Source organism: Ranitomeya variabilis, chromosome 2, assembly GCF_051348905.1.
Source record: "Ranitomeya variabilis isolate aRanVar5 chromosome 2, aRanVar5.hap1, whole genome shotgun sequence".
Taxonomy (NCBI): domain Eukaryota; kingdom Metazoa; phylum Chordata; class Amphibia; order Anura; family Dendrobatidae; genus Ranitomeya; species Ranitomeya variabilis.
In genome coordinates this window covers 117,988,942-118,110,837 of record NC_135233.1, presented here as the reverse complement: position 1 = coordinate 118,110,837, position 121,896 = coordinate 117,988,942, and the positions used below count along the sequence as shown (strand labels likewise).

General features: G+C 43.4%; 1 protein-coding gene across 1 annotated transcript; it reads right to left on the bottom strand.

The window, feature by feature from the left end:
- Window positions 1-862: 862 nt before the first annotated feature.
- Window positions 863-107,441, bottom strand: MAL (mal, T cell differentiation protein (MAL blood group)). Its single transcript, XM_077282891.1, has 4 exons — window positions 107,256-107,441; window positions 52,875-53,045; window positions 5,043-5,171; window positions 863-3,466 (listed from the first exon to the last, which is right to left on the bottom strand). Exons 1-4 carry the CDS (start codon window positions 107,361-107,363, stop codon window positions 3,389-3,391), a joined length of 486 nt encoding a protein of 161 aa, XP_077139006.1. The 5' UTR covers window positions 107,364-107,441; the 3' UTR covers window positions 863-3,388.
- Between the last annotated feature and the right edge of the window lie 14,455 nt (window positions 107,442-121,896).

Genomic DNA, 121,896 nt, shown 5'->3' with positions numbered 1-121,896 from the left:
TCAAACCAACACTATTATCTTCCAGATTAACCCTATATTTGCAAGTTAAGAGCGTTATTCAACGTATCAGGTTCCTTTTAAAGATAACTTGTCATTAGATTCCATCCACATAAACTCTTAAGCACCACTAAATAGGCCTTGGAGAAATGAGTTTAAAAGTCCCAATTATAATCCAAAAATATCTTAGAAAATGTTTTATTGAGTCATTCATCATATGCTAATGAATTGTTAGACAGTGTCCACTACTTTAACATTGATGAACTATCCTTAGAATAGGTCATCAATGTCTGATCATAGGGGGTGCGACAGCTGGCACCCCCACCGATCAGCTGTTCTTGGTGTCGATGGCAGCTAGAACTGCTCAGTTATAGAATTGCAAAGCGCAGCTCCGTCTACTGTATAGTGGCCTTGGCCAGGAAATGCACATCTGCTCCCTATTCAAATCAATAGGGGGCAGTTGTGCAGTACCCAGCCGGGCGACTATACAGTAGATGGAACTGCACTGTGCAACTCCATAACTGAGCAGTAATGGCTGCTGCCGACACCGAGAACAGCTGATCAGTGCGGGTGCTAGCTGTCGCAGCTGACTGGGCAATCAACAGAGGACCAATTAGAGGGTGCGTTCAGCAGCTGATGAATGCTCACAATGGCCTAATTATATCTCCTATAATTCTACTGATACTACCCTGATTTTTCTGGATTGATGCGCTATGCCCCGACTGTTCTGATTAACCCCATTGTGCATTGGCCACTTACTTCTGCTTGACTCCCACCATAAAACATTCCACAGCTTTAAAATGCCAATATGACCATGACAATGCCGGTTAGTCATCTACGATTATAAGATACACAAATGGAGCTGTTTAGTTAAAAAGCATTTATTGAAAATATGTTATAATAGAGAGAAACACATAGCAAGTTAATAAAACAAACGGAGATTGAAAAGACTACAAAGGTGAAACAAGTGCTATGCTGTACATCCAGGTTATCTAATGACCAACACTTGATGTATTTGCGTTGTTCACTTTATCTTTATTTTGACAAGTGTGTTGAGGATATGATTTTGGGCACTTATATTACATAGATATAACAGGTTTTCCTCCTGCACTTGTACAGCCTTCCTCACAAACTGCACAGCTCGTTGATTCAAAATGGCAGCTGATAGAGGATTATGTGACCGCCCTTTCCATTACTATCATCCAATTGAGGATAATATTGAAAACAGCTTTCCAATGTGCAGTCAATTTGTTAGTTTGAAGAAAAAGTGGCCAATCCCTTTAGTTTTGCTCAAGTTATGTTTGGTGGAATATCAAGTAAATACACCAAAGTACTGTGAATTGTGTGTTTGGTTACTAGAACACCTCTTCTGCTCCACAATAAGCCATGACATGAAATGATGACATTTCACTATTAAAAAAGTTGTCCTCTACAATAAATAATGCCTGGATCGATTTAAACAATGGAAAGAAGTATTTTTGTAAATACGTCTTTTTGCCATTCTTGCCTGTGAGCGGTGCTATCGCTGACCGCTTACTGGGCTCTGGATACTGGGCTGTGACGTGAGGTGAAACACCGAGGGGGGTGCGTGCCATTGGGTCAAGCCACTGGGTACCCAGAACTTGACGCGATATCATCGGAAGTCAGAGCAGGCTGCAGCCAGGGTCACGTGATGCCCAGTGAGCGGTCAGCGATAGTGCCGCTCACAGGCAAGAATGGCAACAAGAGATATTTACAAAAATACTTCTTTCCACTGTTTAAATGGATCAGGGAATTATTTATTGTAGTGGACAACCACTTTAAGGACAAATTACTTTAAAGCATCCATGGCCTACACCTTAGTAAGTTGCTCTTTTCTTTACACATCGTATTTATATCTGTTCATACACATTGCCAGGGCACAGTAAAGAATTTGCATTATGAAAATATCATACGTCACAACATACATATAAGTTGTTTTCAGATGATAATTGTGTCACTGCCATACAAAAATATTATAACAATGTTGGTGTTCAAATTAAATGCACTGCCCAAAGTCATGTATACAGTAGTAGTAGCAGTAATAGTATTAGTAACAGAAATAGCATTAGCGGTAATATTAAAGCCAAGCAACCATGAATGTCAGTGCAATGTTTAACTCCAGGCCCTTTATAGTGGTAGTTATAGGGGTGCAGAGGACCGTTTTAAGCGGAAGAGTACTATCTGTGGTTTTAATGGATAGCAGTCATACCCATGTTATTCTATGGGGCTGTGCACATGTCCAATTTTTCCTCAGACCAAGTGGTCAGAAGAAAAAAAATCACAGCATGCACAATTTGATTCTGAGAATCGGATGCCACTCGCCCATTCATGTATATGGTTCCGTAGAAAAAAAATCAGACTGCATTTGGATGACATCTGTGTGTGGTCTGATTTTCATGGACTGACATAATGGAGAAGGTGGAGAAACGTTTTTTCCTTTTTCACTCCACCTCCAAGAAAATTGGATTCCACTCTCATCAAATTCTGAACAGAGCCTGATTAGCATAATCGGACCATTTTTCTTGGTTGGAGAGAAAACAGTCCTGCGACCCTAACCTAAAAAAAAATTGCCAAATATAAAGAGTTATAAAACCTAAGCTTCAACAGATTATTAATATTTAACAAGTAATAAAATAATACAAAAGAGGATTCAAGTCCTGAGAGCTGAGAAAAATGCATTAATGTGGTTCTCAAGCAGATGAAAATTATTTTTAAAAGACCAGAAGGAGCAAAACTGGACACCTGTAGCTCCTGTTCGGATGCTTACACAGTCTCCTCTGACTACTTATTCTTTGTTCCACCTTGACACAATAAAAATGGCTATAAATGCCCATTCACATAATCACTAGCCACATCAGCAACCTGCCTCATCTAGTAATTGTCTGGGGAAACATTAGTGGCCCTTTCTGATGAGTCCACGAAGAAATGACCATTGGCGACTAGGTAACAGATGAAATATGAGCTGCAGGGATCAGTGGGGGTGATTATTTGAAAAATAACTTTTTATCCACCATAGAACCCATTTACTTTGGAAAACTTTACCTTTCCTTGAAATTTGACTTAGGAGGAAAGTTACAGTATGCAAATATACATGTACAATATAATGCATCCCACTAAAAGTATTGGATAAACTTAACATATATTTTTTTTTACTTATCTGTTTTATGACATCAATTTGTGATATGACACAGTAGTTTTTGGGAGAGAAGCCCAACATAATCTTGTTTATGGTACATATATACATTGTACATGCTATCAGCAATTGTCAGAAACTGTTCATCTATAGTTTACAAATAACATAAACGTACAAACATTGCATACACTGTAGTTATTTCTTAGCACTTTTGGTCTTTAAAAATCAGTTTTTGATTTAAGGCGATCTCTTCCATCTTATTAGTGAGGCCACCGCATGGATCACATAAATCAAAGTGACAAGAAAGGAAAACACCTGCAAAATAGATGAAAATGCAATTTGAGAAGACAATAAATGACAGATATGTTATGCAATGCGTAGAATTTATAGGGGAGGTGAAGGGAAACATTCCATCCAGCACCAATGGCTTTCATGTCCTTATTGGCCCAAATGCTAAATTCTTCATCTCCAAAAGTGCAATAATTTTAACGAGTGTCAAAAGCGGGAAACTGTACAGTTATTACTAATATATTACTAGAGTTTTGCAATCTGTTTTAATTGTTTTACGCTTTGATGCCCCTTTTGCTTGCATTTTTGACTAGAAGAAACCCAATGCTTGTTATTCAGTAATAGGTTCAGGGTCGACCAGCTTATTTTACAATGTAGTCATAGATTGTGCCACATAGCTAAGTGTGAATATGTGTTTTAATTGAGAAAACAAACATTATATAAGAAAACTAATGCCAAATTAAGTTAGACGTTATGATAAAATAATACAGTAGTGCAATGCATATTAAATCCCTAAAAAAATAAGGAAATCACTTGGCTTTGAAGATCCCAAAGCTTCAGGAATCCTTCATTGTATGCACCAATTAAGTTCAAGACAGTATCACGAGCTGCCAACTTTACACCTAATCCTCAATATACCCTGATTATTTCTAGTTCCACTATGAGTCAATTCATTAATGAAAACTCTTTAAAGGGAACTTGATATGGTGATCCAATGGGGTTGCCTAGACCATCCTCCTGTGAACCTGATAATTTGCCACTGGTTGAAGTAAATGACATACTCTACAATGTCTACAGAAAGCTGCCTCACATTATCACTGTTGAGCTAAAGTATTTTCCATTCACTTTGTGGTGCCCTGCCCAGCTCATGCTCCTGGAGACACACACTCGTAAATTAGGGGGGCTCTCATCACTACAGAAATGCCAAACTTGTGGGCGCTAAATGTTATTTAGGCACACTGAGGTTCAGAAGGGAGGGGGCATTTAGATTCAGGAGTGCAGAATTCTCTGGATTTGCCATAGCACTTTTCCAGAGCCTTTGTACTATTAGTAACGTGGAAGCCAACTATATTTCCGTTAATAGATGATGGACCTGAGTGAAGGCTTGCGTTTTTTGTGGCTTGATTTGAAGCTTTTGTTTGGAACATTTTCCTTAACGTTTGGGATCATATTTATTCTGTGCTCTACGCTGAACAGTTATACTGAGGTTTCCTTCTAAATCTCTGAGTGACGTGACTCATATGAAACCCCCGATGAATCCATTCACTATAATGAGGCAGCAGAGTTACTCTCGACTCCGTCTGACCTCTGTTCAGCGGCGTACTTTTTTGAGGTGCACAAAACTGTGTTTGACAACACATTTATGTTTGCTTAAAAAGACGGACACCGCCGGATCACAGACCAGACGGCGTCTACAGTGCCTCCATGTGCCTCATTATAGGGAGTCTTCCGCCAGGCGTTCTGTCTGAATAACATATTTCAGGGATTTACATGGAAACTCTGGTATAAGCCAATTTTTGTCAAGGCTGTGATGGTTCCAAAAGTGCCCACAGTCTAAAAGCATGTTAGAAAAATAAAACAACAGAAAAAAAGGCATAATTACCACAGCAGCAATGTTCTCTTGATACTGCTTTAAGGGGAAACCAGAAGTTGATGATGAAATTGTTGCAACAGCCTGGAGCACCGATGCACTGAGGTAGAAGAGAGATGCAACGTAGTGATAAAAGGCATCCTGTAAGAAAAAAAATCATACTGAAAATTATTACTTAACTTTACATCTTGTGAGGCTGTGGCCTCTGATACAGCTAGGTGGCGCTGTTTGTTCTCCCCAGAATGTGCATACAGACGGATGAAGTCCATAGGTGTGCATGAGAGTCACGGATTTCCGTTCCGGGTTTTCCATGTGGCTGAAGGCGTTTGTGTGTGTGCGTTTAAAAACCCTGCAGTAAGGGGTATGGGTGTGTCAGGTGTGCAAGGTGCATGTCAGTGTCAGTCTGGTGTGTGCCAGCACCCAGGGCAGCTGAATAGCCTGGCACCCGCAGCGTACACAGAGATGCAAGTCGTCCATGGTACTGGTCTCGGATGTGGACAGTCCTGTGCCCGGAGGTGGATGTCCTGTGCCCGAAGGAGTCGGATGTGGACAGTCCTGTGCCCGGAGGTGGATGTCCTGTGCCCGAAATAGGACAAGCATGTGCAATGATTGCAAACAGGTGGATATGGTGCCTGACTGCTATCCGGAGGATATCCTGAACTGTGTACGTCTGTGTGAGTAAAGAGTCTGTAAAGAGACTGTGATACAGCGATGCAGGACACCCACGAGAACTAGTCAGAGGGGGCTGGCGTGTGTAGTGTCTGCAACATATGAGGCTGTGTGTATGGAGACGTATAGAGACTGTGAGATGGCGTGCGGTCACCCAGGGAAACTGGACAAGGGAAGTCTGGCCTGTTTAGGGACCGCAAATCTAAAGCCATGTGATATGTATTGTTTTGAACTGGTGTAAACTGGTCACTGATAATATCCACTGAAGTTATATGCATTTATGTGAATTGGACTTTAATGCTGTGAAGAAACACATTAAAAGAGACTTTTGTGTTTGAATTTGTGGGTCACTGCTTCTTCACTGCGTACGATGCTACTGCAGCTTTACAATCTATTCCACAGAAAGTGTCACATAGCTTTGGTTTACAAGGGGAGATGCAATGAGAAATAGTCATGAACAACTTTTTTTTACTTCAAAAATAAATGCTAATTTGGTTTAGGGGTTTGCGTTACAACAGGCAGTGGATTATGCAGTATCTTAACCCTCATGTGTATGTAACAAGGTTGTCCGAGGTGATAGTCCCAGCCGAGTCAACTAAGCCACAGTCAGTAGACACCCCGGCACCTTGTACAGAAATAGGCAGGACAAACGTAGTCCAGACACAGCTGCAGTCCAACAGGGAATGAAATTAAATAACAGAGATGAAGTGAAGTACAACAATGGCTTCCTGCCTTTCCCTAGCAATGTACGTGGCCATTCCTACAACAGCCATGGTGGCCGGTAGAAGTAGTCCATATGCCGTGATCTGGACTCTTAAAGTCCCTTCGGCGGGGCCCTCACCAAGTCCTGGGGCACATGTTGCGGTCCTTAAGTCATGGGCAACAGACTCTATCCTCTCCGGGGGTCTGGCAATGCCCGTGTCACTGTCCTTTAGTCTGTGGCAACAGATTCTTCCCCTCCTGGGGTTTGGCAATGCTCCGGCTGCTGCACATCTGCTCAGGGTAAACGTGCCGGAGCTACTGACTGGAAGCAGGAGCTTCCTGCTCCTTAGAGGCTGCTGGCTCAGCCCACAAAGTAACCCTTTGCTATCCCTGCCTCTAAAATGTACAGGGTAACACAATACAGTTCAACAGCAATTAAAAGGGAACTCCCCACAACACCTAAATACACACATAATGCAGTATACTACATAGTAGGATAACATATTGACATATGACAGCACATAGTTAACATATGAAACATAACATCTTCTCATGGGAACGAGAGAGGGAGCATAGAGGTCTTCCACCGCCTCCTTACATGTACATCCAGAGTAGTTACCTCTGCATACATCCTAAACATTTTCTTTAAGATATTGATGCATTTTACCCTTTATGGATCAAATACTTTCAGATTAAATGATCAAAAACAAAAATTTACCTTTTGAAATTTCTTATTCTAAAGGTGGATATTTTTTGCTTTGTACTTCAGCTAAATATTGTTTTTTTTCTAATTGTACTACAATTGGGGATTTAATATGGAATATTAAAATGGCAAAAAAGGTTTTTAAAATAAAAATTTATCTTTTTCCTTTTATAATGTAATATAATTGCTTTAACCAAAAAATCTTCTCATTGAAAAATGTAATGATACTAAATTATTAGGTGTCGAGTTCCCGCCTCTGCACAGGGGGAATCTCGAGCCATCTCCGCTGCAGGCTCCCATCCTTCTCCAGTCGCAGTGGAGCCTGCTCAGCGGAGACGTTGGTCCCAGCGTCTGGCTCAGGCAGATACTCTGTGCCTGGTTACTGCTGTTCTTCCAGGTTCTGCCATTATAGCCAATACTGGTCAGCGGCGAAGAGTCTCTTCTGGGACCAAGTCCTGCTGTCCTTCTACTGAGCATGCCCAAGGGAGGACCTTCCATTGGAGGTCTGGGGTCACATGCTCAGGTCCTGTAGCAGCTCCCATTGGACCACTTGGAAGGTCCTTGTCTGCTGCAGCTATATAAGGTTCGCATGGCCGCACGGCCATGCGCTAGGATCAGCCTATGTTATGAGCTTTAGCTATTCAGTGGTCTTGTCTGCTTGTGGTCAGGGTCTGGCTGAAATAAGCCACTAGAATACCGGCACCTCTGGTGAGGAGTTTGTATGGTGAATTCAGGGCTGGCGTAAAGCCATTAGAATTCCAGCTCCACCGGAGAGGACGTGTTTGTGTGCTTGCTACTCCCTGACCACTGATTGCTTTTGCTCTGTTAGGCAGCTGTGTTCTGCTGTGACACTAACAGGGCACAGCATTTTCCCTTCTGTGCCACTCTGTGAAGTAACAGAGTGCGCTCATACCGCCATATTGTGCCGCCATTTGCTAGCAGCAGGTTTGACTCCTGCACGGTGGACCCCGGGCTGCAAACGCACCAATAATAATATCTAAATACACTCGGTGCATTCCGCCAGCCCTAACATAATCCTAGCGCCAGGGTCTGGCTAGCAATGGGGGACAAACAGCAATCGTTGTGGTACATCCAGCAGCTGGAGGGCAGGTTGGCGGCTCTCGAGCGCACAATCTGAGCTGTGGATGTTACCGCAGTAGCTGTTCAGGCTGCTAGCATGGCTGCAGCAACTTTGTCCACTTTCACCCTTGCTCCGACCCTATCTCACCTCCTGCTGCCAAAAATTTTTCTGGTGATGGCAAATCTTGTAGGGGTTTCATGAGCCAGTGCTCTATACACCTCGATCTCCTGGCTGCACGCTTCCCTACAGAGCGGGCAAAGGTGGGATTCATTATGTCGAGTCAGGTTTCGCGAAATCCGACTTTCTCAAAAGTCAGGTCGGGCGAAATCGGCCGATTATTGCAAAAAGTCGGGGGCCGACCGAAACACGAAACCCAATGCAAGTCAATAGGGAATCAAAGTCGGCAGTGAGTGGAGGACAGGAAAACACCTAAAGTGCCCATTTTAATGCCAAAAACATCAATTCTTATTACTTAAGCTTGTCAATCTTAATTTACCTTATAATAATAGTTAGTCATTGAAAATTGGGGGTCATTTGACTAAAGTTGTGGGGGGTAGGGCTGGTTCGTTTTTCGTGGGCCCAGGAAACGTGGACTATGTCATGGTGGTGGAGCAGGGAGAGGTAAGTATTTCAACTTTGCAAGTGCTGTGATCCTGAGCAAGCAGGGGAGTCCACTCGTTCGCATTGGCACTGTGCCAGTGACGTCGCCAACGAGTATACCCCCACCTGATGAAGGAACCTGCACTTTCATCTGCACCTTCCTCTTTGTCCCCATGTAAGGTGGTATAGTATGCGGGAAGGGGAACCTGACATTCAGCAGGGTCAGATTCTGGCTGTGTAGAGTGCAAGGGGAATGTAGTGGTCTGGGTCAAAGCACCAGCAGACTCATCTAGCAGTGGCTGGGCAATAGGCAGGATGAGGAGGAAACACAGATATAGGCCCAAATAATAAGGTAGGCTAAATGCAGTTCAAATGTGGTAACAGGACTAAACAGGTGGCATTGCTTTGTTCAGTGGAGGACAACTGTAATGAGTGGCAGACACAGTTAGTAGGCCCAAGTAATAAAGTGGGCCAAATGCAGTTCGAAATTGGTAACAAGAGTAAACAGGCGGCACTGCTTTGTTCAGTGGAGGAGAAAAGCAAGGAGCGGCAGACACCATTAGTAGGCCCAACCAAACAAGTAGGCCAAATGCAGTTTAATATCCGAAACAGGATGAAAATTGAGGCTCAGCTTTGTTCAGTGGAGCAGAAAAGCAAGGAGCGGCAGACACCGTTAGTAGGCCCAACCAAACAAGTAGGCCAAATGCAGTGTAATATCCGAAACAGGATGAAAATTGAGGCTCAGCTTTGTTCAGTGAAAGAGAAAAGCAAGGAGCAGCAGACACCGTTAGTAGGCCCAACCAAACAAGTAGGCCAAATGCAGTTTAATATCCGAAACAGGATGAAAATTGAGGCTCAGCTTTGTTCAGTGGAGGAGAAAAGCAAGGAGCGGCAGACACCGTTCATAGGCCCAACCAAACCAGTAGGCCAAATGCAGTTTAATATCCGAAACAGGATGAAAATTGAGGCTCAGCTTTGTTCAGTGGAGGAGAAAAGCAAGGAGCGGCAGACACCGTTAGTAAGCCCAACCAAACAAGTAGGCCAAATGCAGTGTAATATCCAAAACAGGATGAAAATTGAGGCTCAGCTTTGTTCAGTGGAGGAGAAAAGCAAGGAGCGGCAGACACTTTGTAGGCCCAACCAAACAAGTGGGCCAAATGCAGTTTAATATCCGAAACAGGAAGAAAATTGAGGCTCAGCTTTGTTCAGTGGAGGAGAAAAGAAAGGAGCCGCAGACACCGTTAGTAGGCCCAACCAAACAAGTAGGCCAAATGCAGTTTAATATCCGAAACAGGATGAAAATTGAGGCTCAGCTTTGTTCAGTGGAGGAGAAAAGCAAGGAGCGGCAGACACCGTTAGTAGGCCCAACCAAACAAGTAGGCCAAATGCAGTTTAATATCTGAAACAGGATGAAAATTGAGGCTCAGCTTTGTTCAGTGGAGGAGAAAAGCAAGGAGCGGCAGACACCATTAGTAGGCCCAACCAAACAAGTAGGCCAAATGCAGTGGAATATCCGAAACAGGATGAAAATTGAGGCTCAGCTTTGTTCAGTGGAGGAGAACAACAAGCAGTGGCAGACACCGTTAGTAGGCCCAACCAAACAAGTGGGCCAAATGCAGTTTTAATATTCGAAACAGGAGTAATCAGGTGGCACTGCTTTGTTCAGTGGAGGAGAACAACAAGCAGCGGCAGACACCGTTAGTAGGCCGAACCAAACAAGTAGGCCAAATGCAGTTTAATATTCGAAACAGGAGTAAACAGGCGGCATAGCTTTGTGCAGTGGAGGACAGCTGTAATGAGTGGTGCAGATACAGTTTGTAGGCCCACATTAAAAAAGTAGGCTCCAAGCAGTTAAAAAGTGGTAACAGGAGTAAACTGGCGGCATTGGTTTGTTCAGTGGAGGTCAACTGTAAAGAGTGGCGCAGACAGACTTAGTAGGCCTAAAATAAAAAAGAAGGTTCAATGCAGTTCAAAATCGGTTACAGGAGTACGCAGGCGGCATAGCGTTGTTCAGCAGAGGATGATTGTAAGGAGTGGCGCAGACAGACACAGATAGTAGGCCTAAAATAAAAAAGTAGGCTTAATGCAGTTCAAAACTGGTAACAGGAGTAAACTGGCGGCATAGGTTTGTTCAGCGGAGGACGATTGTAAGGAGTGGCGCAGACAGACACAGGTAGCAGGCCTAAAATAAAAAAGTTGGCTCAATGCAGTTGTAAACTGGTAACAGAAGTAAACTGACGGCATAGGTTTGTTCAGCGGAGGATGATTGTAAGGAGTGGCGTAGACAGACACAGGTAGTACGCTTAAAATAAAATTGTAGGCTCAATGCAGTTCTAAACTGGTAACAGGAGTAAACTGGCGGCATAGGTTTGTTCAGAGGAGGATGATTGTAAGGAGTGGCGCAGACAGACACAGGTAGTAGGCCTAAAATAAAAAAGTAGGCTCAATGCAGTTCAAAATAGGTTACAGGAGTAAACTGGCGGCATAGGTTTGTTCAGCGGAGGACGATTGTAAGGAGTGGTGCAGACAGACACAGGTAGTAGGCCTAAAATAAAAAAAATTGGCTCAATGCAGTTCAAAATTGGTTACAGGAGTACGCAGGCGGCATAGCTTTGTTCAGCGGAGGACAAGTGTAAGGAGTGGCTGACACACTTAGTAGGCCAAAATAATAAAGTGAGGTAAATGTCTGCCAAAAAAAATGTTCATAAATAAACAGGTGGCATAGCTAGGTACAGGGGTGGGTGTTATGATCCTCAGTGGCTTAGGATCACAAATCTAACCAGCTAAGTAGAAGATAATAGGACGAGCTCTGGGGATGTGGTAACTGGACTGACCGCAAACCTGATCCTAACCGCACACACTATAGGTAGCCGTGGAACGTTTCCTGAAATCCTAGACGTCTCTTCACGGCCTGAGAAACTGACTACCCCTAAAGAGAAAGTAAAGACCTCACTTGCCTCAGAGAAATAACCCCAAAGATATAGAAGCCCCCCACAAATAATAACGGTGAGTTAAGAGGAAAAGACAAACGCAGAGATGAAACAGGTTAAGCAAATGAGGCCCGCTAACGTTAGATAGCAGAAAATAGCAAGGGATCTGTGCGGTCAGTAAAAAACCCTATGCAAAAATATCCACGCAGAGAATGCGAGAACCCCCACACCAACTAACGATGTGGGGGGAGCAACTCAGCACCCCAGAGCACCAGCAAGCAGGGAAATCACATATTAGCAAGCTGGACCAAACACATCATATACTAGGAAACATCTTGAACACAGATGAGCAAAAATAAGCAAACAAAACTTAGCTTCTCTTGGAGAGACTGATAACGGATGTAGACAGGAGCAATCAGAATAGCACTGAATACAACGACAACAGGCAAGGAATGAAGGACCAGGTGGATTAAATAGGAAACCTGACTAGCAGATGACGAGACAGCTGATCCCAGCCAGAAACCTGCAGAATAACAAAAAGAGCCACCAGGGGGAGCCCAAAGAGAGAACTCACACAGTACCACTCACGACCACCGGAGGGAGCCCGGAAACAGAGTTCACAACAGTACCCCCACCCCTTGAGGAGGGGTCCCCGAACCCTCACCAGAACCCCCAGGGCGATCAGGGTGAGCCACATGGAAGACACGAACCAAATCGGCCGCATGAACTTCAGAGGCAACAACCAAGGAATTTTCCTCCTGACCATAGCCCTTCCACTTAACCAAATACTGAAGCCTCCGTCTTGAAATACGAGAATCCAAGATCTTCTCCACCACGTATTCCAATTCTCCCTCAACCAGCACCGGAGCAGGAGGCTCAACAAAAGGAACCACAGGCACCACATACCTCCGCAACAAAGACCTATGGAACACATTATGGATGGTAAACGATGCTGGGAGGTCCAAACGAAATGACACAGGGTTGAATATTTCCAAAATTTTATAAGGACCGATAAAACGAGGTTTAAACTTAGGAGAAGAAACCTTCATAGGAACATAACGAAAAGACAACCACACCAATTCCCCCACACGAAGTCGGGGACCCACACAGCGACAACGGTTAGCAAAGCGCTGAGCCTTCTCTTGTGACAACGTCAAATTGTCCACCACATGGTTCCAAATCTGCTGCAACCTATCCACCACAGAATCCACCCCAGGACAGTCAGAAGACTCAACCTGACCCGAGGAAAAACGAGGATGAAAACCAGAATTACAAAAAAAAGGCGAAACCAAAGTAGCTGAACTAGCCCGATTATTAAGGGCAAACTCGGCCAATGGCAAAAAAGTCACCCAATCATCCTGGTCAGCAGAAACAAAACATCTTAAATACGTTTCTAAGGTCTGGTTAGTTCGCTCGGTTTGGCCATTCGTCTGAGGATGGAAGGCCGACGAAAAAGATAAATCAATGCCCATCTTAGCACAAAAGGACCGCCAAAATCTGGACACAAACTGGGATCCTCTGTCAGACACAATGTTTTCAGGGATGCCGTGCAGACGAACCACATTCTGAAAGAATAGCGGAACCAAATCGGAGGAAGAAGGCAACTTAGGCAAGGGCACCAAATGGACCATTTTAGAAAAACAATCACAAACCACCCAGATGACAGACATTCTCTGAGAGACCGGAAGATCCGAAATAAAATCCATGGAAATATGCGTCCAAGGCCTCTAAGGAACCGGCAAAGGCAAAAGCAAACCACTGGCACGAGAACAGCAAGGCTTAGCCCGAGCACAAATCCCACAGGACTGCACAAAGGAACGCACATCCCGCGACAAGGAAGGCCACCAGAAGGATCTAGCCACCAAATCTCTGGTACCAAAAATCCCAGGATGACCCGCCAACACCGAAGAATGGACCTCGGAAATAACTCTGCTGGTCCATCTATCTGGGACAAACAGTCTCACTGATGGACAACGGTCAGGTCTATCCGCCTGAAATTCCTGTGACACTCGTCGCAAATCTGGGGAAATGGCAGACAAAATTACCCCCTCTTTGAGGATACCAGCCAGCTCAGAAACTCCAGGGGAGTCAGGCACAAAACTCCTAGAAAGAGCATCAGCCTTCACGTTCTTCGAACCAGGAAGGTACGAGACCACGAAATCGAAACGTGAGAAAAACAACAACCAACGAGCCTGTCTAGGATTCAACTGCTTGGCGGACTCAAGATAAATCAAATTTTTATGATCAGTCAAGACCACCACTCGATGCTTAGATCCCTCTAGCCAGCGTCGCCACTCCTCAAATGCCCACTTCATTGCCAACAACTCCCGATTACCAACATCATAATTTCGCTCAGCCGGCGAAAATTTTCTTGAAAAGAAGGCACATGGCTTCATCACAGAGCAATCAGAGCTTCTCTGTGACAAAACAGCCCCTACTCCAATTTCAGAAGCATCAACCTCGACCTGGAAGGGAAGAGAGACATCTGGCTGACATAAAACTGGAGCCGAAGAAAACCGGCGCTTCAGCTCCTGAAAGGCCTCAACGGCCGCAGGAGACCAGTTAGTCACATCAGAACCCTTCTTGGTCAAATCCGTCAAAGGTTTAACCACACCAGAAAAATTAGCAATGAAGCGACGGTAAAAATTAGCAAAACCCAAGAACTTCTGAAGACTCTTAACCGATGTAGGTTGAGTTCAATCATGAATAGCCTGGACCTTGACTGGGTCTATCTCAATAGAAGAAGGAGAAAAAATAAAGCCCAAAAAGGAAACTTTCTGGACTCCGAAGAGACATTTGGAACCCTTCACAAATAAGGCATTGGCACGCAGGACCTGAAATACCATCCTGACCTGCTTCACATGGGATTCCCAATCATCTGAAAAGACCAAAATATCATCCAGATACACAATCATAAATTTATCCAGATATTCTCGGAAGATATCGTGCATGAAGGACTGAAACACAGAAGGGGCATTAGAAAGTCCAAATGGCATCACCAAGGACTCAAAATGGCCTTCGGGCGTATTAAATGCTGTTTTCCATTCATCGCCCTGCTTTATACGCACAAGATTATACGCACCGCGAAGATCTATCTTGGTGAACCAACTAGACCCCCTAATCCGAGCAAACAGATCAGACAACAATGGTAAGGGATACTGGAATTTGACCGTGATTTTATTTAGAAGGTTATAATCTATACAGGGTCTCAACGAACCATCCTTCTTGGCCACAAAAAAGAATCCCGCACCAAGAGGGGATGAGGAGGGGCGAATATGTCCCTTCTCCAAAGACTCTTTTACATAGCTCCGCATAGCGGCATGCTCTGGTACAGACAAATTAAACAGTCGTCCCTTAGGGAACTTACTACCAGGAATCAAATTTATAGCACAATCACAATCCCTATGAGGAGGTAGGGCACTGGATTTGGGCTCATCAAATACATCCTGGTAGTCCGACAAAAACTCAGGGACTTCAGAAGGAGTAGAGGAAGCAATTGATACCAAGGGAGCATCGCCATGAATTCCCTGGCAACCCCAACTCAACACAGACATTGCTTTCCAATCCAGGACTGGATTATGAGCCTGCAACCATGGCAGACCCAACACGACAACGTCATGCAAATTATATAACACAAGAAAACGAATCACCTCCTGATGTGCAGGAGTCATACACATGGTCACTTGAGTCCAGTATTGAGGTTTATTCTTGGCCAATGGTGTAGCATCAATTCCCTTCAATGGAATAGGGAACTGTAATGGCTCAAGGATAAAACCACAGCGCTTGGCAAATGACAAATCCATCAGATTCAGGGCAGTGTTATGACCCCAATGGCAGAGGGTCTCAGAAATAATTACTAAGTCTGCAAACACAAAAAAACAGCTCATAGGGCAGTGGTAACTGAGCTGACCATATATCTAATCCTAGCACCACAAATAGCAGCAGCCGGGGAACGTGCCTACGTTGGTTCTAGACGTCTCGCGCCAGCCGGAGAACTAACTAACCCTAGAAGGGAAAAGAAAGACCTTTCTTGCCTCCAGAGAAAAGACCCAAAAAGTTGGATACAAGCCCCCAACAAATAATAACGGTGAGGTAAGAGGAAAAGACAAACGTAAGAATGAGCTAGGTATTTAGCAAAGAGAGGCCCACTAGCTAATAGCAGAATATAGTAAGATGACTTATATGGTCAGCAAAAACCCTATCAAAATATCCACGCTGGATATTCAAGAACCCCCGAACCGTCTAACGGCCCGGGGGGAGAACACCAGCCCCCTAGAGCTTCCAGCAAGGTCAGGAATCACATTTAGTACAAGCTGAACAGAAATGAGAGCAAGCAAATAACCAAAAAACAAAGAAGCAAGACTTAGCTTAATTTTGCATGAACCAGGACCAGCAGACAGGAGCAAACAGAAAGGATCTGATTACAACGATGCCAGGCACTGGACTAAGGATCCAGGAAGTTTATATAGCAACACCCCTGGACTAACGACCCAGGTGGGTGCCAAACTGAGGAAAGACAATCCCAGAGTCATATCACTAGTAACCACAAAAGGGAGCCAAAAAGTCTAATTCACAACAGTACCCCCCCTTAAGGAGGGGTCAACGAACCCTCACCAAGACCACCAGGGCGATCAGGATGAGCAGCGTGAAAGGCACGAACTAAATCGGCCGCATGCACATCAGAGGCAACCACCCAGGAATTATCCTCCTGACCATAGCCCTTCCACTTGACCAGATACTGAAGCCTCCGTCTGGAGAGACGAGAATCCAAGATCTTCTCCACCACGTACTCCAACTCGCCCTCAACCAACACCGGAGCAGGAGGCTCAACAGAAGGAACCACAGGTACAACGTACCGCCGCAACAAAGACCTATGGAACACGTTGTGAATGGCAAATGACACCGGAAGATCCAAGCGAAAGGACACAGGATTAAGGATTTCCAATATCTTGTAAGGACCGATGAAGCGAGGCTTAAATTTAGGAGAGGAGACCTTCATAGGAACAAATCGAGAAGACAGCCATACCAAATCCCCAACACGAAGTCGGGGACCCACACCGCGGCGGCGGTTGGCAAAACGCTGAGCCTTCTCCCGTGACAACTTTAAGTTGTCCACCACATGATTCCAGATCTGCTGCAACCTATCCACCACAGAATCTACCCCAGGACAGTCAGAAGGCTCCACATGTCCCGAGGAAAAACGAGGGTGGAAACCAGAGTTGCAGAAAAATGGCGAAACCAAAGTAGCGGAACTAGCCCGATTATTAGGCCGGAGACACACTGGTGCGAGATACGGCCGAGTCTCGGTGGTTAAAAGCAAGCTGTGGCACCGGCACTCCGGAGTGGAGTGTGCAGCTGCATAGCAATACATGGAGCCGCACGCTCCGCTCCGGAGTGCCGGTGCCACAGCTTGCTTTTAACCAGCGAGACTCGGCCGTATCTCGCACCAGTGTGTCTCCGGCCTAAAGGGCAAACTCAGCCAACGGCAAGAAGGTCACCCAATCATCCTGATCTGCCGAAACAAAACACCTCAAATAAGCCTCCAGAGTCTGATTAGTTTGCTCCGTTTGTCCATTAGTCTGAGGATGAAAGGCAGACGAAAACGACAAATCAATGCCCATCCTAGCACAAAAGGATCGCCAGAACCTGGAAACAAACTGGGATCCTCTGTCAGACACAATATTCTCAGGAATGCCGTGTAAACGAACCACATTCTGAAAGAACACAGGAACCAGATCGGAAGAGGAAGGCAGCTTAGGCAAAGGCACCAAATGGACCATTTTAGAAAAGCGATCACATACCACCCAGATGACAGACATGCCCTGAGACACCGGGAGATCTGAAATGAAATCCATGGAAATGTGTGTCCAAGGCCTCTTCGGGACAGGCAAGGGCAAGAGCAACCCGCTGGCATGAGAACAGCAAGGCTTAGCTCGAGCACAAGTCCCACAGGACTGCACAAATGACCGCACATCCCGTGACAAGGAAGGCCACCAAAAGGACCTAGCCACCAGATCTCTGGTGCCAAAAATTCCCGGATGCCCTGCCAACACCGAGGAATGAACCTCGGAAATGACTCTGCTGGTCCACTTATCAGGAACAAACAGTCTGTCAGGTGGACAAGAGTCAGGTCTACCAGCCTGAAATCTCTGCAACACACGTCGCAAATCAGGAGAAATGGCTGACAAGATAACTCCCTCTTTAAGAATACCAACTGGTTCTGCGACTCCAGGAGAGTCAGGCACAAAGCTCCTTGAAAGAGCATCAGCCTTCACATTCTTTGAACCTGGTAAATACGAGACCACAAAGTCAAAACGGGAGAAAAACAATGACCAGCGGGCCTGTCTAGGATCCAGGCGTTTAGCAGACTCGAGATACATCAAATTTTTGTGATCAGTCAAGACCACCACACGATGCTTAGCACCCTCGAGCCAATGACGCCACTCCTCAAATGCCCACTTCATGGCCAGCAACTCCCGATTGCCAACATCATAATTCCGCTCAGCAGGCGAAAACTTCCTAGAGAAGAAAGCACATGGTCTCATTACCGAGCAACCAGGGCCTCTCTGCGACAAAACGGCCCCTGCCCCAATCTCAGAAGCATCCACTTCGACCTGAAAGGGAAGTGAGACATCAGGCTGGCACAAAACAGGCGCCGAAGTAAACCGGCGCTTCAAATCTTGGAACGCCTCCACGGCTGCAGGAGCCCAGTTAGCAACATCAGAACCTTTCTTGGTCATATCCGTCAAAGGTTTAACAACGCTAGAAAAATTAGCGATAAAACGACGGTAGAAGTTAGCAAAACCCAAGAACTTCTGAAGACTCTTAACTGACGAGGGTTGAGTCCAATCATGAATAGCTCGGACCTTGACTGGGTCCATCTCCACAGCAGAAGGGGAAAAAATAAACCCCAAAAAGAGAACCTTCTGTACTCCAAAGAGACACTTTGAGCCCTTAACAAACAAAGCATTCTCACGCAAAACCTGAAACACCATCCTGACCTGCTCTACATGTGAGTCCCAATCTTCAGAGAAAACCAGAATATCATCCAGATAAACAATCATAAATTTATCCAGATACTTCCGGAAAATATCATGCATAAAGGACTGAAACACTGAGGGAGCATTAGAGAGCCCAAAAGGCATCACCAAGTACTCAAAATGACCTTCGGGCGTATTAAATGCAGTCTTCCATTCATCTCCTTGCTTAATGCGCACAAGGTTGTACGCACCACGAAGATCTATCTTGGTGAACCACTTGGCACCTTTAATCCGGGCAAACAAGTCCGACAACAGAGGCAAAGGATACTGAAATTTAACAGTGATTTTATTCAGAAGCCGATAGTCAATACAAGGTCTCAAAGATCCGTCCTTCTTGGCCACAAAAAAGAATCCCGCACCAAGAGGGGAAGAGGATGGACTGATATGCCCCTTCTCCAGAGACTCCTTGATATACGAACGCATTGCGGCATGCTCAGGTACAGACAGATTAAATAGTCTTCCCTTAGGAAATTTACTACCTGGAATCAAATCTATGGCGCAGTCACAGTCCCTATGAGGAGGCAGAGCACTGGACCTGGACTCGCTGAATACATCCTGATAATCAGACAAATACTCAGGAACTTCCGAAGGAGTAGAGGAAGCAATAGACACCGGCGGAGAATCAGCATGAATTCCCTGACAGCCCCAACTTGACACAGACATTGCCATCCAATCCAAGACTGGATTGTGGGTCTGTAACCATGGCAGACCCAAAACGACCAAATCATGCATTTTATGCAGAACAAGAAAACGAATCACCTCCCGATGTTCAGGAGTCATGTACATGGTTACCTGCGTCCAAAACTGCGGTTTATTTTCCGCCAATGGCGTAGCATCAATACCTCTAAGAGGAATAGGATTTACCAACGGTTCAAGAACAAAACCACAGCGCTTGGCAAATGACAGATCCATAAGACTCAGGGCAGCGCCTGAATCCACAAACGCCATAACAGGGTAAGAAGACAATGAGCAAATTAAAGTCACAGACAAAATAAATTTAGGTTGCAAATTACCAATGGCGACAGGACTAACAACCCTTGTTAGGCGTTTAGAGCATGCTGATATAACATGTGTAGAATCACCACAGTAAAAACACAACCCATTCTGACGTCTATGATTTTTCTGCTCATTTCTAGTCTGAATTCTATCACATTGCATTAAATCAGGTGTTTGTTCAGACAACACCACCAGAGGATTAGCGGTTTTGCGCTCCCGCACACGCCGGTCAATTTGAATAGCCAACGCCATGGAATCGTTCAGACTTGTAGGAATGGGGAAACCCACCATCACATTTTTAATGGCTTCAGAAAGGCCATTTCTGAAATTTGCGGCCAGAGCACACTCATTCCACTGAGTAAGCACGGACCATTTCCGAAATTTTTGGCAATACACTTCAGCTTCATCCTGGCCCTGAGAAATAGCCAGCAAGGCTTTTTCTGCCTGAACTTCAAGATTGGGTTCCTCGTAAAGCAATCCGAGCGCCAGAAAAAACGCATCAATATTTGCCAATGCCGGATCTCCTGGCGCTAGCGAGAAAGCCCAATCCTGAGGGTCGCCCCGTAAAAAAGAGATAACAATTTTAACTTGCTGAGCTGAATCTCCAGATGAACGGGGTCTCAGAGATAGAAACAATTTACAATTATTCCTGAAATTCCTAAACTTAAATCGGTCTCCAGAAAACAGTTCAGGAATAGGTATTTTAGGTTCAGACATTGGACTACTGGTAACAAAATCTTGTATGCCCTGCACACGAGCAGCAAGCTGGTCTACACTTGTAAATAAGGTCTGGACATTCATGTCTGCAGCAAGCACAAGCCACTCAGAGGTAAAGGGGAGGAAGAGAGGAAAGAAAAAAAAAAAAAAACAAACTCAGAATTTCCTTTCTTATTATCCCACTTCTGCAATGCATTAAACATTCAATGTTGGCCTGGCATACTGTTATGACCCCAATGGCAGAGGGTCTCAGAAATAATTACTAAGTCTGCAAACACAAAAAAACAGCTCATAGGGCAGTGGTAACTGAGCTGACCATATATCTAATCCTAGCACCACAAATAGCAGCAGCCGGGGAACGTGCCTACGTTGGTTCTAGACGTCTCGCGCCAGCCGGAGAACTAACTAACCCTAGAAGGGAAAAGAAAGACCTTTCTTGCCTCCAGAGAAAAGACCCAAAAAGTTGGATACAAGCCCCCAACAAATAATAACGGTGAGGTAAGAGGAAAAGACAAACGTAAGAATGAGCTAGGTATTTAGCAAAGAGAGGCCCACTAGCTAATAGCAGAATATAGTAAGATGACTTATATGGTCAGCAAAAACCCTATCAAAATATCCACGCTGGATATTCAAGAACCCCCGAACCGTCTAACGGCCCGGGGGGAGAACACCAGCCCCCTAGAGCTTCCAGCAAGGTCAGGAATCACATTTAGTACAAGCTGAACAGAAATGAGAGCAAGCAAATAACCAAAAAACAAAGAAGCAAGACTTAGCTTAATTTTGCATGAACCAGGACCAGCAGACAGGAGCAAACAGAAAGGATCTGATTACAACGATGCCAGGCACTGGACTAAGGATCCAGGAAGTTTATATAGCAACACCCCTGGACTAACGACCCAGGTGGGTGCCAAACTGAGGAAAGACAATCCCAGAGTCATATCACTAGTAACCACAAGAGGGAGCCAAAAAGTCTAATTCACAACAGGGCAGCACCTGAATCTACAAACGCCATAAAAGAGTAAGATGACAGAGAGCAAATCAAAGTAACAGACAAAATGAATTTAGGCTGTACAGTACCAATGGTGACAGATTTAGCAAAGTTTTTTGTGCGCTTAGAGCATGCTGAGATAACATGAGCTGAATCACCACAGTAAAAGCACAACCCATTCTGACGTCTATGATTTTGCCGTTCAATTCTGGTCAGAATCCTATCACATTGCATAGACTCAGGTTTCTGTTCAGAAAACACCGCCAGATGGTGCGCAGGTTTGCGCTCCCGCAAACGCCGATCAATCTGAATGGCCAAAGCCATTGACTCATTCAGACTCGCAGGCGTGGGGAACCCCACCATAATATTTTTAAGGGCTTCGGAAAGACCTTTTCTGAAAATTGCCGCCAGGGCACACTCATTCCATTGAGTAAGCACTGACCATTTCCTAAATTTCTGATAATAGACCTCTGCTTCATCCTGACCCTGAGAGAGGGCCAGCAAAGCTTTTTCTGCCTGGTCCTTAAGATTAGGTTCCTCATAAAGCAATCCAAGCGCCAGAAAAAATGCATCCACATTAAGCAATGCAGGATCTCCTGGCGCCAGTGAGAAAGCCCAATCCTGTGGGTCGCCACGTAACAAGGAAATAATAATTTTAACTTGCTGAGCAGGATCACCCGAGGAACGAGGTCTCAAAGAAAGGAATAACTTGCAATTATACTTAAAATTCAAAAACCTAGATCTATCACCAGAAAACAGCTCAGGAATAGGTATTTTAGGCTCTAACATAGGACTATGAACAACATAATCCTGAATGCTTTGTACTCTTGCAGTAAGATGATCCACACTAGAAGTCAAACTCTGAATATCCATGTCTAAAGCTAAATTCAGAGCCACCCAGAGATTAAGGGGAGGAGAGAAGCAGGACACACTGCAGAGCAGAAAAAAAAATTGAACTCAGGATTTCTCTTATCCCACCTTTGCGATGCATTTAACACTTTTGGGCCTGTTGTACTGTTATGATCCTCAGTGGCTTAGGATCACAAATCTAACCAGCTAAGTAGAAGATAATAGGACGAGCTCTGGGGATGTGGTAACTGGACTGACTGCAAACCTGATCCTAACCGCACACACTATAGGTAGCCGTGGAACGTTTCCTGAAATCCTAGACGTCTCTTCACGGCCTGAGAAACTGACTACCCCTAAAGAGAAAGTAAAGACCTCACTTGCCTCAGAGAAATAACCCCAAAGATATAGAAGCCCCCCACAAATAATAACGGTGAGTTAAGAGGAAAAGACAAACGCAGAGATGAAACAGGTTAAGCAAATGAGGCCCGCTAACGCTAGATAGCAGAAAATAGCAAGGGATCTGTGCGGTCAGTAAAAAACCCTATGCAAAAATATCCACGCAGAGAATGCGAGAACCCCCACACCAACTAACGATGTGGGGGGAGCAACTCAGCACCCCAAAGCACCAGCAAGCAGGGAAATCACATATTAGCAAGCTGGACCAAACACATCATATACTAGGAAACATCTTGAACACAGATGAGCAAAAATAAGCAAACAAAACTTAGCTTCTCTTGGAGAGACTGATAACGGATGTAGACAGGAGCAATCAGAATAGCACTGAATACAACGACAACAGGCAAGGAATGAAGGACCAGGTGGATTAAATAGGAAACCTGACTAGCAGATGACGAGACAGCTGATCCCAACCAGAAACCTGCAGAATAACAAAAAGAGCCACCAGGGGGAGCCCAAAGAGAGAACTCACACAGTACCACTCACGACCACAGGAGGGAGCCCGGAAACAGAGTTCACAACAGGTGGGCTCCTCTGCTGAGTAGCAGACAGTGGTAGTTGGCGCAAAGTATTAACTGGTCTAAATGGAGGCCAGGGCCCCTGTATATTTTTACTATCATCTATCATTTCAACAAATTTGTATTGGCAGTGCCATTGAAGGATTTAACAGCACAGACTACACAGTGGTGGAGCAGGGAGAGGTAAGTTTTGCAAGTGGTAGAGCACTGTTCGACCTGGGGGGAACACTCTCTCATGGGCGGCGGTACTGGCACAGGGCCCCTCATATTACGACGGTGTGTCTGACGTTGGTTGTGCACCACCACCGTCAGAGACACTTCATTGTACTATGAGGGACCCTGTGCCAGTGCCGTCGCCCAAGAGTGGGCACACCCACCTGTCCAGGCAAACGGCACTCGCACGGGTGCTTGGGCTAGGTGGTGACCACGGCCCTGTGGGGGGAGTCAGGCCATTTAGGGAGGAAAGAAAATGGCCTTTGGTGGACATTCAGCAGCTGCAAATGGAGGAATTGGAGCAGTCAGTAAGAGGAGGCCAAAAGCAAGACATTTTTCAGGAAAGCTACGTGTCAGCAGGGGAAGGTGGGGCAAAATAATTTGAAATCCATGATTGGTTCATTTTAATGAAGGTTAGATCATCAACATTTCGGGTAGCCAGACGAGTCCTTCTTCGGTCAGTATTGAACCAGCAGCACTGAAGACTCTTCCTGATAGCACACTAGCAGCAGGGCAAGTGAGCTCCTGTAATGCATATTCTGCCAATTCAGGCCAGGTGTCTATTTTAGATGCCCAGTAATCAAAGGGGAATGACCTGTGAGGGAGAACATCGAGAAGGGAGGAAAAATAGTTTGTAACCATACTGGACAAATGCAGTCTCCTGTCGCTTTGAATTGATGCAGCAGTACCTGTCGTGTCTGCGGTCATAGCGAAATCACTCCACAACCTGGTCTTAAAACCCCTCTGTCCAACGCCACTTCTGATTTGTGCACCTCTAACACCTCTGCCATGTTGCCCCCTACAGCTCGTGTGAGAACCATCACCGCCGCTGTGTGCTGGGAATGCCTGAACCAAATGGTCTACAAGAGTTGCTTGTTTGGTAGCCAATATTTGCTCAAGGTTCTCATGTGGCATGATATTTTGTAATTTTCCTTTATATCGTGGATCCAGGAGGCAGGCCAACCAGTAATCGTCATTGGTCATCATTTTGATAACGCGGGGGTCCCTTTTTAGGATACACAAGGCATACTCAGCCATGTGGGCCAATGTTCCAGGTGTCAATTCACTGCTTGTGCTGGGTTGAGGAGCACTGTCTTGCAAATCAACATCACTTGTCTCCCGCAAAAACCCTGTACCTGACCTTGCAACGCCACCAGTTTCTATTGCCCCCTGAGAAGCATCCTCCTCCCATAAATATTCATCCCCATCATCCTCCAACTCCTCCTCTTCGTTCACCACCTCGTCCAGGAGAGTTCCCTGAGCAGACAATGGCTGACTGTCATCAAGGCTTCCCTCCTCCTCGGCTGCAGACGCCTGCTCCTTAATGTGCGTCAAACTTTGCATCAGCAGACGCATTAGTGGGATGCTCATGCTTATGATGGCGTCGTCTGCACTTACCAGCCGTGTGCATTCCTCTAAACACTGATGGACTTGACAGGGGTCTTGTAGCTTCGACCACTGCACACCAGACAACTCTATGTCTGCCATCCAACTGCCTGCCCATTTATGTGTATCCTCCAACAAATACATTACAGCACGCCTCTGTTCGCAAAGCCTCTGAAGCATGTGCAGTGTGGAGTTCCACCTTGTTGCAACGTCGATTATTAGGCGGTGCTGGGGAAGATTCAGCGATCGCTGATGGTTCAGCATACGGCTGGAGTGTACGGGCGAACGGCGGATGTGCAAGCAAAGTCTTCGCACCTTCAGGAGCAGGGCTGGTAACCCCGGATAATTTTTCAGGAAGCACTGCACCACCAGGTTCAAGGTGTGAGCCAGGCAAGGTATGTGTTTCAGTTCTGAAAGGGCTATGGCGGCCATAAAATTCCTTCCGTTATCACTGACTACCTTACCTGCCTCAAGATTTACACTGCACAGCCATGACTGAGTTTCTTGCTGCAAGAACTCGGCCAGAACTTCCGCGGTGTGTCTGTTGTCACCCAAACACTTCATTTCCAACACAGCCTGCTGACGCTTACCACTAGCAGTTCCATAATGGGACACCTCATGTGCAACACTGGCAGCTGCGGATGGAGTGGTTGTGTGACTCTGTGGACGAGCTTTCGCTTCTGCTGGAGGAGGAGGAGGAGGAGGAGGGGTGGCGAACGCCTACAGCCAACTGTTTCCTAGACAGTGGGCTAGGCAGAACTGTCCCACTATGGCTGTCCCCTGTGGACCCTGAATCCACCACATTAACCCAGTGTGCCACAATGGACACGTAACATCCCTGACCATGCCTACTAGTCCATGCATCTGTTGTGAGGTGCACCTTTCTACTGACTGATTGCCTCAGTGCATGGACAATGCGGTCTTTGACATGCTGGTGGAGGGCTGGGATGGCTTTTCTCACAAAGAAGTGTCGACTGGGTAGGTCATAGCGTGGTACTGCGTAGGCCATCAGGGCTTTGAAAGCTTCGCTTTCAACCAACTGGTAGGGCATCATCTCTAACGAGATTAGTCTAGCAATGTGGGCATTCAAACCCTGTGTACGCGGATGAGAGGGTGAGTACTTTCTTTTCCTAACGAGAGTCTATTGTAGGGTGAGATGGACTGGAGAGGTGCATATGGTGGAACTAACGGTGGTGGTGGTGGTGAACATGGCGGATTGAGAGAGGGTTGGTGATGGTATTCTCGATGTTGACCTACATAGAGTGTTTCCTACCAAAAACCTTGTGATTCCCTGACTGCTTTGGCCTTGCGACGATACCTCCACATTTGCTGCTGGTGGTGTCCTAACTGGTGGGCTTACAGTGAGGGAAGCAATGCAGCGTTGCTGACTACCTTCATTCTGAGCAGGTGCACCAACGGTACGGGACGTTTGGTAGTTAGTCCAGGCTTGCAAGTGCATGCTGGTTAAATGTCTACGCATGCACATTGTATTTAAATTTTGGGGGTTCTTCCCTCTGCTAAAGGTCTTTGAGCATTTGTTACAGATAACTTTGCACTGATCATTCGGATCTTGGTTAAAAAATTGCCACACTCCACTATTCCTACTATGGAATACCTTTTCAGGCATTGCACGCTGTTCTACTTTCACCGGATGGCCACTCTGTCCTAAAACTGTTTTTTTTGTTGACAAACGTTTTTGGCCTGAGACGGGCCTGCCAGATGAAAGCTGTTGCGATGTAGATGGCTGCTGCGGATCATCCTCCTCCGCTTCTGAGCTACTGTCAGCGGCACCCTCTTCCCCCAATGGCTGCCAATCTGTGTCAACAACTGGGTCATCTAACACCTCCTCTTCAATGTCATGTGCACCTTTCTCTGTGTCACCGTGTAAGGTGCTATAGCGTTCGGGACGGGGCACCATAGTCAGGACTGACGTAGATCCACTTAGTGGCAATTTAAATCTCCCTTTTTTGGGGGGGGAGACTGCAGCAAAAAACAGGCCCTGTGTATTACACTACACAATGTAAGTGGCAGAACGTGGCTGGCAGATAAACGACAAACAGAACTGACATAGATCCACTTAGTGGCAATTTAAATCTCCCTTTTTGGGGGGGGGGGGGGAACTGCAGCAAAAAACAGGCCCTGGGTATTACACTATACAATGTAAGTGGCAGAACGTGGCTGGCAGATATACGACAAACAGAACTGACGTATATAAACTTGTTGGCAATTTAAATCTCCCTTTTTTGGGGGGGAGACTGGAGCAAAAAACAGGCCCTGTGTATTACACTACACAATGTAAGTGGCAGAACGTGGCTGGCAGATATATAAAAAAATTACAAGGAATGTACTACAATTTCAATCTCCCTACAATGATCTCAGGACAAGTATGGCAGCCAGCAACAAAAAGGACTGCTGCACACAAAAGTGTGGACAAATAAACAAGATAACTGTGCAGAAAGGAGCAACAGGATTTTTGCTTTTAAAAAAGCAGTTGGTTTGCACAGCGGCGTACAAACAGCAATGCAGCTATCAGGGAGCCTTATAAGACAGCCTAATAAGCTACAGAGCTGATGCACAAAAATCTAGCCTCCACTGTCCCTGCAAAAAAAGCTGGTGTTAAACAGTGGAAATCGCTGCAGCACAAGCGGTTTGGGGGTTAATCTTCCCTCCCTAACGATATCCCTGCTTCTGATGAAGCTGCAGGAACCTATCCCTATGAGATCGGCAGAAGTAAGATTGCGGTCGGCGTGCACGCCCCTTTATAGCCCCTGTGACGCCACAGAAAGCAAGCCAATCACTGTCATGCCCTTCTCTAAGATGGTGGGGACCGAGACCTATGTCATCACGCTGCCCACACTCTGCGTCCTCCTTCATTGGCTGAAAAATGGCGCTGAAAGCGTCATACGAAACGCGACTTTGGCGCGAAGACCGACGACCTCATGGCCGATCCCACACTGGGATCGGGTCGGGTTTCATGAAACCCGACTTTGCCGAAATTCGGCAATTTTTGAATTTGTCCGATCCGTTTCGCTCAACCCTAGTGCAGAGTGCTCTGCTGTTTCTGAGCACTCTGAAACAGGTCTTATTAGGACCTCGAGTCACCCATGATATGGCGCTTCAACTGTTGGCATTGACTCAGGGCTCGTCCTTGGTCAGCCATTTTGCCGTCCACTTCTGCACCTTAGCATCTGAGCTGGAGTGGTCGGATAAAGCCCTCATCCCTATATTTTGGAGAGGGCTAGCTGACCATGCTAGGGATGCTCGGGCCACTAGGGAGATTCCTGCCTCACCGGAGGAGCTAATAGCTGTGTCTACTCATATTAACCTTCGTTTTAACGAGCGGAGGTTAGAGCGAGCCCAGTGTAGGCAGAGGTTTCGGCTGGCTCCCACCTTCGCCAAACCTTTGGAATCTCCAGTCCAGGTGCCCAAGTCACATGAGGCCATGGAGGTGTCACGAGTGGGATCTAAGTCCCGGACCGCTCATGCACTTAGGGTCTGTCTTGTTTGCCGGCAGACAGGACATCTTGCCACCAGATGTCCACAGCGGTCGGGGAAAAGTCAGCGTCTAGTGGCAGTAGGTGGAGTTACACTAGAAACGGCGACGTTTGCCTCCAAATTGTCCTTTAAGGGGACAATTACCATTGGCCCATCCGCTCATTCGGTAGAGCTTTGCGTGGATTCCGGGGTGGAGGGCAATTTTATGTCTTCTGCCTTTGCCCAACAACTCGCAATACCTCTGGTGATGCTTGCCCAACCAGTGACCGTACGAGTGGTGAATGGGTCGACACTGCCCTCTCGGATTACACACCAGACCATTCCCTTTACTCTATCCATGTCGCCATCTCATCAGGAGATAATCTCTGCTCGTCATTCCTGAGGGAATTGATGAGGTCCTGTTAGGGATACCTTGGCTACTGTACCACTCTCCTCATATTGAGTGGTCCACAGGCAGGATTTTGGGATGGAGTGAATCTTGTGGGGGTAGACATCAGAGGGAATGCATTCAGGTTGCTACTACTGAGGTACCCGCATATCTCTCCTCTCTCCCCAAGCAATATTGGCCCTATGTGGACGGGTTCTCCAAAAGGGATGCGGAGACTCTTCCGCCTCACCGCCCCTATGACTGTCCTATTGACTTCTTGCCTGGTGCTGAGCCTCCCCGGGGTAGAGTCTACCCATTGTCTCTCCCAGAGATGGAGGCAATGTCTCAGTACATCCAGGAGAATCTGGCAAGGGGATTCATTAGGAAGTCTGTGTGACCTGCAGGGGCTGGGTTCTTCTTCGTGCAGAAGAAGAACAGAGAATTATGTCCATGCATAGATTACAGGGGTCTTAGCGCCATCACCGTTAAGAACCAGTACCCATTGCCCCTGATATCTGAGCTATTTGACAGACTTCGGGGAGCAAGAGTGTTTACTAAACTAGATCTGCGGTGTGCTTACAACCTGATTCGCATCCGTGAGGGGGACGAATGGAAGACGGCTTTTAACACCAGGGATGGGCACTATGAATATCTGGTGATGCCCTTTGGGCTCTGTAATGCCCCAGCCGTTTTCCAAGACTTTGTAAACGACATCTTCCGGGATATGCTCTCCACCTCGGTTGTAGTCTACCTGGATGATATTCTCATCTACTCTCTAGATATAGACTCCCACCGGAGAGATGTTTGCAAAGTCTTCGACCTCCTAAGGGCAAATTCCCTCTATGCCAAGTTGGAGAAGTGTGTGTTTGAGCAGGAGTCTTTGCCTTTCTTGGGCTATATCATCTCGGCCCAAGGATTGGCTATGGATCCTGCCAAGCTACAGGTTGTGATGGACTGGCAGGAACCCCATTCTTTCAAAGCGGTGCAGTGATTTATGGGGTTCATTAATTAGTATCGCCAGTTCATTCCCCACTTCTCAACTTTGGTAGCTCCTTTGGTTGCCCTCACCAAAAAGGGAGCAAATCCCAAATTGTGGTCGGAGTAGGTCTCCAAGGCCTTCCTCTCTATTAAGTCCCACTTTGCTAGCGCTCCCATTCTACATCGCCCTGATGTAGATAAATCTTTCATAATGGATGTGCATGCCTTATCTGTCGGTGCTGGAGCAGTCCTATTCCAAAAGGATGCTCAAGGTCGGAAGCATCCCTGCATCTTTTTCTCTAAGACCTTCACACCGGCGGAGAGGAATTATTACATCGGGGGCAGGGAGTTGCTAGCTATGAAGCTGGCCTTCTCGGAGTGGAGACACCTCTTGGAGGGGGCTTGTTTTCCCTTCCAAGTTTTCACCAACCACAAGAATTTGGTCTATATTCAGACTGCCCAGCAGCTAAATTCTCACCAGGCCAGATGGTCCCTGTTCTTCTCCCGGTTCCATTTCACCCTTCATTTTCTCTCCGGGGAGAAGAACATTCGTGCCGATGCTCTCTCCCGCTCCGTAATGTCATCAGCGGAGGAGGAGGAACCTCAGCTTATTGTCCCTTTTGAGAGCCTGAGGACCATGGCTCCGGTTTCGCTAGAGTCCGTGCCCCCGGGCAAGACTTTTGTGCCAGCAAATTTGTGACCAGAGGTTCTCTCTTGGGCTCACTCGTCCAGGGTGGTTGGACACTTTGGGACTAAAAGGACATCTGAGCTTCTGGTAAGGACATACTGGTGGCCACATATGGCCCGTGACGTTGGAGGCTATATTCAGGTGTGTGTCTCCTGCGCCAAAAATAAGTCTCCTCGACAACGGCCAGCTGGGTTACTTTATCCCCTGCCGGTGGCAGACAGGCCCTGGGAGATGGTTGGGATGGACTTTGTGGTGGGCTTACCCAAGTCCTGTGGCTGCACCATTATTTGGGTGATCAGCGACCATTTTTCCAAAATGGTGTATTTGGTGCCTCTTCCACGGTTACCTTCTGCACGGGCTCTGGCAGCGTTGTTTATCAAACATATCTTTCGCCTACACAGTATACCAGACAAAATTGTCAGTGACCGGGTCCCCAATTTGCGTCTCGGTTCTGGAGAGAGCTTTGTCATCTACTCAGCATTGAGTTGCATCTCTCTTCAGCATATCATCCCGAGACGAATGGGTTGGTAGAGAGGGCCAACCAGACCTTGGTCACATATCTGCGACATTTTGTTTCGACCAGGCAGGATGACTGGGCATCCTTGCTACCGTGGGCAGAGTTTGCGCTTAACAACACCGTAGCCGACTCCACTGGTCAGACTCCATTCCTCCTTAATTACGGTCAGCATCCACAAGTTCCTGTGCCTATGCCCGTGTCTTCCGCCGACTCCAGGGTGGCAGACTGGGCTGTGGAGGCACGGGACATTTGGGACCGCACTCAGGATGCCATCCGGGTCTCCAAGGAGAGAATGAGGTCCTCCACCGATACACATCGGCGCCACACGCCGACCTTTGCTCCTGGTGACTAAGTGTGGCTCTCCGCCCGTAAAATCAGGCTGCGGGTTGAGTCCACTAAGTTTGCACTTCGCTACTTGGGTCCCTTCAAGGTCCTCGAACAGGTTAACACTGTGGTCTACCGTCTGGCCCTTCCTCCACGCCTAGGTATCACCGACACCTTTCATGTGTCCCTCCTAAAGCCGGTACACATGTCCCAGTTTTCTGTAGGCTTGTCGGAAGAGGTAGGTCTTCAGGTTCTTTTTGAAGGTTTTGATGGTAGGTGAAAGTCTGATATGTTGTGGTAGAGAGTTCCAGAGTAGGGGTGATGCACGAGAGAAATCTTGTATGCGATTGTGGGAAGAGGAGATAAGAGGGGAGTAGAGATGATCTTGTGAGGATCGGCGGTTGCGTGCAGGAAAGTACCGGGAGACGAGGTCATAGATGTATGGAGGAGACAGGTTGTGGATGGCCTTGTATGTCATGGTTAGTCTTTTGTACTGAAGTCTCTGGGTAATGGGGAGCCAGTGAAGGAATTGACAGAGGGGAGAGGCTGCGGAATAGAGGGGGGACAGGTGGATTAGTCGGACAGCTGAGTTTAGAATAGATTGGAGGGGTGCGAGAGTGTTAGAGGGGAGGCCACAGAGCAGGAGGTTACAGTAGTCGAGGCGGGAGATGATGAGGGCATGGACTAGGGTTTTTGCAGATTCTTGGTTTAGGAATGTACGGATCCATGAAATATTTTTGAGTTGAAGGTGGCAGAAATGGAAAGGGTTTGGATATGCCGTTTGAAGGAGAGATCAGTGTTAAGAATTACCCCGAGGCAGCGAGCCTGTGGGACTGGGGAGAGTGGGCAGCCGTTTACTGTAATGGATAGGTTCGTTGGGGGGTGTCGCGTGAGATGGGGGAAAGACAATGAATTCTGTTTTGTCCATGTTAAGTTTTAGAAATCTAGCGGAGCAGAAGGATGAAATAGCAGATAGACATTGAGGGATTCTGGTTAGTAGGGTGGTGATATCTGGTCCAGAGATGTAGATCTGTGTGTCATCAGTATAGAGATGATACTGAAAACCGTGTGATTCTATGAGCTGTCCCAGGCCAAAAGTGTAAATGGAGAAGAGCAGGGGTCCTAGAACTGAACTTTGCGGGACTCCGACAGATAGGGGGCGAGGTGAGGAGGTGGTGTGTGAATGGGAGATGCTGAATGTTCGGTCAGTTAGGTATGACGAGATCCAGGATAGGGCCAAGTCTGTGATGCCAAGGGATGAGAGGGTCTGTAGTAATAGGGAATGGTCCACTGTGTCAAAGGCAGAGGACAGGTCCAGGAGGAGGAGGATAGAGTAGTGTTGCTTGCTCTTGGCGGTTAATTGGTCATTGGTGACCTTAGTTAGGGCAGTTTCAGTGGAGTGGTGTGACCGGAAGCCTGATTGTAAGCGGTCGAAGAGGGAGCAGGAAGAAAGATGGGAGGACAGTTCAAGATGGACGTGTTGTTCCAGTAGTTTTGAGGCATAGGGGAGAAGTGATATAGGGTGATAGCTAGATACAGAGGATGGGTCAAGAGAAGGCTTTTTGAGGATAGGTGTGATTGAGGCATGTTTAAAGCTTGAGGGGAAAACACCAGTTGTTAGTGATAGGTTGAAGAGATGTGTTAGAGTTGGGATGAAGACTGTGGCGAGGTTTGGGATGAAGTGGGAAGGGATCGGGTCAAGTGCACAGCTGGTGAGATGCGATCTTGAGAGTAGAGTGGAGAGTCGATCTTCTGTAATGGTGGAGAAGTTGGTTTTGGAGGTGGAGGGCTGGGTAGTTGGGAGGAAGGGCTCTGGGGGTTGTCGACTAAAACTGTCTCTGATGTTCTCAATCTTCTGCTTGAAAAGGAGGCAAAGTCTTCAGCTGAGATGAGTGGGGAGGGAGGAGGTGCTGGGGGACAGAGGAGAGAGTTGAAGGTGTTGAATAACCGTTTAGGTTGTGAGACAGGGAGGACATGAGAGATGAGAAGTAGGTTTGTTTTGCTGTGGCGAGTGTGAGTGTAGTCTTGAAAGTAGTGAGGGACTGTTTGAATGCGATGAAGTGGGATCTTTTCCATCTCCTCTCAGCAGCCCTGAAACCTCGCCTCAGTTCTTTGGTCAGTCTGGTGTGCCAGGGCTGTCTGTTGATTTTGTGAATTTTGGTATGTGTGAGAGGGGCAAGAGATTCCAAAGCTGCAGCTATTGTGGTGTTATATAGAGAGGCAGCATCATCCGCATTGTGTAGGGAACTTATGTCTGTGAGAGGGAGGAGGGATTCAGAGAGTGAGTGTAGATCAAGGTGTTTAAGATTTCTGCGAGGGTGTGCAAGTTTGTGGGGTGGGGACTGTAGACAAGGAGTGGAGAGGGAAGAGAATGTGAGTAGATTGTGGTCAGAAAGAGGAAGAGGTGAGTTAGAGAGGTTAGATAGGGAGCAGAGGCGGGTGAAGATGAGGTCTAGTGTGTGACCATCTTTGTGAGTGGCTGCAGAAGACCATTGAGTGAGGCCGGAGGAGGAAGTGAGAGATAGAAGTTTAGTGGCAGCTGAGAGGGAAGTGTCAATGGGGATGTTGAAGTCGCCCATGATGATAGTGGAGATGTCCGCAGAAAGGAAATGAAGTAGCCAGGTGGTGAAGTGGTCAAAGAAGGTGGTGGCTGGCCCTGGGTGATGGTAAATGACAGCCAGTTGGAGGTTGGAGGGGGAGTAGATGCGCACAGAGTGCACCTCAAAGGAAGGGAGGGTAACAGAGGGTGGCAGTGGGATTGGGGTGAAGGAGCAGTTATCTGACAGGAGAAAACCATCTCCTCCGCCATGCTTGCTGCTGGGGCGGGGTGTGTGAGAAAGGTGGAAGCCACCATACGAGAGTGCAGCAGGAGAGGCTGTGTCAGAAGGGGTGAGCCAGGTTTCGATGATGGTGAGGAAGGAAAGTTTGTGAGTAATAAAAAGTTAATGGATGTAAGAAAGCTTGTTGCAGACAGAGCGAGCATTCCACAGAGCTCCTGTTAGTGGGACTGGGGAAGTGAGGGCTGGGCGAATGAGTATAAGGTTAGAGAGGTTAAGGAAATTTGTGATGGCGCGTGGATGGGAGGTAGAACTGACTGTGGGGATGTGGTGAGGAGGACCAGGATTTGGAGAGATATCACCAGCAGTGAGAAGGAGCAGAGAAAGTGTAAGGGTATGTGTCCACAGGCCGTATTACATCCGGAATAGCTGCGGATTGAACGCTGCGTGGAGCCGCAGCGTTCAATCCGCAGCGTCCAGATGTTACAGCACAGTGGAGGGGATTTTATGTAATCCCGTCTCCACTATGCGTGGTAACACGCATCCGGCGGCCCTGCAATTCTGGACATGCAGCGCATCTTTTTAGAACGCAGCATGTCTGTTTACCTTGCGGCGACGCTGCGCCGCCGCAAGGTAAAACACAGAGCCCTATGTGTGGGGTGCGATGATTCCGGATGTGTGCAATGAACACATCCGGCATTATCGCGTCTACAGAAGGGGGCGGAGCGAGTTTTCCGCTCCGTCCAAAGCGCCGGCCATCCTGAACATGGACACGTACCCTTAGAAGGTGGGAGCTGGAGAGGGCATGAGGTGGCTGTCTGTGCTTGGAGATAGAGGATTGTATGTTGAGGAACAGTTCTGAGGAGGAGGTGAGATGGATGGGGAGGATTGAAGAAGAGATGAACAGTTCCTTACTAGGTGCAGGGATTAGGGGAGTTAGCAGAAAGTGAAGGATTATAGGGGAGAAAGTAAAAAACAAACAGAAACATTGTTTACAGTGACTTGCCAGTTACCTTCAGTTCCCTTCTGGTTCAATTCAGGTTTTAATTCTAAATTAATCTTCACACTTCTAGGACACACTTATAGGAATCACACTTCAGACTGAAGTCATTGCAGACTTGTGCTATGCAATATATGAACAACTAAGTGCATTCAGGTGTGAAACAGAGAGGAGTGGTCTCTGCTCATCTTGGTCAAAGAATTAAGGGTGGACTAGATGCATACAATCAAGCCAGACTAAACAAGGTCATAAATAACACTGGGGTAAGCTGGGGTTAGCTGAAAGGCATACCATGTGAATGCTAGGAGCAGAGGAAAGTTTGTGTGGAAAGTTGGGTGATGTACTATGTGCACTTCATAGACAGACAAGGCAGGAGAGCAGGCTGGAGAGCTAGGTGCATGAACATACCATGTGAATGCTAGGAGCAGAGGAAAGTCTGTATGGAAAGTTGGGTGATGTACTATGTGCACTTCATAGACAGACAAGGCAGGAGAGCAGGCTGGAGAGCTGGGTGTATGATATCTAAATATACTCGGTGCGTTCCGCCAGCCCTAACACTAAATATGTTAACTTTGCCCAACATACAGTTGTGCTCAAAAGTTTACATACCCTGGCAGAATTTTTGCTTTTTTTGGCTTTTTTTCAGAGAACATGAATGATTACACCAAAACTTTTTCTACACTCGTGGTTAGTGGTTGGGTGAAGCCATTTATTGTCAAACTACTGTGTTTTCACTTTTTAAATCATAATGACAACCCAAAACATCCAATTGACCCTGATCAAAAGTTTATGTATCCTGGTGATTTTGGCCTGATAACATGCTCAGAAGTTGACACAAATGGGTTTGAATTGCTACTTAAGGTAACATCCTCACCTGTGACCTGTTTGCTTCCAATCTGTTTGTGCATAAAAGCTGAGTGAGTTTCTGGGATCCAGACAGACTCTTGCATCTTTCATCCAGCCACTGACATTTCTGGACTGTGAGTCATGGGGAAAGCAAAAGAATTGTCAACGGATGTACGGGAAAAAGGTAGTTGAACTCTATAAAACAGGAAAGGGATACAAAAAGATATCCAAGGAATTGATAATGCCAGTCAGCAGTGCTCAAACTGTGATTAGCAACAAAAAATTTTGTCCAGGAAAATTCTTCGGGATGCAAAGAAAAACCCACAAATAACATCAGCTGAAATACTGGACTCTCTGAAAACTAGCGGTGTAGCTGTTTCAAGATGTTGGGCATCACGGTGGCTTAGTGGTTAGCCTTGCAGCGCTGGAGTCCTGGGTTCAAATCCCACCAAGGACAATATCTGCAAAGAGTTTGTATGTTCTCTCCATGTTTGCGTGGGTTTCCTCTGGGCACTCCGGTTTCTTCCCACATTCCAAAGACATACTGATAGGGAATATAGATTGTGAGCCCCATTGGGGACAGTGACAACATCTGCAAAGAGTTTGTATGTTCTCTCCATGTTTGCGTGGGTTTCCTCTGGGAACTCCGGTTTCCTCCCACATTCCAAAGACATACTGATAGGGTATTTAGATTGTGAGCCCCATTGGGGACAGTGATGATAATGTCTTTAAAGCGCTGCGTAATATAATATAAGCGCTATATAAAGATTATTATTATTATGCACAATAAGGAGGCACTTGAAGAAAAATGAACCTCATTCACAACTTCCACAAACGACTTCAAGCTGTCATTGATGTATTAAGAAATGGGGTATGTAAACTTTTGATCAGGGTCATTTGGATGTTTTGGGTTGTCATTATGATTTAAAAAGAGAAAACACAGTAGTTTGACAATAAATGGCTTCACCCAACCACTAACCATAAGTGGAGAAAAAGTGTTGGTGTAATCATTCATATTCTCTCAAAAAGGGCCAATAAAGCAAAAATTCTGCTCTGGTATGTAAACTTTTGAGCACTACTGTATATGTAAAGTGGCGCATGGTGGTAGCCATGGGTGAGTTATTTGTTTCCTGCGTCCTGGCAGTGGGGTTGATCAGGCCCAGAGCAGAGGGGCATATGCCCCCTGGACCAGTCACTAAGCCACTGATTAAGGCCACCGGGGGGCTCTGTTGTATATGTGCAGGCCAGCCGTATTGCAGTGGTGAAGATACTGCCACTCTGCACCTTGTGTGCAGCGATCTGCTGTAGTGTAGGTAGCTCCTGGCTGCAACTTCTTCCTGCCATAGAGGAGCTTGTGGGAGGGACAGACAGGAGGCATCAGTAAGGGTATGTGCACACGTTGCGGATTTCTTGCAGAAAATTCCTGAAGAAAACCGGAAATTTTCTGCAAGAAATCCGCATTTTTTTTTTGCGTTTTTTTTCCGTTTTTTTCGCGTTTTTTTAGCATTCTGCAAGCGTAATTAGCTTGCAGAATGCTAAAGTTTTCCCTGCGATCTGTAGCATCGCTTGGAAAACTGACTGACAGGTTGGTCACACTTGTCAAACATAGCGTTTGACAAGTGTGACCAACTTTTTACTATAGATGCTGCCTATGCAGCATCTATAGTAAAAGATAGAATGTTTAAAAATAATAAAAAAAATAAAAAAATGCTTATACTCACCCAGACATCTCACCGGCGTCCGTTCCGTATAGCTGGTCTGTGCGCACAGGACCTCCCGTGACGTCACGGTCACGTGAGCGGTCACATGACCGCTCACGACCAATCACAGGACAGTGACGTCATTCGGCGAGGTCCTTCAGCGCACACCAGGTACAGAAACCGAACGGCAGCGTGCGAGGAGGCGGCAAGACATCGAGGGTGAGTATAGGACTGTTTATTATTTTATTTCTTATTTTTTGACCACTTATATGGTGCCCAGTGCGTGGAGGAGAGTCTCCTCTCCTCCACCCTGGGTACCAACCGCATATAATCTGCTTACTTCCCGCATGGTGTGCACAGCCCCGTGCGGGAAGTAAGCAGATCAATGGACCCCTAGGTGTGCGGAATCCCCTGCAATTCCGCATTTTTAATGAACATGTTGCTTTTTTTTCCGCTATGCGATTTTTTCGCGGAAAAAATCGCAACATTTGCACCAAAAATGCGGAATACCCTGTAAATAATAGGAGGCTTATGTAAGCGTTTTTTTTCGCGTTTTTATCACGTTTTTATAGCGAAAAAACGCGAAAAAAACGCTAACAATCCTGAACGTGTGCACATGGCCTAAGTGTGAGCTTCTGCTCTCTGTGCAGTGAGGAGGTACCAGGAAGCTGCTCACCTCCCAATGAATCCATGGCCAGGTCCCGTATATTGTCAACAGTTGCACTGTGGATGCTCACTGAGATTTTTTGCCGAAATCTGAAATTTCAGAGTCGCTCTGTCAGTGCTAGATCATTGGCTCCAGCATCACCAGATCTGTAGGAAAGTTCAGTCTACTGCAATAAATCTCTCTATACCTCAGAGGGACCACAGACAATACAAAATCCTGCAATTGACTGATCAGCACTGAGCCTGTATATGTTATATATATGGTCCCAGAGATGTATGTAGGTTTTCCGGCACCTAGGGCAAGAATTTAGCTTGGCGCCTCTCCCTATTGCCAAACACATATACGATTTGCACAATTAGTCACTTGTCGATGTGCTGCAATCCCTAATTCTCTCAATGTTCAGTGAAAAACTGAGAAAAGCAAGAAGAAAAGCTAGTTATCATGTTAATGTAAGTATGAAAATCGCATATGAGTGAAGTTGCCAGATGATCCCGGCACCCAATCAGCGCTGGCATAACTGTCCCCACTTTCTGTCTAATTGATTAGCCGCAACCCTGATTTCCTCTTCATGTTCAATTTGTACAAAGGCGGCGACAGTGACGCCAGCACTGAATGGGCGTGAAGATCACTTATCACAGAAACTGGACAAAAGCCCAGGGAAGAGCGAGTGTCAACACAGCGGGAACAGCGCCAGCATGGGAGGTGAGTATAGGCTCTTTTATTTTATGAGGGTCAAGTTTGGAGTATGAGAAGTGGTTTTCCTAGTAGTGGACAACCCTTTTAATCCTGACAGTGAGTATATTACTCTCTGTTAGGATTGGTATGCTCAAGTGCTTCATTTTATAATTAAAGGGCTTGTCCAGGTTTGACATAAAAATCTGCAGTCACTATAGGTGACTGCAGACTTCTGAATTCTCACAGCGCATGCACTGGACATTTTTAAGATTCTCCCTTGCCAGTGGCAAGAGTGAATGGTCTTGTCAGCACAATTATGTGATTTGTATACTTCTGGCCACATTCTGACTAGATACGGCCAGCCTCGCTCAATTCATTTTCATTGAGTGAGGCCATGCATGTCTAGTTGGTACGTGACCACATGTATGCAATACACATACTTGTGGTTTCGTGACTTCCTACTCTCACTGTCGGCACCAGAGAATCCTGACAGCGTGCAGTGCATGCTGTGAGAATTCAGAAGTCTGCAGTAACAATGAATGACTGCAGACTTATCACCAATACTCTCCCTACACATTGCCACATCCCTCCTTATACTATCTCCTTTCACATCCCCCTGCTAATCATGCTGCTGTCTCCTCATACAGCCATGGCCAAAAGTATTGGCACCCTTGAAATTGTTACTAAAAAGTATTTCTCACTGAAAATTACTGCAATTATACAAGTTTTGTTATACATATGTTTATTTCCTTTCTGTGTATTGGAATAACAGGAAAAATGAGAAAAAAATGCAAATTGGACATCATTTCATTTCACTCAAAACATCAAAAATGGGCAGAACAAAATTGTTGGCACCGTTCCAAAATAGTAGGTAAACAACTTTGTTTAAACATATGATGCTCGTTCAAACTCATCTGTGGCAAGTAACAGATGTGAGCAATATGAAAATCACAACTGAAAAACAAATAAAAAGGTGAGAAATTGACTTCTCTGCATTGTGTGTCTGTGTGTGCCATGCTAACCATAGAGAACAGGAAAAGGAGAACAGAACTGGTTGAGAACTTGAGAACCCAAATTGTTGAAAAATATTAACAATGGCACTGTAGCTAATCTCCCAGGACGTGGACGGCAGAGAAAAATTGATGAAAGCTTGCTAAGCAGGATACTTCAGATGGTGACTAAGCATCCCCAATAAAGTTCCAAAAGAAATTCAAGTTGTCCTGTAGGCTCAGGGTGCATCAGTGTCAGTGCAAACAATCTGCCAACATTTTAATTAAATGGAACTTTATGGCAGGAGACTCCAGAGGACCCCACTGCTGAGATAGAGACATAAAAAGCTAGACTGCAGTTTGCCAAAATGTACGTAAGGCAAAATCCTTCTGGGAAAGTGTCTTTTGGACAGATCAGACCAAGATAGAACTTTATGATAAAGCACATCAGTCTACTGTTTACTGAAAACATAATGAGGCCTACAAAGAAAAGAGCACAGTGCCTACAGTCAAATGTGGTGGAGGTTCAAAGATGTTTTGAGGTTGAATTACTGCCTCTGGCACTGGATGCCTTGAATATATGCCAGACATCATGAAATCTGGAGATTACCAACAGATTTTGGGTCGCAATGTAGAGTCCAGTGTTATGAAGCTGTGCTTGCGTCCTTGATCATGGGTCTTCCATCAGATCAATGACTCAAAACATACTTCAAGAAGCACCAAGAAATGGATGGAAAAAAAGCACTGGAGAGGTCTGAAGAGGCTAGCAGTGATCTAAATTTCATTGAAAACCTATGGAGAGATCTTAATATTGCTGTTGGGAGAAGGCACTAGTGTTGAGCGATACCTTCCGATACTTGAAAGTATCGGTATCGGATAGTATCGGCCGATATCCGAAAAATATCGGATATTGCCGATACCGATACCCGATACCAATACAAGTCAATAGGACACAAGTATCGGAAGCTATCCTGGACGGTTCCCAGGGTCTGAAGGAGAGGAAACTCTCCTTCAGGCCCTGGGATCCATATTCATGTAAAAAATAAAGAATTAAAATAAAAAATATGGATATACTCACCCCTCCGGCGGCCCCTGGACCTAGCGGTGTTAACCGGCAGCCTCCGTTCCTAAGAATGAGGAGTTTAGGACCTTCGATGAGTCTCCTCTCCTCCAGACCCTGGGAACCATACACTAGGAACTTCCGATTCCGATTTCCGATATCACAAAAATATCGGAACTCGGTATCGGAATTCCGATACAGCAAATATCGGCCGATACCCGATACTTGCGCTATCGGAATGCTCAACACTAGAAGGCACCCTTCAAATACGAGAGACTTGGAGCAGTTTCCAAAAGAAGAGTGCTCCAAAATTCCAATTGAGAGGTGTAAGAAGCTTGTTGATGGTTATAGGAAGCAATTGATTGCACTTATTTATTCGAACAGGTGTGCACCCAAATATTAAGCTGAGATTGACAACAATTTTGTCTGACCCATTTTTGGGGTTTTGTGTGAAATGAGGTCCAATTCAACGTTTTTTTTTGCATTGTTCCAATACACAAAAAATAAATAAACAAAATATGTGTAATGGCATAATTTTCTGAGAGAAATACTTAATTTCCTGGAACAATTTCAAAGGTATGAACACTTTAGGCCATAACTGTATGTTTACCTCCTTGCTCTCCATTCTGCCTTTTCACACATCCCCCCACTCTCCATACTATGTTTGCACCCATCACCCCCGCTGCCCATACATTCTTCCCCTCATTCCTCATACTGTATCCACTCACTTGCGGAGCTGTCGGTCTTCTGATAGTAGCCGCAGCTGTGTACTATACATCCACTTCCTATTTAAATCAATCAATGGCAGGCGGATGTATGATGCATATGTATGATGTTTTTATCTATCTATCTATCTATCTATCTATCTATCTATCTATCTATCTATCTATCTATCTCATATCTAGCTGTATCTCTACCTAATCTCTCCCTATACATATGTATACAGTTCTGGCAAAATTTAAGAGACCACTGCAAAATGTTCAGTTTGTCTGATTTTTCTCTTTATAGGTATATTTTTAAGTAAAATGTAAATTGTTCTTTTAGTCTATAAACTTCTGACATGTCTACGAATTTCCAAGCAATAAATTTTGTATTTTTTTCTGACAAAGAAAAATAGTCAAAATAAAAAAAAACAACAGTGCTTTCAGACCTCAAATATTGCAAAGAAAGCAAGTTCATAATCATTTAGAAACAACAATATTAATGTTTTAACTCAGGAAGAGTTCAGAAATCAATATTTTGTGGAATAACCATGATTTTTAATCACAGCCTTCATGCGTCTTGGCATGCTTTCCACCAGTCTTTCGCACTGCTTCTGGCACAAAATTTCTGCAGTTTTTCTTTGTTTGATGGCTTGTGACTATCAATCATCCTCTTGTTTAGGCCTGGAGAATGGGCTGGCCATGACGGGGTTTTGATGTGGTGGTCTCTTAATTTTTGCCAGAACTATATACTGTATATATATATATATATATATATATATGTATGTATATATATATATATATATATATATATATATATATACACACTAGCTGAAGTGCCCGGCGTTGCCTGGGCATAGTAAATATCTGTGGTTAGTTATAGCACCTCACTTCTCTTATTTTCCCATCACGCCTCTCATTTTCCCCATCACATCTTTCATTTTCCCCCGCACATCTCTCATTTTCTCCCTCACACCTCTCATTTTCCCCCTTACTCCTCTTATTTTCCCCCTCACTCCTCTCATTCCCCCCTAACACTTGTCATTTCGACCTCACATCTGTCATTTTCCGATCACTCCACTATTTTTCCTAACTCCTCTCACTTTGCACACACACCTTTTCATTTTCACCTCACACCTCTCATTTTCACCTCAGTATATACATGTTTGTCATCTCCCTTATATATAGTATACACCTGTATGTCATCTCCTGTATATAGTATACACCTGTATGTCATCTCCTGTATATAGTATATACCTGTATGTCATCTCTCCTGTATATAGTATATACCTGCTGTGTGTCATCTCCCCTGTATATAGTATATACCTGTATGTCATCTCCTCCTATATATAGTATATACCTGTATGTCATCTCCTCCTGTATGTAGTATGTACCTGTATGTCATCTCCTCCTCTATATAGTATATACCTGTGTGTCATCTCTCCTGTATATAGTATATATCTGTGTGTCATCTCCTCCTGTATATAGTATATACCTGTGTGTCATCTCCCCTGTAAATAGTATATACCTGTGTGTCATCTCCTCCTGTATATAGTATATATCTGTATGTCATCTCCTTCTGTATTAGACCTCGTTCACACGTTATTTGGTCAGTATTTTTACCTCAGTATTTGTAAGCTAAATTGGCAGCCTGATAAATCCCCAGCCAACAGTAAGCCCACCCCCTGGCAGTATATATTAGCTCACACATACACATAATAGACTGGTCATGTGACTGACAGCTGCCGGATTCCTATATGGTACATTTGTTGCTCTTGTAGTTTGTCTGCTTATTAATCAGATTTTTATTTTTGAAGGATAATACCAGACTTGTGTGTGTTTTAGGGCGAGTTTCGTGTGTCAAGTTGTGTGTGTTGAGTTGCGTGTGGCGACATGCATGTAGCGACTTTTGTGAGATGAGTTTTGTGTGGCGACATGCGTGTAGCAACTTTTTGTGTGTCGAGTTGCATGTGACAGGTTAGTGTAGCAAGTTGTGTGCAGCAAGTTTTGCGCATGGTGAGTTTTGCGCGTGGCGAGTTTTATGTGTGGTGCCTTTTGAGTATGTGCAAGTTTTGTGTGAGGCAACTTTTGCATGTGTTGCAACTTTTGGGCATGTGGCAATTTTTCCGCGTGTGCAAGTTTTGCGTGTGGCGAGTTTTCCATGAGGTGAGTTTTGCACGTGTGGCGAGTTTTGCATGTGGAGAGTTTTGCACGTGGCGAGTTTTGAGCGGCGACTTTTGTGTTTCGACTTTTATGTGGCGAGGTTGGTGTATGTGTGGTGAAATGTGCGCTGAGGGTGGTATATGTGTTCGAGCACGTGGTAGTGTGTGGCGCATTTTGTGTGTGTGTTCATATCCCCGTGGTGGTGTGGTGATTATCCCATGTCGGGGCCCATCTTAACAACTGTACAGTATATACTCTTTGGCGCCATCGCTCTCATTCTCTAAGTCCCCCTTGTTCACATCTGGCAGCTGTCAATTTGCCTCCAACACTTTTCCTTTCACTTTTCCCCATTATGTAGATAGGGGCAAAATTGTTTGGTGAATTGGAAAGCGCGGGGTTAAAATTTCACCTCACAACATAGCCTATGACGCTCTCGGGGTCCAGACGTGTGACTGTGCAAAATTTTGTGGCTAACCAAACACATGACAGAAAAAAGAAGCATAGCAAAAGATGAAACAATCTATGCTAAAAGTATCCTGTAAATAATACGGACCAATAATCAAGGATAGTCGCTAAAATGAATATAGAAAGAACTGTGGGTCACAAGGACCCAAAAACGACCAAAAGATCCCAATATATATCCAAAAAATATCAACTTTATTAGTATATAATAATAACAAAGACATAACATATAAGGAACAGGTGAGGCATAATGCCGCAGGGTGTGCACAGACACCACCACAGAAGCATACTAAGGGGGCACGGAGCCGGGATAAAAGCATATACCCATCAATACACAAAAATAATTAATGGTAATGGACTGCATAGTATATTATTGAAAATGCCCTAGTAACATACTGCTGGAAACCCTGGATATACTCTGCCCATCTGCTCTTTGAGGTAATTTATCTATTATATTTTGGCACTTTGGCCTGCTGTCCATTCATATAGCTGTCTGGGTTTCCAGCAGTATGTTACTAGGGCATTTTCAATAATATACTATGCAGTCCATTACCATTAATTATTTTTGTGTATTGATGGGTATATGCTTTTATCCCGGCTCCGTGCCCCCTTAGTATGCTTCTGTGGTGGTGTCTGTGCACACCCTGCGGCATTATGCCTCACCTGTTCCTTATATGTTATGTCTTTGTTATTATTATATACTAATAAAGTTGATATTTTTTGGATATATATTGGGATCTTTTGGTCGTTTTTGGGTCCTTGTGACCCACAGTTCTTTCTATAAAATTTTGTGGCTGTAGCTGCGACGGTTCAGATGCCAATCCCGGACATACACACACACCATACACACATTCAGCTTTATATATTAGATATATATATATATATATATATATATATATATATATATATATATATATATATATATATATATATCTTGGAGAATATTTCCTTGGAAAACCGTATGTGTAAAAGGCTCATATTAAAATGCGGTTTAATTTGGATAGCAATCAGACTGCATTCGGATGTAAATCTGATGCTAGGTGTGAAACATCGGATTGCACTTGCATGAAAAACGCATGACACTCGTCTGACTTTGCAGGAACAAAGTCGGACCGATTTTAAAATTGCTAGCGTGTCTCCGTCCTTGGTTACAGTACATCATGCATTGCGCATGATATAAGTAACTTGCTAGTGCCTGGTGACCCAGATGTTGTCATGACGACATTGGGTCACCATGGCAACGATCAGGCCCCTGCTATGACGTTGCAGGGGCCCTGATCCAGGGTCAGAGGGGCTTTCTTCCCTATGCCTGCTTGCTAAATGCTGTGATTCCATCATTTAGGGGATTAAATTGCCGGGAACGATGGTCATCCTGCTCCTGGCACTGAGAGCTGGGTGTCAACTGTCAGAATCAGCTGACACCCTCCAGTGATTGCACGCGCACAGCCCCTGTGCACACAAAATCGCCATGATATAGCAATACGTCCAAAGTCAATAAGTACCAGGCGACCTAGATGTATGGATACGTCTAAGGTCATGAAGGGGTTAAACAAAATTTGCACCACATTTTTAAATGTATCAAAGTAGTCTACTGCATAAAAAGGATATAACTAGAGATGAGTGGATATGTGGGAATCCAGTCCAGTGTTCAGTTCAGTGGTGCCTGTGAATCTCTTATCCGATGTCACTTGTGGGGGCAGCACTGGTCTCTGCTCACTCATTCTTTACTTACAATGTGCAATCACAGTGCGCTGTGTTGACGGCTCATCACTTCTAATCAGTGCTGGTGAGAGAGAACATTGTCACTGTGCGCTAAGAAGAACAGTGCACAGTGACAGGAATCTACAGAGCATCCATCAGAATTGACAGACTACACATGCTCAGTAGAGCAGGGACTATCCCAGCCCCTGAAACAGTCACTGATGATGCTTCATTTCAGGGAGGGGGCAAAGACTGTGGCAGTGACTGCAGCCTCCGTCCCCTGATGATGAATCATTTGAGTATCCCAATATGCACTTGGATTCTCCAATTATGTGCCATCAAAGAGGAAGTAGTAGAAACTAAAAATAAAGTAGTTACAGTATCAAGCGAATTATAGGGTATTTTAAAGTACGGTATATTAGAAAAAAAGATCAGATTATGACTTTAAAGAGCTAGAGATTTAGGAGTAAAATAAAATTTCGCTTTGGACCACCCCTTTAATGAATCAGAGCCAAAAAGTATAGGCTGCTTATCATGAGACACTGTTTTGTTCTTGCCCCCAGGCCAAAATTTGCCAATAAGACCCTGTCCGGCACGTTACATGAAGGTGGGGGTCCTGGCTGGGTGTGTGGTCTTGTGCTATGGGTGTGCTATGCCCTTGCAGGCTGCATGATGCTGGCCAGGACCAGATGTTGGACAGTTAAATGAGGGACACCATCAGTCAAAAATAAACTTTTTGTTTACATAGCGGGTACACAACTTGATGAACCTTTATTTTGCAATGCGAAGCGTTTTTCACATACAGTCTCAATTCCTTTCTTGTTACCCGCTTGATCTCTGTCTTCATTAGTTCAGCCAACTCCCAAATCAGTACTACAGTTCAGCTAGTGAGAATTCTGTTTTCAACCCGCAGTCCTGCCTCCTCTTCCCCTTATGGGATAAGGTTGCCAGTATGGCCGGTACCTAACTTCTCTGCGCCTGACGCCTTGGAACCGCCACCTGGGGCACTCTCCTCGTCTTACATTTTATATTCTGTTTTTGTCCGTTACCTCTCTGAGTTATAAACTTGCTAGGCATCTTGTCCAAAAACCTGTCTCTGATCGATCACTCTGTGCTTCAGTCACCTCTCTTACTTTTTCTCTCCACAGGGATCTCGCTATCCTCTGTCCCGGTCTCCGCTCATGTTAGGGACTTAGGGACACCCATGTCACTTGGCTCTGTTGACTGACCAGACCTTAGGCCTGTTTCTGTGGAATGCTGGGCCCTATTTGACGTTCTAACAGGAAACGTACCATGTCCCTTCACCTTAGCCATTCCTACTCTGGGCTAGTCCCAAACATTAACTCTAACTCTCCTTACTGTTGGGCAAAACATAATATTATCACCAATAATGCATATCTTAGTTCACATTATACATCATAACAATACTGGTGTCTTCAAAGGCGAACGTGGACGATATGTTCATCTCCTTACATATACATTTGCTATAACGCTTTAGAACAAAGGATCACATCTTTATTTAATTTCTCTTCCACCATAAGTTGGGATGTAGGATCAAAAATAGGCATAAAGTCCCTTCATACAAAGTTATTAATTTTAGGTGGTAAGGGCAGATAGAGTGGGGCTGGTAATAATTTGTACCATATTTGTCATGATATTAACACTTTATTACAAAACTCTCATGTAACAAACATTCATATTATAGACTATGGAGAATGCGTCTCAACATGATCCAAAAACAAAAATTCTGTAGCAGGCTCCAATGGTTGCTGCTGCTCCATTTTTTTAACCTATGGTTTCAAAATTTCGCATTTTTTGGATGTATATATATTGTGTCCCAGGTAGTGATGAGCGAATATACTCGTTACTCGAGCATGCCACATGTACTTATGCTGGCTAACAGATGTAAATCATTCAGCTGCGGCAAGAAAAACTAAATCTCCGAGCACTAAAATGTACTCGGAGGACACCCGAGCATGCTCGAGAAATCTCAAGTAACGAGTTTATTCGCTCATCACTAGTCCCAGACTAATATATGGTCAGTGTGACTGCTGCTAGCAATTGCTAGTTATGCTACTGATGATATAGACAGGTTAGTAGGATTGACTTTAACTTTTTCTATTATACATACTGTATATTTTTTATGTTAGAGGTTTTTTTCATTGTTATTTAGTTTGTTAGAGTTCATTTTATATTTACATTTTTTCTCAATTTCATAAATATATATTTATTTTGTGATGATTTATTTATTTACTTAACTTTTTGCACAGTTAAAGAGTAAAAGTTGTTTGTAAGTTTTAATCCTTATTTTTAGCATTCTCCAGAACATATAATACAGGTCCTTCTCAAAAAATTAGCATATAGTGTTAAATTTCATTATTTACCATAATGTAATGATTACAATTAAACTTTCATATATTATAGATTCATTATCCACCAACTGAAATTTGTCAGGTCTTTTATTGTTTTAATACTGATGATTTTGGCATACAACTCCTGATAACCCAAAAAACCTGTCTCAATAAATTAGCATATCAAGAAAAGGTTCTCTAAACGACCTATTACCCTAATCTTCTGAATCAACTAATTAACTCTAAACACATGCAAAAGATACCTGAGGCTTTTAAAAACTCCCTGCCTGGTTCAATACTCAAAACCCCCATCATGGGTAAGACTAGCGACCTGACAGATGTCAAGAAGGCCATCATTGACACCCTCAAGCAAGAGGGTAAGACCCAGAAAGAAATTTCTCAACAAATAGGCTGTTCCCAGAGTGCTGTATCAAGGCACCTCAATGGTAAGTCTGTTGGAAGGAAACAATGTGGCAGAAAACGCTGTACAACGAGAAGAGGTGACCGGACCCTGAGGAAGATTGTGGAGAAGGACCGATTCCAGACCTTGGGGAACCTGAGGAAGCAGTGGACTGAGTCTGGTGTGGAAACATCCAGAGCCACCGTGCACAGGCGTGTGCAGGAAATGGGCTACAGGTGCCGCATTCCCCAGGTAAAGCCACTTTTGAACCATAAACAGCGGCAGAAGCGCCTGACCTGGGCTACAGAGAAGCAGCACTGGACTGTTGCTAAGTGGTCCCAAGTACTTTTTTCTGATGAAAGCAAATTTTGCATGTCATTCGGAAATCAAGGTGCCAGAGTCTGGAGGAAGACTGGGGAGAAGGAAATGCCAAAATGCCTGAAGTCCAGTGTCAAGTACCCACAGTCAGTGATGGTGTGGGGTGCCATGTCAGCTGCTGGTGTTGGTCCACTGTGTTTCATCAAGGGCAGGGTCAATGCAGCTAGCTATCAGGAGATTTTGGAGCACTTCATGCTTCCATCGGCTGAAATGCTTTATGGAGATGAAGATTTCATTTTTCAGCACGACCTGGCACCTGCTCACAGTGCCAAAACCACTGGTAAATGGTTTACTGACCATGGTATTACTGTGCTCAATTGGCCTGCCAACTCTCCTGACCTGAACCCCATAGAGAATCTGTGGGATATTGTGAAGAGAAAGTTGAGAGACGCAAGACCCAACACTCTGGATGAGCTTAAGGCCGCTATTGAAGCATCCTGGGCCTCCATAACATCTCAGCAGTGTCACAGGCTGATTGCCTCCATGCCACGCCGCATTGAAGCAGTCATTTCTGCCAAAGGATTCCCGACCAAGTATTGAGTGCATAACTGAAAATTATTATTTGATGTTTTTTTTGTTTGTTATTAAAAAACACTTTTATTTGATTGGACGGGTGAAATATGCTAATTTATTGAGACAGGTTTTTTGGGTTATCAGGAGTTGTAGGCCAAAATCATCAGTATTAAAACAATAAAAGACCTGACAAATTTCAGTTGGTGGATAATGAATCTATAATGAAAGTTTAATTGTAATCATTACATTATGGTAAATAATGAAATTTAACACTATATGCTAATTTTTTGAGAAGGACCTGTATGCGATAGGGGAGTTTGAGTGGGGTTAGGCTTTAACCGTTGTATGACACTTACTACTTATGTACACGCTGTGTAGTGCTGTCTTACAGAACTATTGCAGATACGGTCTATTGTGCACTGAAAGGAAGGGCTGAACAGACCTGTCAAGTGACATTTTTATTCCCTTATTCTGTGTCTTCTTTAATAAGATGCATATTGTTCAGAGCCAAAGTAATGAATCATTCAGTGCCATACCAACTTAATCAGCTTTTTCTTTAAGGTGTGTCTTACAATAGAACATTCTTTTGGTATGTTCCAGACATTTTATCCCTTTGCCTAACGAAAAAAGCCACACTCTTAGTCCTTTACTAGTGCTCTACAGTATAAATGTACAGTCAAAAACACACCTTGATTTGAGTCTTAGGTAGTGTCAGATGTAAAAAAAAAATAAAAAAGTGTAAAATAAGTATCAAACCTAAAACTGAAAGGTTTTTTAACTTCAACAAGTACTTATTCTTTGCTTATAATCTCAGCTGCTTGTACTCCAAACTCCTGTTTCCAGGTAACATAGCTACAGGAAGGGGCCAAGCTGAGGGCTATTATTACCGCAAGGGGCTATGATGGAGGACATCTTTACAAGGATGGGGCAAGGATGGATGACATTATTATAGGGCGGTAAAAATTAGTACAGGATAGGGTCCAGCATGGGGACATCATCATGGGGAACATTATTGCAGGACGGGGGAAAGTTAGCAGCCAGGACAGAGGACATTATTGTATTATGTGGTCAGAATGGGGGACATTGCTACAGGAAGGGGCCAGGATGGAGGACATGATTACGAGAAGGGACAAGGATGGAGGACATTATTACCGGATTGGGGAACATTTTTACAGGATGAGGCATATTATTACATGATGGGGCCCAGGACGGGAGACATTTTTACAGGAAGAGGCCAGGACAAGAGACATTATTACATGATGGGTTCCAGGAAGGGGGAAATATACCAGGATAGGATGCAGGACAGGCAACATTATTATAGAAAGATGACAGGATAGATGTCATTATTGCCAGATCATATCTGGGTGAAGTGTCACTGGATGAGCTGCTGATAATAGAATTCCACGGATATTTTCCTTAGACACTTTATTGTAACAGGTTTACAAAGTCAACACGTTTCGAGGTCAACGCAGGACCTCTTCATCGGGACAAAAACCTAGTGGATCCTTGTAGTAGATGAATTTATTTTATATGAATTATTATTTTTTTGTTGTTTCTCAGTAATTTCAGCTCAATGTTTTTATATCCTAATGCATTTACTTTTAAAATAAGTCAGATGATTTTGTTTTTCATTTTAATCTTTTTTTAATATGATGAACTCTAACATTATCATGTGCCTGTTTGGCGGGGTTTTTTTTCTTTCAAAAGAGCGACCACATATAAAATAAGTTCATCTACTACAAGGATCCACTAGGTTTTTGTCCTGATGAAGAGGTCCTGCGTTGTCCTCGAAATGTGTTGACTTTGTAAACCTGTTAAAATAAAGTGTCTAAGGAAAATATTATTATTATTATTATTATTATTATTATAATATCCGTAGAATTCTATTATCAGCAGCACATACAGTGCACTTCACCCGGATATTTTCTTTCTCGTCCTTTAGTCTCGTGCCTTGCAGCAGCTGATCTATGTGTTTGTTACATGTTACTTTGTTGCAACACCACCAGGTGAGCTGATCCATGTTGATTTATGTGTTGTTTTAGCATTTATATCCCTATCGTGCGCTCTTCCTTTTCCCAGTTTGCCTTACTATTATTACTAGATGGAGGACATTATGACAGATTAGGGGCCAGAATGGAGTTCATTATTATAGGGGCCTATACAACTGGCCTACATGCTGGTGTGATTGCCGGTCTAAATTTTGCATCAGGGCACATAGGAATCTAGGTACACCACTGCTTTTGAACAAAATATCTTGGTAAAGTCTGCATCTGTATGTAATGATTCTCCAAATACTCCCTCCCTTCTCAACTAACACAGTGATACAACCCCAACCCAGGATTTCCTGTAAAAATCCATGCATATTTGAAGACCGCCTGTCCGGCCAAATTGACATTATAAACTAATCACCTAGCGCTGTAGGGGATAGGGGATAAAGCTTGTGTAAAAATCGTATCTCTAATCGCTGCCTCTATTCTGCAGAAACTGAAGTTTAATCAAACTTGGTGTGAAACTGGCTTAGTGAACTGTTCTGCCCACTAGTTTTGCATGCATCTACCTCCCTCACTGGCGATTGACAGCTAGGTACAGCTGTTAATGACCATTGAGGAAGGCAGAGATGTGCAAAAAAAAGGGGTGTATGGTGAACAAAGTACCCTGTATGGAGAGAAAAATAGAAGGAAATCAGCTCACCACATTGTCAAGATGCAGGCAGGGAGTCTCGAATGGAAAGGCCTGGAAGAGGCAAAGATTCAAATGAAAGGAGGGGTGGTATTCTAGCGAGACAAACAGTCAAATTCAAGAAAAACTTTAATTGTCAAAAATTAAAAATGTTGTAATGGTAGAACCACCAGCTGCACACTAACTAACGTGTTTCAAATTAAGAAATCAACCACGATTAAGGTTTCTTAAGTCAAAATGCGTTGGTTAATGTACCGCTGGTGGTTCTACCATCACAATATATTTAATTTTTGACTAATAATGTTAACCTCAGATTTTATGATATTTGTCTCACTGGAATACCACTCCTCCTTTTATTTGAAGTACCCTATAGAATATTAGATTAAAAGTCAGTTTTTGCAGAATGGAGGCAGCGATTAGATGGCTAGCGGTGCAATTTTTATGTGGGCCTTGATGCCTACAAGGCTATGAAGCCGATTCATAAAAGCTGTTACACCAGAAACCGGTTGTAATTACAATTATATAAGAATAGGCTTCATCATTCATTCAGTAGTACATATCTTACCAGAGTTGTCCAAGTTGCTTTTCCTCCATGAGCTCCCACAATGTACATGAACAGAAGAATGGTTGTGCATACGAATAAAGTGACAGAAACAAACATGACCCATCCTTGAAGTATTGCAAGAGGATACACTCTAGTAGAAGCTACCAAAATCCATACCAGACCACCGAAAACCTGCAATGAAATAAAATGAAGATTTTATAGCCTCTAAATGTATAGTATAAATGTAAAGATATCATTGACATAAAAATGACGATGCTGTCAGTGATCCTAGCTGCATATGCTAATGCATATAGCAGAAACAGGATATGATATCTTGCTCTCATGTAATACATCGAATATTAAAGAGGTTGTCCACTATTTTAGCATTGATGACCTACCCTTAGTAGATAGGACATCAATGTCTGATCCGTTGGGGTCTGACACACAGCACCCTCACCAAACAGCTGGTCTCGGTGTCCACGATGGCACCTAGAACAGCTGATCAGCAGGGTGTTAGGTGTCAAACCCCTACCTGTCCAAAGCATGGGTCATCAATGTTACAGCAGTGGACAACCTTTTTAAGACATGCTAAATTAACAGTCATTGTAAACAGGGCCGTATTTGCCACTAGGCACTTGAGGGCATGTGCCAAGGGCACCAGGATGTGGGGGGCGGCACCTGCCCTACCACCCACCTCCCCACCTTTTTGAAGCCATCATACTCACCCTCCACCAGCAGTGCCTGTAACTCCGATGGTCTCAGCGCCAGCCGCTCTTCCTGTGCTCAGCGGTCACGTGGTACCACTCATTAAGATGATGAATATGGACGTGTCTCCACTCACAATGTCTTCCTAGGTGGCTGAATTCTGCCACCCCCCAGACTGAGAGTCGGCTGTTCTCTGTGCTGACTGTCAAGCAGACAGCTGGCACAGAGAAGCTATAGCGTGCCGGCTCTGTCCTGCTTCCTGCCCGTGCTTCCTCTCACACAGACATCAGTGCCGCTGGATGACAACATGTGTTGTGTGGGAGAGGGGTAGCATTGATGGTGACCACCCGGATAGGATGAGGCAATTTTTCGACCGTGAACCCGGCCGTGTGCGCAAACTCCTCATCAATGAGATTAGTGGCCGAACCACTATCCACAAAAACAGTGATTGCCAGCTCTCTGCCAGCGACCATAACTCTGGCAGGGAGCATACATTGAGAGAAAACCATGGAGGATATGCATAAGCTCAGATTGGCCTCCTCCACACCGTCTGAGCTTAGAAGTTTTCCGCCGTTGCGCTTTTCTTAGAAAACAGAGGACAAGCATTTACATAATGCCCCTTTTTACCACAGCAAAAACAGGCTCCCTGCTTCCTAAGCGAGGGGGCTTGCTGACGTGACACCCCTGCGATTTGCATAGGCTCCGTGGGCTCACCTGCAGCAACCTCAAGTGCACCTGTGACCTCCCCCATAGGCGGCGTCTCTAGCGCCCCCTGACGCAAACAGCGATCAATGCGGACAACAAGACTCCTGGTAGACTCTAGAGAAGCAGGAGTCTCATACATCAGGAGGGCTTGTTTAACCCTTCTCGAAACCCCATATACAAACTGACTCCACAGCGCCGGGTCATTCCATTGTGTGTCCACAGCCCAGCAGCAAAATTCAGAACATTAATCCTCCGCCATTCGCTCCCCCTGGCGGAGAGCGCGTATTTTAGATTCTGCTAGAGCCAATCTGTCAGGATCATCATATATGAGTCCAAGAGCAGAAAAAAAACTCTCCACTGAGTTAAATGCAGCTGAATCAGAAGGTAATGAAAATGCCCATGCTTGAGGATCTCCATTCAGTAATGACAAAACCAAGCCCACACGCTGAGCCTCATTACCTGAAGAAAGCGGGCGCATATGAAAATATAATTTGCAAGCTTCACGGAAAACAACAAATTTACTGCGTTCCCCAGCAAACCTCTCAGGTAAAGGGATTTTTGGCTTTGCAACTCTACCTGCAGTTTCCACTTGCACATTAGATACTACTAGACCCTGTTGCTGAACCGCCCCCTTCAATTCAGTGACCTGTAAGGACAGCGCCTCCAACTGGCGAGTTATGGAAGTCATGGGATCCATGACATAAAAAAACCTTTCCTTTTTTTTTTTTCTTTTTGGGCCGATTATAATGTCACGGGAGTACTGGGTAGACTTAGGCTGGTTACCCGGGCCCCTGCGATATCCCTCAGGCTAGGGAAACCCTGTCTGACCCTTTCCCAGAAGTTACACTAAAGGTGTGCATGTCTGGGTCGCCAGGCCTGACCCTGTCTCCAGTTTCAGCCCTAAGCTGAAACCACCACCCGCCACCCAGTGAAGAGACCACACACCAATCCCTACAGAAAGCACAGACAGGGAAAACTGAAAAACGCACCACGCCGCAGACACACAGGAATACACTATAATGTGCACAGGGCAAAACAAATACAAATATAGGAAGGAGGAATATGACAAAGGATAATACACCACCAGATACGATATTCCTACAACAAGACCACCACTCCAGACCGGAATCGCTAGGCACAAAGCACAAGCTATAATCGGTGACGCCCAAAGTCCAGCACGACTATTTAAAGGCCGTGGGCGTGACCCAGCCTCCAACCAAATTACCAGCTAGATTAACCCCGAGCAAGCTGGATAATGTCTAGCCGACGCCACTGAGCATGTAGTGGACGTATGTGGAATTACCGCTGTCTGTCGGACGCCCTAGTGTGAACAGCGTCCGACATGACAGGGGCGCTAAATGAATTCTTGCCCCGGGTGCCAGAAAACCTAGATACACCTCTGCCGGTATGCTACTGCGAGCGATGATTACCGGGTCCGGTGGAGAGAAGTCTGTGCACAGTGCAGCACAGACAGTGAGGCAGGGACTGAGGGTATGCAAAGAGAGAGAATGGAGACCCGGAGACTGCCTGTCCCAGTCTACGCCATAGCCTGGAGCCCTCATTATCATAGGAATATATCAGTTAATAAATTGTTTTTCTAAAGCTTTATACTGTAGTTTTAGGTCAAGGAGTGATGGTTAGGGATGAGCTAGCAAGGTGCAGGGACAGGTAGTGATGGCTACTTGCGGACATGTGCGGCACTTGCAGTTTTGCCCTTGTGGTGAGACAAAATAACACTGCTAGCAGCATTTTTTTCCATTGCTGCAAGTATCACATTTGCCGGATCGTTGCAAAACCGCAAGTGCTGCACATGTCCGCAAGTCCCATAAGGGAATCAATGAGGCCGAATGCAGTGTTGCCGTAAGTGATCCGTTACGCAGCAGATGCGGAAAAACTGTCGGATCCGCTGCAATATACTACTTTCACCTCAGCAATTTTTGTCAGTCACTGCCGATAGTGTCATACTCAACAATGGGGGAGGCAGCACTAAAGGTGCCTAGGGCAGCAGAAACTCTAAATATGGCCCTGATTGTAAATAACACAATGAAATATAATCCTAATGAAAGGGAATCTGTCAGTAGGGTCAACCCTTCTAATCCATCTATATGGGCATGTAGGTCATAGGAAGCTGAATAAAATGATAACTTGATATCTGTGATATAATGTTTATTCCCGAAAAATCCACATTTTTATTAAAATGTAAATGAGTTGTTAAGATGCATCTATCGATTGCTGAGAATTTGGAGTGCTTATTTTAAAATGAAAGGTGGCGTTACCAGTGTGAGACATATAGATCAGGAGAGCAGACTGTCAGTCGTTACATGTCACACTGGTAATGCCTCCTTTTATTTAAAATAAGCTCTGGAGGCAGAATTTCAGGGAGATCAGTGTCCGATCCAAAGATTTAGACAGCTTATTTACATATTAAGAAAAACTTGTTTTCTCTGCAATAAAACATTGGATTTCAGATATTAAAATATAATTTCATCTCAACTTCCTATGACCTACATGTCCATATAGATGGATTAGGGGGGTTGATCCTACTGACTGATTCCCTGCAAGATATATTGTCAGTTAATAAACTGTTATGGAAGTTGGTTGTGAATGCTAACAACAAATACAAATACAATTAGTCAAAAATTAACTTTTAAACTGAAACTGGTTTCTCAAGTTAATAGGGAACCAGTTAATTTTTAACCAAACAAGATCTGCCACCATGAAATTATGATTTTAAATCAATTCTATTCTAATTCTAGATCTAGTTGCCGTTTATTCGGATTGATATGCAGTCTGCATGATAATATTATATAATTATCTATGTCAGAAGAAGTTTTTGTGGAGATCCTCTGCGCTGCTGAGTTATTGAAGACGTCAATCCAAGAGTTTATTTAATAAATATATTTGTGGTTTTATTATTCTACACATTTCGAAGTTACAAGCACTTCCTCTTCAGGAGTAAACCACATGTAACTTGAAAAATATAGAGATGGATTTTTATATAGACTTCTATATAAAGTCATTTAGGATATAGTGGTTCGTGTTTTGTTCGTTTCTTTTTATTAATGATAAACTATAATAGTTATAGCCAGATATTTCATCAGTATTTAGAATTTCTCGGTCTATATATAGTGTTATTTGTCTGTAAAAAATTTTATTCATATATTTATTATAAAATTCAATTATATATATTTATAAATTTAAGTATGAAGTGTCCATGATCTATTTTGCTGAAACCAATGTTTTACATGTTCAGCTCAAGAAACTTAAAACTATATATACATATACGGTATATTGGCGAAGTAGATCATGGACAAAAAACTATGATGGAATTAAACTGTGGAAAATGAAAGAAAGGACAATACGAAATAGGAATGAAATAGAATTTAATATATTTCTTACTTAAATTATTTTGGTAGGTGATTGGAAGTCTATAGTGACACCAGGAGCTTTATCACCACATACACTGTATGCACCTTGCAAATGCGATGTGAACAGTACCCTGAAGCAATATTGCCAAAATGTTGATGTATAAATATTAATGTTTTATCCACAGAAAAAAGATAGTTTTCTCACATTGTACCATTTAAATACATGGGTATTACACCTATGTAATATGAATGACTTAAATACAGACATCATATAGATGAAATATGCACTTGTCACGAGGATTTCCCTATATAAACAGTATCCACCACCCTTGTGCTCTTTAATAGCACACCTGCAACCTCTTCATAAGAGCACAGCTTCCCCAAACACCTAAGAAAATGTCTATATAGTTATCTCAGGCAGTATGCTAATTGACGCTGAACAGTCCGATGGGTGTCTCCAGACTATGCTTGGTGCCTCCTCTGTCCCCACAATTGCAGTCTATCCTACCTTGATTGACAAGGTTGACGCCATCATCACAGCCTGCTGCGTCTGCGCAGCTACTATTACTTGTTGTGAAGACGCAAGAGTTGACTTAGGACAGGGGTGGAGAACCTCAGGCCCCAGGGCCATTTACGGGCCTCGATGACCTTTTATCAGGCCCCCGGGCAGATTCTTAGGGACCGCATTCTTGGGCAGGGAGGTGTATTTTGATTGCCACAAGCTCATTAATTTCTTCTTGCTCTGTTAGCACACGCACGCAGTGTTCACTACTGAACATTGAAGGGCATGCAATGAAAGATTACATCCTGTGACACCAGTGCCAGAGTCAGGATGTACTTTGTGGGCGGAGTTTGTACGGCCCCCGAAGGATGGGATAAATATCCAAGTGGCCCTTAGCAGAAAAAAGATTCCTCGCAACTGACTTAGGAGAAGAAATAATAATCTTGGCGAGATGGCAATTGCCTAGCCAGAGGAAGAACCGAACACACTTTAGAGATGACCATAGGCACCGAATATCATACAGTGGAAGTCAATTATAAAATGCATTTTCTTAGGTATTGAGGGCAACTTGGCTTTTATGAAGAGATTGCAAGATTGATATTAAAGGTGGATGAAAGGTTCTGGATTTACTTTATATTGGGAAAACCTGGTGACCTGTACCCTTCAAGGTAAATTAGAATCTGCTGAAGCAGAGACAGAGAATAAACAGTAATACACATGGTCCTGCATTCTGCATATAATATTAAAATGCAAGAAGTTTCTACTTTTTCATAAATAAAGTAACCTCAATTGAGTGAAATTCTAGATTTTTTTTCTATGACATAAAGTTTGCTTTCTCTGGCTGGAATGTTGGCAGGAATAAACCTTAGTGTTTGTGCCAACAGGATTCTTTATTTGGGAGGGGGAATCTCAAATTGTTTTAGGGATTAAAGTGCCTATAAAAAGTAAGGTCCCAGAAATAGTATAGAAAAAAAAAAAGAAGAGGGGAAAAAAACCATGGATAAGCCAGGTGACATGAAGCAGAATTACCTGTGGCAATACATTTCTGTCTCCCAAATCATAACATTATGGACATGAAATTACTTGTACTAAAAGGCAACTTCAAATCGCAGAAAGACAGGAGAGTCTGGGAATATAAACTGATGACGACCTTTGACACTCTAACTGCAGGAATGAATGTGTCACATGGATTTATGTCTTTTTACATTAACTAAGGAACCTGCCCATCAGACCATGTGGGGTCATCACAACAGAGACCCTAATCACAATAAAACAATCCTTATCTAAGAATTGGCCCAATATTTATGGATGTAACTGTTTATCACCCATGGTAATTCTGCTTCATGTCACCTGGCTTATCCATGTTTTTTTTCCCCTCTTTTTTTTTTCTATACTATGTTGTGCATAAATATGTGATTCTTCAGAATTTGTTTTAGTCTTTGCCTGATGAAGAGACGTATGTAGTCTCGAAAGCTTGCAATTTGTTACCATCTTTTCAGTTAGCCATTAAAAGGTATCAACCACTGAGGACTCTCAATTCTAAATATTTTTCTAAGGAAATGTTGTGATTTTTCCATTTCATTGAATTCTTGGAGAAAACCTTTAAAGAACATCTATCTATTGTCTAAAACCAGCGACTCTCCAGCTGTTGTGAAAGTAAAAGTCTCAGAATGCCCTGACCAACGGTGGTTTGCAGGAATGTGAAACTGATCCCGGAGTCTTGTTGCCTCCATAGAAATATTTTCTCTTTAGTATCAGAGGTGTAACTTTAAGTTTTTGAACCCCAATGCAAAAGTCAAAACAGAACCTCCAATTTTGCACCCCTTCTTGTCCTTATTGTGGTTTTAGCTTTCTCATTGTTTTTGACATTGTGGTGTGAATTTGAAAAAATGTTAATAATTTAAGTCAATATCCATAACTTAATTTTTAATTCTAGCTAAAGAAAATCAAATGTGTGAGTTATACTTTAATATAATAACCAAATTGGGAGATGAAACTGGATGAAAAACTGCGCTGCCGAGAATCCAATATACGATAGGAGACCAGATGATTTATGGGTGCTGTTTTATTTGTCAACGCGTTTCGAGGTGATCAGACCTCTTCATCTAGACAACCACAATGATCTGCAGCGGCCGTCTTTGCTTACAAGCTAAGGCTAGGGTCACATTGCGTTATGTGACCGCGTTTAACGGACTACGTTACACCGCGGCATAACGCGGTGTTAACGTAGTCCGTTAACGCCACCATAGCCTGTAATGGTGAACGCGTCGCTAGCGCCCGCCCACATTGGGCGAGCGCTAGCGATGTGCCGCCATTTGAGCGCCCGAGGTCCGTTCCTCGCTAGTGCAGATCGGGGATCTGCGCTAGCAGGGACGCCGAACGCGGACCCTAGAGAAGCATTGCGTTAGCGCAATCCGCTAGCGCTATGCGCTTAACGGATTGCCCTAACGCAATGTGACCCTAGCCTAACAAAGGGTTATGACTTTCACAATACTCCCAGGTGAGTAAATCCCGTTTTACTCTTTCTTTTGTAATCCGTATTGCACTTATTGCCATTCCAGTTTTTATTTACACACATTCTTTAATATAAAGAATACATAAAGAATATAAATGAAGAATAACTCATACCATTGGTGAGCGCTGCTGGAAAGTTGATATATTGCACATTATATATGAGAACACCACCATTAATTGTTTTAATGTGCTTGTGTTAAGACAAGCAAATGAAGATAACCAGTTACTACTTTAGGGGTAGTGCTGATCTCCTTGCACTTACTAAATTCTAGGAAAATAGAGCTATTTCATCACTGCTACATAATTCTATAATACGATCGCCAATTTCATACATGCATGGACTTGCTTTAGGTCCTCTGACCCGAAATCTAACAATCTCATATTTGCCAATTTGCTATGTAATATTAACAAACTTTTGCGGTTTTAACCCCTTATCGATATCGGGCATAATAGTGCGCCGATGTCAGTATCCCCCGCTTTGATGTGGGCTCTGGCGTGAGCACACATCTTTTCCAGGACATGTCAGCTGTTTTGAACAGCTGACATGTGCCCGCAATAGCCGCGGGTGGATCGCGCTTAACTAGTTAAATGCCGCTGTCTAACTCTGACAACGGCATTTAAATCACGCTTTCGGCCATCAGTCCAGAAATACATGCACCAGTGACCCCCGTCACAAGATTGGGGTCATCGGTTCATTGGCATGACAACCAGAGGTCTCCTTGAGACCGTTATGGTTATCAGTGCCAGATTGCTATGAGCGCCACCCAGTGGTCAGCGCTCATAGCAACTCAGCAATTCTACTAGATAGAGGCGATCCGACCATTGCCTCTATGTAGCAGAGCTGATCGGGTTGTGGCAGCTTCTAATCTTCCACAAAAAAGTAAAAACGCCAAAATTACATTTTTTGGTTGCCGCGACATTGCATTAAAATGCAATAATTGGCGATCAAAAGATCGTATCTGCACCAACATGTTATCATTAAAAACGTTAACTGTGCACGCAAAAAATAAGACCTCACCCAACCAGAGGTCACGAAAAATGGAGACGCTACGGGTATCGGAAAATTGTGCTGCTTTTTTTTTATTAGCATAGTTTGGAATTTTTTTTCACCACTTAGATAAAAAAGAACCTAGACATGTTTGGTGTCTATGAACTTGTAATGACCTGGAGTATCATAATAGTAGGTCATTTTTAGCATTTAGTGAACCGCTACGTCATCATCTCGCGAGATCGCAATGCACTCTTGGGACCGGAGCGCGCGAGGAGCATCGTAAACGCTTCGCCTGGATCCGGGGCCAACAGAAGGTGAGTATATAAATATTTTTTATTTTAATTCTTTTTTTTAACAGGGATATGATGCCCACATTGCTATATACTACGTGGGCTGTGCAATATACTACGTGGGCTGTGCAATATACTACGTGTGCTGTGCGATATACTACATGGGCTGTGCAATATACTACGTGGCTGTGCAATATACTACGTGACTGTGCTATATACTACGTGGGCTGTGCTATATACTATGTGGCTGTGTTATACACTACATGGGCTGTTATATACTATGTGGGCTGTGCTATATACTACGTGGGCTGTGCTATATACTACGTGGGCTGTGTTATACACTACGTGGGCTGTTATATACTACGTGGGCTGTGTTATACACTACGTGGGCTGTGTTATATATTGTGTGCGTGGGCTGTTATATACTATGTGAGCTGTTATATACTACGTGGGCTGTGCAATATACTATGTGGGCTGTGCAATATACTACGTGGCTGTGCTATATACTACGTGGGCTGTGCTATATACTACGTGGGCTGTTATATACTACAAGGGCTGTGTTATACACTATGTGGGCTGTGTTATACACTACATGGGCTGTGTTATACACTACATGGGCTGTGTTATACACTGCGTGCGTGGGCTGTTATATACTACGTGAGCTGTTATATGCTACGTGGGCTGTTATAAACTACGTGGCTGTGTTATATGCTATGTGGGCTGTTACTGCATATACTCCATGGGCTGTGCTATATACTCCGTGGGCTGTGCTATATACTATGTGGCTGTGTTATATACTACATGGCTTGTGCTATGTACTACATGGCTGTGCTATTTATTACGTGGGCTGTTATATACTACGTGGCTGTGCTATATACTACGTGGCCGACCGCGAACAATCAGCGACAGGCGCAGTCCGGCCGCGAATTGGCCTGGGATTTGAACCACGCTTCACTAATTGGTCACTTTTGGCCGAATCCTGTGTATTCAATGTATTATTGTAAAATCTTCATAAATAAACTACATACATATTCTAGAATAACCGATGCATTAGAATCGGGCTACCATCTAGTTTACCAATAAGGCTGTTGAGTTTGCATCAGGAGATGTGCGGTCACTCCATGATCTACACTCACAAGGTGATTCACGAATATGTGAAACCAACCAACAGCTGACACACAAATACAGCTTATCATTAGTGATGAGCGAGTGTACTCGTTGCTCGGGTTTTCCTGAGCACGCTTGGGTGACCTCCGAGTATTTATGACTGCTCGGAGATTTAGTTTTCATCGTGGCAGCTGAATGATTTACAGCTACTAGCCAGGCTGAGTATATGTGGGGGTTGTCTGGTTGCTAGGGAATTCCCACATGTAATCAAGCAGGCTAGTAGCTGTAAATCATTCAGCTGCTGCGATGAAAACTAAATCTCCGAGCAGTCATAAATTCTCGGAGACCACCCGAGCAACGAGTACACTCGCTCATCACTACTTATCATATATCCAACAAATACGTTATAAGGCTCCAGTCAGTGGATGTCTTGTTCTGTGACCCTCACCTATCATACGATTAAGGGTCTTTCCTCCCATCTGAGGCTATATTCACATGTTCAGTAATCATCAGTTAGAAAGGATCCAGCAGCAATCCATTGACAAAAAAGTTGTCCAGTCACAACTTTTTTGTCCAGATAAAAAAAAAAAATTCCAACAAGATCCGTTTTTTTTTAACATTGTAGTCTGTGGAAAACGGACCTGTTAAACAGCCAGCTGTTTTCTTACAATTGAGACTGATCCAGTAAGCAAAAAATGGACCCTTTCAAATGAAAGAAACTTTTTTGGTCAATGGATTGCTGCTGGATCCGTTCTAACAGATAATTACTGGACATAGCCTGGAAGGAAAGGTGGTCGTACTCCACTTCTTGTCTGAATTGAATGGGTATGCTCAATAGCCGCTCTGTTCACACATTTCTACACTCTAGGCCACATGCTCTGCACTTTCTACCCCCCTCAAAAAGTTGATTTATAATTTTCAATTTATTATGTACTGCATATTTTATAGTTTACTTTTCAAATATATATGCACTAATACAATATTTATCGTCTTTGAATCACATTATATTTTTAATTCAAAACTATACTACTACACTAGTTATGAAATTGCATAAAATTAACACCTGCAAAAAACTTTCTATCAAATTTCTTTAAGTCGTCTTAAATACCTGCTAGAATTTCTTAGTTTTGTCCATGACAAGGCTTCAGTTTTTTTATTGACGTTAACTGATCTAGTTAAATCTGATTCAATGCAAAGAAGTGTAAAGGTACCTTCACACTAAGCGACTTTACAAAGATATCGCTAGCGATCCGTGACGTTGCAGCGTCCTGGATAGCGATATCGTTGTGTTTGACACGCAGCAGCGATCAGGATCCCGCTGTGAGATCGCTGGTCGTTGCTGAAAGTCCAGAACTTTATTTCGTCGCTGGATCTCCCGCTGACATCGCTGAATCGGTGTGTGTGACACCGATCCAGCGATGTCTTCACTGGTAACCAGGGTAAACATCGGGTTACTAAGCGCAGGGCCGCGCTTAGTAACCCAATGTTTACCCTGGTTACCATTGTAAAAGTAAAAAAACAAAACACATACTCACATTCTGGTGCCCGGCGTCCGCTTCCCTGCACTCCTCCTGCATCCTGTGTAAGTGCCGGCCGTAAAGCAGAGCGGTGACGTCACCGCTCTGCTCTGTGGGAGATGCCGGAGATGTTCGGCGCTGACACAGGATGCAGGAGGAGTGCAGGGAAGCGGACGCCGGGCACCGGAATGTGAGTATGTGGTTTTTTTTTTTACATTTACACTGGTAACCAGGGTAAACATCGGGTTACTAAGCGCGGCCCTGCGCTTAGTAACCCGATGTTTACCCTGGTTACCAGGGGACTTCGGCATTGTTGGTCGCTGGAGAGCTGTCTGTGTGTTAGCTCTCTAGCAACCACACAACGACTAAACAGCGACGCTGCAGCGATCGGCATCGTTGTCTGTATCGCTGCAGCGTCACTTAGTGTGAAGGTACCTTAAGGGCATTCAGTTTGTTTTGTTGCATGGTAGATCTTAAATGATCCTTTTCAGAGAAGAGAGAGTCCTTTCAGCTGTGGAATTCCTCACTGGCATGTAGACAAACATTCTTAATAAAATGTCAATGTTTGGATAAACTGTAGATCTTTTTGTTGTGGCCAATTGCAAACTGCTAAAAGGCTTTTAGCCCCAATGTTGCAAACAATTATGTGAGGTTTCAGATGAACAAGTTCATTGCGTAGAGCAGCTTCCTGATCATCATTGTTAAGCATTAAAGCGAGCCTGTCAGCAGGATTTTGCTAAGTAAACTACAGGCATTTTCAGGTTGGCAGTGCTAAACTGATTAATATGATATCTGGGGTGAAAAAATCCATCTTGTGGTTCTTGTGTAATCACAGTGTTAAAAGTTTTCAGTTGATGAGATTCTCATGCTTCGGGGTGGGACTGTAGGCAGAGTCTTATCTTCATACTCTAAGCCAGAGAAACCAAAGAAAGACCTGTCCACAAGTCGCCCTTGAAGCACAAACAGTCTGTGTCTATGATGAGGCACATGTTTGTGCTTCGGGGAGGGCCTGTGGGCAGGTCTTTCCTTGGTTTCTCTGGCTTACAGCAGGAAGATAAGACTCTGCCTACAGTCCCGCCCCAGATCATGGGCATCTCATTAACTGAAAACTTCTAACACTGATTACACAAGAACCACAAGCCGGATTTCTTCACCCCCAGGTATCATTTTAATCAATATAACAGCGGCAATATGACAATGTCTGTAGTTTGTTTAGCAAAATCCTGCTGACAGGTTTGCTTTAATGCCTAACAAAGTAGCTGAAGATGAACACCACCATCTGCTGGTCAAAGTCAATCGAGAAAGTGGAAGCAAAAAGAATTGCAGTAGTAGGAATCCAAGAGTGAAGTTCATCTTGCTTCAGTGAAGAGATTGGAGAAGACACCAGGTCAGTTAAGAGCTGTGGCACAGTTAGTAATTATGAAAGGTCCAAGAGGGCAATGTAAGGGAGGAGTTGGAGCCTGAGCCCGTAGCAGGACAGACGTGCACAGCTGAAAGCTGGCTTGTAGCCATGATTGTGAGAGATCAGATGCAAGTGAAGAACCGACCCGAGTAGTCAGATTAGAATGAAGAGACTAGTGACCAGATCTTGGAGATCTGAGCTGAGTGGGCCGAGCCAAGGCTAGAGACAAGAGGCCAGATCTTCGAGATCCGAGCTGAGTGTACCGACTTAGAGCTGAGAGGGAGAACATTCATCTGTGCCGTTACTTTTAACGCAGACATACGGTATAGATTGGGAACGAGGTCCATGCTTCAAGGAACAAAGGCATACAGTGTGATGAGCGACCGTTTTCCAAGTAATTCACTTATCTGGGACTAGCGGCCTAGCTGGTAGCATCATCAACCCCCGTTAGGGCCTGTGTGGCAATTTGAGGGGTCTAGAGGAAAAGAATCAATGACGGGCACAGTAGTCAGAATGACATCCTTTAGGTTGGGGCTTTAGGACTAGACCAGCCTAGGATTCTTATCCTCTTATCTCATGGAGAAACGGGGTCAAGCAGAAGAGAATCTAGTTGGCAAATGACTACAAGTATGCAAATCATATACGTGCGCTCACGTGAACACTCACTGCTTCTAAGATATCACCTACAGTGTGAGGGGGAGTGCAGTGCTAAGTCTAAACCATGCCTCTCCTGCCTTCCTATCCTGCAGCACAGGAGATATAAAGGATGTACAGTGGAGAAAATAAGTATTTGATCCCTTGTTGATTTTGTAAGTTTGCCCACTCACAAAGACATGAACAGTCTATAATTTCAAGGGTAAGTTAATTTTAACATTGAGAGAGAGAATATCAAAAATAAAATCCAGAAAATTACAATGTACTGTATATATTATATGCATTTATTTGCATTTTGCAGTGAGAAATAAGTATTTGATCCCTCTGGCAAAGAAGATTTAATACTTGATGGCAAAACCCTTGCTGGCAAGCACAGCAGTCAGACGTTTTTGGTACTTAATGATGAGGTTTGCGCACATGTCAGGAGGAATTTTGGCCCACTCCTCTTTGCAGATCATCTCCAAATAATTAAGATTTTGAGGCTGTAGTTTGGCAACTCGGAGCTTCAGCTCCCTCCATAAGTTTTCTAATGGATTAAAGTCCGGACACTGGCTAGGCAACTCTAGGACCTTAATGCGCTTCTTTTTGAATCACTCCTTTGTTGCCTTGGCTGTATGTTTTGAGTCATTGTCTTGCGGGAAGACCCAGCTATGACCCATTTTTAATGTCCTGGAGGAGGGAAGGAGGTTGTCACTCAGGATTTTACAGTACATGGCTCCATCCATTCTCATTGATGCGGTGAAGTAGTCATGTGCCCTTAGCAGAGAAACACCACCAAAACATAATGTTTCCACCTCCATGCTTGACAGAGGGGACGGTGTTCTTTGGGTCATAGGCAGCATTTCTCTTCCTCCAAACACGGTGAGTTGAGTTAATGCCAAAGACCTCAATTTTTGTCTTATCTGACCACAGCACCTTCTCCCAATCACTCACAGAATCATCCAGGTGTTCATTAGCAAACTTCAGATGAGCCTGCAGATGTTCCTTCTTGATTTCCAATGGTTTTCTTGGTGACTGTGGTCCCAGCTGCCTTGAGATCATTAGCAAGTTCCCCCATGTAGTTTTAGGCTGATCTCTCACCTTCCTCATGATCAAGGATACCCTACAAGGTGAGATTTTGCATGGTACCCCAGGTCGATGTCGATTGGCAGTCATTTTGTATTTCTTCCATTTTCTTACTATTGCACCAACAGTTGTCTCGTTCTCACCCATCATCTTACTTATGGTTTTGTGGCCCATTCCTGCTTTGTGCAGGTCTATGATCTTGTCCGTGACATCCTTATAAAGCTCTTTGGTCTTGCCCATGTTGTAGAGGCTAGAATCTGACTGATTAAATAAGTCTGTGGACAGGAGTCTTTTATAAAGGTGACTATGTAAGACAGCTGTCTTTAATGAAGGTAACGAGTTGATTAGGAGCGTCTAACTGCTCTGTTGGAGCCAGAACTCTTAATGGCTGATAGGGGATCAAATACTTATTTCTCACTGCAAAATGCAAATAAATTTATATAATTTATACAATGTGATTTTCTGGATTATATTTTTGATATTCTATCTCTCAATGTTAAAATTAACCAACCCTTAAAATTATAGACTACTCGTGTCTTTGTCAGTGGACAAACTTACAAAATCAGCAAGGTTTCAGATACTTATTTCCCCAACTGTATGGTTTAGACTTTCCACGGCACTCCCCATGTCACTGTGATGGCCTTCTTCTAAGCAGGATAAATGAAAAGCTGAGGCTAAGGCAGATTTATGTTCAGACAGAATGAATATAAATGAGAAATCTATAGTCACTTTTCAGTCCCAGGGTGGAGGGTCGCTTTGACCATTTTAAAATGAATTACACACCTCAGCGAAGAATGCAGCTAATTTAAGTTCTATATCACCAACGGCTAATGCCACATGTAAAGAAACGAAAAGGTCTCACCATCCATAATAAAAGTAAAGAATGCCATGAACGTAACTTAAAAACAAGAGAGGTTAGGGGTGTTGGTTAACAGTGACTGCTGCCAAAGGAGGAGGTTAAAAAGGAGGGGTTAGGAGTATGGTCATAATCCACGAGTTTAGATGGAATTATAATTGGGGAACTAGGTAGAACAATAATTAGGGAATTAGCGTTCAGCGTAAAGCTCACTCCTTGTTATGAGCCCATCCGGGCAGGCCTGAAATCAGCTGACAAACTAGCAAATCCTTCATTCATCAACTGCAATGTTTTATAAGCAAGCTTATTATATATTATTATTATATTATTATTTTTATTTTTTATTTTATTTTTATCTTATTATATATTATTATTATATATTATTTTTATCCACAGCACATCACCCTGTGTAAACTGGAGATATGCTGCCAATAACATAATATTCCAAGTAAAAGAATGAGTGTATTATCTATCGATGGTTCTGTGAACATATAAATGTAGTCGGTTTGTCTAGCAGTATGTCATTATACAACCCTTGTATATAGTTGGTCAGATGTCATTTAACGGTCAGGTTTAGACAGTGTAAATGGGCCTTTTGAGGGTTTTTTTATTTATCCCCCCTCCTTTCCCACTCCGTTAAATTGGACAAAAAGAGTTTTGTGCATTATTTTTCGATGTTTTGTTTTGCTCACTCATCTTTGCACAGTGAAAGTCAGAAAAGCATACTGCCTGCTCATTATTCATATCTAAAAAGATGGAACCCTGACATAGCAATTATTATAAGCAGCTGAGTCTGTCATATCCATCATGCTCACCATGGCTCCTGTAGAAACTGATTCTAGTGGAACAGAGCCAATGAAGATTTTTAAAGGGAAGGGTGGCTGTTTTGATGTTCAACTCGTCAACAAAATGTTCTAATAACTACCCCAAGTCTATTTGTTATCAGTTTCTGTTAAAACTGATGTAAAAACTTTTATGCCCAAAATGACAAAAATATTCTATTAGTGATACCTTTATTGGCTAACCAGAAGAAATATGTTTGTAAACTTTCAGAGCACAGAGGCTCCTTCTTCAGGTAGGTTTACAAATTAATTACTGAGACAGGAGCACAACAGTTAAGATATATTACAATAGTAAAACTGCAATCATAAAGGTTCAATGTCTTGCCAAGCTGACATTCAAATATAGAAACTGATGCCGATACCAACACATCTCAGAAAATTGTGCTCCTTACTAGATCTAAGGTAGAAGAAACTTGCTTGATGGTTCATGTCACTCGTTTGTAGCTCATACACAACTGTATCTAATGTTGCCACTGCATGGGCCATGAATAAAACCAAGCTGTCTTGTTGTGGTCATACAACTTCAACAGCTGTTGGCCAAATGCAAGATTGGCATATAGCTAATTCTCCAGACCAACCCATTAACAAGCACCTTACACATGCATCCTCGGCTTGGCTGAGTGTGTAGTGGTTTTCAATGTGAAAGAGGGATTAAGCAATTTCAAGTAATTTACCGTATTTTATTATAAGAAGCACCGGATTATAAGACGCACCCCAAATTTTGAGGAGAGAAACAGGAAAAAAACCTTTTTTGGTAAAATGGTGGTGCTTCTTATAAGCCATGCATCTTATTGCTTACCGGGGGTAGTGGCTGCGGTGAAGCCCCCACCCCCAGGGTTGCTGCTGGAGGAGGCAAGAGTACAGAGTTGATGCAGGCCGCAGACTGGGATGAGGGGGGTTGATCTCATCTCCTAAGATCTTGGTGCCGAGATCTCCATCTGCGTATGCGCCACCTCCAGCAACCATTTTCCCGGAGTCCACCGCATAGTAAATCATGTAAGTGTGGGGGCTATGGGCTTTCACAAAATGTCAGCAGAGCCCCTGCAGTGGCGCGCCGCACATCCAAACACCCCCTCATCCCAGCCTGTGGCCTGCATCAACGCTTCAATCTTGCCCCCTCCAGCAGCGACCCTGTGACCCTGCTGCACCATGGCCGGTAAGGTATATCCGCATTATAAGACGCACCCCCATTTTCCCCCAAAATTTGGGGGGAAAAATGTGTCTTATAATCTGAAAAATATGGTATATCAAAAGAAGAAAAAATGGATTGGACATGATGAAATAAAAAATGTCTGATCCTTCTGACTACCTGCTGACGGAAAAGAGCTTGGGCAACCTTATACACTTTAGATGGTTGTTCCATCTCAACAAAATTATGTGTAAGACAAGTTTTAGTTTAAGTTTTCAAACTTAAAGCTTGTCTTATTCACATTTGTTGTGCAATGAAATATAGTTATTCTAGACAGCCATTTCTGACCTGGTCAGGAGCTAGATCTAATCAGATCTCTTGTTTAATATAGCTGCATTTACATGGGCAAATTTCCTGTTTTTACAAGCTTACACTAACAATATTATAAGTAAATTGACGACCTGGGTCTTTTTTTGGGAAGGGGACTAATGTCAACTGTTTCAGGGGCAAAAGGTGGTTAATATGAACTTGTGTCCCCCATAGTTTCCTACATGTGATGCCAACAATTGATGATTTTTTGACCATATAAATGTGATAAATCAGTCATGGGTTTATTTACACACAATACTTGTTTGGCCAATATCAGTGTAAAAGGACCTCAAATGTATTGTACCAAGTATATAACTCATCCCCTACTGATTTGAAAGGGACAACTTACTATGGGTCTGACTGCTTGGACTCTCACTAATCCCAAGAATGGAGTGCACCCCTCGTCTGCTTCCAAGGACCATCATTTAATTACGGCCCCATTGGCATCTGATCTGCATCTGTTGAGTGATATGTGGTATGTTGATGCTCGTCTCTGCAGGGGACCTCCTTGATACACAATGTTACAGACTGGCTGGTGACAAGACTTCAGGGACCTTTTCACATTTTTAATTAAATGTACCTGATTATTAAGGGGGTTGGATGTGAGTAACTAACCAACCAGGGGACTGAACCCAACAAGAAATCAATGTGCACACTGCAAGGATATCAAGCCCAAGTGGGTATGACTGCAAGTATGCAATTTACATGCAAGGATTCTTATCCTCTTTTCTCATGGAGAAGTGGTCTCAAGCAGAAGAGAATCTAGTTGGTACATGACTGCAAGTATGCAAATTATATACTTATGGTCACGTAAATGCCCACTCAAGAAGGTAACAGTGAGGATCCCTGACAATATATGCATGGCACAAACTCATAATTCGGTAATCAGCAGTCACATAAAGTGATATAGTACGTGCAGAAACACCTTTAAAAATATATTTTCATAGTTCCTATATTGTGCTTAAAACACTTAAGGGGGAATAAAACCTCTGACAGATTAACAGATTGGGAGTATTATCTGAATGCAGCAAGGTAGACTTCTGAGAAAGAACATCTTGAAAACTAATATGAGTTAGTATAATGCACAAAGCAAGAGAAGGCTATAAGATAATATCAAAGTGTTTTATAGTTGCCCTTTCCTCAGTTTGAAATGTAATTAAGAAACAGCAGTTAAAAGGAACAGTGGAGGTCAAGATAAGGTCTGGAGGACCAAGCAAAAATTCAGTGAGAGCTGTTCATAGGATTGCTAGGAAGGCAAATCAGAACCACAGCTTGACTGCAAAAAAACTACAAAAAGATTTAGCAGATTATGGAGTTGTGGTACATTGTCCTACTATTCAGAGACACCTGCACAAATATGGCCTTCATGGAAGCGGCATCAGAAGAAAATCTCTCCTGCATCCTCACCATAAAATTCATCATCAGAAGTATGCAAAAAAAACATCTAAACAAGCCTAATACATCTTGGAAACAAGTCATGTGTACCAATGAAGTTAAAATAGAACTCTTTGGCCGCAATGATCAAAGTTTTGTGTGGAGAAAAAAGGGCACAGAATTTCAAGAAAAAACATCTTGCCAGCCATCAAGCATGGGGGTTGATCAATCATGCTTTAGGGTTGTGTTGCAGCCATTGGCACGGGAAACATTTCACGGATGGAGCGAAGACATAACATCATCTGTAAAAAAAGTTGACGTTGAAAAGAAGATGGCTTCTACAAATGGATAATGCTCCTAAACACTCGTCAAAATCCACAATAAACTGCCTGAAAAGGTACAAATTGAAGATTTTATAATGTTCCTCACAGTGCCCTGTTCTGAACATCATCAAAAATCTGTGGCTAGACCTCAAAATAGCAGTACTTGCAAGACGACCCAGAAATCTCACAGAACTGGGAGAATTTTCCAACGGAGTATTAATGAAAATCTCTAAATTATTGAAAGACTCTTGGCTGGCTGCAAAAAGCATTTACAAGCTGTGATATTTGCAAAAGGTGGTGCTACTAGGTACTAACCATTCAGGGTGCCCAAACTTTGGCATCTGCCAATTTTCCTTTTTGTAATTTTTAAAATGTAAAAAGTTACAACATGTAATACTAAGTAAATGTGTCATCTTTAACTTTAGCCCTATTAGAGATCATTTCCATCAACTTGCTTAACTGTTCACAATATCAGTATCACAGGGGTACAAAAACATTTACATGCCACTGTTGGTGTGGATTATATCAAAGTGAACAAGTAAAACCGGTGTGCAAAAGCTGACATGCACAGTTACAGTTCTTCTCTTTTTTAATTTCAGACTTACAAAACGTTCCCCCCTTTCCAAAAATTACGTGATAAAAAATGCTAGGTAGGTACACGTCCAAAAAGACAGCGGATGTAAACTTTGCCTAGAAAAAGGGATGCGCAAAAAAATTGTATGTGATATGCATACATTTTGAGGTAGACAGTTGCAGTAAAATATCTGAGATTTGAGGAATTTGTTTTTCTATAAAAAAAATTATACCCCTTTCACAAAAAGGATTGCGCAAGAAGTGAGAAAACTTGGTATAGTTACTTGCAGCAAGCAAGCATACTGTCTCTGATTTACACTGATTTTAATTTTTTGGCTTCTGTATAAAATATTGTGCTGCCTTGCTGCTGATTTCTAGTGCATTAAAAATCAAATGCAGCAGGAGAAATACCACCTACACCATATCACTGATCAATCACACTGTCACTGCTGCTGGCACCTTTCCTATCTCTCTCTTTTCTCCTGTCAATTGAATTTGCGTATTATTTCCAGAGTATTATTCTCATCTTCTTCAGAGCTGCAGTTATACAACACATTACTGTCTCCATTACTGAGCTGTGAGCTCTCTCACTTTCCTAAATCACCCTGAAATGGCTGCTGCATTCTTTGCTTCAGCTTTTATACAGGCTATGATAGTCCGTCATGATTGGCTTTGCTTTACCATGTGATGTGAGAGCTGCAAGGCAATATGTGAGCCTTCTGTGGCTGATGCAATATTCAGCAATGTGTAAGATGGAAGCAGGCATGTTTTGGCAGTTTGCATGAATTGCTAATTGTTTCAATTGGTCTTAAAATTCTATATAAATTCAACTTGCTTTGAATCAATTTACTCATCCTCATTGTATAGAATTTACCTTGGTGAATTTACAGAATTATCTTATATGCTTTTTATATTAAAATATTTGTCATTAGAGAAAGTCAACCATTTCACACTCCTTAGCTGGGTTACTATAGTACACTGACATGTTTTTCATGTATCAGAGAACTATATATTCCTGATATAAGAATTGCATTTGCTATAATGCAAATCAAAGCTCTGCACAAACATTGGCGTGGTTGTCCAGAATTGGAAAGACCGTATCTTTTGTATTATAAAACACTTTTTTTTGCCCAATTTCGGGGGGAATTGGTGGTGCATCTTATAATCCACATGTAGCTTGACAGGGGGATGGGGTGGCTACAGTGGGGCGGAGTCCCAGGAGGCAGGTTTGCTGCTGGAGGAAGCTGGCGGCGGTGGTAGGAGTGGGGCGATACTGCGGGTTCCAAGCTTGGAGGAGGTGGCGTTCAGTGGTGCGTGGCTGCAGTAGGGCTCAGGCTTTCAGAAAATGTCAGGAGTCTCCTCACTTCCCAGTTTTTTAATTGAGGTGGAAAATGGCCACCGGAGCAAACGCATTCTCAGTTTGAGCTCTTGCCCAAACACCCCCCTCCTCACAGCCTGGGCCCTGAAGCATCGCCTCATTCCTGCCATTGCCAGTTTCCTGCAGAAGTGATCCTGCCTCCTGGGACCCCACTCCACCTAAGCCGCCTTTCCCGGTAAGCAAACTATGTGACGCACCACCATTTTATAAAAAAAAAAACATTTTTTTCCTATTTTCCTCCCCAAAATTTGGGGTGCATCTTATGGTCCAGTGGGTTTTATAATGAGCAAAATATATGGCTGCTTTCTTTCAGAACCACATTTGTCCACAGATTGTGTGTGACATTGAAAGTAACAGCCATGTTTTTCTTATCCTAAACAGCTCCTCTCAAAGTGGTTTTCTCATATGATGTTGCTAGGAGTTCAGAGTTGATTCAAGAAAAAAAACATTAAAGTTTTTAAGGATGGGAAGATTTCTGCCCATAAAGCCTGTAGAATTGGGAATACAGCTCTGGAAATTAATACAATCTGTAATTCATTTTCAGTATGATGCAACATACAGGTAATGCAATGTACGTATCTTATTTTGTAAGTTGCAAAGAACAATTCTATATTTGAACTTCCAATTGGATTTTTTAAATCTTCATTTTTTGCATATTTTTAAATTAAGATTGTGAGCCTCTGGGGACGGAATGATGTGAATGGTGATAATATCGGTCCTGTGTTTTGGACATTAAAGAAGTTACACACTTGCAAGGGAAGTATATAATCAGTTTCTGGACGACACAATAATAGGAAGATTTAGAAAATAAAGATTAAGAGACTACAATGACAGCTTTAGTTTCACAATATAGGCACCTGCCCCAGGCACCATACTTTCAGTAATAATAGAAGATAATGACTAGTTGTTAATGAATGTCACATAATTAATATTTACTGGATATTTATGGTAGCAGTGAAAAACTGTTAGGAGTGTAAAGATGTTTTACAGGTATTGTGAACAACTAATAAAATATTAATGGGATTTGTGAATGGAAAACTTAAGAGTACTTATCATGGCAAAGGTCCACTCTTAAAAAAGGCATGAAAAATAAATTTGTTATAATGTAAAATACTATTTTCTATTTTTAAAAATCATTTTAAGGAAGACAAAAAATTCTGCAGAGTGTCACATTCTGTTGACCTTTATCTGCCAAATGGCAAGAGTTCAATGCAAACAGACTGTATGCAATAGGGGCTGAAAATTGCTAAAGGAAGCCTGTCAGTAAATTCATACCCCCCTCCCCCTCTCCGTGAAATATGATGATACTATACAAGTGAGTGAAATACATAATTAAATGATCTTTGTGGTATATAGGGTGAGCATTTTAATCAAGTGAAGTTTGTGCTCTTAGACTTTTTCTTGACTCTGTATACCGCTCTATGTAGGGGCTAAGGCAAAACCTCAGCATATCAGCCTGAGGTTTTGCCAGCAGAGTGACATTTTGAGTGATCGAGACCACCAACAATCTATGACACGTTAGATTGTATCTGTCATTTAAATTAAATGTCATAGGTACTTTTTAATTATAGAAATATCTATAATATCAAACAAAGCTTGATTTCATTCTCTATAAAAAAATATGTTATGCTTCTCGATAGTACCAGTATTACTAGTTTCATCTCATATTAAAGCAATTTTATTGTGTCATCAGCACAGTACTTCCTTCTCTGGAACCAATAGATCAAAATGCCAAGCATGCTTATGGCTTCTCACATGAGTAAAACCCTGCCAAACTCAACACCGCCAATACAATGAACCACAATTTTACCTTAAATGCCTTTAAAGGGAGCCTGTCACCAGGTTAGTTCCATTTTACGATTCGGCCACCACCTTTCAGCCCTGATATACAACATTCTAATATGTTGTATATAAGCCTCCAGTCCAGCCTGCTAGACAAGAAACTACCTTTTATTAAACTCTCCTATGGGGTGGTCAGGTCTGATTGCGTCGCTGTCTCAGTTTGGTGCCTCCCTTCTTCTTGTGATTGCCATCCACCTCTGTTCTGTTTTTTGTGGATGACATGTCCTACATCATCCACACAGTGTCCCAGCCATCGTGCTCCTGCACAAGCGTACTTCCCTGCCCTGACCAAGGCAGAGAAAAGTAGTGTGGTGCACATGTGCTGGGGTCTCTGTGACCTTTCCTGGTGCATGCACAGAGCAAAGTACGCCTGTGCAGTAGAACGATGCTCAGTACATTGTGTGGATGACATAGGGTGTGTGATTCACACGAAGCAAGGAGGAGCACAGCATTACAAGAAGAGAAGAGCCCCTGGACCAAGACAGCGATACCCATACGACCGGACTACCCCATAGATGAGTATTATAAAAGTTGTTTTTCTTTTGTTGCATGCCGGATTGGGGGCTTATGTACAGCATATTAGACTCATGTATATCAGGGCTGAAAGGTGGTGATCTTGTCTCACATGGGACAAACAGGTTCCCGTTAATTGAAAAAGGGCATTAAATCACTGCATAACAGTATTGGTTGTTTGATAGCTTATAATAACTTCATAGAGACAACTGATCCCACCATGACGACATCTCCCATAACATACACCTACACATAGAAAATCTGTCCTTCCATTTCCTTATCCATATTTGTATAAAATATGGATATTAGTTAGACAAATAAAATAGTGAAAAATACAAAAAAAAAACGACTTTGTGCGAATTCTAATATTAAATATCTGTATGTGCAGTTAATTTCTCATAAACATTTTCATTTCCCTGTCATCCAGTCACTCTGATACTTGTCTCGCTGCCTATGTCAGGTCCTCTACAACTTCTCACTCCCTACCATTGTGCAGAGAACTACAGTAAAACTAAAAATTTCAGGGTTGAATTTAGAGGGAATCTGTCACCAGAATTTTGCTACCTCATCTGGGAGTATTGGCAGGTATATATATGGTAAAAATAGTACAAAGTTTATTAACACTGATATATAACAAAAACAGTTTCACACACAAGAAATAAAGTGATACATAGTGCTGAAGGCAATCCAGCAGGGTGTACATACCCTCCAAAAAACCCCCACCCCCATAATGCCAATCAATTCCTTAGTCTAAGGTGCATGTGCATATTTATCATGGCATAGGTGGACATGCCTATCGCCACCCTGGACTCTAACACAGCTGTAATCCTGGCATGGGGTAATAGTGAGTCCTATGGGGGGCTAGCAGGCACTTACCACAGGGAGGGGTATGGAGGGAATAAAGACCGGGTGTCCACGAAAAGCCTCCCGACGCGCGTTTCGCGTCCCTTGTTGTCCGCTTTCTCAAGGGAGTCCCTTGAGAAAGCGGACAACAAGGGACGCGAAACGCGCGTCGGGAGGCTTTTCGTGGACACCCGGTCTTTATTCCCTCCATACCCCTCCCTGTGGTAAGTGCCTGCTAGCCCCCCATAGGACTCACTATTACCCCATGCCAGGATTACAGCTGTGTTAGAGTCCAGGGTGGCGATAGGCATGTCCACCTATGCCATGATAAATATGCACATGCACCTTAGACTAAGGAATTGATTGGCATTATGGGGGTGGGGGCTTTTTGGAGGGTATGTACACCCTGCTGGGTTGCCTTCAGCACTATGTATCACTTTATTTCTTGTGTGTGAAACTGTTTTTGTTATATATCAGTGTTAATAAACTTTGTACTATTTTTACCATATATATACCTGCCAAAACTCATTTTCTCTCCTTGTATCATTATGTTAGTCTGAGTGGGTATACCTTTGTATATATAGGCTGACTACAGCCTGCTTTCTGACAAAAAGGATGTCAGAGAGGTTTTTGTGGCTACTCATCTGAGAGTAGCATAATGAAGGAAAACAAACCCTGATTACAATGATGTATCACTTAATTTACTGAGTGCAGTCATTCTGACACAATCAGAATTTTTAGATGTAGCATGTAGAGAGCTCAGAAAGTTAAATCCCGCCTACACCACAGCTTTCTGTGTACATTGTCAATTAATAATAAGCTGCTTATCAGAGGAGGGGGCGTGGTCAGACCACTTGGACAACAGGGAGATCATCTCTGAAATCAGTGTCTCAGCACCTACCTCATGTTGTCCTCAGATTACATAACAAAAACTTGTTGATAAATTCCTTTTAATTGACAAAATGTTAATTTTCAAGACCAGTAATGTCATTTACCAGATGGACCTGACAAACCACAGCTTTTCTAAACAGACCATTTACTACCACTTTTTGTAACAAGCTAAAAATTGGTCAATGATGGAAAGTATTGTCCAGCGTACTTGAGTAAGAGAAGAAGTGGCTAAACTTCCGTCTTTTCAGTTTTATTGAGAATAACCTGCGAAAAAGGAACTAGGACTTTGTAATTTTAGGAAACACATAAAGTAGTATGATACTGTAAATCCTGAGAAATATACACTTGAATAATAATTTCTAAATAGAATTGCCAACTACTTTAACTGTTAATTGTCATGTCTGCTCCTACACATTTGATATTGTGTCCCTCAGTGGTCTGCTGGCATTAACTTTCACAAAATGTCAGCAGAGCCCCTGCAGCACCGAACACCCACAGTGGCGCGCCGCACATCCAAACACCCCCTCATCCCAGCCTGTGGCCTGCATCAACGCTTCAATCTTGCCCCCTCCAGCAGCGACCCTGTGACCCTGCTGCACCGTGGCCGGTAAGGTATATCCGCATTATAAGACGCACCCCCATTTCCCCCCCAAATTTGGGGGGAAAAAGTGTGTCTTATAATCTGAAAAATACGGTATATCAAAAGAAGAAAAAATGGATTGGACATGATGAAATAAAAAATGTCTGATCCTTCTGACTACCTGCTGACGTAAAAGAGCTGGGGCAACCTTATACACTTTAGATGGTTGTTGCATCTCAACAAAATTAATCTAATGTGTAAGACAAGTTTTAGTTTAAGTTTTCAAACTAAAATCTTGTCTTATCCACATTTGTTGTGCAATGAAATATAGTTACTCTAGACAGCCATTTCTGACCTGGTCAGGAGCTAGATCTAATTAGATCTCTTGTTTAATATAGCTACATTTACATGGGCAAATTTCCTGTTTTTACAAGCTTACACTAACAATATTAAAAGTAAATTGACGACCTGGGTCTTTTTTTGGGAAGGGGACTAATGTCAACTCTTTCAGGGGCAAAAGGTGGTTAATATGAACTTGCGTCCCCCATAGTTTCCTACATGTGATGCCAACAATTGATGATTTTTTGACCATATAAATGTGATAAATCATCATCCCCTACTGATTTGAAAGGGACAACTTACTATGGGTCTGACTGCTCGGACTCTCACTAATCCCAAGAATGGAGTGCACCCCTCGTCTGCTTCCAAGGACCATCATTTAATTACGGCCCCATTGGCATCTGATCTGCATCTGTTGAGTTATACGTGGTATGTTGATGCTCCTCTCTGCAGGGGACCTCTTTGATACACAATGTTACAGACTGGCTGGTGACAAGACTTCAGGGACCTTTTCACATTTTTAATTAAATGTACCTGATTATTAAGGGGGTTGGATGTGAGTAACTAACCAACTAGGGGACTGAACCCAAGAAGAAATCAATGTGCACACTGCAAGGATATCCAGCCCAAGTGGGTATGACTGCAAGTATGCAATTTACATGCAAGGATTCTTATCCTCTTTTCTCATGGAGAAGTGGTCTCAAGCAGAAGAGAATCTAGTTGGTACATGACTACAAGTATGCAAATTATATACTTATGGTCACGTAAATTCCCACTCAAGAAGATAATAGTGAGGATCCATGACAATATGTGCATGGCACAAACTCATGATTCGGTAATCAGCAGTCACATAAAGTGATATAGTACGTGCAGAAACACCTTTAAAAATATATTTTCATAGTTCCTATATTGTGCTTAAAACACTTAAGGGGGAATAAAACCTCTGACAGATTAACAGACTGGGAATATTATCTGAATGCAGCAAGGAAGACTTCTGAGAAAGAACATCTTGAAAACTAATATTAGTATAATTAGCTAGTATAATGCACAAAGCAAGAGAAGGCTATAAGATGATATCAAAGTGTTTTCTAGTTGTCCTTTTCTCAGTTTGAAATGTAATTAAGAAACGGCAGATAAAAGGAACAGTGGAGGTCAAGATAAGGTCTGGGGGACCAAGCAAAAATTCAGTGAGAGCAGTTCGTAGGATTGCTAGGAAGGCAAATCAGAACCACAGCTTGACTGCAAAAAGCCTTCAAAAAGATTTAGCAGATTATGGAGTTGTGGTACATTGTTCTACTATTCAGAGACACCCACACAAATATTGCCTTCATGGAAGAGGCATCAGAAAAAATCTCTCCTGCATCCTCACCATAAAATTCATCACCAGAAGTGTGCAAAAAAAAACATCTAAACAAGCCTAATACATTTTGGAAACAAGTCATGTGTACCAATGAAGTTAAAATAGAACTCTTTGGCCACAATGATCAAAGGTTTGTGTGGAGAAAAAAGGGCACAGAATTTCAAGAAAAAATATCTTGCCAGCCATTAAGCATGGGGGTTGATCAATCATGCTTTGGGGTTGTGTTGCAGCCATTGGCACGGGAAACATTTCACGGATGGAGGGAAGACATAACACCATCTGTAAAAAAAAGTTGACGTTGAAAAGAAGATGGCTTCTGCAAATGGATAATGCTCCTAAACACAAAATCCACAATAAACTGCCTGAAAAGGTACAAATTGAAGATTTTATAATGTTCCTCTCAGTCCCCTGTTCTGAACATCATCAAAAATCTGTGGCTAGACCTCAAAACAGCAGTACTTGCAAGACGACCCAGGAATCTCACAGAATTGGGAGAATTTTCCAACGGAGTATTAATGAAAATCTCTAAATTATTGAAAGACTCTTGGCTGGCTGCAAAAAGCATTTACAAGCTGTGATATTTGCAAAAGGTGGTGCTACTAGGTACTAACCATTCAGGGTAGGGTTGAGCGACTTTCATTTTTTTCAGATCGAGTAGGGTTTTGGGAAACCCGATTTTGTCCAGAGTCGAGTCGAGTGCATTCGGCCGATTATCGCTAAAAGTCGGGGATCGACCGAAACACGAAACCCAATGCAAGTCAATGGGGAAGCATAGTCGGCAGTGAGTGGAGGCCAGGAAAACACCTACAGTGCCCATTTTAATGCCAAAAACATCCATTCTTGTTTCTGAAGCTTGCCAATCGTAATTAACTTTATAATAATAGTTGGGCATAGGGAATTGGGGGTCATTTGGCAAAAGTTGTGGGGGGAGTAGGGCTGGCTCAATTTTTTCGTGGGCCCAGGAAATGCGGACTACGTCACGGCGGTGTTGCAGGGAAAGGTAAGTATTTAAACGTTGCAAGTGCTGTGATCCTGAGCAAGCAGGGGGGGGCCCACTCGTTCGCATTGGCACTGGCACAGGGCCCCTCAAAGTACGGCGGTGTGTTTGCATGGCGGGGGCGCCTCCCACCAGCAGCGACACTTTTGCGTACTCTGAGGGGCCCTGTGCCAGTGACGTCGCCAACGAGTATGCCCCCCCCACCTGATGAAGGAACCTGCACTTTCATCTGCACCTTCCTCTTTGTCCCTGTGTAAGGTGGTATAACATGCGAGAAGGGGAACCTTACTTTCAGCAGGGTCAGATTCTGGCTGTGTAGAGTACAAGGGGAATGTAGTGGTCTAGGTCAATGTACCAGCAGACTCATTTAGCAGTGGCTGGGCAATGGGCAGGATGAGGAGGAAACAGATATAGGGCCAAAGAATAAAGTAGGCTAAATGCAGTTCAAAATTGGTAACAGGACTAAACAGGCGGCATTGCTTTGTTCAGTGGAGTAGCAAACCCAAGAGCAGCAGACACTGTTTCAAGGGCCTAACCACACTAGTAGGCCAAATGCAGTTTAATATCTGATAGTATAGGGCGAAAGGCAGAATGTGGAAGCTCAGCTTTGTTCAGTTGAGGACAACACCAGGGAGGGGCAGAAGCCGTTAGTAGGCCCTAACCACCATTTTGTTTTTTCAAAACCACTTAATGAGAGCCGGAAGGTTGAAGCTCAGCTTTATTTAGTTGTGGGCAACACCAGGGAGGGGCAGAAGCCGTTAGTAGGCCCTATCCACCATTTTGTTTTTTCAAAACCACTTAATGAGAGCCGGAAGGTTGAAGCTCAGCTTTATTTAGTTGTGGGCAACACCAGGGAGGGGCAGAAGCCGTTAGTAGGCCCTATCCACCATTTTGTTTTTTCAAAACCACTTAATGAGAGCCGGAAGGTTGAAGCTCAGCTTTATTTAGTTGAGGGCAACACCAGGGAGGGGCAGAAGCCGTTAGTAGGCCCTATCCACCATTTTGTTTTTTCAAAACCACTTAATGAGAGCCGGAAGGTTGAAGCTCAGCTTTATTTAGTTGAGGGCAACACCAGGGAGGGGCAGAAGCCGTTAGTAGGCCCTATCCACCATTTTGTTTTTTCAAAACCACTTAATGAGAGCCGGAAGGTTGAAGCTCAGCTTTATTTAGTTGTGGGCAACACCAGGGAGGGGCAGAAGCCGTTAGTAGGCCCTATCCACCATTTTGTTTTTTCAAAACCACTTAATGAGAGCCGGAAGGTTGAAGCTCAGCTTTATTTAGTTGTGGGCAACACCAGGGAGGGGCAGAAGCCGTTAGTAGGCCCTATCCACCATTTTGTTTTTTCAAAACCACTTAATGAGAGCCGGAAGGTTGAAGCTCAGCTTTATTTAGTTGAGGGCAACACCAGGGAGGGGCAGAAGCCGTTAGTAGGCCCTATCCACCATTTTGTTTTTTCAAAACCACTTAATGAGAGCCGGAAGGTTGAAGCTCAGCTTTATTTAGTTGTGGGCAACACCAGGGAGGGGCAGAAGCCGTTAGTAGGCCCTATCCACCATTTTGTTTTTTCAAAACCACTTAATGAGAGCCGGAAGGTTGAAGCTCAGCTTTATTTAGTTGTGGGCAACACCAGGGAGGGGCAGAAGCCGTTAGTAGGCCCTATCCACCATTTTGTTTTTTCAAAACCACTTAATGAGAGCCGGAAGGTTGAAGCTCAGCTTTATTTAGTTGAGGGCAACACCAGGGAGGGGCAGAAGCCGTTAGTAGGCCCTATCCACCATTTTGTTTTTTCAAAACCACTTAATGAGAGCCGGAAGGTTGAAGCTCAGCTTTATTTAGTTGAGGGCAACACCAGGGAGGGGCAGAAGCCGTTAGTAGGCCCTATCCACCATTTTGTTTTTTCAAAACCACTTAATGAGAGCCGGAAGGTTGAAGCTCAGCTTTATTTAGTTGTGGGCAACACCAGGGAGGGGCAGAAGCCGTTAGTAGGCCCTATCCACCATTTTGTTTTTTCAAAACCACTTAATGAGAGCCGGAAGGTTGAAGCTCAGCTTTATTTAGTTGTGGGCAACACCAGGGAGGGGCAGAAGCCGTTAGTAGGCCCTATCCACCATTTTGTTTTTTCAAAACCACTTAATGAGAGCCGGAAGGTTGAAGCTCAGCTTTATTTAGTTGAGGGCAACACCAGGGAGGGGAAGAAGCCGTTAGTAGGCCCTATCCACCATTTTGTTTTTTCAAAACCACTTAATGATAGCCGGAAGGTTGAAGCTCAGCTTTATTTAGTTGAGGGCAACACCAGGGAGGGGAAGAAGCCGTTAGTAGGCCCTATCCACCATTTTTTTTTTACAAAACCACTTAATGAGAGCCGGAAGGTTGAAGCTCAGCTTTATTTAGTTGAGGGCAACACCAGGGAGGGGCAGAAGCCGTTAGTAGGCCCTATCCACCATTTTGTTTTTTCAAAACCACTTAATGATAGCCGGAAGGTTGAAGCTCAGCTTTATTTAGTTGAGGGCAACACCAGGGAGGGGAAGAAGCCGTTAGTAGGCCCTATCCACCATTTTGTTTTTTCAAAACCACTTAATGATAGCCGGAAGGTTGAAGCTCAGCTTTATTTAGTTGAGGGCAACACCAGGGAGGGGAAGAAGCCGTTAGTAGGCCCTATCCACCATTTTGTTTTTTCAAAACCACTTAATGATAGCCGGAAGGTTGAAGCTCAGCTTTATTTAGTTGAGGGCAACACCAGGGAGGGGAAGAAGCCGTTAGTAGGCCCTATCCACCATTTTGTTTTTTCAAAACCACTTAATGAGAGCCGGAAGGTTGAAGCTCAGCTTTATTTAGTTGTGGGCAACACCAGGGAGGGGCAGAAGCCGTTAGTAGGCCCTATCCACCATTTTGTTTTTTCAAAACCACTTAATGAGAGCCGGAAGGTTGAAGCTCAGCTTTATTTAGTTGAGGGCAACACCACGGAGGGGCAGAAGCCGTTAGTAGGCCCTATCCACCATTTTGTTTTTTCAAAACCACTTAATGATAGCCGGAAGGTTGAAGCTCAGCTTTATTTAGTTGAGGGCAACACCAGGGAGGGGAAGAAGCCGTTAGTAGGCCCTATCCACCATTTTGTTTTTTCAAAACCACTTAATGATAGCCGGAAGGTTGAAGCTCAGCTTTATTTAGTTGAGGGCAACACCACGGAGGGGCAGAAGCCGTTAGTAGGCCCTATCCACCATTTTGTTTTTTCAAAACCACTTAATGATAGCCGGAAGGTTGAAGCTCAGCTTTATTTAGTTGAGGGCAACACCAGGGAGGGGAAGAAGCTGTTAGTAGGCCCTATCCACCATTTTGTTTTTTCAAAACCACTTAATGATAGCCGGAAGGTTGAAGCTCAGCTTTATTTAGTTGAGGGCAACACCAGGGAGGGGAAGAAGCCGTTAGTAGGCCCTATCCACCATTTTGTTTTTTCAAAACCACTTAATGAGAGCCGGAAGGTTGAAGCTCAGCTTTATTTAGTTGTGGGCAACACCAGGGAGGGGCAGAAGCCGTTAGTAGGCCGTAACCAAAGTTGAAGGCCAAATGCAGTTTAATTTCTGATACTATAGGCCGAAAGCCAGAAGGTGGAAGCTCCGATTTAGACAGTGGAGGACAATTTGAATTATGGACTGCAGACATACTTAGTAGGCTGTCCTCTGTGGACCATGCATCCAACACATTAACCCATTGTGCCGTAATGGACACGTAATCTTCCGTGGCCATGCCTACAGGTCCATGCGTCTGTTGTCAGGTGCACCTTTGTACTCACAGATTGCCAGAGTGCATGGACAATGCGGTCTTCTACAAGCTGGTGGAGGGTTGGGATGGCTTTTCTCGCAAAAGAAGTGTCGACTGGTTAGCTTGTAGCGTGGTACAGCGTAGTCCATCATGGCCTTATTAATAGTAAATAAAATATATAACTAGGCTCTATGAACTTTTAAATAGGTTCCAGGGGTACACGGGCAGCATTGGTGTGGTCAGTGGAGGAGTATTGCAAGTAGGGGCCGCAGACAGGCTCACAAAGGCCTAAAATAACAAACAGTAGGCAGTCATGGCAGTTTGAAATCGGTTACATGGATACACAGGCAGGCACTCCAGGCAGCATTGTGGTCAGTGGAGGAGTATTGCAAGTAGGGGCCGCAGACAGGCTCACAAAGGCCTAAAATAACAAACAGTAGGCAGTCATGGCAGTTTGAAATCGGTTACATGGATACACAGGCAGGCACTCCAGGCAGCATTGTGGTCAGTGGAGGAGTATTGCAAGTAGGGGCCGCAGACAGGCTCACAAAGGCCTAAAATAACAAACAGTAGGCAGTCATGGCAGTTTGAAATCGGTTACATGGATACACGGGCAGGCAGCTTGGTGGTGAGTGGAGGAGTATTTAAAGTAGGGACCGCAGACAGGCTTCAAAGGCCTAACATAATAAAATGGGCTGGCTGTAGGCACTTTATAATTGGTTCCAGGGGTACACGGGCAGCAGTGGTCTGGTCAGTGGAGGACTAGTGGAAGGAGGGAGCGCAGAAAGGCTTCAAAGGCCTAAAATAACAAACAATAGGCTCATGGCAGTTTTACAGCGGTTACATGGATACACGGGCAGGCAGCTTGGTGGTCAGTGGAGGAGTAGGGACCGCAGACAGGCTATCAAAGGCCTAAAATAACAAACAATAGGCTCATGGCAGTTTTACAGCGGTTACATGGATACACGGGCAGGCAGCTTGGTGGTGAGTGGAGGAGTATTTAAAGTATGGACCGCAGACAGGCTTCGAAGGCCTAACACAATAAAATGGGCTGGCTGTAGGCACTTTAAAATTGGTTCCAGGGGTACACGGGCAGCAGTGGTCTGGTCAGTGGAGGCCTAGTGGAAGTATGGACCGCAGACAGGCTTCGAAGGCCTAACACAATAAAATGGGCTTGCTGTAGGCACTTTAAAATTGGTTCCAGGGGTACACGGGCAGCAGTGGTCTGGTCAGTGGAGGACTAGTGGAAGGAGGGAGCGCAGAAAGGCTTCAAAGGCCTAAAATAACAAACAATAGGCTCATGGCAGTTTTACAGCGGTTACATGGATACACGGGCAGGCAGCTTGGTGCTGAGTGGAGGAGTAGGGACCGCAGACAGGCTATCAAAGGCCTAAAATAACAAACAATAGGCTCATGGCAGTTTTACAGCGGTTACATGGATACACGGGCAGGCAGCTTGGTGGTGAGTGGAGGAGTATTTAAAGTATGGACCGCAGACAGGCTTCGAAGGCCTAACACAATAAAATGGGCTGGCTGTAGGCACTTTAAAATTGGTTCCAGGGGTACACGGGCAGCAGTGGTCTGGTCAGTGGAGGCCTAGTGGAAGGAGGGACCGCAGACAGGCTTCGAAGGCCTAACACAATAAAATGGGCTGGCTGTAGGCACTTTAAAATTGGTTCCAGGGGTACACGGGCAGCAGTGGTCTGGTCAGTGGAGGCCTAGTGGAAGTATGGACCGCAGACAGGCTTCGAAGGCCTAACACAATAAAATGGGCTTGCTGTAGGCACTTTAAAATTGGTTCCAGGGGTACACGGGCAGCAGTGGTCTGGTCAGTGGAGGACTAGTGGAAGGAGGGAGCGCAGAAAGGCTTCAAAGGCCTAAAATAACAAACAATAGGCTCATGGCAGTTTTACAGCGGTTACATGGATACACGGGCAGGCAGCTTGGTGCTGAGTGGAGGAGTAGGGACCGCAGACAGGCTATCAAAGGCCTAAAATAACAAACAATAGGCTCATGGCAGTTTTACAGCGGTTACATGGATACACGGGCAGGCAGCTTGGTGGTGAGTGGAGGAGTATTTAAAGTATGGACCGCAGACAGGCTTCGAAGGCCTAACACAATAAAATGGGCTGGCTGTAGGCACTTTAAAATTGGTTCCAGGGGTACACGGGCAGCAGTGGTCTGGTCAGTGGAGGCCTAGTGGAAGGAGGGACCGCAGACAGGCTTCGAAGGCCTAACACAATAAAATGGGCTGGCTGTAGGCACTTTAAAATTGGTTCCAGGGGTACACGGGCAGCAGTGGTCTGGTCAGTGGAGGCCTAGTGGAAGTATGGACCGCAGACAGGCTTCAAAGGCCTAACACAATAAAATGGGCTGGCTGTAGGCACTTTAAAATTGGTTCCAGGGGTACACGGGCAGCAGTGGTCTGGTCAGTGGAGGACTAGTGGAAGGAGGGAGCGCAGAAAGGCTTCAAAGGCCTAAAATAACAAACAATAGGCTCATGGCAGTTTTACAGCGGTTACATGGATACACGGGCAGGCAGCTTGGTGGTCAGTGGAGGAGTAGGGACCGCAGACAGGCTATCAAAGGCCTAAAATAACAAACAATAGGCTCATGGCAGTTTTACAGCGGTTACATGGATACACGGGCAGGCAGCTTGGTGGTGAGTGGAGGAGTATTTAAAGTATGGACCGCAGACAGGCTTCGAAGGCCTAACACAATAAAATGGGCTGGCTGTAGGCACTTTAAAATTGGTTCCAGGGGTACACGGGCAGCAGTGGTCTGGTCAGTGGAGGCCTAGTGGAAGGAGGGACCGCAGACAGGCTTCGAAGACCTAACACAATAAAATGGGCTGGCTGTAGGCACTTTAAAATTGGTTCCAGGGGTACACGGGCAGCAGTGGTCTGGTCAGTGGAGGACTAGTGGAAGGAGGGAGCGCAGAAAGGCTTCAAAGGCCTAAAATAACAAACAATAGGCTCATGGCAGTTTTACAGCGGTTACATGGATACACGGGCAGGCAGCTTGGTGCTGAGTGGAGGAGTAGTGCAAGGAGTGTCTGTCCCAGTACTCCCAAAATATAAATAGATGTTAATGTCTCGCAAAACAACCAAAACAAAAAAAAAGGTGGCATACTTAGGTACAGGGGTGGGCTCATCTGCTGTGTTTCTGACATAGTAATTTGGCAGTAACTATTTAATGGTGCCAATATAGGACACAGACACAGACTACTTTAAGTTGCATCATAGATGTCTACAAATTTGTATTGTCAGTGCCAGACATTGAATGATGTCAGCGAATAGACTAAAGATTGGTGGAGCTGTGCGACATAATTTTGCACGTGGTAGAGCCCAGTTTGAGCTGGGGTAGGGGGGAACTCTCTTGAGGCCGGCGGGACCGCCCCAGGGCCACTCATGTTACAACGGTGTGTCTGACGTTGGGTGCGCACCACCACCGCCAGAGACACTACATTGTACTATGAGGGACCCAGTTGCAATGCCGTCAACCAAAAGCGAGCACACCCACCTCTTCAGACAAACAGCAGTCTCACGGGTGCTTGCGCCAAGTCGCGATACCACGGCCCCGTGTGGGGAGTTTGGCCATTTAGGGAGGTGTAAACATGTCGTATGCTGTACAATCTGCAGCAGCAAATTAGACATTAGAAAAGTAATTCACAGGCAAGAGCTTTTCATAGGAAAGCTAGGTGTCGGCCGGGCAAGGTGGGGCAAAAGATTTTGAAATCCAGTTGTGGTTCATTTTAATGAATGTTAGATCGTCAACATTTTGGGTAGCCAGACGAGTCCTTTTTTCGGTTAATATTGACCCTGCAGCACTGAATACTCTTTCTGATAGGACACTTGCTGCCGGGCAAGCAAGCTCCTGCAATGCATATTCTGCCAATTCTGGCCAGGTGTCTAATTTGGAGGCCCAGTAATCAAATGGGAATGACGGTTGAGGGAGAACATCGATAAGGGATGAAAAATAGTTAGTAACCATACTGGACAAATGTTGTCTCCTGTCACTTTCAATTGATGCAGCAGTACCTGTCCTGTCTGCGGTCATAGCAAAATCACTCCACAACCTGGTCAGAAAACCCCTCTGTCCAACGCCACTTCTGATGTGTGCACCCCTAACACTCCTAGTCTGCTGCCCCCTGGAGCTCGTGTGAGAACGATCACGTGCGCTGTGTGCTGGGAATGCCTGAAGCAAACGGTCAACAAGAGTTGATTGTTTGGTTGCTAATATTAGTTCCAAGTTCTCATGTGGCATAATATTTTGCAATTTGCCTTTATAGCGTGGATCAAGGAGGCAGGCCAACTAGTAATCGTCATCGTTCATCATTTTCGTAATGCGTGTGTCCCTTTTTAGGATACGTAAGGCATAATCCGCCATGTGGGCCAAAGTTCCAGTTGTCAAATCTCCGGTTGTGATTGGTTGAGGGGCAGTTGCAGGCAAATCTACGTCACTTGTGTCCCTCAAAAAACCAGAACCCGGCCGTGACACGCAACCAATTTCCTGTGCCCCCGTGAAAGTTTCCGCATTAAAAATATACTCATCCCCATCATCCTCCTCGTCCTCCACCTCCTCTTCGCCCGCTACCTCGTCCTGTACACTGCCCTGACCAGACAATGGCTGACTGTCATCAAGGCTTCCCTCTTCCTCTGGTGCAGACGCCTGCTCCTTTATGTGCGTCAAACTTTGCATCAGCAGACGCATTAGGGGGATGCTCATGCTTATTACGGCGTTGTCTGCACTAACCAGCCGTGTGCATTCCTCAAAACACTGAAGGACTTGACACATGTCTTGTATCTTCGACCACTGCACACCTGACAACTCCATGTCTGCCATCCTACTGCCTGCCCGTGTATCCTCCCACAAATAAATAACAGCACGCCTCTGTTCGCACAGTCTCTGAAGCATGTGCAGTGTTGAGTTCCACCTTGTTGCAACGTCTATGATTAGGCGATGCTGGGGAAGGTTCAAAGACCGCTGATAGGTCTGCATACGGCTGGCGTGTACAGGCGAACGTCGGATATGTGAGCAAAGTGCACGCACTTTGAGGAGCAGGTCGGAGAACCCAGGATAAGTTTTCAATAAGCACTGCACCACCAGGTTTAAGGTGTGAGCCAGGCAAGGAATGTGTTTCAGTTGGGAAAGGGAGATGGCAGCCATGAAATTCCTTCCGTTATCACTCACTACCTTGCCTGCCTCAAGATCTACTGTGCCCAGCCACGACTGCGTTTCTTGTTGCAAGAACTCGGACAGAACTTCCGCGGTGTGTCTGTTGTCGCCCAAACACTTCATAGCCAATACAGCCTGCTGACGCTTGGCAGTAGCTGGCACATAATGGGACAACTGGTGTGCAACAGTGTCATCTGCCGATGGAGTGGTTGGCCGACTGCGTTCTGTGGAAGAGCTGTAGCTTCTGCAGGAGGACGAGGAGGAGGAGGAGGGGGTGCGAACGCCTACAGCCAACTGTTTCCTAGACCGTGGGCTAGGCACAACTGTCCCTAAATTGATGTCGCCTGTGGACCCTGCATCCACCACATTCACCCAGTGTGCCGTGATGGACACATAACGTCCCTGGCCATGCCTACTGGTCCATGCATCTGTAGTCAGGTGCACCTTTGTACTCACAGATTGCCTAAGTGCATGGACGATGCGCTGTTTAACATGCTGGTGCAGGGCTGGGATGGCTTTTCTGGAAAAAAAGTGTCGACTAGGTAGCTCGTATCGTGGTTCAGCGTACTCCATCAGGGCTTTAAAAGCTTCGCTTTCAACTAAACGGTAGGGCATCATCTCTAACGAGATTAGTCTAGCTATGTGGGCGTTAAAACCCTGTGTACGCGGATGCGAGGATAAGTACTTCCTTTTTCTAACCAGAGTCTCATGTAGGGTGAGCTGGACTGGAGAGCAGGAGATCGTGGAACTTTCGGGTGTGCCGGTGTACATGGCAGACTGAGAGACGGTTGGAGACGGTATTGTTTCCGCCGGTGCCCTAGATGCAATATTTCCTCCTACTAAACTGGTGATTCCCTGACCCTGACTGCTTTTGGCTGGCAAAGAAACCTGCACAGATACTGCCGGTGGTGCGGAAAATGGTGGCCTTACAGTGACGGAAGGGATGTTGCGTTGCTGACTAGCTTCATTGGCCGAGGGTGCTACAACCTTAAGGGACGTTTGGTAGTTAGTCCAGGCTTGAAAATGCATGGTGGTTAAGTGTCTATGCATGCAACTAGTATTTAGACTTTTCAGATTCTGACCTCTGCTTAAGCTAGTTGAACATTTTTGACAGATGACTTTGCGCTGATCAGTTGGATGTTGTTTAAAAAAATGCCAGACTGCACTCTTCCTAGACTCGGATCCCTTTTCAGGGATTGCAGACTGAGCTTTAACCGGATGGCCACGCTGTCCTCCAACAGGTTTTGGCTTTGACACGCGTTTTGGGCCAGATACGGGCCCGGCAGATGGAACCTGTTGCGATGTTGATGCCTGCTGCGGCCCCTCCTCCACCTCCGCTTCTGAACTACTGCCGCCTGCACCCTGTTCCCCCAATGGCTGCCAATCGGGGTCAATAACTGGGTCATCTATTACCTCCTCTTCGAGCTCGTGTGCAACTTCGTCTGTGTCACTGTGTCGGTCGGTGGTATAGCGTTCGTGGCGGGGCAACATAGTCTCATCAGGGTCTGATTGTGGATCTGTACCCTGAGAGGGCAATGTGGTGGTCTGAGTCAAAGGAGCAGCATAGTACTCTGGCTGTGGCTGTGCATCAGTGCACTCCATGTCAGAATCTACTTGTAATGGGCATGGCCTGTTAAATGTTTCACTTTCTAAGCCAGGGACGGTATGTGTAAAGAGCTCCATGGAGTGACCCGTTGTGTCGCCTGCTGCATCCTTCTCTCTTGTTGTAGTTTTTGCTGAGGAGGACAAGGAAGCGACTTGTCCCTGACCGTGAACATCCACAAGCGACGCGCTGCTTTTACATTTACCAGTTTCGGAAGAGGAGGCAAAAGAGCTAGAGGCTGAGTCTGCAATGTAAGCCAAAACTTGCTGTTGCTGCTCCGCCTTTAAAAGCGGTTTTCCTACTCCCAGAAAAGAGAGCGTTCGAGGCCTTGTGTAGCCTGACGACGAAACTGGCTCCACAGCTCCAGACTTAGGTGGAATATTTTTATCCCCACGACCACCTGATGCTCCACTACCACTACCATCATTACCAGCTGACAATGAACGCCCACGACGACCTCTTGCACCAGACTTCCTCATTGTTTAAAAATCGTAACCAAACTAACTTTATTTGTTGCTGTCAAACAACTTACACGGTGAGCTATAACTTCAGTATGATTTCAATATCCCTTAACAGGTTGGTGAGACCACAAGGAAAATCAGGCACAATGTTACACACTCTGTTTTCTGTGACACCAAATCACAGAGATGACACACACGCAGGACTGTCACTCAAGCACTAATGTCAATATTAATCTCCCACCTAATTTATTTTTTTTTTTTTCTCTGTGAGACTTTAGAAACCAAATAATATTTAAAAAAAAACAAAAAAACAAGGCTTTCTATGGCCCACTGAATGAGAGATGGCACGCACAGGAGTGGCACACAAGCCCTGACTGAGGCCAATATTTTTCTCCCACTGATTGATGTAGTGTTTTTGTGTTGAGGTTGATTTTAAAACACAAATGAAGGAAAAAAATAAAAAGGCTTTCTATGGCCCACAATTAGAGAGAGAGGTGGCACACCCAGGAGTCAAGACTGGCACACAAGCTGAAATGGCAATATTACTCTCCCACTGTTTTTTTATGTATTTTTTTTTTATTTTCAGGGAGACTTTAGAAACCAAATAATATTAAAAAAAAAACAAAAAAAAGGCTTTCTATGGCCCACTGAATGAGAGGGACAGAGGTGGCACACCCAGGAGTCAAAACTGGCACACAAGCTGAAAGGGCAATATTACTCTCCCACTGTTTTTTTAGGTATTTTTTTTGTTTCAGGGAGACTTTAGAAACCAAATAATATTTAAAAAAAAAAAATAAATAAATAGGCTTTCTATAGCCCACTGAATGAGAGATAGCACACACAGCAGTGGCACACAAGCCCTGACTGAGGCCAATATTTTTCTCCCACTGATTGATGTAGTGTTTTTGTGTTGAGGTAGATTTTAGAACACAAATGAAGGAAAAAATAAATAGGCTTTCTATGGCCCACTGAATGAGAGGGACAGAGGTGGCACACCCAGGAGTCAAGACTGGCACACAAGCTGAAATGGCAATATTACTCTCCCACTGTTTTTTTAGGTATTTTTTTTTTTATTTTCAGGGAGACTTTAGAAACCAAATAATATTAAAAAAAAAAAAAACAAGGCTTTCTATGGCCCACTGAATGAGAGGGACAGAGGTGGCACACCCAGGAGTGAAGACTGGCACACAAGCTGAAAGGGCAATATTACTCTCCCACTGTTTTTTTATGTATTTTTTTTTTTATTTTCAGGGAGACTTTAGAAACCAAATAATATTAAAAAAAAACAAAAAAAACAAGGCTTTCTATGGCCCACTGAATGAGAGATGGCACGCACAGGAGTGGCACACAAGCCCTGACTGAGGCCAATATTTTTCTCCCACTGATTGATGTAGTGTTTTTGTGTTGAGGTTGATTTTAAAACACAAATGAAGGAAAAAAATAAAAAGGCTTTCTATGGCCCACAATTAGAGAGAGAGGTGGCACACCCAGGAGTCAAGACTGGCACACAAGCTGAAATGGCAATATTACTCTCCCACTGTTTTTTTATGTATTTTTTTTTTTATTTTCAGGGAGACTTTAGAAACCAAATAATATTAAAAAAAAAAAAAAAAAAAAAAGGCTTTCTATGGCCCACTGAATGAGAGGGACAGAGGTGGCACACCCAGGAGTCAAGACTGGCACACAAGCTGAAAGGGCAATATTACTCTCCCACTGTTTTTTTAGGTATTTTTTTTGTTTCAGGGAGACTTTAGAAACCAAATAATATTTAAAAAAAAAAAATAAATAAATAGGCTTTCTATAGCCCACTGAATGAGAGATAGCACACACAGCAGTGGCACACAAGCCCTGACTGAGGCCAATATTTTTCTCCCACTGATTGATGTAGTGTTTTTGTGTTGAGGTAGATTTTAGAACACAAATGAAGGAAAAAATAAATAGGCTTTCTATGGCCCACTGAATGAGAGGGACAGAGGTGGCACACCCAGGAGTCAAGACTGGCACACAAGCTGAAATGGCAATATTACTCTCCCACTGTTTTTTTATGTATTTTTTTTTTTATTTTCAGGGAGACTTTAGAAACCAAATAATATTAAAAAAAAAAAAAACAAGGCTTTCTATGGCCCACTGAATGAGAGGGACAGAGGTGGCACACCCAGGAGTGAAGACTGGCACACAAGCTGAAAGGGCAATATTACTCTCCCACTGTTTTTTTATGTATTTTTTTTTTTATTTTCAGGGAGACTTTAGAAACCAAATAATATTAAAAAAAAAAAAAAAAAACAAGGCTTTCTATGGCCCACTGAATGAGAGATGGCACGCACAGGAGTGGCACACAAGCCCTGACTGAGGCCAATATTTTTCTCCCACTGATTGATGTAGTGTTTTTGTGTTGAGGTTGATTTTAAAACACAAATGAAGGAAAAAAATAAAAAGGCTTTCTATGGCCCACAATTAGAGAGAGAGGTGGCACACCCAGGAGTCAAGACTGGCACACAAGCTGAAATGGCAATATTACTCTCCCACTGTTTTTTTATGTATTTTTTTTTTATTTTCAGGGAGACTTTAGAAACCAAATAATATTAAAAAAAAAACAAAAAAACAAGGCTTTCTATGGCCCACTGAATGAGAGGGACAGAGGTGGCACACCCAGGAGTCAAGACTGGCACACAAGCTGAAATGGCAATATTACTCTCCCACTGTTTTTTTATGTATTTTTTTTTTTATTTTCAGGGAGACTTTAGAAACCAAATAATATTAAAAAAAAAAAAAAACAAGGCTTTCTATGGCCCACTGAATGAGAGGGACAGAGGTGGCACACCCAGGAGTGAAGACTGGCACACAAGCTGAAAGGGCAATATTACTCTCCCACTGTTTTTTTATGTATTTTTTTTTTTATTTTCAGGGAGACTTTAGAAACCAAATAATATTAAAAAAAAAAAAAAAAAAAGGCTTTCTATGGCCCACTGAATGAGAGGGACAGAGGTGGCACACCCAGGAGTCAAGACTGGCACACAAGCTGAAAGGGCAATATTACTCTCCCACTGTTTTTTTAGGTATTTTTTTTGTTTCAGGGAGACTTTAGAAACCAAATAATATTTAAAAAAAAAAAAAAAATAAATAGGCTTTCTATAGCCCACTGAATGAGAGATAGCACACACAGCAGTGGCACACAAGCCCTGACTGAGGCCAATATTTTTCTCCCACTGATTGATGTAGTGTTTTTGTGTTGAGGTAGATTTTAGAACACAAATGAAGGAAAAAATAAATAGGCTTTCTATGGCCCACTCAGTGAGAGATGGCACACACAGGGATGGCACTGTAGCAGAAATGCCAATCTTAATCTCCCACAAAAAAAAAAAAAAACAGGGACTGTCCTACAATTACTATCTCCCCTGCAGTAATCTCAGCCAGGTATGGCAGGCAGCAATAGGAGTGGACTGATGCACAAATTAAATAAAAAGTGTGGACAAACAAAAAAGATAGCTGTGCAGAAAGGAAGGAATAAGAGGATATGTGCTTTGATAAAAGCAGTTGGTTTCCACAGTGGCGTACACACAGGAATACAGCTATCAGGGAGCCTTCTAGGGCAGCCCAATGAGCTACAGCGCTGAGGGGAAAAAAAAAAAAAATAGCTTCCACTGTCCCTGCACACCGAAGGTGGTGTTGGACAGTGGAAATCGCTGCAGCACAAGCGGTTTGGTGGTTAGTGGACCCTGCCTAACGCTCTCCCTGATTCTGACGAAGCGGCAGCAACCTCTCCCTAAGCTCAGATCAGCAGCAGTAAGATGGCGGTCGGCGGGAACGCCCCTTTATAGCCCCTGTGACGCCGCAGACAGCAAGCCAATCACTGCAATGCCCTTCTCTAAGATGGTGGGGACCAGGACCTATGTCATCACGCTGCCCACACTCTGCGTTCACCTTCATTGGCTGAGAAATGGCGCTTTTCGCGTCATTGAAACGCGACTTTGGCGCGAAAGTCGCGTACCGCATGGCCGACAAGCACAGGGGTCGGATCGGGTTTCATGAGATGCCGACTTAGCCAAAAGTCGGCGACTTTTGAAAATGATCGACCCGTTTCGCTCAACCCTAATTCAGGGTGCTGAAACTTTTGCATCTGCCAATTTTCCTTTTTGTAATTTTTAAAATGTAAAAAATTACAACATGTAATACTGAGTAAATGTGTCATCTTTAACTTTAGCCCTATTAGAGATCATTTCATCAACTTGCTTAACTGTTCACAATATCAGTAATTTTGATAATGGTGCAAAAACATTTACATGCCACTGTTGGTGTGGATTATATCAAAGTGAACAAGTAAAACCGGTGTGCAAAAGCTGACATGCACAGTTAAATTTCTTCTCTTTTTTAATTTCAGACTTACAAAACGTTCCCCCCTTCCCAAAAATTACGTGATAGAAAATGCTAGGTAGGTACACGTCCAAAAAGCCAGATGCAAAATTTGGCTAGAAAAACATATGCGCAAAAAAAATTGTATGTGATATGCATACATTTTGAGGTAGACAGTTGCAGTAAAATGTCTGAGATTTGAGGAATTTGTTTTTCTATAAAAAAAAAAATTATACCCCTTTCACAAAAAGGATTGCACAAGAAGTGACAAAACTTGTTATAGTTACTTCCAGCAAGCAAGTATACTGTCTCTGATTTACACTGATTTTTAGTTTTTTGCTTCTGTATAGAATGTTGTGCTGTCTTGCTGCTGATTTCTAGTGCATTAAGAATCAAATGCAGCAGGAGAAATACCACCTACACCATATCACTGATCAATCACACTGTCACTGCTGCTGGCACCTTTCCTACCTCTCTCTTTATATACAACACATTACTGTATTACTGAGTTGTGAGCTCTGACGTTCTCTCACTTTCCTAAATCACCCTGAAATGGCTGCTGCATTCTTTGCATCAGCTTTTATACAGGCTATGATAGTCCGTCATGATTGGCTTTGCTTTACCATGTGATGTGAGAGCTGCAAGGCAATATGTGAGCCTTCTGTGGCTGATACAATATTCAGCAATGTGTAAGATGGAAGCAGGCATGTTTTGGCAGTTTGCATGAATTGCTAATTGTTTCAATTGGTCTTAAAATTCTATATAAATTCAACTTGCTTTGAATCAATTTACTCATCCTCATTGTATAGAATTTACCTTGGTGAATTTACAGAATTATCTTATATGCTTTTTATATTAAAATATTTGTCATTAGAGAAAGTCAACCATTTCACACTCCTTAGCTGGGTTACTATAGTACACTGACATGTTTTTCATGTATCAGAGTACTATATATTCCTGATATAAGAATTGAGTTTGCTATAATGCAAATCAAAGCTCTGCACAAACATTGGCGAGGTTGTCCAGAATTAGAAAGACCGTATCTTTTGTATTATAAAACACACTTTTTTTTGCCCAATTTCGGGGGGAATTGGTGGTGCATCTTATAATCCACATGTAGCGTAACAGGGGGATGGGGTGGCTACAGGGGGCGGAGTCCCAGGAGGCAGGTTTGCTGCTGGGGGAAGCTGGCGGTGGTGGCAGGAGTGGGGCGATACTGCGGGTTCCAAGCTTGAAGGAGGTGGCGTTCAGTGGTGCGTGGCTGCAGCAGGGCCCAGGCTTTCAGAAAATGTCAGGAGTCCCCTCACTTCCCATTGTTTTCACTGAGGTGGAAAATGGCCACCGGAGGAGATGCATTCTCAGATTGAGCTCTTGCCCAAACACCCCCCTCCTCACAGCCTGGGCCCTGAAGCATCGCCTCACTCCTGCCATTGCCAGTTTCCTGCAGAAGTGATCCTGCCTCCTGGGACACCACTCCACCTAAGCCGCCTTCTCCGGTAAGCAAACTATGTGATGCACCACCATTTTATAAAAAAAAACATTTTTTTCCTATTTTCCTCCCCAAAATTTGGGGTGCATCTTATGGTCTTATAATGAGCAAAATATATGGCTGCTTTCTTTAAGAGCCACATTTGTCCACAGATTGTGTGTGAAATTGAAAATAACAGCCATGTTTTTCTTATCCTAAACAGCTCCTCTCAAAGTGGTTTTCTCATATGATGTTGCTAGGAGTTCAGAGTTGATTCAAGAAAAAAAACATTAAAGTTCTTAAGGATGGTAAGATTTCTGCCCATAAATCCTGCAGAATTGGGAACACAGCTCTGGAAATTAATACAATCTGTAATTCATTATCAGTATGATGCAACATACAGGTAATGCAATGTACGTATCTTATTTTGTAAGTTGCAAAGAACAATTCTATATTTGAAATTCCAATTGGATTTTTTAAATCTTAATTTTTTGCATATTTTTAAATTAAGATTGTGAGCCTCTGGGGACGGAATGATGTGAATGGTGATAATATCTGTCCTGTGTTTTGGACATTAAAGAAGTTACACATTTGCAAGGGAAGTATATAATCAGTTTCTGGACGACAAATTAATAGGAAGATTTAGAAAATAAAGATTAAGAGACTACAATGACAGCCTTTAGTTTCACAATATAGGCACCTGCCCCAGGCACCATACTTTCAGTAATAATAGAAGATAATGAATAGTTGTTAAGGTACCTTCACATTAAGCGACGCTGCAGCGATAGCGACAACGATGCTGATCGCTGCAGCGTCGCTGTTTGGTCGCTGGAGAGCTGTCACACAGACCGCTCTCCAGCGACCAACGATGCCGAGGTCCCCGGGTAACCAGGGTAAACATCGGGTTGCTAAGCGCAGGGCCGCGCTTAGTAACCCGATGTTTACCCTGGTTACCAGCGTAAAAGTAAAAAAAACAAACACTACATACTCACCTGCGCGTCCCCCGGCGTCCGCTTCCTGCACTGACTGAGCGCCGGCCCTAACAGCACAGCGGTGACGTCACCGCTGTGCTGTACTTTCACTTTCACTTTACGGCGATCAGTCAGAGCAGGAAGCAGACGGCAGGGGACGCGCAGGTGAGTATGTACTGGTTTTTTTTTTTACTTTTACGCTGGTAACCAGGGTAAACATCGGGTTACTAAGCGCGGCCCTGTGCTTAGTAACCCGATATTTACCCTGGTTACCAGCGTAAAACATCGCTGGTATCGTTGCTTTTGGTGTCAAACCTGACGATAAACGCCGGTCTGACGACCAAATAAAGTTCTGAACTTTCTTCAACGACCAGCGATATCACAGCAGGATCCTGATCGCTGCTGCGTGTCAAACTAAACGATATCGCTAGCCAGGACGCTGCAACGTCACGGATCGCTAGCGATATCATTTAGTGTGAAGGTACCTTTAATGAATGTCACATAATTAATATTTACTGGATATTTATGGTAGCAGTGAAAAACTGTTAGGAGTGTAAAGATGTTTTACAGGTATTGTGAACAACTAATAAAATATTAATTGGATTTGTGAATTGAAAACTTAAGAGGACTTATCATGGCAAAGGTCCTCCACTCTTAAAAAAGGCATGAAAAATATGTTTGTTATAATGTAAAATACTATTGTCTATTTTTAAAAATCATTTTAAGGAAGACAAAAATTCTGCAGAGTGTCACATTCTGTTGACCTTTATCTGCCAAATGGCAGGAGTTCAATACAAACAGACTGTATGCAATAGGGGCTGAAAATTGTTAAAGGAAGCCTGTCAGTAAATTCATACCCCCCTCCCCCCGTGAAATATGATGATACTATACAAGTGAGTGAAATACATAATTAAATGATCTTTGTAGTATATAGGGTGAGCATTTTAATCAAGTGAAGTATGTGCTCTTAGACTTTTTCTTGACTCTGTATTCCGCTCTATGTCGGGGCTAAGGCAAAACCTCCGCATATCAGCCTGAGGTTTCGCCAGCAGAGTGACATTTTGAGTGATCGAGACCACCAACAATCTACGACACATGTTAGATTGTATCTGTCATTTAAATTAAATGTCATAGGTAGGGTTGAGCGACCTTTATATTTTTAGGGTCGAAACCCGACTGTCTTAAAAGTCGAGTCGAGTGAAATCGGCCGACCACCGTGAAAAGTCGGGGATCGGCCGAAACACGAAACCCAATGAAGAATTTAATTATTATATATATTTTTTTCTCTCTCTCTCTCTCTCCTCCGAACGGGAAGGCTGGTTTTACACATTGCAAATCGCTGCAACACGCAAGCGAAAAAATGGCGATAGTTGTGCACGCCCCCTGACACCTATGTCATCACTCTGCCGCTCCTTCATTGGCTGCAATAATGGCGCTAAACGCGTCATACGAAACGCGACTTTGGCGCCAAGTTCGCGTACCGCGTGGCCGACCCCGCACAGGGATCGGGTCGGGTTTCATGAGACTTATGAAAATGACCGATCCGTTTCGCTCAACCCTAGTCATAGGTACTTTTTAATTGTATAAATATCTATAATATCAAACAAAGCTTGATTTCATTCTCTATAAAATATGTTATGCTTCTCGATAGTACCAGTATTACTAGTTTCATCTCATATTAAAGCAATTTTATTGTGTCATCAGCACAGTACTTCCTTCTCGGGAACCAATAGATCAAAATGCCAAGCATGCTTATGGCTTCTCACATGAGTAAAACCCTGCCAAACTCAACACCTCCAATACAATTAACCACAATTTTACCTTAACTGCCTTTAAAGGGAGCCTGTCACCAGGTTAGTTCCATTTACGATTCGGCCACCACCTTTCAGCCCTGATATACAACATTCTAATATGTTGTATATAAGCCTCCAGTCCAGCCTGCTAGACAAGAAACTACCTTTTATTAAACTCTCCTATGGGGTGGTCAGGTCTGATTGCGTCGCTGTCTCAGTTTGGTGCCTCCCTTCTTCTTGTGATTGCCATCCACCTCTCTTCTGTTTTTTGTGGATGACATGTCCTACATCATCCACAGAGTGTCTCAGCCATCGTGCTCCTGCACAAGCGTACTTCCCTGCCCTGACCAAGGCAGAGAAAAGTAGTGCGGTGCGCATGTGCTGGGGTCTCTGTGACCTTTCCTGGTGCATGCACAGAGCAAAGTACGCCTGTGCAGTAAAACGATGCTGAGTACATTGTGTGGATGACATAGGGCGTGTGATTCACACGAAGCAAGAAGGAGCACAGCATTACAAGAAGAGAAGAGCCACCGGACCAAGACAGCGATACCCATAGGACCGGACCGCCCCATAGATGAGTATTATAAAAGTTGTTTTTCTTTTGTTGCATGCCGGATTGGGGGCTTATGTACAGCATATTAGACTCATGTATATCAGGGCTGAAAGGTGGTGATCTTGTCTCACATGGGACAAACAGGTTCCCGTTAATTGAAAAAGGGCATTAAACCACTGCATAACAGTATTGGTTGTTTGATAGCTTATAATAACTTCATAGAGACAACTGATCCCACCATGACGACATCTCCCATAACATACACCTACACATAGAAAATCTGTCCTTCCATTTCCTTATCCATATTTGTATAAAATATGGATATTAGTTAGACAAATAAAATAGTGAAAAAATACAAAAAAAAAACGACTTTGTGCGAATTCTAATATTAAATATCTGTATGTGAAGTTAATTTCTCATAAACATTTTCATTTCCCTGTCATCCAGTCACTCTGATAGTTGTCCCGCTGCCTATGTCAGGTCCTCTACAACTTCTCACTCCCTACCATTGTGCAGATAACTACAGTAAAACTGAATTTTTCAGGGTTGAATTTAGAGGGAATCTGTCACCAGAATTTTGCTACCTCATCTGAGAGTAGCATAATGAAGGAAAACAAACCCTGATTACAATGATGTATCACTTAATTTACTGAGTGCAGTCATTCTGACATAATCAGAATTTTTAGATGTAGCATGTAGAGAGCTCAGAAAGTTAAATCCCGCCTACACCACAGCTTTCTGTGTACATTGTCAATTAATAATAAGCTACTTATCAGAGGAGGGGGCGTGGTCAGACCACTTGGACAACAGGGAGATCATCTCTGAAATCAGTGTCTCAGCACCTACCTCATGCTGTCCTCAGATTACACAACAAAAACATGTTGACAAATTCCTTTTAATTGACAAAATGTTAATTTTCAAGACCAGTAACGTCATTTACCAGATGGACCTGACAAACCACAGCTTTTCTAAACAGACCATTTACTACCACTTTTTGTAACAAGCTAAAAATTGGTCAATGATGGAAAGTATTGTCCAGCGTACATGAGCAAAAGAGGAAGTGGCTAAACTTCCGTCTTTTCAGTTTTATTGAGAATAACCTGCAAAAAAGGAAATAGGACATTGTACTTTTAGGAAACACATAAAATAGTATGATACTGTAAATCCTGAGAAATATACACTTGAATAATAATTTCTAAATAGAATTGCCAACTACTTTAACTGTTAACTGCATGTCTGCTCCTATACATTCGATATTGTGTCCCTCAGTGGTCTTCTGGCATTAACCTTCGGGGGAAGCCACATCAATTGACCGCTTCAGCCATCGCTAGCCACTGATCCACCATCTTCCTGATCATATGGAATGTGAAAATTCCAATGAAAGAAGAAAACTGAGAGCACTCACCATCCTAAAAATAGTCCTTTATTGCAACGGAAGAATCTTCAGCAGGGGAGAATGTAAAATTGTGACAGACGACGGCCGTTTCGCACTGCTGCGCTTCCATGGGACCTGTGGAAGCGCAGCAGTATGAAACGGCAGTCATCTGTCACAATTCACATTCTCCCCTGCTGAAGATTCTTCCGTTGCAATAAAGAACTATTTTTTAGGACGGTGAGTGCTCTTCAGTTTTCTTCTTTCATTGAAATTTTCCTGTATACTTTTTCAGATTGAGCACCCGATCCTTTTGGGGCATTTGTGGCACATGGCTGTGGTGAGTGTGAGGCGCAGTGAACCCTTGTTGCAGTGGTGCGGATTCTTTGCTTTTTTTATTGGGATATGGAATGTGAAGACAGCAGTCAAATCAGCAGATGTGATGATTTCCACCCGACGGGTATGCCAAGAGACCAGGTAGGGACACAGTACCGAGTGTGGAGGAGTGAAACTGTCCAAATAGATAAGAATATGGTGAGAGGTTTTTTCTTACATCACCCAAGGCCCATTAAAGTTAAAGAAGTGGTCCAAAACTAACACATATCTTAATCCTAAAATTCCCTACCATTTCCTCATTCCGCCATCTAACTGTTTTATTTTTTTTTTACTACTTCCTGTTTTATGAAACTTTATTTGAGAACCCTCAGTATATAATGGGATATTTAAATGAAACGTCATCAGGATGCAGAGACTGAAAATGAAGAGTCATGTGTGACATCCATTTCAGGGGGTGGCCTTTTCCCTGCTCTGCTTTGCGTCAGTTGTTGATTTCGATGTATAACATTATGATCTTGTCACTGTACAATATTTTTTTAAGTACACAGTAACAGTGCACTCTCTCATCGGCACTGAGAAGAACTGACGAGCCGTCAAAAGAGTGCACTGTCATTGTGCATTGTAAGAGAAAACACGTTTAGTAGAGACCAGCTGCACCAACACGTGACATCACTTGTGATGGCGGAGCAGGTTTCTGCTTCCTGATGCAGTCTTGCTTGAGTATGCCTGGATGCACTGGAGGTTCTCAAGCAAAGCGTCATCACATAGGTCATAGGAAAAAAAATAATAAAGCAGTTAGATAGTGTAGTGAGTGAACAATAGGGAATTTTTACTTAAAGTATATTAGAAAAGAGATTAGAGAGATTAGATTGTTATGTTAAATAGAAAGGGATTAAAGATTAAAATAAATGTTAGTTTTGGATCACTCCTTTAGGTATTACAGTATTGGGCAACCTTTTTTATGTAAAAGTGACCAGTTGTGCTACTGTCCTCTGAAGAGAACTGAGCACTATTACGGTACATTCGCCCTACCACAGTTACCTCCCCTACACAACACAGAGGTTGGTTGTGGTAGTCGCTTGCTCCTCAAATTTCATTGTTCAGTCTTTGAAGTGAGGAATAATAATGAAGAAAACTACAGTAACGAGAACACAACATACCTTGAAGATTTTCTAACTAAGAGATTTATTTGCTGCATACATTCACTTTTTTTATCTTGCTATGCAAGGCAAGTTTGCTTGGTGGAATGGTTTGGAATTCGTTTAACATATAACAGGTTCCCTGATTAACTGGTTTTGAGAACTTTGTGGGAATAATCAGGCGTGTCCCCAGTTAAGCTGCCAGCTGCAGATAAACTAAAACAATGCCTATTACAAAATGCACAGAAAAGTTGGCTTCTTGGGTGGATCTCTGCATTGGTTCCAAGTGATGGACCATCATTTATTAAAGGGGTTATCTTGTTTACAAAAAAATATTTTCTTTTAGACCTTATTAGGGATTTATAAGTTCATGTGAGAGAGGTCTCCCATTTAGGAATTGGCTAAAACAGAAATTGACTACAAAGAGCACCTTTCCTGTCCCGCCTCAACCAATCTATTGATTTGAATGAGTACTGTGTAATGCAAGTTTGTTCACCTTAAGTACATGTCATTTTGCTGAAAATAAGTTTTGTATTGCTGTTTAACTTAAAATATTGCGCCATCTGCCATCTTTAGCCTCTGTGTTGCACTGTCTATCGCTGGCTGCAGAATTGGTCAATTGAAAATCCCTCAGTGAGCTCATTCTGACGATCCAATGAGCAAGTTTCTAACTTATTTATCTGTCTTTTCAGAGCTCCTATTAGCTGATTTATAAACACTGATAGCATCAAAGTTGAAAGTGCAGCAAAACAAGAATGACTTTTAGCCACAAATACATTCATTTCAGTAAAAAAAAAATTGTTCCTTGAAGCAGACAAAAATTAGTTATGTAGTTTCATAGGTTGAAAAAAGACCTAGGTCCATTGAATGCTTACTGCCAGGTTCTCCAACAGATTGCGGGTAATCAATGAGCGCCCAACTGGAGATTGTCAGAAGTAGAGAACCGCATTAAATGCATCAATTGTTTAAAAGTAAACCTGTCAGCAGGATTGTTTTCAGTAAACTACAGACACTGTCAGGTCGCCACTGTTATACTGATTAATATGATACATTGGTTGATTAAATCCGTCAAGTGGTTCTTGTTTAATCTTTGTAGTTTTCAGTTAATGATATGCTCATGTCTCGGGACGGCCTGTGGGGGGGTGTTGTGGGAGGGGCTTTATGTGGTGCTCTGCTTACATATTCATCTGCGTGGCTTATGACAGGTCACTGATCCGTCACTGACTTGCCCCCTATTTTACATACTGCATATCATATTGTGTGATCTCAAAATTAAAATTAACGTTCATCAAAATGGCGCTGGTAACGGCCAGTAGCATCTATCGCGTTCCACTACTGCATGAGCGCTGCCACCGGCGACATTTTAAATTTGGCCCCATCAAAGTGGCACCGGAACAGGAGCTTGTGCAGTAGCATCTATCTTCTTTTGATAGATGTTACTGTGCAGGTGCCGCCGGCGCCATCTTGATGGAGCCAATTTTTTTTCTCCAGCAAAATGACTGCAGCGCTTGCGCAGTAGCATCTATCGTCCCCATTAGTGATGAGCGAATAAATTCGTTACTCGAGATTTCTCGAGCACGCTCGGGGGTCCTCCCAGTATTTTTTAGTGCTCGGAGTTTTAGTTTTTAGCGCCGCAGCTGAATGATTTACATCTGTTAGCCTGCATAAGCACATGTGGGGATTCCCTAGCAACCAGGCAACCCCCACATGTACTTATGTGGCTATCAGATGTAAATCATTCAGCTGCGGTGCTAAAAACTAAAACTCCGAGCACTAAAAAATACTCGGAGGACCCCCGAGCGTGCACGGGAAATCTCGAGTAATGAGTATATTCGCTCATCACTAGTCTCCATCGATACCAGCAGGTGTGGCTGACATTAGTTAAATGTGTATGGGGGATTTAGTACCTATTGACTAATCCAGTCCTTAAAGTTAGCCATCTAGTTCAATGACATTGGGTGGAGGATAATAATCTTTCTGGGAATGTTCTGACAAAGATCTTTTGTGAGCTAGTAACTATCTGATGAAAATTTTAAGCATCACAAACTTTCCAAATGATTAATGACATTGATCGCATAAGACGATAGTTCATTGTGAGATTTCTACTGACAAACTGCTCTTATGGTTGAAATCATCTATTTTTATTAACTTTAGACTAATGTGTAAAAGCACCTTTAAAGGAAAGGGAAGAATTCAAGAATGCTATGATATCCCATATTCTTACAGTACTATGATGATCAGGTATACATGGTGAAACATCACATACAACATTCACATATGTAAAATCAAAGCAGAATGAGAAAAAGAGAAAATGTCCTTTTCTTACCTGAATGTTTCCAGCCTAAACCCACATTATAAAGAAATAACATCTTTCTATTATTAATACTTACAAATTCAAGTATCATAAGGAAATCCGGAAAAGAAGTAAACGTTCTTATCCCTGATGGTAGTGGAGAGATATCTCCATAAACTGGAGGTGCTGCATTGGTGGTTGCCATTGTATGAGGTCTGGAGATAATAGGCTGTGTAATACTGGAGCAGCGACAGCCTTGGCAATACTGAAACTTCTGCAGTGTAAAAGCTACTTATTCATGCACTACTCCACCTTAGAGGGATGGTAAAGCCATTGTTACACTCCCTTAGCAACTGAGTGCTCCGCTTACATGTGAAAGGTGTTGCCAGCTTGTAAGGTATAAAGACTTGGTATTTCTCAATAGTGACATCTGTCTGAGTATGTGAACATGCAGGATAACAATAACAAAATTGTTGTCCCATGTTGAAAGAACGCATACTAGCTCATGTCTATCTATCTATCTCATCTCCATCACGCTCATATCTATCTATCTATCTATCTATCTATCTATCTATCTATCTATCTATCTATCTATCCATCTCATGTCTAGCATATGTATAATCATTTAATACTCTGGCTTGCAAAAGTATTCCCCCTCCCCATTGGTATTTTTCATTTTTTGCTACCTTTCAACCTGGAATTTCACAGGGTTTTTTTAGGGTTTGCATCAGTTCATGTAAAGAACATGCCTACAACTGTGAACATTTGATTTTCTTTTTATTGTGAAGCAAATAACAAATAGGACAAAATAACATGAAAACTTCTGTGTGCATAGCTATTCACCCCCATATAGTCAATACTTTGTAGAGCCTCCTTTTACAATTACAGCTGCAAGTCACTTTGGGTAAGTGTCTATGAACTTTCCACATCTTGCCACTGGGATTTTTGTCTATTCCTGGAGGCAAAACTGCTCTAACTACTTCAAGTTAGATGGTTGGCTTCCTCTGTTGAACAGCAATTTTCAAGTCTGACCATAGATTCTCAATTGGTTTATGGCCTGGGCTTTGACTAGGTCACTACAAAATATTCACACGTTTCCCCTTAAGCGACTCGAGTGATGCTTTAGCAATATGCTTTCGGTCATTGTCTTGTTGGAAGGTGAGCCTTTGTCCTAGTCTCAAATCACTGTCAGACTGAAACAGGTTTTGCTCAAGAATATCAATGTATTTTGCACCATTCATCTTCTCCTAGACTTGGACAATTTTCCCTCTCCTTGCTGTTGAAAGACATCCCCACAGCATGATGCTGCAACCTATCACTAACAACTGGTGTTTTCCCCTCAAGCTTTAAACATGCCTCAATCACACCCATCCTCCAAAAGCCCTCTCTTGACCCATCCTCTGTATCTAGCTATCGCCCTATATCACTTCTCCCCTATGCCTCAAAACTACTGGAACAACACATCCATCTTGAAATGTCCTCCCATCTATCTTCCTGCTTCTTTCTTCGACCGCTTACAATCAGGCTTCCGGTCACACCATTCACTGAAACTGCCCTAACTAAGGTCACCAATGACCTATTACCCGCCAAGAGCAAGCGACACTACTCTATCCTCCTCCTCCTGGACCTGTCCTCTGCCTTTGACACAGTGGACCATTCCCTGTTGCTGCAGACCCTCTCATCCCTTGGCATCACAGACTTGGCCCTATCCTGGATCTCGTCATACCTAACTGACCAGACATTCAGCGTCTCCCACTCACACACCACCTCCTCACCTCGCTACCTATATGTCGAAGTCCCGCAAGGTTCAGTTCTAGGGCCTCTGCTCTTCTCCATTTACACTTTTGGCCTGGGACAGCTCATAGAATCTCACGGTTTTCAGTATCATCTGTATGCTGACAACACACAGATCTATATCTCTGGACCAGATATCACCACCCTACTAACCAGAATCCCTCAATGTCTTTCCGCTATTTTATCCTTCTTCTCCGCTAGATTTCTAAAACTTAATATGGGCAGAACAGAATTCATCGTTTTTCCCCCATCTCACGCAACCCCCCAATGAACCTATCCATTACAGTAAACGGCTGCCCACTCTCCCCAGTCCCACAAGCTTGCTGTCTCGGGTTAATCCTTGACACTGATCTCTCCTCTAATCCACATATCCAAGCCCTTTACACTTCCTGCCTCCTTCAACTAAAAAATATTTCACGGATCCGTACATTCCTAAACCAAGAATCTGCAAAAACCCTAGTCCATGCCCTCATCATCTCCCACCTCGACTACTGTAACCTCCTGCTCTGTGGCCTTCCCTCTAACACTCTCGCACCCCTCCAATCTATTCTAAACTCTAAGCTAATCCACCTGTCCCCCCGCTATTCCCCGGCCTCTCCCCTCTGTCAATCCCTTCACTGGCTCCCCATTACCCAGAGACTCCAGTACAAAAGCCTAACCATGACATACAATGCCATCCACAACCTGTCTCCTCCATACATATGTGACCTCGTCTCCCGATACTTTCCTGCACGCAACCTCCAATTCTCACAAGATCTCCTTCTCTACTCCCCTCTTATCTCCTCTTCCCACAATAGCATACAAGATTTCTCTCGTGCATCACCCCTACTCTGGAACTCTCTACCACAACATATCAGACTCTCACCTACCATAGAAACCTTCAAAAAGAACCTGAAGACCTATGTCTTCCGGCAAGCCTACAACCTGCAGTAACCACCGATTGACCAAACCACTGCACGACCAACTCTATCATCACCTACTGACCTACTGTATCCTTACCCATCCCTTGTAGATTGCTAGCCCTCGCGGGCAGGGTCCTCTCTCCTCCTGTACCAGTTGTGACTTGTATTGTTCAAGATTATTGTACTTGTTTTTATTATGTATACTCCTCCTCACATGTAAAGCGCCATGGAATGAATGGCGCTATAATAATATATAATAATATAATAATAATAACCACCATGTTTCACTGTGGGAATGGTGTTCTTGGGGTGATGACCTGTGTTAGTTTGGTGCCAGACATAGCGTTTACCTATGTGGCCAAAAAGTTCAATTTTGGTCTCACCTGACTACAGCACCTTCCACCATACATTTGGGGAGTCTCCCACATGTCTTTTCGCAAGCTCAAAATGAATCTTACAATTTTTATGTGTAAGTAAAGGCATTTTTCTGGCCAATCTTCCATAAATACAACCTCTATGGAGTGCATGGCTTATTGTGGTCATATGGACAGATACTTCAGTCTCTGCTTGTGAACTCTGCAGCTCCTTTAGGGTTACTTTTGATCTCTGTGTTGCCTCTCTGACCAATGCCCAGCTTGCCTGGACTAAGAGTTATCGTGGATGGCCCTCTCTTGGCAGGTTTGTTGTGGTACCATGTTCTAGTGTGAAGTATCCACAACCAGTGATGGTTTCAGGAACCATGTCATCTGCTGGTGTAGGTCCACTGTGTTTTATCAAGACCAAAGTCAGAGCAGCCATCTACCAGGAAATTTTAGAGTACTTCATGCTTCCCTAAACCATCAAGCTTTTTGGAGATGGAAATTTAATTCGCCAGCAGGACTTGTCACATGTCCACACTGCCAAAAGTATCCATTTTTGGTTTAAAAACAACAGTATCACCGTGCTTGATTGGCCAGCAAACTCGCCTGACCTTGTCAAGAGGAAGATAAGAGACACCAGACCCAACAATGCAGATGAGCTGAAGGCTGCTATCAAAGCAACTGGGGCTTCCAAAACACCTTGGCAGTGCTACAGGATGATTGCCTCCATGCCACACCGCATTGATGGAGTAATTGATGCAAAAAGAGCCCCGTCCAAGTATTGAGTGCATTTACTGAATAATAATAATTTCAGTAGGCCAACATTTTGGATTTTAAAATCATTTTTTCAAGCTGGTATTACAAAGTATTCTAATTTACTGAGATAATGACTTTTGGGTTTTTATTGGCTGTAAGCCATAATCATCAACATTAACAGAAATAAACTCTTGAAATAGATCACTCTGTGTGTAATGACGCTATATAATATATGAGTTTCACTTTTTGAATTGAAGAACTGAAATAAGTTAACTTTTTGATGATATTCTAATATTGTGAGATGCACCTGTGTATATTGTACATAACTGCATTGTTTGACTCTCTAAACCAGTGTTCCCCAACTCCGGTCCTCAAGAGCCTCCAACAGGTCATGTTTACAGGATTTCCTTAGTATTGCACAGGTGATTGAATGCTTGCCTGTCCAGGTGATGCAATTATCACCTGTGCAATACTAAGGAAATCCTGAAAACATGACCTGTTGGTGGCTCTTGAGGATCGGAGTTGGGGAACACTGCTCTAAATTATGGTTGGGGAACCTTTTTTTCTGCCAAGAGGCATTTGGATATTTATACCATCCTTCAGGAGACGTAAAAAATTATCAACTTGAAAATTACTCTGCTATATTTGGTCATTTAATTAACTCACTCCTAATGGGATGGCTGGAACTGCTTCTCTTTGGTATGACAGTGATTATAGGTGGTATGGATGATGTTGCTAATCATAACTGCTTTTCCAGATTTCCAGCAGTTTGGATCACAGGTGACTCTTTGCTATGAAAAGTTTTGTAAAGAACTTGCAGCAGTAAGTTGTACTGAACACAGATATGTAGTACACTGCTGGTCTCCAGAGAAATTCATCACTGCTCAAGTTACATTTCTAGAACTAATTCAGTGGGAGAGCTGCAGTATAAATCACATAGGGGACAAAGAGACTGCCGTATACATCACATAGGTAAAACTAAGACTGCCGATACATCACATAGAGGACACTGAGACTGCTGTATATACATCCCAAAGGAGACATCAAGACTGCTGTATATACATCACATAGGATACACCAAGACTGCTGTATATATACATGACATAGGAGACACCAAGACTGCTTCGCATACAACACATAGGAGACACCGAGACAGCTGTGTATACATCGCATAGGAGACATCAGGGCTGGAGTATATATATCACAGGAGACATGGGGTTGTTGCATAGACGTCACAAGAGACATGGGGCTGTGGCACAGAAGTCACAGTAGATATGGTGCTGCGGCATTAATGTCAAAGGAGACACAGGGCTGCGGCATGGATATCACAGAAGACATGGGCCATGGCATAGATGTCACAGGAGACATGGCGCTTCAGCATAGAAGTCACAGGAGACATGCGTCTTTGGCATAGATGTCACATGAAACATGGGGCCGCGGAATAGATGTCACAGAAGACATGGGTCTGCGCGTTAACTCTGACTTCAGAGCAATTCCTGACGCTGGCACTGGCTAGTGTCCAGGCATAAATATTCTATTGCATGAGCTGCAGCATTCAGTAGTGAACGCTGGGTAGGCTTGCTCACAGAGCAAAAAGAAATTAAAGGGTCGGCAGTTGTTAAAACGCAGCTGCTAGCCAAAGCACTGTGGTCCCTGGGAATGTGCCCTGGGGCCGGAGAAAAGGTCATGGCGGACTGTAAATGGCTCACGGGCCTCAAGTTTCCCACTTCTACTCTAAACCATTAGCAGTGAATATGATGGAACTAACAACTGAGCATCCTAACAAATACTACAACAAGTTGGTATACAAGCAATATGTAGGAGCATGTTCACACTGTGGCCATTACACAGACAAATCCCAAGCATGTATACCAACTTATGCTGTGGCTCATTTCTTTGGGTTTGCTGTCGTTTCTTGTACTTTATACAAACACGGGCTTGGACTACCCTTTTTGAGCTTGGCATTTCATCTACAGTATATAGCTTCCCATGGGCAGGTGTATGAACAGTTGGGCCTGTATCCTGCTCTGCCCTTATCTATATTGAGGTCGGCTGACACAAGGTGTCACCGTGTGATGGCTTTTACGCTTTTTTGATAAAAGTACCCAATGTTATTTAAATGTAATATTACTATTTATTTATTTACTTATTTACTTAGTACAAAGTATATGCTCATTTTGTTTTGAACGTGAACCTAGTCTGAGCTTTGGACTTTAGATTGGGACTCAAGAGTCAATTCTACAGGTGGGCCCGAGGTACTGCAATCTGACACTGTATATGAACAGAGAAAAAGGACAGCATATCCAAGCTAGTGTGAACAGGCACCAACCAAAAAAAGCATAGGAGTTGAAAAATGATAAAGGTTGCACCATGATTTACCAAGAATGATTACTCTTGAACTTTGAAGATGCATTACTGCCATAAAAAATAGGAAAAAAGGGGGGAAAAAGCACTATATAATGTATTGTATATATGAAATATTCATCTGCCAAAATTGCTATGAAAAATACAGTAGAAAAGAATGTACTTAGCACATAATTTGGCCAATATATGTGAGCTCAACTGCCAGGTCAAGGCATCCTTCGAAAGTTGGGTCCCTGTCCTGTTTTGTCACCTCTCCTGGGCCAAAAAAAGACTACAATTTATGGGGAAGGAATGGACCAATTTACTACTTAAAATCACCTGTGGCTGATGGAAGTGGGAGTGCACATGTCTAAAAAGGCTTAATACAAATAGAGAACAAGACCAGCACATCCAAGCTAGTGTGAACAGGCGCCAACCAAAAAAAAGCATATAAGTTGAAAAACTGTCTGTATATAATTTAGAAAACTGACAGGCAAATTAGAAGCATTTACTGTCATTATGCCTTGTGTTTTGAGTTGTTCTTTAATAATATAGAAAAACTGAATTATTTCTAAAATATAATGTGAACTATTTAAAAGTTACGTATTATATTGTGGATGTTGAATCTTGGGAATCATGGACACGACTATTATAGATCTATAACAGATCCATCTTGTATGAATTGTAATATGACAGTAGTGTTATACTACGGAGGTGGTATTAGGGAGTGTGATACCACAATTGTAATGTTTCTTTTTATACGGACTACGAAATACTATCACAGTATAATGTAAAAAGTCAACGAGTTCTTCACAATGAGTCATTCTATTTCTAATACTCGAAGGAGACAGGATGGCTGTTTTTCCTTTTTATGTCCTAGCAAGCAATAGGTGTGGCCCGAATGAATGAAACCACTTATTTAAAAGAAATGTCCACAGACAATGTCATCGCAAAGACTATACTGACAATTAGAAATCTAGTACGGCAGAAATACTTGGATCTGACAATGTGTGTTGCAACAAAAATATGAGTACAAAGTATGTACCACTGGATGGATCTCATAGAAAAATATCTAATTTTTGGAACTGCCCAGCCCAGCTCCAATGACGTTAATAAGTCTAAAGCCACTTTCAGTATTTGGTCAGTATTTTACATCAGTATTTGAAGGCCAAATTCAGGAGTGGAAAAGTAGAATAGAAGCACATCACCACTTCTGTATTTATCACCCACTCCTGGTTCTGGCTTAAAACTACAGATGTAAAATACTGACCACATATTGAACATATGAATGTGGCCTAAGTTACAATACTAAACACAACCTGTAGAAAGGTGTAGAATTGGTTAAAGAAGAAAGTAGTAATGTTTTTAATCCCAGACAACCCTTATAAATGGATCAAGTTTGTTACATGTTGCTTTTATCAACGGGATAGATAAATGGGTTGAACTATTTTGGCCATATGTTTTATATTAAAAGGAGACATTCAGTGAAAAAGTAATTATGAAATCTGTACCTGTCAGTAGACTTGGAAACTTTTATCCTCTTTAGAATGGAGCTGCTCCACGCTGGGGCCCTATGGGGCTGACAAGTTCTGTACTGCCGATCCCCATAGAGAATAAATGGAGCCATGATCGGGCGTCCACCCTGCCATGCCATCATATAATGGAGATAAAAGTTCCCTGTCAGGGATAAAAGATCTTTTACTTGCCGATTGGTGCGGGTCCCAGCGGCGGGACACCCATCAATCAGCAAGTTATCTCCTATACTTCAGATAGATGATAACATGCTTCAACTGGAAGACCCCTTTAAATTATGGTATGTGACTATAAAAGTTAAAGTGGCCAGTGATGTCATTAGATGTCATGTCAGTGATGTCATTAGATGTCATGTCAGTGATGTTGTTAGATGTTATTCAGTGATGTTAGATGTTATTCAGTGATGCCATTAGATGTCATGTCAGTGATGTCATTAGATATCATGTCAGTGATGTCATTAGATGTCATGTCAGTGATGTTGTTAGATGTTATTCAGTGATGTCATTAGATGTCATGTCAGTGATGTCATTAGATATCATGTCAGTGATGTCATTAGATGTCATGTCAGTGATGTCATTAGATATCATGTCAGTGATGTCATTAGATGTCATGTCAGTGATGTCATTAGATGTCATGTCAGTGATGTCATTAGATGTCATGTCAGTGATGTCATTAGATGTCATGTCAGTGATGTCATTAGATGTCATGTCAGTGATGTCATTAGATATCATGTCAGTGATGTCATTAGATGTCATGTCAGTGATGTCATTAGATGTCATGTCAGTGATGTCATTAGATATCATGTCAGTGATGTTGTTAGATGTTATTCAGTGATGCCATTAGATGTCATGTCAGTGATGTCATTAGATATCATGTCAGTGATGTCATTAGATGCCATGTCAGTGATGTCATTAGATGTCATGTCAGTGATGTCATTAGATATCATGTCAGTGATGTCATTAGATGTCATGTCAGTGATGTCATTAGATGTCATGTCAGTGATGTCATTAGATATCATGTCAGTGATGTCATTAGATGTCATGTCAGTGATGTCATTAGATGCCATGTCAGTGATGTCATTAGATGTCATGTCAGTGGTGTCCTTCTGTCTGCAGTGATGTCATTAGATGTCATTAGATGTTATGTCAGTGATGTCATTAGATGCAGACAGAAGGACATCATTTTGACAATACAGTATTAAAAATTGCTCATAGACTCCTAATGTGCAGTATATATGCACTATACATTTAACCTGGATATCTTAGTATGGTATGGTGCTGTCAATCACATTAAACCATTTGTCTGGATATGTTTACGTCACACCAAAGGCACGATGAACATTGACTAAAAAACTGCAGATCTTTTCAGGAGACATTTCTAAGGGACATAGAGAGTTCTGACTTTCAGTGGTTTATCTGCAGGGTTGTAGCTCAGGAAGCTGGAGCCAGTCTGATTTTTACCAGGTAATTTCATATCGTTTAGGGCTATGGATGAACTTTACTCTCAGGTACATGTCAAACTACATACTGTCGTAAAATACAAAATGCTAATTTGCTAGCACACCTATTCTGCTTTCTGTAGCAAACCTCCTGTTCTGAATCATCTTAATTTTCCTTACAAACCAATGACAGCAGCATTACATCAGCTCTCTAGCATGATCGTATAGAAGGTGAGGTTTTACAGTGATCTTAGTATTGGAAACCTTTCTGTGCTCATGGATGTAGTGTATAGACTAGCTCATTCTATAGTAAATGTTTGTAGGTTACATGCCGACCTGGACAACCACTTGACAGAGGAGGTTCAACGTGGATAAATGTGAAGTTATGCTACTATATTATAGATACTAATAATCTGAAAGTTACAGGTTGAGAAAGATCTGGATGTTCTTGTAGACCACAGACTAAACAGCAGCATTCAATGTCAATTAGTGTTCTATAAGGCCAGCAGTATATTGCGGTATATTAACCCCTTCATGACTGTGGGATTTTTCATTTTTCCGTGTTCGTTTTTCGCTCCCCTCCTTCCCAGAGCCATAACTTTTTTATTTTTCCGTCAATTTGGCCATGTGAGGGCTTATTTTTTGCGGGACGAGTTGTACTTTTGAACGACATCATTGGTTTTACCATGTCGTGTACTAGAAAACAGGAAAAAAATTCCAAGTGCAGTGGAATTGCAAAAAAAGTGAAATCCCACACTTGTTTTTTGCTTGCCTATTTTGCTAGGTTCACTATATGCTAAAACTGACCTGCCATTATGATTCTCCAGGTCATTATGAGTTCATAGACACCTCACATGTCTAGGTTATGTTTTACCTAAGTGGTGAAAAAAAATTCCAAACTTTGCAAAAAAAAAATTGCGCCATTTTCCGCTACTCGTAGCATCTCCATTTTTCGTGATCTGGGGTCAGGTGAGGGCTTATTTTTTGCGTGCTGAGCTGGCATTTTTAATTATAGCATTTTGGTGCAGATACGTTCTTTTGATCACCCGTTATTGCATTTTAATGCAATGTCGCGGCGACCAAAAAAACGTATTTCTGGCGTTTCGATTTTTTTTCTCATTACGCCATTTAGCGATCAGGTTAATGCTTTTTTTTTATTGATAGATCGGGCGATTCTGAACGAGGCGATACCAAATATGTGTAGGTTTGATTTTTTTCTTATTGATTTATTTTGATTGGGGCGAAAGGGGGGTGATTTAAACTTTTATGTTTTTTTTATTTTTTTCACATTTTTAAAAACTTTTTTTTTTCACTTTTGCCATGCTTCAATAGCCTCCATGGGAGGCTAGAAGCTGGCACAACACGATCGGCTCTGCTACATAACAGCGATCATCATATCGCTGTTATGTAGCAGAAATACAGGTGTGCTGTGAGCGCCTACCACAGGGTGGCGCTCACAGCTACCGAGGATCAGTAACCATAGAGGTCTCAAGGACCTCTATGGTTACCATTTAGAAGCATCGCCGACCTCCGATCATGTGACGGGGGTCGGCGATGACGTCATATCCGGCCGCCCGGCCGGATGCGGTAGTTAAATGCCGCTGTCTGCGTTTGACAGCGGCATTTAACTAGTTAATAGGTGCGGGCAGATCGCGATTCTGCCCGCGCCTATTGCGGGCACATGTCAGCTGTTCATAACAGCTGGCATGTCCCGGCTTTGATGCGGGCTCACCGCGGAGCCCTGCATCAAAGCAGGGGACCTGACGTCGGACGTACTATCCCGTCCGACGTCGGGAAGGGGTTAAAAGAGGCATGGACTCCGTGGGACAGGCACTGGTTGCCAATTGTATTTTTTATTTTTTCTGGACAGCTTCTCAAAAAATCAGGGACAGACAATATTTTTTATTGCCATATTAGATGACCATAACAAATTCTTAAGATACTAAGTGATATTTGTCTACAGACCATAAATCCTATATGAAGACATCAGCTGCATTCACTGTGAACGGTAAAAGGGTTATAAATATAGTCATAAAAATCTGTGCAAGTCTCTCCAGGTCCTGTGAAATCATTCCACTGGGTCATTTGATCTGACACAGGAGGCATAACACCTCCTGAGTATTCAGGTAGTTGGAGTTCTGCCGCTCGTTAAGGTCCCTATACACATTAGACTAATGTTGGCTAGACCCCTTGATATCAATGGGTTCATACACCAGTCAAATGTGTATATTGAGTCTTTCTGATTCTTCTCAACAGATGATGCTTGAGGAGATAAGGATCTAACATGTCCAATTTCAGACTGCTAATCCTTGTATTCTCTAAAGGTACCTTCACACGAAGCGACGCTGCAGCGATAGCGACAACGATGCCGATCGCTGCAGCGTTGCTGTTTGGTCGCTGGAGAGCTGTCACACAGACCGCTCTCCAGCGACCAACGATGCCGAGGTCCCCGGGTAACCAGGGTAAACATCGGGTTGCTAAGCGCAGGGCCGCGCTTAGTAACCCGATGTTTACCCTGGTTACCAGCGTAAAAGTAAAAATAACAAACAGTACATGCTCACCTGCGCGTCCCCCGGCGTCCGCTTCCTGTACTGTGTGAGCGCCGGCCCTAACAGCAGAGCGGTGACGTCACCGCTTTGCTTTTACTTTCACTTTACGGGCGGCGCTCAGTCAGAGCAGGAAGCGGACGGCAGGGGACGCGCAGGTGAGTATGTACTGTTTGTTATTTTTACTTTTACGCTGGTAACCAGGGTAAATATCGGGTTACTAAGCGCGGCCCTGCGCTTAGTAACCCGATATTTACCCTGGTTACCAGCGTAAAACATCGCTGGCATCGTTGCTTTTGGTGTCAAACCTGACGATACACGCCGGTCTGACGACCAAATAAAAGTTCTGAACTTTAATCAACGACCAGCGACATCACAGCAGGATCCTGATCGCTGCTGCCTGTCAAACACAACGATATCGCTAGCCAGGACGCTGCAACGTCACGGATCGCTATGGTTATCGTTGTAAAGTCGTTTCGTGTGAAGGTACCTTAAGAGATTAGTTACCATCAGAGATGTCTGGGAGTAGCTCTCTAATAGAAAACCATAGAGCGCTGAGTGAGCAAGTGCTCCTGTGTATGTAAGAATTGGGCAAGATAGATGCCGACCAAACGATTTTTGGAGTCATTGTTTGGCCAACAGCTATCTAAGGTCCAAGGTGGGCTTCAGGATCTGTTCCCATAACCATTTATCTTTTATATTTGATTTGTTGCAACAGTTCAAAGAATTTTAATGCCAAAATTCTGGGGTAAACACCTTGATGAATCGGGCCCTCTAAATCTATGTAACAAATCTTTTTTACCTTAAGAACTATAAAACTGTAGAACAGCATACCGCAGGAGATGGTCAGAGCAAGAACAATCAATTATTTAGAAGCAAAACACTGTCTATAACAAAACAAAAAAAACTACAGCTTTAGTATATGTATAGTATTCATGTAAATCAATGACTTTTGGACCTCGTTGTAGTTTGCAAAGTTGTTGTAAGATTATTGACATCCACTATTAAATACCTTTTAGCTTATTGTATTCCTGTTGGCAGCTATGACTTCAGATTGATCTTTTGTATGGAACATAAAGCAAACAATTTTCTTTACATTCCTTTTAAAAGAGTTTCTGTGGGTGTACATAAAACTACATTTGACCTTTTATTTGCTACAGGTAACTTTTGTTTTACAACTAAGAATTAATGCATTTCTAATTTGTCCTTATAAAAACATGGTGGAACATTTCAAATGGGGTATGCATTTATATAGAAGAAGAAGCAAAAATTGACAATTTTATGTGAAGAGATCAAAGCAGGCAAAAATGATCCAACCATGTCATATTTAGGTGTACATTAATATAGTCTTTTGTGCTCTTGTATCCAGAAAACCTAAGTACAGAATGCCATAGTTCGTCGTGAATTAGACAAGCTACGGTGTCACTCCCGAACTCACCCCAGCTTCACCCATTTTGGAGGACCTAGTAGAACCTGATGTGAAGACACCAAAAGTTGCAAAATTCAGATGCAAATTTCACACTTTTCAATTTTATGACAAAAATTTTGGCATGAAAGCTGTGACGAATGGAGACCACCAATAAGTATGATAAATACATACACTTTGACAAATATATTTATTTTATTGCGCCCGCAGGTGGCACACATGGCTCGTGGACCCACTGTGCCACAGGGTCAGACCTGCCTAGGAAGGGGCGTAGCTAAGTGGTACCTGGTGTTCACTGGAGCTCCTGATGATGGAGACAGACTGGGCTGCAGGTAGCCACCAGGTACCACTCCTAGGCAGGCGAGGTACTGCAGCTTCCGATCCCCAGGATCACTTACTAGCAGGATACAGAGATGTACTGTACGGAAAGCTTGGATGTTGAAGATAGGTTCGTGTTCACACTCGTAGATATCAGGAAACAGTGCAAGAGGTGGCCGTACTAGGACCAGGGACACCAGAGACAGGAAAGGCCACAACGGGACCAGAGGAACGGATATAGGTACCACAGATGCGGTTTTAGGATTTTCATATCGCCGAAGCGGTCACAGAAGGATGGACAAACTATACTAGGCTAACAGGAAGACAGGATACGGGAATAACTTTAACAGACTAGGGACGGGGGACCTGGCAATATACAGTTGCACGCACCAATACCACTAAGACTAACTATAGGGATTCCTCAGGCATCTCATTACTGGGGAGGGTGCCTTATGTACAAAATGCCTCCCAGCTATTGGCTGGGAGACAACTTGGAGGGAAGTACTTTAACTAAATGCCTCCCAGCTGATAGCTGGGGGCATTTTACTATGTTTGCGTGCTGCCCTGGGCGAGACAGCTTCCGGGGATGGTGCTGCCAGGTCGGTGAGTAAGTTGACCCCTCTAGTCTTCATTCAACATACACTAACAGCTTTTAATTACTTTAACTTGGTGGTGGAAACAATGTTACGGACATTTCTAAAAAGTACTTCAGGAGCTGTTTCTCAGCACGACAAAGCTAATGACACAAGTTGCTATTGCTACTGTGAGAAGCCTGTCTGGCCTAAATATGCTACCATTTCCTGCAGTTTCTCTGGTCTTGTCTCTCATCAAGCACATCTGGGGCACAATTGGTCACCAATTGAAAAGGGAACTGTCAGGAGCGAATCTTGATGATTTCCATGCCTAAGTGCATTTATCGCTGCAGAACAATCCTCAGATGACCATTAATAACTTCATTGATAGCAGCCAAGGTGTGTAAGTGTGGGTATTTCTAAGTGTGGCCTCATACTCAATAATGAATAAATCAAAATGTTTTGAAAATTTGGTGTCATGGGTTTACCATAACACAGAGGTGTCAGAAGCGTTTGACTTCATGTACTCCTGCACTGATTAGTAGCACTTCTCCTTCATATTAAATGGAACAGGTTTCTGTTAGTAGTGCAGGGGTTAAACTGTTCAGCTTAGAGTCACTCAAGCTTTCCTGCTTGGATGATCTCAGCTGTTCAGTGTTGGCCACTCCCCTTTCCTATGTATAATCACCTCTGGCAGTCTGGATTGCCTGTGTTAGTCTTGTACTGCCTGGTATGGAATGGAGGTATCAGT

Bases quoted from the DNA above. Each gene is read 5' to 3' on its own strand.
- MAL (XM_077282891.1), bottom strand. From the start codon at position 107,363: ATGGCAACCACCAATGCAGCACCTCCAGTTTATGGAGATATCTCTCCA. The intron at 5,172-52,874 runs GTAAGATATGTA...TTTTTCTTACAG, and splicing joins AAGCAACTTGGACAACTCTG to GATGCCTTTTATCACTACGT. The intron at 3,467-5,042 runs GTAATTATGCCT...TCTATTTTGCAG, and splicing joins AAGAGAACATTGCTGCTGTG to GTGTTTTCCTTTCTTGTCAC.